The sequence below is a fragment of the Microtus oregoni genome, unplaced genomic scaffold (assembly GCF_018167655.1).
Source record: "Microtus oregoni isolate MIOR12 unplaced genomic scaffold, Mior012 000029F_ref0000214, whole genome shotgun sequence".
Classification (NCBI taxonomy): Eukaryota; Metazoa; Chordata; class Mammalia; order Rodentia; family Cricetidae; genus Microtus; species Microtus oregoni.
In genome coordinates, this window is record NW_024543088.1 from 16,134,514 (window position 1) to 16,278,692 (window position 144,179).

The 144,179-nt window shown below is 44.6% G+C and overlaps 1 protein-coding gene and 1 non-coding gene across 2 annotated transcripts; one reads left to right on the forward strand and one right to left on the reverse strand.

Moving 5' to 3' along the window:
• Positions 1 to 422: 422 nt before the first annotated feature.
• Positions 423 to 75,254, reverse strand: Fbn3 (fibrillin 3). Its single transcript, XM_041677721.1, is given in 48 exon segments — positions 423 to 1,267; positions 3,501 to 3,651; positions 5,706 to 5,940; positions 7,529 to 7,648; positions 7,745 to 7,873; positions 10,778 to 10,894; positions 11,499 to 11,621; positions 14,252 to 14,377; positions 15,659 to 15,865; positions 16,957 to 17,082; positions 17,221 to 17,352; positions 18,352 to 18,474; positions 18,599 to 18,697; positions 20,049 to 20,174; positions 20,312 to 20,377; positions 20,522 to 20,674; positions 21,455 to 21,580; positions 23,035 to 23,154; positions 30,476 to 30,532; positions 30,535 to 30,624; positions 31,202 to 31,318; positions 33,297 to 33,422; positions 34,939 to 35,007; positions 35,597 to 35,758; positions 45,673 to 45,795; positions 47,451 to 47,573; positions 47,676 to 47,801; positions 48,722 to 48,844; positions 49,021 to 49,143; positions 50,557 to 50,682; positions 53,040 to 53,213; positions 53,379 to 53,444; positions 53,447 to 53,464; positions 53,611 to 53,736; positions 55,366 to 55,491; positions 56,595 to 56,723; positions 57,131 to 57,256; positions 58,283 to 58,546; positions 59,755 to 59,943; positions 60,281 to 60,433; positions 64,290 to 64,415; positions 64,653 to 64,850; positions 69,941 to 70,036; positions 70,681 to 70,779; positions 70,949 to 71,047; positions 72,152 to 72,234; positions 72,334 to 72,549; positions 75,199 to 75,254. Coding segments are annotated over 48 exon segments (6,312 nt in total). The 3' UTR covers positions 423 to 943.
• Positions 25,630 to 25,736, forward strand: LOC121465197. The gene has a single exon (XR_005976628.1). It is a non-coding gene; the product is annotated as a U6 spliceosomal RNA (small nuclear RNA).
• Positions 75,255 to 144,179: the final 68,925 nt, after the last annotated feature.

Below are 144,179 nucleotides of genomic sequence, written 5' to 3' on the forward strand. Positions count from 1 at the left end.
ATTAGAACCTACTGTAGCTACGTTTCTACTCTTGTTTTAGGTATTGCACCTATATAGCTTGTTTTTAGTCCTTGAAAGTTATTATTACAAACCATTTAGGGTGATATAGAAATTCTGGTTAGTAGTTAGTCACCTATTATAATCAAACTTGTAATCATGTTAGGTATGTTTTTAGGATCAAACTGAGATATATTTTAGATATACATGTGATCTTTAAGCACTTCAGAGATCTACAGAATATGACATATAAGATGTTTTAATAACATAAGGTTCTTTTTTATGACAGTGAGACAAGTCTTCTTCTGGCAGCACCAACTTGGGTCCTCCAGCTTCCCCAAGTGTGTGTGTGTGTGTGTGTGTGTGTGTGTGTGTGTGGCTTTTGTAAGAGGAGACAGCATCTACTTATTTGAGAACACCATAGGCAGATTTAACCCCCAAGGACTTTATTGTTTTCTCCAGTTTCAAAGAAAAGTATCTTTAGAACCCTGGATCTGACTCTGGGGAATGAATCTGCTAGTCAAGATGTGGCAGGTAAGGCTTTTCCATTTTGATTCTCTGAGGGATGAACCCCACACCCACCCTAGACACTTATTCCCATGTCCCACCAACACCCTTGGCAAATCATAGTGCAGTCTGGAAATTTTAGCTTGAGGAAGACGAGGGGTGGTGAACACCAGGGGTCCTTCCTGCTGCTGACCTTGGCTGTGGGGTGGAGGGATGAATGCTGAGATTTCTAGCTGAGTCCAGGAGAGGCTGAGGTGTTGGGGGTCCTCCAGGTTTGCAAAGACTGAGTTCATCTGAGGTCAGAGTGTAATGCTTCCCTTTTCCTGAGTTTTGAGGTTCAACTTGCTTAGCCATTGCCTCCGAGATCAGTTCTAGCCAGTTGCAAAATATGCACTTTCAGATGTCACGGGACATCTAGGTGCACTGAAGATTCTTTCTGCTAGAGCAGTTGCAGTTGGACTGTTAGCCGCAAGGCTTGGTTTGCCGGCCCTGGTTGGCCCTGAGCTCCTGCTATACTCACCACCTCCAGCTGGTATTTCCCCGGTCTTAGTCTCCCAGGGCCAACCTGCAGGGAGCTGACGCCAGCCAGGTGACTCATTCGGAAGAAACCTTGGTTGTTACCTCTGGCAATAACATAACGGATCTGGCCTACCAGACTCTCAAGAGCTGGTCGAAATTCTAAGATGTGCTTGACTTGGCCCAGGTGTGAGATGTTCAGGCTCAAGGTCAAGGGGACTTCCACGTCAAGGGTATCCAGGCTAACCTAGGGGGAGGGACCAAGTGAACTGTCAGAGACTGTGTAAACAAGGATGCAAGTAGGTATGCTTGGTTCCTGGTTTCTTCATCTAGCAATTTATGAACAAGGCCAAGATCAGCTAAGGCCCTAACAGCAAAGGCCAAATTTGGTTCTTTGACGGAAAAAACAAACAACAACAAAGCCAGGAGGAGAAAGATTCAGGAGATGCTCAGGTGGTAAAGTGCTTGCTGTCAAGCATGAAGATCTGAGTTCAGATCTCCAGCACCCATGTAGAAAGCTGGGTGTGGTGGCGCACGCCCAGTCACACTGCTTGGAGGGGAGAGGAGGATGCCAGGGGCTTGCTGGCCAGTGGTATAATCAAACTGTGAGCTCCAGGTTTAGTGAGAGAGAATCTGTCCCACAAGATGGCTCAGCAGGTAAAGGAGCTTGCTGTGAAACCTGAGGACCTAAGTTTGATTCCCTAGACCCACATGGAAAAGGAGAGAGAATTCGTTCCTACCAGTTGTTCACTGATTTCCACATCCCTGTCTTATGCATGAATGGATACACACACAATCACTACCATGTCTAAGTAAATACATTTAAAATTAAAAAAAGAAAAGGTGGGGAAAAATTCTACGACAGTGATGACCTCTTGTCTCCAGATGTGGTATTCTTGAGCACATGTATTTATGTGTGTCTCCCCCCACCCCATGTATGAGAGAGATACACATAGACACACAGACACCGACAGATATACACACACCAAAAACAAAACAAATAAGAAAAACAACAGTTAGGGGAATCAGATTTGTCTTGAAAACACAGCAAACAGGTCAGGCAGGCAACATGCAGTTCCAGAGCCCTAAGGGGGGTTCAGAGGCAGCCTATGGGACTGGTGGACTGGTGTTATAACTAAGGGCTTTTTTTTTTTTTTTGGCAAGAAAAACCCACATCTCCAAAAAGATGCCAGAATCTACGGAGATACAAACAGAATATCCAGCTAGGACAGAAAGGGAGCAAGGAGAGGCCTCAGAAGAGCCTTCCGCTGGCTTCCATTGTACTTCCTGTATCTGGCTCTCTCTGAGAGGACCTTGTGTACAGATGACAAGCCCTTCTTTATTTGAGCTCTTCAGAAGTGCCTTCATGGTCCTGGCAGCAAGACAGTACCCTCAATAAGCCAATGAACCTCAATGGCAGGCCACCCCAGGCTGGGTGATGTAGCTGATTCCACAAAGGGTTATCTGTGTTTACTTTTTCCCCCTGTGGGTTGTGCCGTGTTTGTTTCACCTCATTTACATGCCTGTGGAGTGGTCTGCCGTTACTTTTGAGAGAAAGCTATTTCAGCCTCTCTGCCCCTGGTTCTGGGAAATCTTTCTGAGGGGCATGCTCCTCAAAACAACAAATGCTTTTATTGACACCTCCTGGCAATCAATGGTATTGCAAGCAAAGACAACGCAAATCCCTCTCTCTAAATCATGCTAGGTCCATCCCAGGATCCTCAGCAACCATTCCACTCTCCTTGAAAACCAAAGGCAGGCAGTGCAGCGACACATAAAAGTAAATGTCGGATAGTTTCTACATGAAAAGTTTTTTCTTAAAGGAAATACCAACTGAAGAAAACAGAAGACAAAGTAACTCACAATCCATTCATATTAGTTAACTATACGTTGAAAGTCTCTCAGCCCTAACATGCCCATCCCACTCTGGCTTTATTTCTCTCTGTTACATGGCTCATTTTTCATATGTTATAAAGCATGCTATATTTTACTTAATGATTTCTTTTTCCTCCATCAGAGTATCATGAGGGTAGGGACCTTTTTTCCTCCCCATTTGGTTATTACAGATTGCTTAGGATATGTCTAGAATGAGCCTTAACTGTCACAGGAATGAGATAAAGTGACCAAGGGATATGCTCCCCAGAAAAGGCACAGGCTGAGAATGTATAGAGGATCCAGTCAGGCACCATGATATGAGGGAGAAGCTGAGTCACATAGTCTAATGGTTGCCTGATTTTCTCTTCCCCCTTTTGAGACAGAGTCTCATGTAGCCTAGGCTAGTCTCAACCATACTAAGGAGCTGAGGATGTCTATTTTTATGTAGTGCTGGGGTTTGAATCCAGGACCTCATTCATGCTAGGCAAATAATTTATCAGCTAAGCTACATTCCTAGAGCTAGTGTTCTCTCTTGAGGGATCACAGTCTCCTTCAGACACCCGCAGACTCCTTAATTGACCCTCCCAGTGTGGCCCCCATGGCACCTGATGATCTCCATGGGTGCTGCGCCTTGGTCGGTCCCGAGGGGAGAGACCATTGATCTTGCATTCATAGCAGGCTTCAGGTGAGAGTGACTCTTCCTCATCTGGGGTGGCCCGAGATCCAGAGCTGAACCCAGGGCTGGAGATGCAGTGTCTGAGCCAGATAGATGGTATGGAAAAAACTTTTAGAAACAGGCTGGTATTACCTCCCTCACCATCTCCCATCATACCTCATTCTGAGCTATGGGCACAGGCACCATCATGCAAATATGCATGTGTGTGTGTTGGCATGGTTGTGTATGTGCATGTGTGCACACCTACAGGAGGGATGTGTGTCCCTTGGTTTACCTGGGCATTGGTATGAACACAAGAACGGGATGATGAACATGCAATAGAATAGAAGAATGTATCTGTGTATATCCAGAAACATGTATATTTGGGAGCCTACATGTGTATATGGAAGATAGTGTGTACATACACCTGTGCTCACTGGGATGCATGAATCTATATGAGTATGCTGATAATGTGAGTATAGTAACCCTTGTCCACAAGCACAGTCAACTCTCTGTATCCACAGGTTCTGCATCCTCATATTCAACTGGTTATCAAAGGACAGAAGATGTCTACTGTGTTGTGATCTTTTGTGTGGTTAGGCCTGTCTTAGTTAACTCCCTACTGAACATTTAGACATCTTTTCTTTGTTAATATCCCCTTAATAAAACAGTGCAACAGTTACATATACTATTTTATATTGTATCATGTAATATAAATTTTGTAGAGATGATTATTTATTTTCAAGATAGGGTCTCATGTTACCCAGGCTAACCTCAAATTTGCTGTATAGCAGAGGACGACCTTAAATTTCTGGTCCTCTTGCTTGTACCTTCCAAGTGCTGGGATTACAGGAGTATACCACCATGGCTGGTGTACACAATGCTGAGATAAAACCCAGGACTTTGGATGTATGAGGCAAGTATTCCACCCACCAAGTGACATCCCCAGCCTGTGATGATTTAGAGTATATGGAGGAGTGTGTGTAGGTCCTGTGTAAGTGCCATGTCATTTTATACAAGGGACTAGAATAGCCTTACATTTGGGTATCCATGAGATAGGGGTGATGTTATTGCACAGCAAATTTTGGGTGTTGATGAATCATTCTGTCCTTGAGGAAGGGTCCATGAGACACAGGAAATAAGCAACTCCTACATTTCAAGAGGTACCTAAAATTTACTGGATGCATAAGACCCCCAACTCCCATCACTGTTATATAAGCATCAAGGAAAGCTGAGGAGACTCCATCTTGTTAAGGTGCCTGCAAATCTTGCAGTGAGTTCTAAGATTTCAGATTCCCTGAGTCATTACCCACGTAAGTTGGGCCTGTTTTCTCATTCTCCCTCCCTTCCTCCCTTCGTTCTTTCCTTCCTTTCTTTCAAGATTTATTTATTTATGTATTTTATGTATATGGGTGCTTTGTCTGCATGCATGTCTGAACACTAGAAGAGGGAATCAGATCCCATGGGACTACAGTTATAGATGGTTGTGAGCCACCATGTGCACGCTGGGAACTAAACTCGGGACCCCTGTAAGAGCAGCCAGACATTTAACTGCTGAGCCATCCCTCCCGTCTATGGGCTTTTGTTGATGTATCTGCTTTTGGGTCATCTATGTTTCTGTAGATAACTTCTTATCCACACTCCTCCAAGTATCCCATTGGTGAGTAGTAAACTCGGGGGCTCACCAAGTTGGAATTTAATGGTATCATTACTTTGATCTGTTGCTGGTTCCATATCTGGGGTGAGTAGATGTTTTTGTTCATGACTCCCAGAAATTGTATCACATATGAGGGGTACAGGAAGCAATCTTCCATGAATATGGAGGGAGGATTTTATTTCTGTGTGTGAGGGTTCATATGTGTTTCTTCATGTGAACTAACTTGGATCATGGATAGCCTATAAATATCTCCAGGTAGTGGGCAAATATAAGCTTGAACAAAAAAATGGACTAATGACACAGATATGTACTCATGTATACTGGCATATGAATGGCTGGCTGTGTTTGGGCTTCTCTGTGTATGCATGTAGGCACCTACATGCACAGGCAGATGGAGCTTTGTTAATGGATTCTGTGGGTATAAGAACCCAATGTTCGTGATCAGGGCATGAAAAATGTGATCACTACACTCTTGCCCATCCCTCTTGAACCTCTTACCCTTGTCCTGCCCGGAAGTAGCCTTGGGGACAGCCACACAAGAAGCCACCAGGTGTGTTGGCACAACCATAGCTGCAGGGGCTGCCTTGTTCTGCACACTCATCCACATCCTGGCAGCCTCCAAGGTCCTGGTTGAAACTGAAACCAGAGGGGCAGACACAGTAGAAACTGCCAAGAGTATTGTAGCAAGAGGCACTGCCACAAGTCATGGGTGACAGGGCACACTCATCTTCATCTGTAGGCAGAGAGAAAAGGAGAGACAGATTGGAAGAAACCTTGTATACCTGGAACCTTTCACTTGAATACACACCACTCTATTCTGTACCCATGGCAGACATTACTAATCAATCACAGTACTCTTCACTGTGTAAAGCTTCCAGTAGACTCATTAGGAACTCTCAAATTATATTTGCCATGGATGGAGCTAGAAAACATCATATTGAGTGAGGTAACCCAGACCCCAAAGACAATTATCATATGTACTCACTCATAAGTGTTTTTTAAACATAAAGCAAAAGAAAACAGCCAACAATGAGGACCCTAAGAGAGACATACTTGAATCTAATCTACATGGAAAGTAGAAAAAGATAAGATCACCTGAGTAAATTGGGAGCATGGTGACCAAAGGAGAGGGTAAAAGGGGAGTGGAGAGAAATGTATAGCTTAATGAAATCAATAAAAAAAGACACCCCCACCCCCAGAACTATATTTGCCTTCCTCCACCCACTGCCTATTATACTCCTGGCTCTTACAGCATTTCTCAAAATCTCCCCTGTATCCCAAGTGGTTGGTTATTCTAGAACAAGCTTTCTCACGAGGGGAAGGGACATTCTGTGGTAGGAGCAAGTACTGTGAGATATTGAGCAGTATCCTTAGGCTCTGCCATGATACTAGGAGCCTCACATCCCCTACTTTCTGTATTCACAATAAACAATACTAATTAACCACAGTACCCTTTACTGTGCAAAGCCTCCAGTAAGCTTGCCGGAAGCCCTCAGACTGTTTTCCTCTATCCCCTGTCTATTATTCTCCCTCACAACTCCCATCCTCTGCTGCAAAGCTTGTGAGAGCAGTGAAAGTAAGAGCTGAGGAGACGTCACAGGTCTCAGGAGAGCAAGTGGACTCTGCAAAGGTAGAGGATAAAAGCTACATATACATATAACTAACTAACATAAACTAACGAGAAGAGAGGTCATAGCTTTGGGAGAGAACGAAAGGAGGGGTATATGGAAGGGGTTACAGGGAAGAAAACACAAAAAGACTATGGGAGAAATGTTGAAAGTGATAGAGATGAGGCTGTTGAAGGAAGAGCCTGGGGCAGCAAAAAAGGGGGAAAGTTGTGATACAGAAGGCACGCTCACTAACTCAAGAGCTTCTGAAATTTATGTGGCAAAGATAACAGCATGTGTGTCTTGAGGTGCATTGCTGTACTCAGGGCAGACATGACTAATCGATCACATCATACTTCCCACTGCATCTACAGCAGGCATTGACAAATCTTGCTGCTCTGCCTGTAGAAGACATTGCTAATCAATCACAGCATTCTTTCTGTTGCATACTTGGTAGTCTTTTGGTGCTGCACTTTTTCCAGGTAGTCAAGACATCACTCTATAACAAATAGATTTGAGCCCTATGCCATGTTTGGTCAGCAGTCCAATGACATCCCAGTAGTCAACTTTTTAGGCTGGTCCATTTTATGGACCAAGCTTGTCATAACAAGATGGACAAGCTTGTCATAACAGCTGCAGGGGAAATGGTTCCTACTGTCTGCACTGGAAAGATCCTGGAACATGCTTGGTTTCCTCCCAGCCATTGTCACTCACCCACACACTGGGCCCACTGGGAATGCTGGGTGAAGCCTTGGGGACAGTTGCAACGGTAGCCCCCCAGCTCGTTTTGGCAGCCAAACTGGCAGCGATGGGGTCTGTCACATTCATTTACATCTGAGACACAGAGAAAGAGAGAAAGAAAGAGAGAAGATTGGTGGGTGGTTTTGGGGGTCATCCTTCAGACTGAGAACCACTCACAGGCTACTTCACCTTCACAGCTGTGGCCCGAGCTGTCCAGCACGAAGCCTCTATGACACTCACAGCGGAAGCTGCCTGGGGTGTTCTGGCAGTGTCCATGGGTGCCACAGAGGCCAGGTTGGGCCAAGCACTCATCATTATCTATAGAGGACAGAGAACGGGCAGGGTTGCTTTGTGGTTAGGGGGTGGACGTGAAGGGCTGCCATGCTAGTGTTGACACTGGACAGCGTGGCTTCAGAGGAGTCACCCCACCCCCCAACCCCCGTGCTGGCTTCTTTCACTGTGAAATGAGAAATGAATAGTTCCTAGCTCACAGAATCGCACAGTGTTAGTGGGTACTGAATGTAAAGTGTATTGCTTGAAATTCAAGGCTGTGCGTCCTGGGGTTGCTGACTCCTCTAGTTCCCTCCATTACAACAGAGAAAGTAGCTACTTGTTTGCATTCTCGCATGAGAATTCAGCGGACTTAACCATGCTAGAGTTTAAGACGTTCCAGCTCTGAGAGTCAGACATTACCTACACTGGGCTGAGGGTGTGGCTTAGTAGTAAATGCTCTCCTGACATCCCCAAAGCTTTCTTAAAGAGTCAACAAACCCATATGCAGTCAGATGTGCATGAACAGGCCCATAATCTCAGTTACTTAGGATCCAGAGGCAGAGGATCACAAGTTCAAGGTCAGCTAGGTCAATTTAGAGAGACCCTGTCTCAAAACAAAAAGTGAAATGAAGGGCTGAACAGCCAGTTCAGGCATTGTTTTCTGTGCACGCACGAGGACCTGAGTCTTCAGAACCAGATGTGGGGTATGTCATCACCCACAGAGGCTGGTGGTCCCTGGAGGCTGGGCAGCCAGTTCATCCTAATTCCAGATCCTAATGACAGACACTGTCTCAGAAAACAAGGTAGGGGTGGAGCTGAGAAATGGCTCAGTGTTTAAGAGTCATTTTGTCTGTTTTTACAGAGGACCCTGGTTCAATTTCCCAAGCCCACGTGGTGGATAACAACAGTCTATAACTCCAGTCCCAGGGAATCTCCATCTATGGCCCCTGCAAGCGCTACATGTACGTGATACACATACATACATACAGGCAAAATATCCATACTCATGAAATAAAAATAAGTAAGACCTCAGGCCAGGCAATTGTGACATACACCTTTAATCCCAGAACATGGGAGGCAGAAGCAGGCAGATCTTTGTGAGTTTGAGGCCAGCCTGGTCTTCAGGGCAAGGGTCAGGGCTACACAGAGAAACCCTGTCTTGGGAAAAAGAAAGAAGAAAAAAAGTAAAGTCTCAAACAAAACAAAACCAACTGCTCAAAAAGGTGTGTGTGTGTGTGTGTGCTGAAAAGAAGGCTCAGTGAGTAAAACACTATTAGGGAAGAGAAGAAAAAGCTGGGCATAGGTGGTGGTAGTGTCCAGCCAGCCTAGCCTGTTTGGTGAACTACAGGTCAGCAAGACACTGTTTATCTTAAAAAAAAAAAAAAAAAAAAAAGAGGGGCACAGGTGAGATGGCTAAGCTGGTGAAGGTGCTTGCTGCCAAGCCCGAGTGGCTGAGTTCCTGGAGCCCATGGTGGAAGGAAGGAACTAATGTCTGAAAGTTGTCCTTTGACCTCCACATATGCCATGGACACACAAACACACACCTGCATGCAAAATACATGTTAAAAGGAAATTAAGAATAGTTAAAAATAAATGTTGAAAATGAGAAAAAGAAGAGACACCAGCAGACAAGAGTCTTGCTCTGTCTCTTGTCTGTCTGTCTATCTGTCTGAACACCCCAACTCCTGGCCATGTGAGGCTGCAAGAAGGTGTCTGGCTGCAAGCTAGGGATGGAATAGCTCTCACTGGGAACCAAATGTGCTGGTGCCTGGATCTTGGGCTTCTCCTCTCTACAATTGTGCAACACTAAATCTCTAGTGTCTGTTTAAAATTTTTGCTTTTCCATTTGTGTGTGTTGTGGATGCATGCATGTGTGCTTATGTGTGTGTGTGTGTGTGTGTGTGTGTGCGCGCACACACACACACACACACACATGTTCACTGAGAGCTTCCCGATATGGTTAGTCCTACTAGCCAGCTCACTCTGAGGATTTCATGTCTTCGCCTTTCTAGTCTTTCTAGTCTGGCATAACAGGCAGCCACCGTGCTTACTGGCATTTACGTAGATTTTGGGCATCAGAATTCCAGTTCTCGCGTTCTTGTGTTTGCACAGCAAGCTCTTTACCTAGCCCCAGTGCATTTATTATTTTTTTTTTTAAATTGGAGTGTGTGTGTCTGCTTCTGTGTGTGAGGTTGGCATCAGGTGTCTTGCTCAATCATTCCACTTTTTTGTTGAGAATTTCTCACTGAACTTGGAACTTATTGATTTGACTGGACTGACTGGCCAGCAAGGCCCTGGGATCCTACTTTCTGTACCTCCCCAGAAGTGCCTGGCTTTTAAAGCGAGTGATGGGGATCTGAACTCAGGTCTTCATAGCTTGAGCAGCAGGCACTTTTTACAGACTAACACGTCAGTTCCAGGCCCATTTGTTCATCAATCTTATAGTCTATGAACATCATTACCACAGCTGGTGCTAGCAGGAGGGTTGGGGGAGGGCTGAGTACTCTCTTTGCCTAGGCTGGCACTAGAGGGCGCTCTAGTTCCCTCAGGTCCAGAAGACACAAGAGACCATAGCTCTGTGGCTTTGACTTCTGAACTACTTTCTCCAGAGTGGTTGTGTAAACTCCTGGAGTTTGGAGAACACCTTGGGAAAGCTCAGTAAGAGAGACCCAGCAGGGATGGATCACGGGCAAGGGGAGAAGTCCCAGGCCTAGACCAGAGGGATTTCTGAGTGTAGGCCTCCCATCTCCCTAGGGCAATGAAGAAGATTCTAGATGCTACCAAGATGCGAGTATCCAGGGACTGCATTCCAATTACCTCCATGTCCTCCATGCCTGACACATGATGAGCATCGAGCATTTGACATTGTTTTGTATCACACACATGTGAAGGCTAGGGCTGTGAGGGTTGTGTTGGAGAGCGGGGTAGAAAGCAGACAACGCAACTCACCGAAGCAAGCCTGGTGGTGCTGCGTGAAGCCAGGAGGACAGCGGCAGGTGAAGGTGCCTATGGTGTTGACACAGACAAACTGGCAGTTGTGTTGCCTGGAGGTGCACTCGTCCAAGTCTGCAGTATAGGGGGTCCAAAGGGTCAGAGGGTAGGGATCAACGGGGTGCTCAAGGGTGGAGCTTAGCCGAAGGACTTGAAGGCTAAGAAGACAGTACTCAGAGGAGCTTGGGGAGAGTGCTGAGGAGACAGGCTTGAGGGTGTGCAGACATGGGGTGGGCTTAGAGGGTGGTTTGAGAGGAAGTTTCAGAGGCTGGGTCTGAGGGTACAGGATTCAAGGGTCAACTTGAGGAGGGTGCTTAAGCCTGGGGTTGTAAGGGACCAGCTAAGGGGGCAGGGCTCAGAGGGGGTTGGGGATGGTAACTCAATGGTGGTTTGAGTGTATGCATAGAGTGGGCAGTAGGCTTGAGGGGCTGCTCAGGGGGTAGGTTTGAGAGGTGATGGCTCAAGGGCAGGGGTTCAGGGGATAATTGTGAGTGGGTCTTATGGGTCCAGGCTTAGGTATGGGGCCTGGGATCCCTTTTGCCACTCCAAGCAGGGTGCTGTTGCCACTGGAGAGGTGGCAAGAGAGATACCCTGGCTGCAGTAGGATCTACTCTATACACCTGAGAGTGTCTTGAGACCAATAGGGGACGGGGAGGATTGGGGGAGGGAAGGACATCACCTTTGCAGCTCCTGAGATCTTCCTCCAACAGGTAGCCACGGGGGCAGGCGCACAGAAAGGAGCCCTCTGTGTTTTTGCAGAGGAAGGCACATGGCTTTGGGTCACGGCTGCACTCGTCCACATCTAGGAGGGATGGCAAGGCATGAGGGGATCACATAGACGTGGCTAGGGGTTGATGGGGGCCTCACAGGCTGGGACCCCTGCTCGTACTCTGTTTATCGGAAATTGTGGAACCACCTAAGTTGTTTAACTTTTATTATTAAATGTTATTTCTTTTGTTTATTTTCATGAGACAAGGGCTCACTGAGTATCCCAGGCTCACCTGAAACTCACAGACATTCACCTGCCTCTGCCTCCTTAGTGCTGGGATTAAAGGTACAGGACACCATGCCTGTCCCTAAAATTTGAGTGACATTTGCTTACTGTATGTGTATATGAGGAGGGCACACATATTTGGTGCATGTAGAGGCCAGAGGACAACTTGCAGAGGTGGCTCTCGCCTCTGTTATTTGGGTCCCAGGTTTTGAACTCAGGTCAGCAGGTTTGGTGGCAAGCATCTTTACCCACTAAGGCATCTCAATGGCCCTGTTTTCTATTTTTATGAAGTGTTGGGGATCAAACCCGGGTCTTTATGTTTGCACATGACAGGAAAGAGCTCCACGCTCCACCTATCTCTGTGGACTCAGCAATAGAAAATACTTTGGGGGAAAAAGTGTCTGTACCGAACATTCAGATTATTTTCCTCCAATTTTCCCACATAGTACACGTCACAGCTCTTACACTGTATTAGACTAATATATCAATGCTGAACTGACTCAGTGCCTTAACTCGATGTTACATTGTAATAAAGATGAGAAACCATATAAAATGATAATTTTATTTTTATTTAAAATGAAAAAAAATATTTTCTCGAGGGTTTGTGTGGATGTTTTACCTGCACATATGTATGTGTGTACCTCTTGTGTGCCAGGTGCCTGGAAGGTCAGGAAAGAATTCTGGCTCTCCTTGAACAGGAGTCGCAGACAGTTGTGAGCTGACATATGGGTGCTGGGAAACAAGCATCTGGTACCCTTAACTGCTAAGCTATCCCTCCAGCCTCTATTTTATTTTAGAGACAGGGTTCCAATATGCAGCAGAGGCTAGCCTAGAACTCACAAAGCAGCCAAGGCTAGCCTTTAGCTCACCGTGAGCTCACTTCCTGCCTCAGCCTCCCATGAGCTAGAATTGCAGGCATGAACTCTGATGCCCCCCCCCCAAGATAGTTTAAACATTTTTAGGAAGCAAATGTGGGAAAGAGGATTATGAAGAGAAGGTGGGGTTGGACAGAGGTGGGAAGGAGATAGGAGAGCTGGGGTGAGTATAATTGGAATGTGATTAATAATCTATAAAATAATATGCAGATAATCACTATATAATACACATATATGAACATTTTAGGGAACAAATTTAAATAATAAAAATACTTTAAAAAGGAGTTGTAGGTATCATTCAGTAGTAGAGCATCTTTCTAGAATATACCACCAACGGGCTTGGGGCATGGCTTAGGGGTAGAGCCCCTGGGGGGCCCTGAGATGCATTCTTCCTGTCACAAGAGATAAAAATGAAACTAAATGAATATACAGGAGCATGCGTGTAGGTCATAGGCAAACACTACACCACTTAAATTTTGTTATTTTATTTAGTGTGTGTATGTGTGTGTGTGTGTGTGTGTGTGTGTGAGCGCAGGAGCCTAGAGGCCAGAAGAAGGCCTTGGATTTCCTGTAATTAGCGTTATAGATTGGGGAGCCACCCAGTGTGGGTACTGGAAGCTGAACTCAGGTTCTCTGTAAGTTCTTTTAACCACGGAGCCATTTGTTCAGCCCCAAAGACACCATTTTTATACTGGAGGCTTAAGCAGCTCCCAGTTTGGCATCTGATAGGGGAGTGAAGATTGGAAACATTCCCTTTGGCTCCGAGGGATGGATGGATGTTTATTTTTATGGGTGTGGTGGTTTGAGTGGGAATGTCCCCCACAGCCTCATGGATTTGGACACGTGGTCCTCCTCAGTTGGTTGTACTGCTGGGAGATGTAGGAGGTGAAACTCTAACGGAGAAACGGTGTTACCAGGGCTGAGCTTTGAGAATGTAAAGACTCCTGCAATTTCTGGTTTTCTCTCTCTGCTTTGTGACCTGCTGGCTCTCCGCACCTGCCACCACGCCTGCTGCTTGCTGCCATGCCTCCCAGTCACGACACACTCTCATTCCTCTAAGGCATAAGCCCAAATAAACTCTCCCATACGTTGCTGTGGTCATGGTGACTTATTACAGCAACAGAAAAGCAAACTAGCATAGTGGGTGGCGTGGCTGTAATCACAACTAACTAGCGCAGTCTTTCTGTCAGGAAAAAGTAGTCACTGGAGGTGAATAAACACACAGGCACGGCTGCATGCCAATGAAACTCTACTTACAACTTGGCCCTCAGATTAGAGTTTGCAACCCACAATTTGGAGGAACACGTGGCACACAGTATAACTGGAAAAAAAAAATCTTAGGATGTACTAAATAACAGGAGGAAATAGGAGCGGGACATGTGACCCAAACAGGATGGAAATGCCAAAGAATATTTGCTTCTGGTCTGTTTTTTGAGTTCCTTAGAGTGTACATGAAAACCAAGAGATATGAAGTGGACAGTCCCCATTGGAATGGGGGTGACACAGTTTTTGCAGAAGTATAACTAGACCAAAGGTACAGGGTGGGGGTGGGACTTGGCTCACCCATGCAGGCAGTGGCAGTGGCATCTGGTGTATATCCAGCTTGGCAGTCACAGTGGAAGGAACCAATGCTATTGATACACTCTCCATGGTGGCACAGGTCAGCAAACATGTGGCATTCATCCACATCTAGGGACAAGCAGGGCAGGGCAGAGGTTAGCTGGCTCTCTTGTTCTCTTAAAGAATACCTTGTTTTCTACCAACAAGCCCTCTCTCCAGAGGGCTTTCCTTTACTCTGACCACATGGATGTTACTCTAAGGCAATGGGTCAGTCCTGAGCCAGCAGGACATGCTGACAGAGCTTCATTCCACTGAGTATTTATATACACATACATACATACACACACATACATATATACACATAGATACGCACACATATACAACACAAATATACACATATACATACACACATATACATAGATACATACACATATGTATACACATACATACAGATACACACATACATACACATATACACACATACATGCACATATATACATATACAAACATACACACATACACAGATACATGCACATATAAATATACAAACATACATACACACATACCCAGATACAAACATACATGCACACACACAGATTTACATACATACATACTCACACACACATGCATTTACCTCAGCCTCAGCCTGATCAGCAAAATAGCAACATCTCCTCAAGGCCAAACAGCAGCACACATATTCAGAAGGACTCATAAGCATCTTACTATAGCCACGTACCCAGACACTGCTGAAGAATCTTGAGTCACAGGGACATGCACCCAATCCATGGCTCCTTAGTACCCCAGGGACACTGAGAATAGGCACTTCTCTCTGGGGTCTAGCCTTTTTACTGTTTACTGCTTACTCAGGATAACCATTTCACACTTAGTGATATACGTGGACAGATTCACACCCATTCACAGATAAGCATGCAGTCATGTACTTACCCTATAAACTTGGTAGAATTCATTAACACCCGACAGACTCACTCCCCCACCCCCACAGCTTTCTAGTTCACAGGAAGGGCTGCTCTTCACAAAGTCCAGTGACCCCTATGCCCATGAGCAACACAATGATCATTAATAAGCTTTCACACACAGAGGGCACACAGCTCACACACACAGACATTAACAAGCTTGTGAGGGAACTTATGCCTCCTGATAGGGTCTCCCAAGCACATTAACAGGTTTGTACACACCACAAACAAGTAACACACACTACACCTCTTCCCATGCCTGCTCACTTGGCCATTGTAGTTCATGCATGCACAGGGCAAACACTGTTCTTGTTCTATCTGCTAGCACATTGGAACACACACACACACACATGCACACACTTGCAAATGCACACAGAGTAGCTCACATCATTGTAGCACAGTCACATAGCTTCAACACGACCTCAAGAGAACTTACCTTGGCCTTCGGTGCTGTAGCCCTTGCCATGAGGGCAGAGCTTCCTGTAGGCAGAGGTGCCAGGCAAGGGGCAGAGCTCACAATGGGGGCTCCAGCCCCGGCCACCTCCGCAGCAGCACTCGACTCTGGGTACAGCCTCACCACTGCTTGACCAACTCTGGCACATGACCTGTAGCACCTCGGAGAAGCAGAGCCCCCGCCGAGTATCTGCAGAGAATTGGTAGGAAGGGTGGGTGAAAAACTGCCTTGCCCAGGATCTTCTTCTGTTTTGTGCCTGGAAGTCAGGCATATGTGTATAGGGGACCATCTTCCTGTTGGCACTGGGCATTGTAAAACACCCTTGAATGGGTCAGGTAACACCCACTTGCTTCAATGGACTGGGACAAAAGCTACCCACCTCCCCAAATATCAATGTTAGCTCTGGGATAGGTTTTGAAGGTTAGGTGGCCTCTATGGAGGGTAGTGTCTTTGTGAAAAAGGACAATTAACGGGCAGCAGGTAAGCAGGGGAATGGGGGTAGGAAGAGTTGATGCTTGGGATAGAACAACAGAGACAGAGGAGAAAAATATCAGGCCTGGTGTGATGACTAACTTGAGTTTGATCCTTAGGATCCACAAAGTAGAAAGAAATAGCCAACCTCCACACACGTGCCATGGGACACTTATACACAATGGTCCCCAAAACCTCAATACTGATAACAAACAGTGTAATTAAATAGAATAAAAAATAAGATCAGAGATAGGTGGGAAGTGAGGGCTAAATACAGACTGGAAGTCTCTACTGGTCACTCCAGAAAGCCAGTGCAGGGTATTCCAACCACTGAGATGGGATTTGGGGGCAAAGAAGCTGAGTTGGTTTTGGGGTAAGCTACAGTGTTGGGGGATGGGAATAGGGTGTCAAGGAGATAAATATCATTTGGCCTGAAGCTAAGGGATGTACTTTATCCATGAAGAAGAGAGAAGAGGATGCGATCAGTAATGGACAGGTGCCTAACATAGAAGGTACTGTCAAGGTCTTCTGCTGGGTTCAGTTCTTAGGTTGTTGTGGGAAACCCAAGGAGAGATCATTCTGGGCTGGTGCCTCTAAGGTTACAGGAGTCATAGAGGTGGATGGGAAAAAATAGGAGGAAGGGGAGGACAGTGAGGAATTACCTCTTCTACAGAGTGTGTGTAGGCTCATGCATCTATATTGATAATGGTACAGCAATTCCTTCCATGTCTTGTTAGTGTTCCTGACCTCATCCCTGTCCCAGACCTCACAAGTCTCTGTTCACCTTGCTTGTTCCTGGTTACACTCACCATGGCACTCAGTGAGGGTGGGGCTGGGATGGAAACCCTCATCGCAATGACACTGGAAGCTTCCCACTGTGTTGATGCAGCGACCATGTGAACAGAGGCTGGACTGGGCCTGACATTCATCCTCATCTGAGATGGAAGGGATAAAGCAGGCCAGAAGGGGAGGCCAAAGTCCCCAAGCCAGTTGCCTTTGGCCTTGAAAGTTCCCCCTTCCTTTGAATTCTCCCCTCCATGTAGCTTTCCCTGTGCCCTAGAAGCACCACGTACCTGTGCAATCCTCCCCAGAGGGCTGGAGCTGCATGCCAGGAGGGCAGATACAGGCATAGGTGCCGATGAGGTTTTTGCACAGCATGCCTCGGGTGTGGCAATCCGGAGACCCATCTGCACACTCATCCACATCTTTGGATGACCAGGGATAGTGGGTAAGTCAAGGTCATGCCTTCCACAGCTTGGCTCCAGATGGGAAGAGCCTAGATTCCATACCCTAGCAGAAGTTCATGTGCTACAAACAACCCTAAAGCTTTATAGGGTTGGTATTTAGAGTTGGGGTCTTTGGGAGGTGATAGGATTAGATGAGGTCATGAGGATGGGTCTCCCATCACGGTTTCAGTGGGGTTGTAAGAACAGACTTGATTTAGCACCTCGATATGTCTTGCTTTGTGATGTCTTGTGCCATATCATGATGCCACTTGGAGACCCTCACCAGAACCATGATCCAAATATATTGTTATCCATGTGTGTGTGTGTTATATACACACATGTGCATAGGTGTGCATATCCATGTACATGCACAGAGATCAGAGGAGACTGTCACATATCCTGCTCTGTCACACTCTGCTTTCTTTTTTTTACTTGAGATGGTCTTACTGGACCTAGAGTTAAGCTGGCAGCCAACAAGCCCCATGGACCCTTCTGGCTTTACAGTGCTGGGGTTAAAGGCCTTCATGTGGCCACACCCAGATCTTGCTGTGGGTGCTTAGGTCTGAATTCAAGTCCTCATGCTAGTACAGCAAGTGCTCTTAGTCACTGAGCCATCAATCTTGTCCCATATTTCTGTTCTTTATCAATTACCCAGTCTGTACCAATCAGTTACAGCAAAAAAGCTACTGCTTCTCCAAAGATGCAAAAAAAAAAAAAAAAACATGTCTCCTTCAAAAACCAAGTGTCTACTTCATGCCCTAGTTCAGCTGTCTTCTGTGTGAGCTTTTTTTGCTGCTCACTTTTACCCTCTGGGGCTCAGTTCCATTTAAAGACAGGAAACCAAAGTGCTGAGACCACATCTGGATCTGTTTGATGTCAGGACCAGTTTTGGTGTGATGTTACTACACAGTGGAGAGCATAAGATCGTTGGTGGGGAATCAGAGAGCCCTTCCCCTTGCCAGTCTGTGCAGACCCTACCTTGGCACATGGCGCCATCCTTCCTCAGTGTGTAGCCAGCTGGGCAGGTGCATAGGTAGGAGCCCTCAGTGTTGTGGCAGCGGAAAGCACAGAGCAGTGGATTCAGGGAGCACTCATCAATGTCTGTGGAGGTCAGCAGAGGTCTCATCCGGGCAGGCTCTCCCTGAGGTACCCCTGGTGCCTCCTACGGATCAGCCCTAGAGAATCCCTGTTATACAGTTCTGATCCTGCTCAGGAAGCATCGTACTGTCACAGATCATCATAGGGCCAGGCCCAAAGCCTCAAAGTACATGCGCATTTGAAACTTCAATGACATTTGGGCAAATACCTCCCCCACAGGGGTCTCCTTATGTAAAGAGTAAGGGGAGAATATGGAGGGATGAATTAATGATTAGTTGGATACCTAAATGAACGCACGGGAAACGAACAGCTGAATGAACAAGAGATGAATGAATAAACAAGGAGAAGCCAAGGGAAGAATGAACCAGTGGAGCCTGGATGAGTGAATGACTATGAGGATAAAATGGAGAGATGAATTAGTGAATGAGTGCGGACTAATTGAGTAAGTGAACAAATGATCAAGTAAACGAGTGATCAAATGAACGAACAATTAAGCAAATGGGTGAATCAACTCTAACGCTGGTGAACGAATGCACGAACAATGGGAAATGAATGAGCAAATGAGAGAACAAGTGAATGTCTGAAACAGTCTACCTGAGCTAATGGGAGCGCACCAACTCCAGCAGATTGGGAAGGAACATGCATAGGACCAAACTAGTCCCTTTGAATGTGGTTGACAGTTGTATGTCTGGGGCAGACTGAGGGGCCACTGGCAGTGGCACTAGGATTTATCCCTGCTGCATGTACTGGCCTTTTGGGATCCCATTCTCTTTGGATTATACCTTGCTCAGCCTGGATATGGTGGGGAGGGCCTTGGACCTCCCACAAAGCAATGTGCCTTGCCCTCTCTGAGGACTGGATGGGGGTGGGGTGGAAAAGTGTGTGAAGGGAGTGGGAGGATGGGAGGGAGTGGGAACTTGGATTGGTATTTTTAAAAAAAATCTAATAAACTAAAAAAAGAAAGAAAGAATAAGTGAATGAGAATTGGAAAGGAGGAGGCAGGCTTAGCTTTTATGTTAACTTGACACACCTAGGGAGAGAGTCTCAGCACGGGATTGTTTACATCAGACTGGCCTGTGGGCGTATCTGGGGGGAAGACCCAGCCCACTGTGGACTGCTCTCTTCCCCAGACATAGTGTCCTGAACTGTGTGAGAGTGGAGATATAGAGTTGAGCACATGCAATTAAGCCAGCATGCACCCATTCATTTCTCTCTGCTCCTGCCTTTGGATATCATGGGACTAGTTGAAGTTCTTGCCGTGACTTCCCCACTATGATGGACTATAATTGTGAGCTGAAATACCCCCCCCCCCCCACTTTTTGAGACAAGTTTTCTCTGAGTAGCCCTGGCTGTGCAAGAACTCACTCTGTAGACTAGGTTGGCCTTGAACTCACAGAGATCCACCTGCCTCTCCCTCCCAAGTGCTGGGATTAAAGATGTGTGTCACCACCCCCCCCCGCCCCTATATTGCTTTTTGTTAGGATATTTTATCACCTCTGCAGGACTTAAGGTAGGATAGGAGAGTGCGTGGATGAGGAAAGTGACAGTGGTTGGCGAAGGGCTCCTTAGCTACCCACCAACGCAGGAGATGCTGGTGAGGTCCAGGCTGTAGCCAAAGGGACACTTGCAATGGAAGGAGCCGTCAGTGTCGACACAGGGACCATCAGTGCAGATGCCAGGGTTCTCTGAACACTCATTCACATCTGCAGGGTTGAGACACAGTGCCTGTCCACCGGTCACTGAGTAGATTCCAGGGCAACTTGTAGACTCCAAAGCTTGAGGAACCATGCAGAGCTGAGACAGAATAAAGGGGTTCCTAGAACCCAGAAGAAAGCCTTACCTTTTCTGGAGCCATCTGGGCCTGGGACAGCCCCATGGCCAAAGGGACAGAGCTCCTGAAAAGTAACTGGAAAGAGAATGGTAAGTGGGATTAGAAGAGTCGAGGGGGGGGGTGTCAGCACAACAGTCCCCAGTATCTAAGAAGGGTGAGGGAAGAACGGAGGAGGGAGAAAGCGTAGGGAGGGAGAGAGGATGGGTGGCTGGGACTCACCACTGTCCTTCTGAGGGCATAGTTCACAGGGCTCCCCCCAACCCTCTGCAGGGTTCTTGCTGCAACAGCACTGGGTCTTCGTGGTGTTGAAAGCTTTGGGCATTGAACACTTTCCGGCCTCAAACCGGGTGAAGCAGAAACTCTGGCGAATATCTGCGGAGAGGGAGGTGGGGACCATAATAGGCGCTGCACCTGACTGGCTAATCTTCCTTATCCCAACCTTAGTGAACGGGCAACCCTTTCCGGCCTCAAACCGGGTGAAGCAGAAACTCTGGCGAATATCTGCGGAGAGGGAGGTGGGGACCATAATAGGCGCTGCACCTGACTGGCTAATCTTCCTTATCCCAACCTTAGTGAACGGGCAACCCTTTCCGGCCTCAAACCGGGTGAAGCAGAAACTCTGGCGAATATCTGCGGAGAGGGAGGTGGGGACCGTAATAGGCGCTGCACCTGACTGGCTAATCTTCCTTATCCCAACCTTAGTGAACGGGCAACCCTGCTCCTACTAGCACCCAATGAAAATACGCCACACACCTGGCTAGACCCAATTGCTTGGGAGTGAACCCGTGATGAACTCTGGGCCAATGAGAATGAGCTGGGAATTCTTCCCAGCAGTCTTTCAAGCCACTTTTTGTGTGTGTGCATGCGTCTTGCTGACAAACTTTCAACGTGGCCCTTGTGTTGGGTAGAATAGGTAAACTCCACCCATTGCTTTTGAATCAGAGTTCTCTTAGAATGACAAAGATCATTTTCAGAGGGTTGGAAGACCTGGTAGGGCAGCCCCTCAGCCTCCAGCCCATCAGCCTGAGTTCTTACTGGCAGGCTGGGGTATGACTTACCAGTGGGCCCTATGTTCCCTTCATGGTTGATACTGGCTAAGTTGAACTGTAGGCTCTGGAACAGGCATTTGCTTATATTTCTCACAACACTCACCAAAACAGTAGTGTCCACTGTCAGAGAGGACAAAGCCAGAAGGGCAGAGACACCGGAAGGTCCCAGGACTGTTGGCACAGGTGCCAAGAAAGCAGAGGCTGGGCTCCTCCAAGCATTCATCAGTATCTGCAGAGGCAGTGATGGGAGCTGAGATGGGGGTAACTGTATCTCCAGCAAAGTGGGGGGAGTTTAGCTCTCCAATGTGCTCCTAAGCATGGACGCAGGGTGGGGGCTGGTGGTTGCGGAGGGAGTCACCACTAGGTGGGCAGTGTGTATGTAGAGGTCTTTATGTTTAGAGTAGGGGTCATGTTCAGGAGTTCTTCTTTTAAATTTATTTCTGTGTGCCTGTTTGTGTGTGTGTGTGTTCACATGTGCATGTGCGTGTGAGTACAGGTGCCTGTGGAGGCCTTAGGTCCTGGATCTCTCTAGAGCTAGCAGTTGTCAGCTGCCTGATGGGGGTGTTGGTCCTCTGCAAGAGCAGTAGGCTCACTGCTGAGCCACCTCTCCAGACTCTGAAGTTCATCTAAAAAAATGCTGGGTATGGTGGTGCACACCTTTTATCTTAGCACTCAGAAAGCAGAGGCAGGAGGATGTCTGTAAGTTGCAGACTAGTCTGGTCTACATCGAGAGTTCCAGGATAGCCAGGGCAACATAGTGAGACCTTGCCTCCAAAACAACAATTATTATACTTGTATTTATTTTGTGTCTACACATGTGGTGGTCAGAGAACACCTCCAGGAATCAGTTTTCTCTTCCACTGGGTGAATTCCAAAGACAGAACTCAAGCTTGGAAGCTAGTGCCTTTACCTGCAGAGTCATGTCATCATTAGAGAGACTGAAAACTGGGCAAAGTTAATCAAGACTAGAGATATTCTGCCTATACTAGTTGGAGTTAGCTTATGTGCCAGGCTAGACTAGATAGAATAAATTAGAAAATACCAGACTGAACTGGTCTAAATGAGTTCATTCTATACACAACAGTGAATTTGCTGAAGCCAGAATGGCTTGTTAACCCAGGTTATACAAGGCTAGCCTAAATGGAAAATAGATGTTGGCAGGTCAAACTGGCCCAGATTGTAAAAGGTTAGTACAAATGGAAGACTGGATTATCAGCAGTTGGGCCAGATTGGTTCAGATCATGGGCAAACTGACATATTTGCCCCTCTAAGGTGGGCTCATCAGTATCTGCAGTGGGAGATGGGAGAGTAGGGTCACCATAGACCCCAAGGTTATTGAGCTTTCCTTATATTTCTGCCCATAGGCTAATCCACCTGCTCAGACATTCTAGTCCAGGTTAGCATATATTATATAAGACTAACCTGGTGAATTAGTTAGTTAAGATCAAGTTAGACTAATTAGTTTAAAGTATATGACATGATTCTTGTGGACCAGAATTCTACGGAGTTTCTGAAGTACAATGATACTGAAACCAAGTATATTTTACAGTGATCACAAAGAATTCTCTGAGCCCTGAGAGCAAGGCCTGAACCAGGAGCCCCAGAACAGTTCTGATAGTAATGGAGCTGCACTTGGTCCTGTGCTCTGTGCACCTGCACTCTGGTAGGAGGTTGGACACTCACCAATACAATGGCCACTCTGCACCTGGAAGCCAGGGGGGCAGATGCACTGGAAGGAGCCTTTCAAGTTCTGACAGGTGCCTGGAAGACAGGTCCCTGGCAGGCTCAGACACTCATCAATATCTGTGGAGGAGAAAAGAAGAGGAATTCAGTGCCAGAGAGGAGGTGGAGTGTTCCCTGAGGTCTTTGGCCAACATCTGCAGGCGATTTGGGGGCCAAGCCCTTTCAGGGACAGTTTTGGGTCTAAGGGAAAAGCTGAGACTCTGGAACACCGGGGCAGCAGAGGAAGGAAGGGTTGTTTGTTCTTGCTGGTTTTATGAACCTGGAGGGAAGCAGGGAGCAAGGTTTATGAGCTGCTTGCAGGTTCCCTTCAAGATTTCCATGCATCCATTTGGTATATCTGCTATTTGTTATTTCATAAATTTCCCGTTTGCAGGATGACCTTGCCCTAAACTATAGTCAGCTCTTCTTCTTTTTAAATACCTTTACAATAAATAAGATGGATGAGTAAGGAAATCATGAATTCCCACCCCCACTTGAAGAGCTGTTGGCAACTGCTGGCTGCAGAAGGAGGGTGTCAGTTTTTACCCAGGATATGGCTCCTAATAGGTTGCCTGTGTTCTAGTAGATGACCCCACACCTACCCACGTATGGGCAACAGTAAATGCACTCCAAGAGCACATGGAGATGGGAGGGAAAGTGGTGGTGGGATATGGGAGGAGGTGCACGGCAGGGAGCTGGGGGTGGACTTGATCAAAAACACATATGCATGTATGAAATTCTCAATTTAAACTGGCAAACTGAATCTAAGAACACATCAGAAAAATCATCCACCATAATCAAGTCGACTTCATCCTAGAGATGCAGGGATGGTTCAACATATGAAAATCTGTCAATGTAATCCACCATATAAACAAACTGAAAAAAAAGACCACATGATCATCTAATTAGATGCTGAAAAAGCCTTCAACAAAATACAATATCCCTTCATGATAGAGGTCTTAGAGAGAGCAGGGATATAAGGAACATACCCAAGCATAATAAAGACAATATACAGCAAGCCAATAGCCAACATCAAACTAAATGGAGAGAAACTCAAAGTGATCCCACTGAAATAAGGAACAAGACAAGGTTGTCCACTCTTTCCATGTCTATGCAATATAGTTCTTGAGGTTCTAGCTTGAGAAATAAGACAACAAAAGGAGGTCAAGGGGATACAAATTGGAAAAGAAGAAGTCAAACTCTCACTTATTGCTGATGATATAATAGTTTACATAAGCAACCCCCAAAATTCTACCAAAGAACTTCTACAACTCATAAACATCTTCAGTAATGTAGCAGGATACAAGATTAACTCAAAAAAAATCAGTAGCCTTCTTTTACACAGATGATAAATGGGCTGATAAAGAAATCAGAGAAACATCACCCTTCACAATAGCCACTAATAGCGTAAAATATCTGAGTAACTCTAACCAAACCAACGGAAGACCTGTATGACAAGAACTTTAAATCTTTGAAGAAAGAAATGAAAGAAGAGAACAGAAAGTGGAAAGATCTCCCATGCTCTTGGGTAAGTAGATTTAACATAGCAAAAATGGCAGTCTTACCAAAAGCAATCTACTGATTCAATGCAATGCCCCATCAAAACCCCAGCAAAATTCTTCACAGACCCTGAAAGAACAGTACTCAACTTTATATGGAAAAGCAAAAATCCAAGAAGGTCTTACATGTAAAAATGAATCAAACAGAAGACAAAATATCAGGTCTCAAAGATAAAATAAAGGAACTCTCCCTCTGCTTGGATATGAGCAAAGGACTTGACATCCTACTCCACAGATACTTATTCAGTCATGTTTGCTGTGGCTCTATGCCCAATAAGCTAGGAAATGGAAACAACCTAAATGCCCTTCTACTGACAGGTGGATAATGAAAATATGGTACATATGCACAATGGAATACTATTTATGTAAAGAAAAGTGGAATCGTGAACTTTGCAGGTAAATGAGTGAAACTAGAAAAGATCATATTGAGTGAGTAGCCCAGACCCAGAAGGACAGACACTGCACGTTCTCTCTCACTGGAGACCCAGAAGGGCAGACATTGCACGTTCTCTCTCACTGGAGACCCAGAAGGACAGACACTGCACGTTCTCTCTCACTGGAGACCCAGAAGGACAGACACTGCACGTTCTCTCTCACTGGAGACCCAGAAGGACAGACACTGCACGTTCTCTCTCACTGGAGACCCAGACCCAGAAGGACAGACACTGCACACTCTCTAGCTCCAAATCTTCAGATGTGAGGACATGTCCTGGAGTAACTGAAGAAAGCAAGAAAGGAAAAAAGGGACCAATGCTGGTGTGGGAGAGCAACTGAACAGAGGAATAGTTGGATACAAGTGATCTGGTCAGGGAAATGGGGAAAAGGGGACTCTGGTTAGGGAAGGGAGTGAGATAAACACAGGAGAAGGGAGGAAGGTAAAATAACAGTAAGGATATCTGAAAAAGATCATAAGAAATCATACTATTAACCACTTACCTGAAAAACCACTATAATATCTGTAAGTCTGGTTGTAGAAATACTTACATAGTTTAAATAAGTGCTTGCTTTAGCAGCACATGTACTAAAATTGGATCAATACAGAGAAGATTAGCATGGCCCCTGTGCAAGGATGACATGCAAACATGTGAAGCATTCCATAGTTTTGTATAAAAAAAGTTTAAATAAATAAAATTGAAAACTATCCCTCCAAGAACCCCAAACCAACTAACAAAAATTCCAGTACCAGACACAAGAAAGTCGTCTTTAGAGTTGTTTCGAGGGCTGTTCAAGAGACTCACAAAACCTTTTAGGCCATTGCTGTTGTCCCCAGAGGCAGAAGATAAGTCCCTATTGCTGGAGACATATCATGCATTCAGGTGCAAGGACCAGATGACCCAGCGCTGGAACTGACTTGAATGGCCCCTCTGAGGGCTAGCTTTCATGGGATCAGAAGGTGCCAAAGGAGGAAGTAACCGACAGTCCTACCCAGCTATGACTCCCATAATCTACAACAGTGACCAACTTGTCATGATAACCCTAGGGGTGGTAATGGCACACATACCTTGGTGGTCACCAACGGCTCTCTAATTGGACCTATGACTTATTCAACAAGAGGGAGACCATGCCTGGGACTAGAAACCTAGCCAATAATTCGATTTTAGTGAAGTCATGAATCTCAGAAGGAGAGCCTGTAACCACCACTTTACTAAACTGGCATGATCCCCAATTACACTCTAAATATTTGTCTTTTTACTCACATATAAGTGTAATCTTCACCCTTCATCAAGGAAGCTTCCCAGTGCAAGAGACAGAGACCACTCCAGAAAACTACAACCAGTCTAAACGCAGAGCTGTGGAGCCCAATCCCAATGGATACATCTACTACACAACTCAGGGAACAGTGCAGAATAGGAGGTGTAAAGATTGTGAGAACCAGAGGATTAAGGGATCAAGAAATTTGCTGTGGTATTGTATTTCCTAGTAATGTCTGAAACTATACCCATAAAGTCTCATCAAACATAAGCTGAACAGAGACAAAGAACAATAGATAAGGCAAAGTGGACAGGGTAAAGCCCAGGAGACCTCAACCCTAAACAAAGAACTACAGGCTACTGAGGAATGCTGAGATGGGAGAAATAGTCCTCCCTGCAGAAGAACACTAATTGGTTATCCAATACCAAACGGTCAGCCCTGAAAACACACATAAAAGTAACATTATGCAGTCTGATACAGACATACTTAGGAATATATATGAATAGACATAAACACATATGCAACTATTAACAAAAGAAGAGGCCATGAGCTTGAGAGAGAGCAAGGAGGGGTACATGGGAGGATTTGGGGACAGGAGAGGGAAGGCAGAAATAATGTAATTATATGATAATCTCGGAAGGAAAAGAAAAAGTTCTTAAAAAGTAAATGTTAAGTCAGGCAGTGGTGGCATACACCTTTAATCCCAGCACTCACAAGGCGGGGGCAGATGGATCTCTCTGAGTTTGAGGCCAGCCTGGTCTAAGAAATGAGTTCAGGATAGTCAGTCCAGTTATACAGAAACTCTGCCTTGAAAAACCAAAACCAAAACCAAAACAACAAAATCAAAAACATCAAACCCTAAATCAAAACAAAAAAATACATCTTAAAAATAATTTAAATTTTATTTATGTGTTTATTTTGTGTGTATGCCTTCATATGTCTTTACACCATGTGCATTCCTGGTTCCTTTGGAGGCGGGAAATGAGTGTCAGATCCTCTGGAACTGGTTGTGAGTCTACGTGTGGATTCTGGGAATTGAACCTGAGTCCTTTAGAGGAGCAGTCAGGGCTCCACGCCTCCAGCCTTCTATTTCTATTTCTAACCATGTGTCCCTGGTCTAGTTCTTTGCCATGAGACACAGGAACCTAGATACTACAGCAGATTCCCCTGAGACATGCTGGAAGTTGCTCTGGGACTCAGATCTCTTGCCTGTAGTGATTGGGTGACTTTCCCCACACCTATTCTTATTTAAATTATGTTTTATCTATTTATTTTATGTGTGTACTATGAATCATATTTAGAGGTCAGAGAGAATCGATCACTGGGGACTGAACTCAGGCTACTAGGTTTGGTGGAAATTGCCTTTACTTACTGAGTCCTGGGTCCCAGTCATAGGGCCACTTATCCACCAACCCAGGCAGCTCACCTGCACAGTTACTGTTGTGGGTTGCCACAGGGCTAGGGAAGCACAGGTACTTGTAGGAGCCAACAATGAAGAGGGAAGGGAGAAAGGAAAGAGGCAGTAGGAAGGGAAAGGGCTGGGTGAAGGAATCTGAGGCTGTAGGTAGAAGGTTTCTCACCAAGAAACTTTGCCATGCGGATGTCAGTGATGAACCCTGGCACTTAGTTCCACAGAGGAGCTGGGTGGAGAAAAACAGAACCCCAGACCATACCGCTGCCCACCCTGAGTGCTGCACCTCCACGCACCCACAGCCAGCCCTTGCCTGGCCTCCCACCTTCCTTTACTCTGTGTTGATTATCTCTGGGTTCAAGGCTGCCCCAAGTCTATTCAGGGTACTTCCCAGAACACAGGTGGGAGACTTCCCGCATGTTTTCCTCTGGAGAAAGCACCAGCCATGCTTATAACCCTTGTTAAAGAGGGAACCAGGGAGGTGGCTCAGCTGATGAAGTGCAGGCCTCTGCAGCACGAAGATCTGAGCTTAAATCACAGAGCCATGTATAAAAGCTGGGTGGGTGGTGCATGCTTGTTTCTAGCATCATGAGGGAGGCAGAGGCAGGCAAACCTCTGGGTCTTCCTGGTCAGCCACTCTAGCCAAAATAAATGAGGAGCTCTAAAAAACTAGAGTGGAGACTTGCCTGAAGAAGACACCCTGATGTCAACTACTGGCGTCCACAAGTGCATGTACCAGTAAATACACCCACACCGGCACACACACACACACACACACACACACACACACACACGCACCCAACACACACACACACCACATACACACTCCCCACACCCCCCACACCCCATACACACCACAAACACCACACACACCACATATACACCACACACATACACACCCACCACACACACATCACACCACACACACATACATACACACACACCATACCACACACACACACACTACATATACACCCACCACACACACACTAATATACATACCACACACACCACGTACACCCATACCACACATACACACACACCGCACACACACACCACACACACACACCACACACACACACACACACACACACACACACACACACTCTTCAGTTACTACCTCAAGACTCTCATTCCAGCCCCCAACATTCCCGCAAGAAAGATTCTTGCATTTAAGCCCCCAATGTTCCTATGTGATGGTTAGTTTTATTATAACTTCATAAAAACCTGGATTAAACTGGGGAGAAAGTCTCAATGAAGGACTGCCTAGATCAAGGTGGCCTTTGAGCATGTTTCTGGGCATTGTCTTCACTGCCTTTCTTGATGTGGGAAGACCCAATCTGGAACCAGGCTCCTCTGTCCCCTGGTTTGTGGGCTGTGTGGGCGGAGAAGGTGAGCCGCACACTAAGAATGCATGCTTTCCATCTTTAGCTACCAACCAAGACTTCCCTGCAATGGAGGACCAAATCCTGAAGTTGCCAACTGAAATAAACTCACAACAAGCTCCTCTAAGCTGCTTTTTGTCAGGATATTTTACTGCTACAACAGAAATGAAACCAGCACAACCGACATGTCTCAGTATGAGTCTCTGAGCTGCCAGAGAGGAGCCTCTTCCCTGGCCTTCCCTAGAGCTATCTTTAGAGTATGTCCCCCAGAAGTTTCCTTGTTAGAAACCTAAGTCCTAAGGTTGGACGCTGAGGATGTTTGGAGAAGGGGCTTAGGGGAAGTAAGCAGGACCAGGAGGGTGGGGCCTCAAGGTGGCATTGTGGCTTTCAAAGAAGAGAAAAGACACCCAAACTGGCACTCTTGCTCTGCGGCACACTGTGACACCCTCTACCATACTGGGATGCAGTAGATAGCCCCCCCCCCCCCGCCTCCAGATGCTGGTGCCTTTACACTGAGCTTCTAAGCCTTTTGCACTGCAAACTAAATAAACGTGTATTTGGGCTGGAGATGAAGTTCAGTGGTAGAGAGCTTGCCTACCACGAATAAAACCCTGGGTTCAGAGCCCAGCATCACAAAACAAAAAGAACCCCTAAATTAAAATCCAGATCAAAACCACTATTTTTTTCTTTTAAGGATTATTTTATTTTAAATTATGTGTATATGTATATATGTCTGAGTCTATGAATGCAGGTGCCGGTGGTGGCCAGAAGAGGGAGCCAGATCCCCAGGCACCGGGTTTGAGGTAGCTGGGAGCCACCTGACAGAGGTGCTGGGAACCAAACTCGGATCCTCTGGAAGGGCGGTGCATGCTTTTAACTGCTAACTCATCTCTCCAAGCCTGACCTCCTATTGTTGATAAGAACTAGTCTCAACTATAACCTCGCATTTAGTGCCACGACTTGAATGTGCAATGTCCCTCCACAGGCTCGGGTGTTTGAATACGTGGTCGCCAGCTGGTGGTGCTGCTTTGGGAGGCTGTGGAATATTTAAGAGGGGGGCTTAACTCAAGTAAGTGGGCCTTTGGGGGTGGGTGGATCTTTGGGGGCTGTGTTTGAACAAACAAACAAACAAAATCAAGGTAGAAGGCTTGTAAAAAAGTGGCACCCCAAGTAGATCTTGGGCCCCCACAATCGGATACCCACACATGCATATACCGCATGAAGATACACCCACTTGTGTGGTACCCACAGAGAATAAAGCAGATAATTAAAGGCTAGAAGCCTCGAACTCTACCATGTATCCCTCTGTACTGTGCTGGGAGGGGCCAGACTGAGAAAGTGGTTGGGGCACTCACAGTTGGCAGGGGTGGGACAGGTTACACAGGGTCTGTTCCAGGCCTGCCCCACGCTGTGGAGCAGCAACACATCCTCCGGGTCACACTGAAGTTCAGCGTGTTCCCACATGTTCCATGACAGTGCCGGAAACGCATGCTCTTTCTCGTGTCTGCAGCTGAAGTGGGAGTAAAGAACACGGGCCGCAGACTGGCGAGATGGTTCAGCTGGGAACGGCGCTTACCACCAAGCCTGACAACCTGAGCTTGACTCCTGGGCTCACACAGTTGAAGGGGAAAGAACTGATCCTGCAAGTTGTCCTCTGACCTCTACGTGTGTGCCGTAATGCCCACACAGCCCCCATTTCCCATGTAATAAGTAAATAATAGGTAAGGAGAAAAAGAAAAGATTGGGAACGGGTCCAAGCCAGAGTAAGGATGCAGATTGGAGAGGAGATTTATCCATGAATTTATGTTAACACTTTGGCTTAAGGTCTTTTCTCCAATCTCTTTAAGCCTTTGTTGACCAGTGCATGGCCTGGGAGGACCACTCGCAGCTACTCTGGGCTCCCAAGTCCTGGGGTATCATTTTGTCACATATAAGCACATCAAATACATGCAGATGTACTCTGTTTCTTCTTTCAAATATACCTCTCTCTGCACCTTCCAAGGCTCTGAGGGTCTTTGCAGTCCTTCCCATAGCAACCACTAGCCTTCCACCCCTCAAGCCCAAGTCATCACACTTCCTACCCACACAGTGGTTGCCACTGCTGACCTGCAGGAACTCTGCGGGGCAGATACAGGTGTGATTGCCTAAACTGTAGCCTGGGCTACAGGTGTCTGGGTGTGTGGAGCATTCACCGATATCTGCAGAAGAGGGAAGGGTGGAAGAGGACACGTGAGAAATGTCAGAGACTGTCTGGGTAACTCCCCAGGGGGTTCCTTACCCCAGGCCGAGTGAAGACACTTTATTGTCATCACTTCTATTTGTGAAATAGAAAATATAAAAGACTTCTATTTGGTTTCACTAGTTTAAAATCATACAGATATTTGGGCCAGGAAGGTGGCGATTGTTGCACACACATGAGGATCTGAGTCTGCATCCCCAGATCCCAAAATAGCTCTGGTAGCTATCCTGGAGAACACGGAGCAAACAGACCCTGTCTTAGATAAGGAGGAAGCAAAGACTGACCCAAGGCTGTCCTCTGGCTGTCACGTGCACATTGTGGCATGAGTGCCCACACTGACACTGTGATGGTTTTGTTTGTTTGTTTCTTGGTCACGATATCCTATCTCACTAAGAGACAATATGAAAAAGACTAAGAGCAATGAAAACGTGAAGTGGGGCCATTACTTCCAACCATACAGAAACTCAGGAATCATAAGACTATAGAATGGATAATTGCTTGCTGCCCCTAAATCAGGTTGATAAGAGGACATGAATACATTTCTAGAAGAGGAGCTGGACACATGGCTCAGTGGTTAAGAGCATGTGCTGCTCTTGGAGAGCATTCACTGAGCCAGCTCCAGGGTATCTGATGCCCTCTTCTGGCTTCCACGAGAACTGCATTTGTAAACACAAAATTAAAGTCTTTAGGATTTACACACACACACACACACATACACACACACACACACACACACACGCACGCACATCAATAGATGGAATCCAACAGTATATTGTGGACATGGTACGCCATGACAGTCATGGTTGGTATTAATGCCACACATGAGAAGCACACGAGTAGGAAGCCTCACCGGAAGGATTGTCCCAATTGCCTTAATTGATGTGGGAAGACCTACTCAAAATGTGGACGGCACCTTCTGGGCACATCCCTGATAGAAAGGGTGTAGCAGGAGGAAGATAACTTGCCTACTGCTCACCTGACCTTTCTTCTTGCCTCTGAGTTGATTTATCCTGTTGCTGCAGCTTAGGATTCTTTATCTGATAGTAAAACCAGTATTGCCAGGCTTCCATACTAAGAACTGATGGCCCTTCAGGAACTTTCAAGGTTTTTAGCTCCCGACGGAGACTAGTGAGGCATCCAGTACCAGGGACGGAGCAACTACCAGGTTGTTGGCCTCTCTAGTGTGACCCAGCCGCTGTGAGACTATTTCAGTTACTGAGGTACCAGCCACAAGGATCAAGCAACTACTGGTAATATCTCAACATAAGCTGATATCAGGTATAAATCCATCTATTCATATCTATCTATCTATCTATCTATCTATCTTCAACCATCTATTTATCCATCCATCCATGCATGCATCCATCCATCCAGTTGTCTAGGCGGCTGGGTAGCTGTGGCCTGTTGACTATATTAAAGAGCCTAGGCTTCAGTTTTAGAATGGTCAGACTCAAGCTGACCCACACCACCTAGAAGTCACTTAATCCTCTTGAGCCTTAGTTTCTACATCTAAAATGTGGGATCATAATAGAAAACCCTTCCTTATGGGGACGCTATAGTACATAGATATTAATTTAGGATCTCCAGCACAGCCCTGGCCCTGAGTCCCTGTTGGGCACTACTACATGCCCAATCAAGGACAATAGAGAGACATGTGAAGTGTATTTGAAGCCAAGGTGAGACCATTCCTTCTCATGACCTTTCCACACAGTTAGTCATGGACCTTGGTCATCTTTGGCTCAAGAGAGGAATATCAAGGTTGCTGTGAAGCTATATTATTTACAAAGGAGTAGAAGGAAGAAGGAAGGGGACTGGACAGGATGGAAGGCGGGGCATTCAGTTAGCCTTGCATCCCTGACCTTAGAGAGCTTGGCAGAGCATCATGGCAGGGATGGAGAGGAAGTGCCCGGCCTAGCCCGGGCAGAGTCCACACTCACCCTCACAGGTGCGGGTATCTTCACTGAGGCTGTATCCAGGAGGACACTCACATTGGAAGGTACCGAAGGCGTTGGTGCAGTTGCCTCCCTGGCACAGACTGGGTAGCTCCTGGCACTCATTGATGTCTGTCAGGAATGGAGGAAGCTGAGAAGGAGAGCTAAATCCAGCAGAGGACTTGAGGGATCCCCACAGGCTGCTCGGGGTCTTATGGGCTCTTTAAAGTATTCCCCCAATAGTTATTTCTATGACTGTTGGGCATTTAGAGGATCTATCTCAATGGCTGGATACTTGAGTCAGTGCTGGCCTGAGACCAACTCCTTTATTTCCACCTTAATTTCATCTCCTCATGCATGATAGTTTCCTCAGGCTAGAATATCTTTTCTAACATCACCATTCCCCAAGACTGACGGCTGGATATAAAGTAGTGATTGATGGAAGGATTGATTATTGGCTATGAAAAGGGTGAGTGTGCAAGTAGGCCAATGGACGAGAAGATCACATGTGGATGAATGGAAGGATGGGTAGAGAGGCAAGTAGTTAGATGAATAAAGAAGGATAGAGGATAGGCAGATGATATTGGTAGGTGGAAGATGGGTCAATGAAGTACATGGAAAGTGGATGTAAACTTGGAGATGGAGGGATCGATGCTGCATGGATGAATAGATAGGTAAGAAATGGATAGATGAATGGTTGGATGGGGGTAGATGGCAGATGGATGGATGGATGGATAGATAAGAAATGGATAGATGGATGGTTGAATGGGGGTGGACGGGAGATGGATGGATGAATAGATAGATAAGAAAAGGATGGATGAATGGATGGATGGGTAGATGGATAAATGGGGGTAAATGAATGAGTAGAAGGTGTGGTGATCGGAATGAGAATGGACCCTTTATGTTCAAACATTTGAATACTTGGTTCCCAGTTGGTTGAAATGTTTGGGAAGGATTAGAATGTGTGGCCTTGTTGGAGGAGGTTATGCCTGCCTGCTGCCGTGCTCCCTGCCATGATGGTAATGGGCTCTAACCTCTGAATCTAAAAAGATTTAAACAATTTCTTTCTTCTATAGATTGCCTTAGTCATGGTATTCTATCACAGTAGGAAAGTAACTAAGGCAGATGGTGACAGAGCATGGGTGAACGATATGGGTGGTTAAGTGGATGGGTGAGTGGATGGATAGGATGAGGATGAATGGATTATATGGGTGGGTGGGAAATGGGATAGATTGATGGATGATGAGTGGATGGATGACCGGATAGATGAATGGGTATAGATAGATGGAGGATGGATGGATAGATGAAGGAATAGATGGGTATGTGGGTAGGTATCCATGGGTAGATAGGTGAATGGAGGCTGGCTGGCTAGCTAATTGACAGGTTGTCTGAAAGGTTGGGTGGTTGGATGGATGGAAGAATTGATGGATGGATAAGTGGATAGATGGAAAGCTCAATTAATAAACAAACAACTGACAGAAGAAATGACAGAACAGATTAAAATTTTCATGCATAATTTGGTTCTGCAACAAAGCCTCCAAGTAGGAGAACGTATTTCCCCAGGATTCCCCCCGTACACTTGGCAATGTGCTAATGACAGAAAGACCCATCAGTGCGTAGCTGGATCAATAGTCTGTCAGGAACTCACCTTCTAGAATCAAAGTGATGGGATTTGGTCGGAAACCCTTACCACCGGGGCACAGGGTCTTATACTCTGCTGCAAGGGAAACAGGTTTACATGAGGAACTATGAAGAGAGGCACCTGGGTAAAACCTAGTGGATGGGAGCGGGCCCCTTGAAAAAGATGCAACATGGGTCCCCCTTCCTTTGCTTTGCTGAACCAACCATGATTCATATCCTCAGCTTTGTGGAGCTGCCTAGTGATTCAGTATACTCTAGTGTTGGGGTGTATGTATAAACATCTATTCCCATCCAGAGCATGGATAGTGGATCCTGAGGGATCCTGGTCCTACTGCACCTCACTCTTTCCACTTTACTCATCCTCCAAACCCATACCTTACATGGGACCTGCAGTTCCCCAGATCCCTAGTCCCTAGCACAGGCATATAGGAACTCATTGTTTGCTGACTGATTGAGTGATGGATTGAATACAAACACAGAGAGAATTTATAGAAAGCAAAATTGGAGAGAAGCCTGGCCTTTGAACTGTCAAGGGCATGCTTTGTGACCGAAGATCCTTTTCCTTCCTGATTCTACTTCCTTGTCCTCCAAAGCCTTCTGCAGGCAGAGATAACCTGCAAACTTCTGAGTCTCTGGCTCAGGCTCACTGTCTTGCAGGGACTCACAGGTGTTGCCTGCTGGACACAGCTTGCAGGGGTTTCCCGAGGCCCGACCCAAGGAACAACAACAAGACGCTCTGCTGACACCAACTCCAATCTCTGCACTACAGGAAATGCCACTGTCATCTTGGTCCTGCACATCCAGGAAACAGATCACGGTCTGGGTATCTGCACAGGTAAAAATGGGTGGTTAGCGCATGAAGAAACTATGTATTTCTCTGTGTTACCATGAACTCCATGACTTCCTGGTTGCATGTGTGTGTGTTCCTGAGTGTGTAACTGTGGCCTCTCTGTTTTGTGTGTCTGTCTGTGTGTAACTGTGTGTGAGTTTGTATGTACCATGTGCTGTGTGCATAAATGTGTGTAATTACCATCTCTGACTGTAACTGTATATCTTTGTGTAACTTTGTGTCTAGTTGTGTCTGTAACTGTGAATTTGTGCATACCATGTGATATGTGTAACTATGTTTCTCTGTATGTAACTTTATATTGTGTTAGTGTGTTTCTCTGCATGTAACTTGCCTTTGTCTATAACTGTATTGTGTATAACTTTTCTGTATATGTGTACATTTGTGAATAGTTATAATTATAGTTTTTCTTAGTTATGATAAAAGATAAAGTAGATATAGATATTGTAACCATAATTCTTGCTTAATATCTTTTTGTTATATGTAATTTTACTATGTTAAAGTTAAAATCTTTCTTTTTATTTAAATAGAAAAGGGGAAATAATGAGGGAAGTCCTTTTGTCTATGTGTTGCCTTTATTGGTTAATGAATAAAGAAACTGTCTTGGGCCTGCACAGGGCAGAATAGAGGTAGGCGGGAAAAAATAAACTGAATTCTGGGAGAAAGAAGGCAGAGTCAGGAGATGCCATGTAGCTGCCAGAGGGAAAAGACACAAGTTGCCAGTTAAAACCTTGCTGGTAGGCCACAATCCTCGTGATAAAGTATAAACTAATAGAAATGGGTTAAATTAAGATATAAGAGCTAGCCAATAAGAAGCTAGAGCTAATAGACCCAGCAGTGATTTAATTAATACAATTTCTGTGTGGTTATTTCAGGGCTGAGCAGCCAGGAACAATCTCCTACAACATGGTACCAGATTTCTAGGTGTATTACTGACTGTCTCTGTCTGTCTGTGTTTGAGTGTGTTTTTCTTTGTGTAACTTGACCCCAACTGTTACTGTGTGTTGCAAATCTGTGTGCATAAATGTTTCTCTGTGTCTTTGTATACCTGTGTGTCATTTGTTTCTCACCACAGGTCTCTGTGTGACTGTGTGTCTATGTATTATTATGTCTCTCTGTCTGACAATAGTCTCTCTGTATGTCTATGGATCTGTAGTTAAGGGTTTTTCTGTGTGCAATTTGATCTTGTATGTTAACTGCATGCATATGTATGTATGCAAATGGTATCTCTGACTATATTATATGTATCCTTACATGTAACTGTATGTGCTTATGTATAGAATTGTGCTTCTTTGTGTGTAATGGTCGTCTCTGTATCTACCTGTGTCCGTGTAACTGTGAGTTTATATATATCATGTGTAACTTTACTGAAATTGTGTATATATGTATAGATGTTGTCTCTGACTGTAATTATATGTGTGTGTAATTGTGTGTGCCTCTGTATATGCAGTTGCTGTCTCTCTATATAACTGTGTCTGCATGCAGTTGTGTTTTTTTGTGGGTAACTGTAGTCTTCTAAGAAACTACATGTAATGTGTGTCTAAACATTGTCTCTGTAAGTGTGTCTCTATGGTAATTGTGTGTGCCTCAGTGGTTTTCTCTGGGTGTAACCATGCTATGTATAATTGCATGTCTCTGTGTAGTTGTCTGTCTTACCCTATGTAGTTCTTTGTATGTAACTATGTTTGCTGTTGTCCTTGACTAGAACCATGTATTTCTATGTATAACAAGTAGGGATAAGTCCCGCCCCTTGGGGGGTGTGTTCGCCTCGGGCTAATGTTTGCCTATAAATTTGGTGAGCGTGCTCCCAGCCGTCGCTTCTGCTTTCCTGGTCTCCGCGGGAACGGTGGTTCTGTAAGTCTATTTCTACATTAAACTATATATATATTTTTTACAATCTGTCTGCATTCGGTTACGCCATTACATTTTGGCGTCCAACGTGGGCTATTTTGCCCCCGACTCAAGTGGGTAGCCTGCTAGCTAACACAGCACCCTCCCGGGTGCTGTTTTTAAGTTCGTGACTCGGGCCCCAGTGCCGAGTCCGAGACACACTCAGCCACACAGGCCCATTCTGCCTGCCTTGGCTAAGTTTGCAGCGGAACCCCACTGCCTGAATTAGCAGAAGCTCAAGTACTTGTGGTTTTGCAACAAAAGCTGCCACAGTGGCAGATTTGGTCTGATACAAAGTGACTTGGCCGGGCGGTGGTGGTGCACACCTTTGATACCAGCACTTGGGAGGCAAAGGCAGGTGGATCTCTGTGAGTTTGAGGCCTGCCAGGCGGTGGTAGCACACGCCTTTAATCCCAGCACTTGGGAGGCAGAGACAGGCGGATCTCTGTGAGTTCGAGGCCAGACTGGTTTACAAGAGCTAGTTCTAGGACAGGCTCCAAAAACACAGAGACCACCACTGGCAGGAACCTATCATTGCAGGTAAAAAATTTTTCTTTTATAAATAAAATGTCTGAACACATTAGTATTCAAGAATTTAACAGTTTTTTTTTAATTGTACCATGTGGGAGATTTTACAAGAGGTGTCTATCACCCCACATCTATGGATCCTTCTGGGATTCGTAGTTTTCATTGTCACTAAATGGTTTGATAATAGAAATATGATAAAGTCTTTACGAGATGAATCCAGGATTCTTAAGGCAGAGATTGAACGCTTAAAAACAATTGAGAATGACAACAATCTTCTCAAGAATCAGTTTGAAGTTCTCTAGGCTGATGTTAAGGAGAAATTCATTACTATGGAAGAGGGAATAGCTGATCTGGATAGTAAGCTTCAGTCCCTTTCAGTAGGAACTGAAACATTAGTGGCTGATATTAAGAAGAAATTCATTACTATGGAAGAGGGAACAGCTGAATAGGATCATAAGCTTCTGTAGGAAATGAAACATTAACTGAGAGAATCAAAACTGCTGAATGTGACAATCGGATTTTGTCTAAAGCTTATGACAGATTGACGGAAAGATTGTCAATACAAGAAGGCATGGTTTATGCCATAAAAATTATGTCCAAAGATGAGATGTTATCTCTAACGGACAAACTTTATACTTTAGAATCCTCAATGAAGGTTTTGGAACACAATTCTGGACAGGAGATTCAGACATTGCAGAAGGCAATGGTGAATAGAATTGAAAAGATTGAGGAATTTCTAAATTCTGATGAAGAAGAGCAAAGGGTAGAAAGGCAAATTTTAACTACATCTGTGGGTAAATCTCTCTGGGACAATTTCCACAAAGCTCTACCTACAGCTCTACCTGCCTTTCCAGTAATAACAACAGAGAAGGTGATTGGTTCCAAAAACCCTAGGGTCATCAAGGAGGATACATGGGAGCCTGTCCGTATGAATGATCTCAAGGAAATAAAACAGGCTGTCATGACTTTTGGGATGCAAGCCTCTTTTGTTAAAGAGATGCTAAGAACTTGGGCCACGACAAGCAGAGCAACCCCCTCGGACTGGCTCCAGCTGAGCTCTGCGGTACTTGAGAGTGGACCGCAATTGAAATGGAAATGCTTATTCAGGCAAGAGGCTAGACTCTTAGAACAGCAGGAAAAAGCGAAGGGAATTGACATTTCCCTAGATAAAATTCTAGGTGAAGGGCTCTTTTCCGACCATCAGGAACAAGCTAATTTGGATGAAAACACACTCTCCATGTGTACTACAGCAGCCTTAAGGGCTTGGGACAGGGTACAAGACCCAGGACAGAGAATGGAATCATTTGTCAGAGTTAAACAGGGTCAGAGAGAACCCTTTAGTGACTTTTTACAAAGATTAACTAAGGCTGTACAAATAGGGATATCTGACCCAGAAGCAAGACGTATAATGATTGAGTCTGGCTTATGAAAACGCAAATGTGGAATGCAAAAGGATTTTGGGGCCTTTAAAGCTCAGATCAGCGTCCTTGGAAGAATGGGTCTTGCATACACTCAATGTTGATACATTTGATTATGGCACTGAAGCATGGGTAGAAGAAGCAATTTCCAATGGTAAAAGGAGACACCAGAATACCAAATGTTTTAATTGTGGCAAAATGGGTCATATGAAAAGGAATTGTAGACAACGGATTTTCAGAAATAATAATAATAATGCATCTTTCAGAAATAATAATAATAATAATAATAATAATAATAATGCATCTTCTAGAAATAACAGAAATAGGACTCAGCCTTCAGGTTTAGGTAGAAGATGTGGAAAAGGCAGACATTGGACAAATGAATGCAGGTCTACAAGAGATAGACAAGGCAACCTCATACAGTTGGGAAACGTAAGAGGGGGGCCTCACAGGCCCCTATGGCAAACATGGTTCAGTCATTTCTAGTTTCTGCAGAGAACGTGCCTCATCAGGACAATTAGGAAGCCCCATGCCTATTGTTATAAGCAATAATGATCAGAAAGATAAGTTACGTGTGTTTTGGCAAACTTCTATAAATGATCAAAGACCTAAACTGAGAGTGTGTGTAAATGGCATTTTTATTACTGGCCTGCTGGACACGGGTGCTGATGTAAGTATCATTACCCCAGAATCTTGGCATCCGTGCTGGCCTCCTCAGAATGTAAATGTTCAGCTCCTGGGAATTGGAACCCTATCTCGAGTAAGGCAGAGCACGAGATGGGTTGAATGTATAGGGCTAGAGGGACAAATAGGAAAATTAAGGCCATATGTAGCCAATATCGCAATGAATTTATGGGGTCGTGACCTATTACAAAAATGGAATACCAAAATTAATATTCCTGCTACTTCTAGAGCCTATATTTCTGAGAATAATATTAAAAGATATTACAAATGGAGAAAACCGGCCATTCGGGCTGTACAAGAACAAGCAATTGATGTCCCTTCAGAGATACCAACAGCCTTGCCTCTAAAATGGTTGACTGAGAAACCAATATGGACAAAGCAATGGCCTTTAGCTGAGGAAAAGTTACAGGCTTTAGAACAGCTGGTACAAGAACAATTAGATGCTGGACATATAGAGGAATCTACCAGCCCTTGGAATTCTCCTGTATTTGTGGTTAAGAAAAAATCAGGTAAATGGAGAATGGTGACAGATCTCAGGGCCATCAACAAGGTTATTCAACCTATGGGCCCTCTGCAGTCCGGAATTCCTTTGCCCTCTTTATTACCAAAAGGATGGCCTCTCATAGTTATTGATTTAAAGGATTGTTTTTTCACTATACCTTTGCAAAAAGAAGATAGAGAAAAATTTGCCTTCACAGTGCCTACTTATAACAATTCTCAACCTTCGAGGAGGTACCACTGGACCGTTCTCCCCCAGGGTATGTTAAATAGCCCCTCCCTGTGCCAATATTTTGTGAACCAACCATTGCAAATAATACACAAGAAATTTCCCAAATCTATAGTATACCATTACACGGACGACATTTTGTTATCTGATTCAAACATGGATACCTTGAACAGACTGTTTGAAGAAATAAAGATACTTTTACCTAAATGGGGATTGCAAATCGCTCCTGAAAAGATTCAGAAGGGAGATTCTGTTAATTATTTAGGTTATAAAATAGGTTTGCAAAAAATTAAGACACAAAAAGCACAAATCAGGAGAGATCGCCTACGGACTCTTAATGACTTTCAAAGACTGTTAGGAGACATTTCCAGTCTACGACCAGCTATTGGAATAACACCTGATCTAATAATTCATTTGAACAAAACCTTGGATGGTGATAAAGATTTAAACAGTCCCAGAGAATTAACAGCTGAAGCAGAAAAGGAACTGACAATGATTGAGGAAAAATTACAACAGGCACATGTGAACAGGGTGAATCCAGAGCTCGATTGTATTCTCGTCATACTACCATCAAAAATTTCTCCTACAGGAATTTTAATGCAGAGAGATGATATTATTTTGGAATGGCTCTTTGTAGCACATAAACCAAGTAAGAAACTGAAAACTTATGTGGAAAAAGTCTCTGAGTTAATTATAAAAGGCAAGCTGAGACTTCGTCAACTAGCAGGCATAGACCCAGCAGAAATTATAGTGCCTTTCACTGCTGATGAACTAAAGAAATTATGGGAAGATAATGAACCATGGCAAAGAGCTTGTGCTAATTTTTTGGGAGACATTAATAACAACTATCCAAAAAGCAAGAGGCTTAACTTCATAAAGAGAACTTCTTGGATTCTTCCTCGAATCGTCCGTGATGCTCCAATAACTGGAGCCCGTACATTCTATACTGATGCCAATAAATCAGGGAAGGCAGGTTACAAATCAGAAGACTTGGGTAAGGTGGAACAAAGTCCGTATAATTCTGTCCAGAAGGCGGAATTATATGCCATTCTTATGGTGCTAAGGGATTTTAAAGAACCTATTAATATAGTCACTGATTCACAATATGCAGAAAGAGTTATTTTACATATTGAAACTGCTGAATTTATACCTGATGATACAGAATTAACCTCATTGTTTCTCCAGGTTCAAGATTTGATCAGGAACAGGCTTTGCCCTATGTACATAACACACATCCGATCCCATACGGGTCTGCCAGGTCCTCTAGCACAAGGTAATGCAGAAATTGATCAATTATTGAATGGTAGTGTGCTACAAGCCTCTGAATTTCATAAAAAAACATCATGTTAATAGCAAAGGTTTGAAGAAAGAGTTTTCAATTACATGGCAACAAGCTAAGGAGATTGTAAAGAAATGCCCTACTTGCTCTTTATATAACCAAATGCCACTGCCTGCAGGGACTAATCCAAAGGGCACCCAAAGGAATGAAATCTGGCAGATGGATGTGTTCCACTTTGCAGAATTTGGCAAATTAAAATATGTTCATCACACCATTGACACTTATTGAGGCTTTCAGTGGGCAACTGCTTTAAGTTCAGAAAAAGCTGATTCAGTAATCACTCATTTATTAGAAGTCATGGCTATCATGGGTATACCTACACAAATAAAGACGGATAATGGTCCTGCTTATGTCTCTAGGAAAATGAAACGGTTTTTTGATTATTACAATATCAAGCATGTTACAGGTATACCATACAATCCTACAGGTCAAGCAGTCATAGAAAGATCAAATCGAACTATAAAGGATATGTTGAACAAACAGAAAGGGGTGGAAAACACCCCCAGAAATAGGTTACATAATGCTTTGTTAACCTTGAATTTTCTCAACGCTAATGAGAAGGGAACAACGGCTGCAGAAAGACATTGGATAATGAAAAAGTCTACTGAACTAAATCAACCAGTTTATTTCAAGGATGTGCTTGACCTCACAATGGAAGCCAGGAGATGTGCTACGTTGGGGAAGGGGTTTTGCTCTTATCTCCACAGGTGAGGAAAAATTGTGGATACCGTCAAAATTAATAAAGGTTCGGTTTGAAGAAGAGAAGCCACTTGGAAAAGATAAATAGCAATTCATTCACAAGGATGGTGAGCATACTGATGGTAAGAAATACAGATAGGTTGGGGGCAGTGTTCTTTTCTTATCTCCATAGGAAAATACTCATCTTCAAAGAAATTAAGGGACCCTGAATATTTAATTACTGATGGATGGACATATTTTTGTAAGTATTAATTATATATATATATATATATGTCTTATTAAACATTTCTTTATAAATATGTAGAGCTGGTTTTGAAGTTGGACTCTGGCTCAGTCCCTCTCCAATTCCAAGCCTGTTAATAAGAGAAAAACCCAGAGTTTCTGGAGTTTCTGTCTCATGTCAAGAGCCATGATATGGGACAGAAAGAAATATGAGTTTAGAAAACATCTTTGCTTTTCTCCATATCTATCATACTTTTCATTGAATATATCTATCATGCCTTTCATTGAAAATATATATGTATGTCTATATGATTAATGTTTAAGTTTTTCACAATGAACAATGAGATTTTCCTGAAGTGACCTTTGAAGTTTCCAGGAAGAAGATGGGGCCCCACAACAACAACTCTCCCTGGTTGATATGACATCATGATACTGATAGCGCTACTACAAGACCTGTTTTGGATACCAGCTGCACAAGACGATCCCAACTTGGTTAGCTGAAATGGTGCACATCTTGTACAACATTCTGGCCAGACCTCCACAAAATACTCAGAGACTATTTGCAATTTTAAAAGACATTGATCCTGAAATTTAACCATCATTTTACTTTCACGGGATCCCCCAGAAAGAACGTCGCCCCCATGACAGCTGGAAGTAATTCTAGAGGACAACGTCCCCTCTCCCAGTAAAGTTTACCCCTGGGTTTAGGGACATCATTTAGGGATTGGGAGGCTGGGGAAGGAATTTTATAAGCTCAGGGATCATTTTGAAAAAAAAAAAGAGGTAATGATGGGATAATAGATTTATAATTGTGAGTTACTGTTTTTAGACAAATATATTGGTATCGATTCTTGTATATTGATACAAAGTTAAATTATATTGACTATTGTATGCATGCATGTTTCTATCTCTGTTTAAAACATTTTTTATGTGTTGACATATATTGTATTGATAAATATATATTGTATATATTTACCATATTGCAGTGTACATTTCTACCTCTGATTAAGATACTTACATAATGTTTGAGTATTGATATATATTTACCATATTGCAATGTATATTTGTACAGTGTTTATATTTGGAGGTCATTATCCTCATTTGTTACACAGTTGCTTATTGTCTTAGTCTTTAAGTTAGATAGATATTGAGAATTATATAGATCAATAGTCATCTAAGTTTGTCATTTATAATTAGACGAATCAGGTTCTCTAGATATATAGAGATTATACTCAGTATAGATAGATAATCTTCGACCTCTTCAAGGAGCTGTAGAAAATGGCCTTTAATCTAACTCAGAGTTTCATGATAGTGAGACACAATTGCTCCTGGCAACACCGCTCTATTCCCGAGAGAATGTTGAGCACCAAAGACACTCCATCTGGAGCCTTTCTATTTGGCAGAACTGGCCTTTGGGCAAAGAAATGCCCATACCTCAACCACTGACAGAGATACAGAGCGTGCATCAATGGATAAAACAGGACTGTCATATCCTGCCAAGACAGGGTAAGATAGTTTTGAAAAGTTCCTTGCCTTTAATAATGGTATGTCAGTTATGTTAGGCCTTAGCCAAAATTGGTTGACTCAACATTGCAAACGAGACTTTGGGTGATTGCCCAGGTAGTCAGTTGTCTCTGTCAATTGTTGCACATTTTGGATATATCTCGTTTGTTGAGTAGTGTTTATTCCCTTCTCAGATCTTTGATGGAGTTGAAGATTATATAACTGTAGTTACTCTCTACATTATTTGGACTCCTTGAGATAGAATGTTTAGCAAAGCTTTTGTTCTCAATATTGTTTGTTATATTTATTATTTGTTGTTATTGTATATAGTTGTATTTGGTTTGGTTCTGTCTTATTTAGACAAAAAGGGGAGATGTAGGGATAAGTCCCGCCCCTTGGGGGGCATGTTCGCCTCGGGCTAATGTTTGCCTATAAATTTGGCGAGCGTGCTCCCAGCTGTCGCTTCTGCTTTCCTGGTCTCCGCAGGAACGGTGGTTCTGTAAGTCTGTTTCTACATTAAAGATATATATATATATATATATATATATATATATATATATTTACAATCTGTCTGCATTCGTTTACGCCGTTACAGTAACAACTGTGTATGCCTCCATATAAGCCTGCATGTTTGTATGTAGTGGTTGAATATATTCCTGAATGGGCAGGGAAGGTATGCATGTGTGTAAAATTTTGAGTGCATGTGACCATGTGTGTCTGGTCCAGAAGGCAGTATCACAACAGATGACTTCTCAGCCCATACTTGTCCTGCATGTTGGGAGCAGGAAAATCTACACAAGTTGACATCCAAGGTGACCCAGGCCATAGCCCTGCCAGTAATACCGACTCCTGAGTTACCCAGCTGTTGCCAGGTGTGTACTCACCAACACAGCCGGTCCCACTGGGGGTAAGCTGAAAGTCCTGGGGGCAGTTGCAGAGGTAGCTGCCAGGGGTGTTAACACACAGGCCATTGATGCAGTTCACAGGATTTGCACACTCGTCGACATCTGTGAGGCACACACACCATCATCTGCTAAGAGACCTCACTGTACACCATCCCTCCCTTTCTCCTGAGTGGCCATAGATTTCAATGGGCCCACTCAGGTGCTGGAGTATGAATCTTTGTTGTTCCCTTGGAGGGAGCCAAAGAGGACATGGCCTTAAGAGTCTGCCTTGGCCATTCAGCAATCTCCCTTCCTCTGCTCAGTTCCATTTGGCCTAGGTTTATCCTCTTCCACACTCTTCATTCCTGAGTTTCCCAAGCCAACATATGAAACTAAGATGAGAAAACACCTTTGATTGAGGTGTTGGAAAACCACGCTGAAGGCCCAACGTGGCCAGTGTTTATTTGTATCAATAAAGTTTTATTGACACATGACTAAGCCCATATATTTACATATTATCTGCAGGAAAGCTAGTGGTGGCAAAAGACACCTAGAAAGAATGCAGAAAAATTTCACCACCTGTTATTAAAGATACGGGTAGGGGGCCATTTAGCAGATGTGGTGCAGAGGGCACTTCATTTGTCCACTGCATTTGCTCAGGAGATGATGAGAGGGCAATTGTGATGGTCACTTCTAATAACCAACTGAATATCACCTAGATTAACATGGGAAGAGAGTTTCAGTGAGAGACTGTCTCCATTGGATTGGTCTGGGGCATGTCTGTGGGAGTTGTATTAGTTAAATTAATTGATGTGGGAAGATGAAGTTGTACCATTCCTAAGCACTCTTAGAGGAGTAGAGAAATGAAGCTTCTTTGCATAAGCATAAAAGCAAGCATGCATGAATTTATTTTCCACACATTTATTCTCTCTCTGCTCTTTGATGTGAATGTGATATGATTTGCTGTCTCAAGATCCTGCTGCTATGGTTTGCCCACAGTGGTAGACTTGGGGGTGGAAACTGACTTCTTTCCTTTCTCTCCTAAGTTGTTTGCTTTCAGGATACTTTATCAACCAACAGAAATGAAACTACACAGCAATGATCACAATGATTAAAAACAGGAAGTGGGGGTGGAAAGATGGCTCAGTAGTAGAGAGTATTTGTTGCTATTGCAAAGGACCTAAGTTCTGTTTCCAGCACCCACATGGTGGCTCACAACCGTCTGTAATTCCAGTTCCAGGGGAGTCCCTCTTCTGTTCTCCATGGGCACCTGGCATACATGTGGTGTACATACACACATTCAGGGAAAGCTCTCATACATATAAAATAATAAATCTAAAAATAAAATTTTAAAATAAAGGAGTGATGAGGGCTGAAGAAGCTGCCTATGTGGGTAAGAACACTTGTTGTACAAGCACAAAGGCCTGGGTTCAAATTCTCAGCACCAATGTAAAAAGCTTGAATGTTCTCCTGCAACACTAGGGCTAATAGTGGAGACAGGAGGATTGCTCCAGCTTTCTGGCTGTCAGCTTTGCTCCAGGATCAGCTACAGAGCCTGACTCAGGGGGATAAGGTGGAGCATGATAGAGCAGGATGCCTGACATCCTCCTCTGGACTCATGCATATTTACCCACTTGTATCCCAGACACATATACATAGGTACATACCCCTAAATACACACATATGCACAAAAGGGGGTAGTGGAAACTATTTTAGAAGAGAAGTCAAGGTGGGTGTAGGGGGACACGGCTTGCTCCCCAGCCAGGGTGACTCCATACCTGTGCAGTTGCTTCCAGTTTTGTCCAGTTCATAGCCATCTTCACAAATGCAGCGGAACATTCCAGGCAGGTTTTCACAGTTCCCGAACATGCACAGGTTCCCAAGAGCACACTCGTCCACATCTGTAGGGACCTCATTTCAGCCTACCATGTTTGATGGTATGCTCTGGAAACTAGCCCCCTGTATACACCCACTGTCTTGGACAGGGCTAGGCTGAGACTTACCCCAGCAAGCTCGCTGGTTCTTGGTAGGGTTGAAGCCTATATCACATTCACAGTGGTACCCGCCAGCTACATTGAGGCACTGTCCATTAGCACAGAGGCCCACATTCTCCATGCATTCATCCTTGTCTGAGAAAGCACAGGGCTGAGAACCAACTGGGTTAGGACCCACATTGAATGGGCAGGAAGTGCCTTGGATTTAACCATTTACTTTCATCCAGAATCTCAGGTGAGAACCCCGGGAACTCAGATGCTAACTCTGAATAGGCAGATAACCAAGATGGGGGATTCGGAGTGAAAAGGGGACCCCTGACATGTAGAGTCCAGTTGGATGCACACAGAGTCACAGTCAAGGAAGCAAGAGGATTAAATTGACTACACTGGTGTAGATCATAAGGAAAAGCTAATAATGAAAGAATTGGGGAGCAAAAAGCCTGCGGAGATAGCTCAGGTGGTAAATTCTTGCTACACCAACATACGAATCAGAATTTGACCTCCAGCACCCAGATGGAAAAAGCCAGGTGTGGTAGCACAAATGTGTGATCCATTCTGGGGAGATGGAGATCTATGAATCCCTGGAGTTCAATGGCCAACCAATATAGCTTAATTGGTGAGTCCTAGGGGTCCCAACCAGAAAAAATGCCTCCAAACAAAGCAAAACAAAACAAACGAACAACAATAATAACAACAACAACCCAACCCAAACCAACCAATAGACCAGCCAAACGAAAACCCATAACTAACCACCATCCCAAGGTGATTGTCTCCTGAGGAAGGAACTTGAAGTTAACCTCTGGCCTCTACATGTACTCACATATATGTGTGCCTGCACACGTGTGCCTCCTCCCACACATCTGTGCACACCCACAAGGTCATAACAAGAATTTTTTTAAAAATCAGAAAAAAAGTGGTAACCAAAAGAGGGGACAGGTGGGCATGCAGAGAGTGGCTCTGCGAGCTAAGGACGTAGACCCTCTAGTACCCATGGGGCAGGGGAGGACAACTTTGGCACCGTGGTTGTCGCATTCAGGCCCTGCCCTCCGCCTCACCTTCACAGAATAAGCCATCTCCAACAAATCCTGGTCGGCAGGTGCAGTGGTGGGAGCCCAGGGTATTGAGGCAGTCAGCTTCCGGAGCACAACGATGCTGCTGGATCGCGCATTCATCCAGGTCTGCAGCAGACAGAGCCGGGATCCCCTGGTATGGACTGAGGCTGTGGGGAGGCTGACTCTCCACTCCCAGACCCACATGGTTCCCACATCCCGTCTCCTAGTCTCCAGCCGTCACCCTGCCTTGCCTTCCATCGACCTCTTCACCTTTCAGGGATGTTCTGCCCCTAGGTACTCACCGTGGCATTTGAAGCCATCCCCAGTCCAGCCTGGGTGGCATCTACAGAAGAAACTCCCAGGGATATTGAGACAGGAGGCGTGCCTGTCACAGTTGTGTTTTTTAAACTCACATTCGTCCACATCTGAGGGGAGAGGGAACAGTGGTAGGAAGCAGCCACAGCAGGGAAGACTCAGAGAAGCAATGATAGAAAAACAGATGGAAGACTGGCCTTCCCAAGGACCTTCGGTTTTCTCCTACAGCCCAAGAAAGAAGCCTCAAGGCCACCGGATCTGACTTACAGTGGCCCTCAGAGATGATTGGAAATGTCAGGCAGCACAAGAGACTCATGTAGGCATTAAGTGCAATTATCCAATGAACAGTTATACCAAGATTCCAGGCTTTCCAATTCTGAATCAGTGTGAGCCACTGTTTACTAAATAAACGTTTTTCTATATAATTCCCCACTTTGACTTACATGAACATATTTTATTTTTCATCCACCAATCAATTCATTTTCTAAGGTTAGTTATCTATCATCTGTCTGTCATCCATCCTTCATTTTTTTTAGGTATCTATTTATCTATCCGTCTGTCTATCATCTTTCATCCATCACTTTTTAATGAAGGTTATATATATCATCCATCCACCTATTACAATCTGAATGTCTGTCTTCATAAAGCCTGGCCATTGAACTCAGGGATTTGCACACTCCAAGCAGGGTCTCTAGCAGAGCCATACCCAAGCCCATTATTTTGTTGTTTTGAGACAGACATGGTTTCACTATGTAGAACACATACATGAGAGAGAGAGAGAGAGAGAGAGAGAGAGAGAGAGAGAGAAAGAAAGAGAGAGAGGGGGCGAGAGAGAGAGAGCGAGAGAGCGAGAGAGCGAGAGAGAGAGAGAGAGAGAGAGAATATTATGACCTCTCACATCTATGAAGGTGACTTTAGTTAAAGATGATCTTTGGAGATGCCACTAAGTTACAGTATTATCATGGTTTGTTTTGCATCCTGGTTCAATCAGCTCTTCTAAGAGGGGAATTTGGGCACAGAAAGACGAGAAGACTACCAGGCAAATATGAAGGCAGCTGTGGGTGTAATGTTCTTATGAATCAAATTCTACCACAGTCTGCCAACAACAACCAGAAGTTAGAGAGATGCCTAGGGCAGGTCCTTTCTCTGTACCAAGAAGAAACCTACCCATCCCCTGATTCCAGCCTTCTAGCTGTCATTCTGGATAGAGAAAATATCCTGGGGTTCGAAGTTTGATCTGAGATGTGAATTCTCTTACTGGTTAGATGTTTAAATGCTAATCCATGTATCATGCAAAAACCATCTGGCTTGCTTGCTTTGGGAATGCTGCTCTCTCCTTTGGGGTTCCCTCCATTGAGCTCTTTAAGAGGCTCCCAGGGTGCTTTATTGTTGAGAGGTTTCATTAGTGGAAACGGTAAGAACGAGTCTCGTTGCCTTCTATCCTAAGGCATGGAGACAGTGCTAATGATCTTCAAGCTGGCTCTTTGGATCTCTCCGGCTCCAGCTGGCTGACTTTCACTCACCAGAGCAGCCTGGAGCTCCCTTCCTGATGGCATAGCCCAGCTGGCAATGACAGGTAAAGGATCCTTTTGTGTTCTCACAGTTCCCATGGAGACAGAGGTGGGGATTCATGTCACACTCATTCACATCTGTGGTGAGGACAGGGTCTGGGTTATGTGGGTAGAGTGATGGCAGAGGAATAGGGCCAGGGCTAGGGCAGGGAGGCAGGAGAGTAGTTGCCACACAGCAGATTCTCCTACTAGGCTGTGTGGGTGTCTGCAAAGAAAAGTGTGATGGTTAGTTTTGATTGTCAACTTGTCACAACCTAGCATTACCTAGGAAGACATCCTCAGGGAAGGACTGTCTACACTGGGTTGGCTTGTGTAGGGGAAGCCCAGCCAATCACCTTGCTTCAAGGGCGGGATCCCCCGAGGTTATTTTTTACTTATAAAGATTTGGGGGCGGGCATGCTCCCTGCGTTTCCTTATGTTTTCCTGTTCTCTGCGGGAACCTCGGTTTTGTATGTCCTCCCCTTATTAAAGCTGAATATTTTATAATAAATTCTGTCTGCCATTCTTTTACGCCGAAACAGGCCTGTGAGCATATCTGTAGGGGACTGTCGTAAGTTTACTAATGTGGAAAGACCCAGATCACTGTGGGTGGTCCTGAACTAGGTAAGAGTGGAGACACGGAGACGAGCAAGGCAGCACGTGAGCATGCAGGTACTCACGTCTCTCAGCTGTTAACTATGCATGTGACATGACCACCCTGTATCTGAAGTTCCTGCCTTGACCTCCCACACAGAGAGATGAATTCCAACATGAAATTATAAGCTACAATAGACTCCTTTAACCCCTACATTGATTTTTGTTGGGGTTTGTATCACAGCAACAGAAACAAATTACTAACACAGGTTGAGCGCTCCCTCTAGGACCAGCATTAGATAGTGAGTCAGGCTGATCCAAGGTTTTCTCAAATGCCCCAATGAAAGGACAAACGGGACCTAGCTCTGTGTCCTTGCCCAGTGGCAGACTTACCAAGGTTCAGTCTGGGTCTAGGGTTAACACCTCAAAAGAGTGAAGGTTTTAGTTCCTGGAAACTTGACTTTTTCCTCTGAAGATACTGTAGTTACTAGTCCCAAGGCTGCTGTATGTTCAGATTGTGATGAAGTTGAGATCTACTGCGTTCCCTTTGTGTAACATGGCTTGATTAGCTTCATGCAATGAAGATCCCATTGTATGATGCTCCCTTTGTGTAACATGGCTTGATTAGCTTCACGCTGACTTCATCCCACTGTACAATGGCTTTGTGCTGACTCTGTTCCGTCGCCTGCCTTGAAAACTATATATAAGATGTTGTCCTTCCTAATAAACTCGATTGGTATGAGACATAGCTAGTATAAGACCTCTTGGTCCTAAACTTTCTTGTTGTCTTTATCTTCTGGTCCCCTGGTCTTCTCCCTCAGGCTACTGTCACTGAAGAACGACCTGCTGGCTCAGGTCAGGGTATTTATAAGTCTTCTATGAGCATTTCACAGTGCATTTTTCATGGAACACAACTTACATGTGTTCCCCAAAGTAATACATGTTCAAATATATGTAACAAGGGCTGCATTTAACCAAGATATCCAGGTTTTCTTCTCTGGTCCTCACAGCTTAAGCAGAGGAAAGAGGCCCCACACACTCAGCTGCCTTTCACAAAGCTAGCCAGGTTTGTCAATGCATTTATGCTAACTTGTATTTGGATGGTGTGCTGGGGTGTCTAACCCTTGGCTTATAGACTACATGTAGGATAGTTATGAGTGTGGCCCCAAATAAAATTATAAACTTACTTAAAACTCTTAGAGAATTGGCTTGAAAAGTTTTGGGGGTGACTAATGGAATTCAATGGTTCTGGAGTTTGAACTTCATAGGTGATGTCCTGTCATGTTAAAAAGCAGGACATGCCTTTTGGGTAGAAGTGTTGCCTCAGTTGTATTTCTCATTAGCACCTTCTGAAAGATATTCTCTGACATTCCTCCTAGCTGAAACTCTCAGGATCTACTGGGTTAGAAAGCCTTTGGTGGGCTTGTTACCACCGGGGACTTGTCTGCTCTAGCTCAGCTCTGCCCTGACAAGGCGCCCAGTATGCGTCTACTCCCCAGGAGGAAGAACTGCCTGTGGCCTGGTGAAGACGGATTTGTGCTATCCAAAGAGCTTTGGGAAGGTCTTCAAACAGAGATCAGCACACAGTTATGTTCTGAACAATGCTCAACACCTTTAGTTAAACCAACCAACCAACCAACCAACCAACCAACCAAACAACCAACCACCCTTTGCTTGTAGTTATTAGTGCATAGCCTGTGGAACAAGCATAGGTCTCTGATAGGTGTTGGGCATATGGTGAATGTTAAATGCAGAGGGGAATAAAAAAGTTGGGGGCAGGTCTCTGTTTCTATGACAGGATCACACAGGCTATGGAGAGGTGTGTTCAGGTGTGTCCCTAACCACCAGCCCCTGCTGCTTACCTACACAAATCTTCATGTCCGGTGAGACTGAGAAGCCATCATAGCAAATGCAATGGTAAGATCCCGGCACATTGGTACACTGGCCTTCTCCACAGATGCCTAGGTTGTCTTCACATTCATCCACATCTTGAGAAGCAAGGATAGGGGATGGGTTGAAGGGGGACAGGGACATAGGAAGAGTTCAGGATCCTTCCCAGGGCTTGGATATTTGGGATCTGGCTGATCCTGCCTGGCTCTGTGTGAGGTTGCTGTCTAGCCTAGGCCTTCTCTGGTGCTCACATCCCAAGCAGAAGGCATAGGACACACTCACTACCCTGTGCATGCCCTCCTATTGGGCATCCTGCCAAAAGCTGCACTGGAAGCTTCCCTTCACATTTGTGCACTGCACTTCACAGCCTCTATTCGGACTTGGTATTCATTGATGTCTGCAGGGGCAGACAAGAGGGGAACCAGGTTGGTGAGCTTGGGCTGAATTAGGGGCAGGAACTCAGAGGAGTTTGGAAATAAGGCTGGGGAAAGCTGTGTTGTGCAGGGAATTGCAGAGAGCATCGTAGAGATGGCATAGTCTCACCCACGCAGCCCTGGCCATCAGGAGTGCTCTGGAAACCTGTGTGGCAGGAGCAATGGAAAGCACCGATGACGTTGATGCACTGGCCATGGGGACAGAGGCTGTCACTTGTGGTGCATTCATCAATGTCTGGTGGGAGGAACACATATGGCTGGTGACTAAGTTTCAGGTGAAAGAGCAGCCTTACTGTCCCTCATCCCCTATCCGCCATCACATGCATCCCAGTGAGCTCACTCTGGCTGCTTGCACCAGCATCCCACCGTTTGATTGCCTGTCTGCTCACAAATATATCTTTTAATCATGCGCAACTCAAAGTCATGCACGCTTGTAGACACATGCATTTGCCTGAAGAAACATGCTCACACCTAGAGGCATGATAGAAACACACCTTATATGCACACACTTATCCTTGTGCAAATATGAACCCACACCCAAACATACTCAGATACACTCATACTGTGTGTGCTTACATAAGTGCACACAGAAACACAGCCTTATATTTACTCATATCGTAAGCTCTTGTGATTGAACATGGTCCCAGGCTCGTGCTATTTGAGATGGCTGTGGAACCGTTAGAAGGTGAGCCTCACTGGGAGAAGTGGGTCATTGTGGACCAGTTTTGACATTTTGTAACTCAGCTGCACTTCCTAAATACTCTGCTTCCTGACTATGGATACAATGTGGCTAATTGCTCCTGTAGCCATGGCTTCCCTGCCAGGCTGGACTGTACTCCTTCAGACCATGGGACCACAGTCTTGGTCACAGAAAGGAGAGTCTCCAACATGAATGCTTCTCCCTTGTACCAACATGAATCTGTACCTCATCCTCACATATACTCTTATAGGTACACACACACACACACACACACACACACACACACACACACACCAATGTCCATTCACATGCAAATACATAGACCTGCTCATCACTTATACGTTCACACCCAAATATACACTTCTGTCCTCTGTTAGGCTCATCTATATGCACACATACTCAAATGCAAAAATTTGCCATTGCACATCCGCACACACCTGCACATAGATTCACAAACACACTTGCTTTTGCACAGATACAGCTTCATCGATATTCACATGGCTGTGTTCACAGATACACTTCCCATTTGTATTTGTTTCTTTCCTCATTACTGTGACAAAATGTCTGAGAAAAGCAACTCAAAAGAGAAGCATTTACTTAGGCTCACAGTTTGATACAGTCCATCACGGTAGGGTAGTCATGGTGACGGGAGCATAAGGCAGCTGGTCATACTGCATCCAACAGGACACAGAGCAGGATGAACACTGGCACTCAGCTCCCTTCTCCTTTTTAGTCAGACCGGAACCCCAGCCCATGGGATAGATAATGCCACCACCTACGTTCAGGTCGAGTATCGCCCACCTCCATTAACTTAATGTAGGAACTTGAACTCCCCCACAGACATGCTGGAGCTTTGTCTCCTAGGTGATTTTACATCCTCTCAGGTGGACAATATGAACCACCTCACTCTCTTGCACACACGAGACACGACTATATACAAACCACTACTCATGCACATTATGTTGATACACGCGCACACTTTTCCATTTCACACTCACACACCCACACACAATCTTGTGGATGCAAACACACACACACAGAGGTTGATCTTCAGAGACACATGCATACACTTCATCTCACATTTTTACTGTGCATTTGGATAGACACACAGATGTGAGCACGTGCCAGACCCTGCCCCTCTTTCATACCTTGCTGCAAGCTCACCTTCACAGGCAGTGCCTTGGGCCTTCAGCTCACGTCCAGGGGGACAGTGACACTCATAGCTCCCTTCCGTGTTGATGCAGGTGCCTCTCTGGCAGAGCAGCGGGTCCCTAGCACATTCATCTGCATCTGGACACGCGGAAAGACAGCAGGCTGGTGATGCTGACTCGAGAATGGGGTGGTTAGGGAAGCGTCTCTGTGTGGCATCCCTTCATCCCCCGTTTGCAGTCCAGCCAAACCTATCTTTCTACCTCTCACACCCACCCCGGGGCTTTTGCATGTGTCCTCTGGCCTCCATGTCATGTCTCAGAATTTCCCTAAACCCTTAGGTGCACCCCAGATCCTTCACACATGCTGTTCCTCCAGCCACTGTGGCGTGCGTGTGGAGGTCACAGTGGACAACTGTGGCAGCTTCTTTTCCCCTTGTATGATGTGGGTACCATGGATCAAACTCAGGTTGTTATGCTTGGCCTCGTGCACCTTTAACCACTGATCCATCCCACTCATCCCCATCTCTCAGCCACTTCCTGGGCTCTCCACTTCAGTGACTCTCAGTGTCCTCAGCCACCTTCCCGACCTCACAGAATAGGTGTGTCCCCTGGGTCCTTATTCCCATCAGACCACAGAAGAATTTTGCTTTCTTGGGAAAGGCTCTTTAGCTAGTTCTTTGAGAGTTTGAACACACTTTGATCTTACCTTACTCTTACTCCCACTTACAGTCCCCTTCCTTACTTCACCCAACTTTGTGTCCTTTTTTTTTTTAACCCTTCAAGACCAACTTCATTTGTCTTCCCGTGGAGTTATGAAGCCCTTTGTGCTTAAACTCTCTGCATTACCCCAATCCAGTGAATGCGTGTGACATGTTTGCTGAGTAAATAACAAAGTGAATGACAGGGACCTCTTTTATTTTGGAGAAAGGGCCTTGTTATATAGCTCAGGTTGGGCTAGATAGAATTGGTAACCCTCCTGCCCTAGCCTTCTGAGAGATGGCATTATAAATCTATGCCCAAGCTAGATTCTTCTTAAATGGTTTCTCTGGGGGTAGCCCCTTTCCCCAAAAGGCACACATTCTCAATGGGCTGTCTTTATGGCAGTATCCCACGGTAGTCCAACAGCACACTACACCTTCTCCTCATATCTGCACAGCAGCAGCAAGCTTGGCACCCCTCTTCTGGATGTCCCTCCTTCCCATGGCTCTCTCTCTGCCATGGTCTCCCCCTGCCACCACTCACCCACACAGTTCTTCATCAGCAAAGACCCACTAGTGAAACCGGGAAAGCAATCACACTCAAAGCTGCCTGGGGTGTTGATGCAGGAACCGTGGCCACAGACGTCAGGTGAGATACGACATTCATCGATGTCTGTGGGAACAGAGACATATGGGCTAGAGGTCTGTGTGTGCAAACATGAGGATCTACAGGCCAGAGGTTTCAAATAAGAGAACATATGGAGCTGGGTCTCTGTAGACTCGAGGGTTGCCCAAGAGCCCCAAGAAACTGAGCTGAGTCCAGGAAGGAGAAATGCCTCAGATGAACAGAGAAAAGGGACAAGATATTTCCTTTCAGAGGTGGTCTTGGCTGGCCCTCCATAGACTGTAGAGATCCCTGCAGCACAGACAGGGTGGTGAGCTGTCTTAGGCCACACCCATAGCTGGGTATGTTAAAAGGAGATTGAAGAATGAATCTTGTCCTCACATTCAATACAGGGACCCCTCCCACAAATTCCTGCATGCATGACCTGTCCTCACCAGATGGGGAGTGGCACCTACCTATGCAGTTCCTTTCTCGGGCACCCAGAGCAAAGCCTTTGTCACAGGAGCAGTGGAAGCTGCCCACAGAATTGCGGCAGGTGCCATGTGTGCACAGGCCAGGGAACACCTGGCATTCATTCACATCTGGAGTATGGGTTGGAAACAAGGTCAGGTAAACCACACCGAAGGTCTTTAGTCTGGAATTCATACCCTAAGCCTTCCCTAGGTTCTTACCTCTTGAGCTTGCTAACATTCCTGTCTCTTAAGTCTTTCATATTTATGTTTTATGCATGTATGTGGGTGCATACACTGTAGAGGTCAGAAAAACAATTTGAGAGTTGGTTCTCTCCTTCCACTGTGTGCCTCCTGAGGCTTGAACTCAGTGTCAGGCTCCTCAGAGAAAAATGATGCCTCTACTTGCTGAGCCATCCTGCTCTTCTTCTTCTTCTTCTTCTCCTCCTCCTCCTCCTCCTCCTCCTCCTCCTCCTCCTCTTCTTCTTCTTCTTCTTCTTCTTCTTCTTCTTCTTCATACAGTACAAAACTCACTCTCACTCTGCAGCTCCTGCTTCTACTTTCCAAGCACTGGCTTGATAGGCATGCACCACCACACTTTTTGTGTGTGTGTGTGTGTGCGCGCGCGCACGCACACACCTGTGTATGTGGAGGCCAGAAGACAGCCTTAACTGTTGTTTCTCAGGAGCTTTGAGGAGGGAAAATCACCTTTGATTTTTCAGACAGGCTTTCTCACTGTCCCAGGACTGACCTAGGCTGGCTGGCCAGTGAGTCCGGGGAGCTATCTGTCTCTGTCTGCTCAGCTATGAGATTACATCTGTTTAACTTGTACCTGAGAGTTTACATGGTTGTTGGGAATTGAACTCAGGTCCTCATGCTTGCAAGGCAAACATAACATCAACTGCATTATCATACCAAACCTGTTTTTTTGATTTATATTGAAAGAGTCTCATGTAGCCCAACCGAAGCTGACCTTGAATCTCTGGTCCTCCTGTCTTTACTTCCTGAGTGCTGGGATGACAGTCTTATATCACTTGGATACTAAACCTCCTACCTGAAAATAATGCTTTCTACCATCAGACCTTTGCCCATGCTGTGCCCTTTACCACTTTCCCTTCCAGGATCTTTTTCCTTTGGTGTGCCCCTCCCCAGACTAACCTTTATAGAAGGGTCGGCCAGACAGGAAGTCCTGGCTGGCAAAGCCCAGCCCTTGGGGACACAGTTTGAAGAATTCTGGGGAGCTGGGCTCTGGGCAAACCTTGCACTCAGCTCCCCATGATGTCCCAACAGAGCAGCAACAGACGTCCATCCGGTACTTGCCAGGCAGGGGAATTCCACAGTCATCCTCATCCCAATGTAGGAAACACAGCCCCAGCCTCACATCTGCACAGAGGAATGGTTGATCACTGGGTCCCATCACTGCTACACTTTGGCAGGATTATCAGTTGGTATCACTTGCCTGAGATCCCCACCCCCAACAGAGAGAGATTCAAAGAGCAATAAGATGTGGCATTCTCATGCTGAAGGTTGAGGTCACCACACTGCCTGGGTCCCTATTATGTACTAAGTATTATTCTAAGTAACTCCGTCCATTTACCTTTCAAAGTAATGCCCAGAGGAGGGCTGAGGCTGTAGTTCAGCAGGAGAGCTCCTGCCTAGAATCCCCAGTGAAAGTCTTGGATATGTGGCTCAGTGGTAGAGACTCAGACTAGAATATACTGGGATAGTCTAGAATAGGATGTACTATAATATACCAGAATATGGCCAGGAGATTTGCTCAGCAGTAGAGTACCTGCTTAGGATCTTCCAGTGAGGGCTTGGATGATGGACCAGCACTGGAGTGCCTGTCCAGAATCTGCCAATCAGGAGCTGGGACATGGCTTCAGTAGTAGAGAATTTGCTCAGAATCCACCACTAAGGAGTCAGGTTGTCCTTGGCAAATTCTAAAACCAAGTCACTGTCTAATCCCTAGCCTTGGTTTCCACTGCACCGAGACAACATAAAGTGATTCACATATGCCACATATGTGTGTGGAAAGCAAGATCTAAACGATGACACAACAACAAAAGTACCAAGTCGTGCATGTCTCAAGATGTGTTCCCTTTGTCAAGCAATGCTATGCTAGTATTCTCGCTGTGTATGTGTATGTATATCTCTGTGTGTGTATGAGAAAGAGAGAAAGAACTTATGTGTGAGTATATATGTGGGTGTTTGGGTGTGTGCATATATTTATTTTTAAAAGATTTACTTTTTTTGTGCCCATGTGTGTATGCACACAAGTGCAAAGTTCCTTCAGAGGCCAGACTCTTCTGGTATTAGATTCTCTGGAGCTGGAATTACAGGCAGTTGTGGGCTCCCAATTTGGATCTCCGGAAGAGCCAGCTCCTACAGATAGTTCCTATATATTGTTCATAAAACAATGAAATGAGTTGGCAGATGTTTTCTTCTCCAGTATTTTCTAATGTTAGTTTAAACAGTAAATATGGAAGGCCAACTATAGTTGCCCCCTGGGACTCCTTATCCAAAACCCCAACTCCATCAAAGAGAAGCTTCCTTCCCTTCTTCAGGATTGCTTCCTCAGGCTCAAGTTCAGCCCTAGCTTTTGAACCCCCTACCCCACCAGGGCTCACCACTGTTGGAGTTGCCAGAGCTCAGTGTGGAACGTTGGTGCCCATGCCCATTGGAACCACGGTGGTTGTGTTGTGCTGGCCCTAGGGCAGAGCCCAGGTTATTGGATCCAACTTCTGAGAGTCCAGGGAAGAGGTCTGCATAGGCAGGCAGCAGTGGGAGCCTTTGAGCACACAGTCTCAGGAATTCACCTGCAAAGAACAGAGTTTGAAGGCCAGTGACGAAGGGTGTTTGCCTTGCGAGCGTGGGGAGCTGAACAAAGGCAGAGGGAGAGAACCGACTTCACGTAGTTGTTCTCTAACTTCCGCATGCACGTGCATGAATGGTTCTCCCCTCACACAATAATGAATGTGAGTAAATTTGTGCCCTGGCAATGCTGAAGCATGGGCAGTCCATATATGGTGGTTCATCACACAATAATAATAATAACAACAACAATAACAATAATAAAACATAGAACTGAATCTGAAGCCAGGCCATGAATCCCACCCATGACCTCTCTACTTAGAAGCTCAAGCTATCACTCACCAGAACCCCGTGGAGGACACAGCTTTGGGGATGGACCAGTCGCCCAGCACCTGCCCTTGTCACAGCAGCACTGTCTGTGAGTGTAGTGGCCAGTGAGACCTGCAGCACACTGACCTCTGATAAGCACTGAGAAGCAGGTGCCCACCTGGCGCTCTGTAACAGGATACAGGGAGGGGAAGTTAAGCACAAACTGAGCACAGATGGGTTCAAATTCCAGCGGTACCTACACTGCTCTAGAACTGCTCTCCTTGACTGTCATAGTTATGTTTTCTCATCAATAAATCAGGGTGCTCCAAGCACCCACAGTGCCTCAGAAGAGTGTTGCCTTGAGGAAAAATAGGGCATTGAGCTGGAGAGATGGAAAGTACAGGGTCTAAGTTTGGTCCTCAGAACCACATAAAAAGCAAACAATCTGGGTGTGATGGCATGCAGTTTCAATCCCAGCACTGAGGAGGCAGAGAAGAGTAGATTCCTAGGGATCCCTGGTCAGTCACCCTAACTAATGTGGTGAGTTCCAGGCTAGGGAGATCCTGCTTCAGAAAGGGGTAGTCAAAGCAGGAGGTGCCCTCCGCGGTTAAGAGACTTGCTTCTTTCTAGAGAACATGAGTCCAGTTTCCAGCACTCACACTGGATGGCTAACAACCCCTTGTAATTTCAGCTTTAGGGGATCCAATGCTCTCTTCTGGGTTCTGCAGGCACCTGCACATAGATGGCACACACTCACACTGATACATACACATAAATAAAATATACACAATAAATAACATAAATTGTGGTTCCACTGAGGCCCAAAGCCAGGACCTTCTGCATGTAAAGCAGACATGAAAACCACTACACACACACACACACACACACACACACACACACACACACTTTAGCATGTGGGTAAACCCTGCTCAGTACTTCCTATTTTAAAGCTTTCTAAATCATTATAGAAGATGAATTAGGCTTTCATCTGGACCATGGCTCCAATATCTCAAGTTGCCACCACCAGCAAACTCTTCTTCAAGCACAACGAGGAAGACCTCTTACTTCTTAGCGGTAGGGGGGTACCTGTTGCAAACTCAGGCAATATGTCCATGTGTCCTTGCTTACTGACCTTGGCTATCACAGGGAAGCATGGAGAAGCATTCCCATGGGGCAAATGGATGCACTAGGAGCCACTGCCCTCGGAAGAAACTGATCCCGTAGTTACCTTGGCATGAGAAACACAGACACTCCTCTGCTTCTCACCAGACTCTTGGGCCCATGGCTTTGCATGGAGATCAGAGTTCTCAGGCTTATTTTTGGGTTCAGTTACTGAAAATATTAGCTGGTGTCCTTTGGTTGAGAAACTACTCCCACCAGCAGAGAGGGCTGCTGGCAGCTGGCTGTCCAACATTATGCTGGAAAGTCATGCCAATTTTTCCCCCTGTGTACCTGGGGACTTCCCAGGTGTGTGTGTGTGTGTGTGTGTGTGAGAGAGAGAGAGAGAGAGAGAGAGAGAGAGAGAGAGAGAGAGAGAGACGGCCACTCAGAAGAGACCTGTTCAGATGAGAAGACGACAACACTCTGGTTCAAGGTTACCCAGATATTAGATTTGGTTGAACGTGGGGAACCAGATTCTCTAACCACATGGGGTCTGACAAGCAGCTGTCTCTCCAGTAGGGAAAAAAGAGATAGAATATTGAGAATTTTAATGTAAACTACAGCTGTCAATAATTTAAACACCCTCGCTGACAAGTGGTCCTGCCTCAACCTCCCCAGGGTACTCCTTATATCCAATGTATGTACTGAGCATAAATACTGTGTACCAGTCTACAAACCATTTCAACTTCTGTCTCACTACATTTTGTATGTATGTAATGAACATGTATAAGCAATGTATGTACTGAGCATACTGTGTACCAGTCATCTACAAACCATTTCAACTTCTGTCTCACTACATCTTGCGATGCTTATTCTCTTTTTCTCCTCTCTCCCTTTCCCCGCCTCCCTAGGGTGGCCTTGAACTCATTCTGTAGTCAAGGGTAACGTTGAACTTCTGATCATCCTGTGTCCACTTAGAGTGCTAGAATTGACAGATGTACACCACTATGACTACTGTACATAGTGCAGAAGCTGGAACCCAGGATTTTGTGAATGCTACCTAAACATTCTATCAACTGAACCATATCCCCAGCTCTATCACTGTCTATCCTCAAAACAACCATTCAAGATTGGTATGACTACTATCCCCATTTTATAGATGGAGAAACTAAGATATTTTTTTTTAAAAAAAAGTCAGTTGAGTAAAATCACATAGTCTTGGAACAGCTCAGCTAGAACTAAAAACTCAGGATTGAGAGGCTAGAGAGATGGTTTGGCAGAGGACCCAGGTTCAGTTGCCAGCATTCACATGGTGGGTCACAGTTGTCTGTAACTCTAGTCCCAAGGAACCTAATGCACTCTTCTGACCTCCTCAGGCATCATACATGCATACGATATAGAGACATACACACAGGCACACACACACACACACACACACACACACACACACACACCAAACAAACACACCCAGGACCAAATCAAAGTCCATGTTCAGAGACAATTAGATTCTGTAGTTGGATCAGTCCCTTGAAATCCAGAGGATAAGTTGGTCCTCTGGCAGAAGACCTCCTATTATGGCTATAAAGGACCCTGGAGGTGGAGACTGGACAAATTCCAATACAATATTCTTAGTTCTGTCTTATACAGGCCTAGCCTGAGGGGTTAGAGGTGATGCTGAGAATGGGCCATACCTCCTTCTCTTTCCTGCAAACAGAATCCTTTCATTTACATCCATATTCCTAGGCAGCCTTGTGGACCCCCCAAATTATCTAGATTTGGAAGCTCATGACACCTGTGTGCGAGGTAGAACCACTCTTGACTGGCTGAAGTGTGGGGGACTGCATTGGAGATCCAGACAAGGGGCACTTTCAAACCTCATGTGGGTCTGGGCAGCTGGATGTAGGCATTTCTGTTATGGACTTGTTGAGTCTATCCAAGCCAGTCTTGCTTTTCTGAGCCCCAGTTTCTTCTTTTCAAAAAAATTGAAGGGGTAGTGAGAAAAGTTCCTAAAAGATTGGGTGCACAGAGGGGCTAATGGGCAGAAGGGCATGGACGTGAATGAAGGAAGACAGCAAAGGTAAAGACTCAAGGGTCAGAAGGGGTCCAAGTTGAAAGCTGGGAGGAGAATCATTTTGCCCCCTGTTGAAAGCTACAGGGTCAGAGGAGTAACAGAGATTGAAGCTAGAAGATCACTGGGGGCACAGAAATGAAGGTTAGCGGGTATAGAAAGACATAAAGATCAAGACTGGAGGATTAGAGGTTGGCAAAAAGATGGATACCAGAGGGAATGGGGGGGCATAGAGTTGAAGGCTATGGGAGCTTACAGAGATGACACAACAGGGTGGGGGAGGTGTGGTGGGAACAGAAGTTAAGGATAAAGTGTGATAAAGGGTAAATATGTCCATCAACCCCAAAGGGCATAGAACCGGAGAAACAAACAGGCATAGTGGAAGCATGTTTGTTTTTAGGAAGATAGGGAACAGAAGAATCAAGAGACTGAGTTGGGAGACCAGAGCGCCAAAGGACATAGAAAAAGAGCGTCAAAAGGACCCCCAGACCAGAGTCAGTGAGAGCATAGATGCTGGGAAGACAATTGCTAGATGGGAGGAAACAAGGGCCCAGAGAGGCAGAGGATCATTGTATCAGTGACCAGAATGATGGTCTTGGGGTGAGGGAGAGGTATTTTAGCACTGTATCCCTCTTCAGCCCATTGGCCCATCTCAGCCAGGCAGTGAGCTCCATCCAGGTTTCTGACTGAGCCTCATGATAGGTGCACACATAGCTCCCAACGTGTTTGTGCAGCCACCCCCAGAGCAGGGCCCAGATACACTAAGACACTCAATCAGATCTGCACAGGCAGACAGGGTCGGAGCCAGGCTTCTCATCTGCCCAATCCCTCCACCCTTCTGCAGGGAGCCAAGGTAACACACACATACCCTACCTTCACATTTGGCGCCTCTGATATTGAACTGGTGTCCAGCAGGACAGCGGCACTTGAAGGAGCCCACTGTATTGAGACAGCTGCCACCCTGGCACAGGCCCGAGATGACCTGGCACTCATCCACATCTGCAGGAATAAAGTCCAGGAAGGGAGTCAGAGAGAAAAACCAACTCATGGTGCATGTGTGTGAGTGTGTGTGTGTGTGGTATGTATGTGTCTGTGGTGTCTATGTATGTGGTGTGTGTGTGTGTGTGTGTGTGGTTTGTATGTGTGTGTGGTGTGTATGTGTGTGTGCTGGGGGGATCTCCATTCAGCTCTGGATACCTAGGGGCTCCATTCTCCCTTGTGTACCCCACAACTCACCTTGGCAGGCTCCTGTATGAACATTTGGGGTAAAGCCTCGGCGGCAGGGGTGTGGCTGTGCAGGGCAGAGCTGGCAGGGAAGTCCCCAGGCATGGCCCACAGTGGCACAGCAGAGAGCTTTGGTGCACATAAGACCTGTTAGCTGGTGCTGGCACCCCTCAGGACTCACGTGGGGGTAGCAGGGCCCCATCTGGAAGTCTGTGGACAGACGGACACAGGCATCTGACTTTGAACTGTCTCTGTCCCACTGTTCTCTGCAGGTGCCCAGGCCTCTATACCAACATATCTGGCCTTTTCTTTCCAATGAGCCTTTCAACGTCCCCTTTTGGAAAGGATGCCTTTTCTACCTAACAAACTCCTACTGATCCTTCAAAATATTCAGTACCTTCACACAAATAACCTCCAGCAGAGAATCTTCAGATTTTCTCTGACTTGCTCTCTCTCACCCTGCCTTCAAGCAGAGACCACGGATACCTGGCAGGAGAGCCCGTCTCACGTCTGACTGCACACCGGGCCTGGATGAATCTCCTCTTGGCTCTCATGACACCATGTCCCTGAACCCTCAAACCTAGTACAAGGGAGCTGCGTCAGTTTTCCCAAGCGCAGTGCCCAGGGTCCATTTGTGACTGCTTGGCTCCTCCCACCCTTCAGATATTTCCAATAATAGGGCTGGCACAGGACCAAGGACAGCCCCTCCCAGAATAAGCCAACCACTCTCCTTTCCGGGCCCCTTATGAAGGAGGGCATCAGAGATAGCTTGGTACCCAGCCTTCCTGGGCCTTTGATACCCACCACCTGCCCTGGTCCCCTTCTCCGCCCCCCGCACTGACCTACACTTTTCTCATCTCTTACAGTCCTTATTCCATTTTTTTCTCTTTTGGTTAAGTGTTTCTAAAGACATCATTCCATAACCCAGGTATACATCCTGCAGCCCCTCCACCTTCCAATTCATGACAAGTCTCTCTTTATCTATAAACTGACCCTTGCCACCATCAATAACCTCAGCCCCTCACTGGGGGATTCTAGGTGGATGCCCTCAGGCTGAGTCTCATCTGTAGCTACTTTCTGGGAGGTGGTAGGGCCAGTGCTCACCAGTGAGTCACTCCTCAGACCTCTTTATTACTTTTAGAGACAGTGAAACTATGCAGCTCAAGCTACAACAGTAGCTTCTCCCTGACTGACATCTCCCACAATAGGAATCAATCTCAGGGCCTCCGAAGTCCATCACCTTTAGGTTCTTCATCTACACAAGTCACTCTGATAGCTTCTGTGTATAAAAACCATTCCCGAAAAGTTCCAGAGAACCCGGAGAAGCCTCTCTACACCCCCAACCACCCCCATTGCCTCTGTGACCCCTGGAGTCTTGGCCCTGACTGTTCCCGGAGAGGTGAGTTTCTGGGTTCCCAGCTGGAGGACCCTGCTCTCTAGACCCTAGCCCCCGGGAGGCATATTCTGTACCCTATTCCCACCCAGCAAAGCTCCAGAGACCTGGGAGCAGCCTCCCCACACCTGTAACAATTCCCCACCACATCCATGATCATCAGAGCCTTGGTCAAGACTGCACCTGGAGAGAAGACCCTAGAGCTGCATCAGTGAACACAAGAGGCAAGGCCTTGCCTGCACCTGGAGGAAGAGTGACTCCTGAAGCCACAGGCCCCACCTGCACCCATTGGAGGAAGAGATGGATAGACAACAGGGTAAGAATACATTTGACAACATAAAGAGCAACATGGCACCACCAGAAACTAGGGGTTCTACACCAGCAAGGCCTGTACATCTCAATGCTGATGAAGCAGACGAATGACCTTAGAAATAACTTTATGAAGATGATGGAGGCCCTTAAAGAGGAAATGAAAAATTCCCTTAAAGAAATGGAGGAAAAGGCAAACCAAAAATTAGAAGAAATCAACAAATCCCTTAAAGAAAGCAAAGAAAACCAAGAAAAAAAACAATCAAATAGGTGAAAGAAATGGTTCAAGACTTGAAGACTGGAATAGAGGCAATAAAGAAAATGCAAACTGAGGTAATTCTGGAAATGGAAAATCTGGGTAAATGATCAGGAACTACAGATGCAAGCATAATCAAAAGAATACAAGAAATGGAAGAGAGAATCTCAGGCATTGAAGATACAATAGAGGAAACAGATCCATCAGTCAAAGAATATGCTAAATTTAGCAAATTTTTAACAGAAAATATCCAGGAAATCTTGGACTCCATGAAAAGATCAAACCTGAAAATAATAGGAATAGAGGAAGGAGAAGTCCAACTCAAAGGCACAGAAAATATATCCAAAAAATCATAGAAGAAAACTTTTCCAACCTAAAGAAGGACATGCCTATGAAAGTACAATAAGCTTACAGAACACCAAATAGACTGAGCCAAAAAAAGAATTTCCCTCACCACATAATAATCAAAACACTAAACATACAGAATAAAGAAAAGTATTAAGAGCTGTAAAGGAAAAAGGTCAAGTAACATATAAAGGTGGATCTAACAGAATTACACCCGACTTCCCAATAGAAACTCTGAAAGCAAGAAGATCCTGGATAGATATTCTGTAGATACTAAGAGACATGGATGCCAGGCCAGACTACTATACCTAGCAAAGCTTTCAATCACCATAGAGGGAGAAAACAAGATGTTACATGACAAAACCATATTTAAACAATACTTATCCATAAATCCAGCACTACAGAAAGTACTAGAAGAAAAATTCCAACCCAATGAAGTTAGCTACACCTACAAAAACAAAGCAGTAGATAATTCCACACCAGTAAAACCCAAAGAAGGGAAACACATGCACAACACAATACCACCACCACCAAAACCAAAAATAACATGAACTAACAGTCACTGGTCATTAATATTTTTAACATCAAAGGCCTCATTTTGCCTATAAAAGATATAGGCGGGGGCTGGAGAGATGGCTCAGTGGTTAAGAGCATTGTCTGCTCTTCCAAAGGTCCTGAATTCAATTCCCAGCAACCACATGGTGGCTCACAACCATCTGTAAAGAGGTCTGGTGCCCTCTTCCGGCCTTCAGGCATACAGACAGAATATTGTATACATAATAAATAAATAAATATTAAAAAAAGAAAGAAAAAAAGATATAGGCTAACAAAATGGATACAAAACAGGATCCTTCTGCTGTATACAAGAAAGACACCTCAACTTCAAAGTCAGACATTACCTCAGAGTGAAGGGTTGGGAAAAGACTTTCCAATCAAATAGACCTAAGAAACAAGCTGGTGTAGCTATCCTAATATCTAACAAAATAGAACCTCAAACTAAAATTAATCAAATGATATGGAGAAGGACACTTCAAATTCATCACAGGAAAAATCCATCAAGATGAAGTCTCAATTCTGAACATCTGTGCCCCAAATACAAGAGCACCCACATATGTAAAAGAAACATTACTAAAGCTTAACTCATACATTAAACCCCACACACTAATAGTGGGAGACTTCAATATCGCACTCTCACCACTGGACAGGACTGCCAGACAAGAAACATAACAGAGAAATAAGAAACTAATAGATGTTATGACTCAAATTTTAAAAGACATTCATAGAATATTCTACCCAGATACCATTTTATACCTTCTTCTTAGCACCACATGGAACCTTCTCTAAAGAAGGTAGGAAGGAAGGAAGGAAGGAAGGAAGGAAGGAAGGAAGGAAGGAAGGAAGGAACGATTTCCCTTTTCCTCATGGGGCTGTAAAGATGGCTCAACCATTAAAAGCATCTACTGTTCTTGCTTCAATCCCTAGCACCCATACAAAGCAACTCACAACCACCTGGCTGTAACTCCAGCTCCAGGGAATCTGATGCCTTCTTCTGGTCTCTATGGACACCTGCCTTCATGTGCGCATACTCTCCCACACACATAACTTTAAAATAGTAAACTGAACCATTTTAAAAATAAAAGGTAGAAAGGGGACCTGGTGAGATGATGGCTGAGCTAGTAAGGGTGGATGCTACCAAGTCTGACCTCCTGGGTTTCATCTCAGACCCACAGGGATGGAAGGTGAGAATCAACTTCTGCAAGCTTTCCACTCACCTCCACACTTTGCCATAGTATTTGTTTCCTCATCATCTTCTAAGTAAGTAAATAGGATTTTAAAAAAAAATAAGCAGAAAGAGGTGTATGGGCATGGCTAACTGTTAAGCATGGTCCTTCAGTTCTTCAGTGAGGGGCTGAGAAGTGGCTCAAGGGTAGAGTCCCTCCTAGAATCCCCTAGTGAGGGGCTATGGCTGGAAGTGTGGTTCAGTTGAGTGCCTGTTTAGTTCTCAAATAAGACCTGAGCTCAGTCACTAGTAACAGAGACAGAGAGAGATGGCGAGGTGGTGGTGGTGGGGCGAGGTTTCGGTAAAGTGTCCATTCCCTGTGGATCATTTTCAGAGCCAGGGGTCGGGTGAGCAAGGTGGCGCATGCCTGGGATCCTAGGTATTTACAAGGCTGAGGCAGGAGGATCAAGGGTAAGCTTGACGTGAACCTGGACTGAATAATGAAATCGAAGCCTACCCGGGTGACTCAGTGTGACCTGTCTCAAGAAGTTAAGATCCTGGCTTGGGAGGTGACTCAGGGAGGAAACGCACTGCCACCAAACATGATGACTTGAGTTTGATCCCCAAACCCTCCATTGTGGAAGGAGAGAGGACTCCTGCAAGTTGTCCTCTGACCTCCACACGCATGGTATAGCACGAGCACACACACAAATTAATAAATGTATCAAATTATTTAAAAGTAAAACATTTTTCAAGATTCAGCAGAGAGGTCTCTTTCCCCAGAAAGTCCTCTCTCACTCCATGGTCCATGACGTCTCTGCTCTTTATATCCCCTTCGTCATGGCAATTGATCCCAAGGTCAGTGTTTTCTTCTTCCAATTCCCAAGCCAATACAAACTCTTTTTTTTCTAAACAAAGGAGCTAATTTTTATTCCATGTGTTCTGGAGTCTTGCCTGCATATATGTGAGGGTGTCTGATCTGATCCTGGGGTTACAGACAGTTGTCAGGTGGGTGCTGGGAATTGAACCCAGGTACTCTGGAAAGGCAGCAAGTACTTCTAATCTCTGAGCCACCTCTCCATCTGCCCCCCTAACCCCCAATGCAAATTCTTTCGAAGTAGGCCAATGAGCAATAACTGCTACGCAGAGTGGATGAGCAAAGGAAGCCCATTGTCCTCAGACTGCCCTGGAAGGAGCGAAGCAGCCATCTGTCTGCACTTGGAACCCACCCATGTCTTGCTCACGGCCCATTTTCCTCCCCGAATTCTTCTCAGTACCTCTCTCGCACTGAGGCCCCATGAATCCATAGACACACGCACAGAGGTTTGGCCCGATGCAGCGTCCTCCGTTACGGCAGCCGTGGACACAGATGGCTGTGGACAGACAGGGGAGGACGACTGAAGGTTTCCTGGAAGCAGAGGGGGCTGGGACCTAAGTAGCCTTTCTTTATCCAGGGATCCCGCCATCTGGACCAGGGGGAGTAAGACTGACTAATGAGCAATGGTTTGGTCAGTAAAGTGCTTGCCGTGTAAACATGAGAATCTGAGCTCAGATCCTCATCACCCATGGGAAAGTCACAAGCAATGGTGCTCTGTAATTCCTTTGCTGGGGAGCCAGAGGCAGATGGTCTCTGAAAGCTCACTGGCCAGGTAGCCTAGCCGAATAGGTGAGCTCCAGGTTCAATAAGAGACCCTGTCTCTGATAATAAGGTGGAGAACAATTGATGGAGATACCTAACATTGATCTTTGGCCTTCACATGCACAAATACACACATGCACACATACACACATGCACACATACACACATGCACACATACACACATGCACACATACACACATGCACACATGCTGGCATACATACATGCACATCTGCACAAACACCTGCCCCTGCCCCCGACTTGTGCAGCTGTAACAATGAGCCTGTCACCTTTGATCTCTGATCAAAGTGAACAAGTGATGAACAAATCCATTTCCTGGGATTCTCTGTGTAAGTGAGGTCAGCAATGGGGGTACTCACGTTGTCCACACACAGTGCCCGTGTAGCCTTCCTGGCATAGACAGGATTCCCCTCGGCAGCTGCCTCCATTCATGCAGCTCATGCTACACCCCAGTGATGCTTTGGATAAGGAAAAACATACAGTAAGGGGAAGATGTTCCAGGAAGGCTTGACCAGGGCCTCTACTTGGCTTGGCTCTTATCCTTCAACAAAAACAACCTGGGCTCCTAGTGGCATTCAGATGCCTAGGGTCTTCTCTTCCTTCTTCAAGAGGCCACTGACCACTCACCTCTACCTACGCCACAGCTGGGGGCCAGGGTCCCATCCATACAGGTACACAGGTTGGGCTGGGAGCAGAAGCCATTGCCACAGGCATGCCTGCAGACAGCTGGAAAGGCAGAGAGTACAGCATCAAAATCAGGACCCACGGCCTTAGTGATTTCTCATTAGGTAGAGGCACTTGCTGCACAAGCCTGGTGATCCAACCTCAACTCACCAGTGAAGGCGGAAAGGAAGAAGAGAACTGACTTCACATAATTGTTCTCTGACATCCATAGGTGTATCATGGTACGTGTGCCTCCACACACTCAACATGCACATACACAGTACTAACTAAATACTACCGAGCAAAATGTGGTAGTGTGCATATATCAGCCCAACACTTGGGAGGGAAGAGAGCGGGAATGGAGGGGGAATGCTGAAGGATGGGAGAGAGAAAGGATGTGAGTCTCATGTCATCCTCATTCCAAAGATTCCCAGGCCACCAGAAGCCTCAAGGTGAACCAGTTGGTCTTCCCCAGCTCTAGCTCTGCTCATACCCTGAATAATGGCAAATAACCCCAACCAAGTCTCTAGGCTGAGCAGGTGCTGTGACCTTCAGCTCCAGGATTTTGCTACATCATCAGGAGAGATGATGTGGGCATGAAGGGCTGACTTCAGGGCACAGAGGCTGGAGTGGTGAGGACCCTGATTCCGAGTCTGGAGACAGAGAAGCTAGAGTTGGGGGAGAGAGTATGAGATTGACATAAAGAGAGTATGAGAGGCCCGAAGAACCATGGAGACAGACAGGAAAACAGGAAAGCCAGACAGAAACGACAAGATGGGAGGACAAAGGAAATGAATGCAGGGTGGGTAAGATGATTCAGAAGGTAAAGGCACTCACTCCCAAGTCTGATGACGTTTTGATCCTCAAGAGCTACATGATTGAAGGTGAGAACGGATTACTGTCAACTGCCCTCATGTACACCATGGCATGCTTCACCCACCCAACAAAATAAACGAAATACTTATTTTTCAAAAAGAGATAAATGAATGCATCAAGTCACAATGGAGTCTAAGGACAAAAGCATGGGACGTTAGTGAGGCTCACCCAGCAGCCCTGAGCTAAGTTCCAACTTCATATGTAGACAAGGCTGGGATTGCTGACAGGTAGCTGGGAGGACCCCCAAGCATCCCCTGCCTGTACCCTCCATCTCCTCTCTTCAACACTCACGGACAACACACTGATTCCTGCCAGGCAGAGTCCTCCAGCCAGGGCAACAGTAGGCATGAAAGCGGGAACCACAGACATTAGGCCTTTGGGAGAAAGTGGTGATGTCGCTACCAGTCCCCTTACCCCAGCATAGCCTTCCCTGCCTGCACCCCAGGTACTTTCAGCATTCCAGATACACGCACCCCTGCAAAATGATGGCAGGCCTGCCACGCCTTCTCACATGGTCTGGACTCGCAGATTCCAGGGTCCCATCCCAGTAGCCTTGACCATTTTCCATGCACGATAGAACCACCCAGGCCAGCAGAATCTGAGCTGGAGGACCCCAGGCTGTAAGGAAGCCTCCAGGTTCTCTCCTTGCCCAACATGGGCCTTCCAGAGTCATGATGTGTCTTTGGAGGCTGCAAGGAGCAAGCAGAGTCAGCTGCCAAGTGAACTACATGGTGAAGGGGCACCCCATAGAATGGACAGCTGTGAGGAGTCTGCCTGGGAAGACACCAGTTCTGCCTTGGGAGAGCAGGGGAACAACCACAGCAGACTTTTGAAAGGGGTTTGATTGATTTTAGTGTGTTTGTCATGTGTGCATACACACGTGCCTGTGGAGGCCACCAGGCAACGTCTACTGTCATTCTCAGGAGCCGTCAGATTGTTTTTTGAGACTGGACTTCTCCCTGGAGTGGAATTCACCAAGTAAGCTAGGCTGGTTGGTGAATGAGCCCCAGGATCCTTCTGTCTACACATGCTCAGGGCTATCATATTTAAGTGGGTCCTAGGCGATCGAACAAAAGCCTTTAAGTTTCAAAGCAGGGGTTTTACTGACTGAGCTATCTTCTAGCTTCAGGATATGATATTTCACAGGTGAAGTCACTATAGATAATGATTCTGGGGAAGAGGGTTTGTGGGGGGAAAAGGGAGTAGAGAGTGGGAGAAAGGGAAGGTGGTCCATGGTTGTGCATCAAGGGCAATGAAGAGCTCTTGAAATATTTTTGGTGAGAGACAAATATGAGCTTGGAGTAAGGAAGGGATGTGGGGTCCAGCAAAAGCTGGGCAGGGAGATGGCAGGGCCAAATGACAGGGGTTGATAACAAGGAATAACAGAGAACTCAAACAATCAAAAAGAGTAGGTGGGGATTCCAGAGGAGGAAGGAAGATTAAGGAGACCCCCAGAATTCTGGCTGGGAGGGTAGAGAAGGACTGGTTAAAGACTGGGAATACGGCTTGGGCTTGCCTTGCAACATGGGGATCTGAATTTTACCTCCCAGAACCCACATAAGACGACCAAACATCATGGTGGTTCTCTCTCTCCTCTCCTCTCCTCTCCTCTCCTCTCCTCTCCTCTCCTCTTCTCTCTCTCTCTCTCTGTCTCTCTCTCTCTCTCTCTCTCTAATATTTTGTTTTATTTTATGTGTGGTTATTTTTGCCTTCATATGTGCCTGAGCACTATGTAAGTGTCTGGTGCCCAAGGGAGCCTGAAGAGGGCATTTGATCCCCTGAAACTGGAGTGTAGTTGATTTTAAGTCTCCATGAGGATGCTGGGAATTGACCCTAGGACCTCTGAAAGATCAACAAATGCTCTTAACCCCTGAGCCATCCACTCCAGTCCCACGGGACGTGCTCTTATTCCAGCGCTGGGGAAGAGGAGACAGGCAGATCCTTGGCTCACTGACTAGTCAGTCTAGCCTACTTGGTGAGTTTCAGGTCAGTGAGAGACCCTGAGGAACAGAACCTGAGGCTGACCTCTGACCTCCACACACATGTTGTACATGTGTGCACCCACACATGTGTGTACAACACACATTCCAAACTTAAATAAGTGGCTAAGTCAAAGGAGGCAGCTGGGCATTCTGACAACATTTGCATCTTGTTCACTTTGGACAAAGCAAGACTATCACATGGTTAGCGAGAAGATGCAAGGTCCAGCCATCTCCTCCTCCCAGAACGGTTGACTCTATCCTTGGCCGGGAAGAATGAGTGTGGGAGCAGGTCAAGGCGATTTCCCAAAAGAGTCGGTTGGGCTGGTGAGAAGGCTCAGCCCAGTAAAGGCACTTGAGGACTTAAGTTTGATTCACATGGACTCACACGGTGGAGGGAGAGACCCAACTCCCACAAGCTGTTCCCTGACCTCCACACATGCTTCCTCCCCGGCCCCAGCCCCGCCCCACTCCGCGTCCCATAAACGAAATACATTTCTAAACTGTAAGAAAATCAGTGTGTTATGTTTCTTTTGTAAAAGGTTTGGATGGAGACCAGGATGTAACTCAGTTGGCAGAGTGCTTCCCCAGAATGCATGAAACCCTAGGTTTGATCCCCGGGGCTAGCTCTGGTGTGGTGGTGCGTACATATAATAACACCCTGCGGAAAAGTAGAGGCAAGAAGATAGTGAGTTTAAGGCCTTCTGGGATACATAGCCCATAAACAGTTTGCAGAATGAAAACTCTGGGCCTTTGAGGAGAAGCGAAAGTTTGACCGGGTGTTCCCAAGCTTTTGTTAACTTAAAGCAGTGGTTCTCAACCTTCCTAACTTATTAACTGTATTAATACTTTAATACAGTTCCTGGTGTTGTGATGACCCCATCCAAGAATTATTGTCGTTGCTACTTCATAACTGTAATTTTGCTATAGTTCTGAATTGTAATGTAAATATTTCTGGAGATGATTTATTAAAGGGGGTGGCGACCCACAGGTTGAGACACTCTGACTTAGAGGCACGACCAGGCAGGGGAAGGGGACAAGGACACTTGTCTTGCTTCCAGGAGATCTGATTAACATGGCCAACTCACCGGATCCTCCCACACTCCCAAGCTCTGAAAGTTAGGTCTCCAAGATTAGTTGGATGAGTTAAGTTGCCTCAAAGGCAAGCGGAACTTGGATGGGAAGATGTGCCCCCCCCCCTCGCCCCTCGCTGCAGCTTCCTCTGCAGCCTCAGCGAAGAACGAGGAGTCCCAGGAAAGAGGCACCCCCGAGAGTGCTTGGGCAGCGACCTCCAGTCACCATGGTCAAAGCTACAGCACCTTGTGAGATCCTCAGGGTGGTGCTTCGCTCCGCCCTCACCTGCAGATCAGACACTGGAAGCTCAGGTCCTGCAGAGTACGGGGGTTTCCCGGCATCCTACAAGAGCCCGCCCAGTGGATAGTGGAGAGGGGAAGGGGGCTGGGCCAGGGGCTGCCTGGCTGCAGACAAAGGAATCCCCCACTCCGTCGTCGTGGCCAACCGACCTCCCTCCGCTACTTCTGGACCTCCCTTCCTCCGCGTTCCCGGCGGTCACTGTTTCACAGGCACCGCCTTTCCCTACCTGAGGGTGCTGCTCGAAGAGGCAGCTGACAAGATGCGCGAGCCAAGAGGACCCCGGGAGCAGCAAGGCAAAAGCCTGGGAGGGCTGAGCCGCCGCGTGCCTAGCTCCGAATTGGGGGCGGGAGGGGTTTGGGGGAGGGTGCGGTTGCACCTCTCAGCCTGGGCGGGGAGAATTGAGAGAGGCTGAGGCTGGGGGAAGGCCTGAAGCTGGCTTGCAACTCCAAGGAGTTACAGAGAGGCAAGGGGTTCCTGGAACTACTGAACTCCTAGGGGTCATGTTTACAATGGAGTTAGGGGTGGTCCTGAGGTGGGGCTGGGGTGTGCGGGATGATCAGAAGATAGTAGGCACAGGGAGGCCCCAAGACTTACCTGGAAGGTCTCCCCTTTTCCTGCTGGGGCAAGGATAATTGTAGATATGGTAATTCACCTGTGTGTTAGTCAGGGTTCTCTAGAAGAATAAAACTGATAAAATATACATATACACATACATACATACAAGCTGTGGTCCAGCTAGTTCAACAATGGCTGTCTAAGTTCAAAGGAAAGTCCAAGAATCCAGTAGTTGTTCAGTCCTGAGGCTGCCTGTCTCAGCTGGTCTTCAGTATAAGGCCAGAATCTCAAAGCAGGAGGTTCTAATGCCCGGGAAGGAATGAGGGCAAGAGTGAGAGCAAGCAGGCAAAGGGAGCAAGCTTCCTCTTCCACGTCCTTTACATAGGCTGCCTCCAGAAAGTGTGGGCCAGACTTACGGTGGAGCTTCTCACCTCAAAAGATCTGGGTTATGGTGGGTCTTCCTACTTCAAATGACTTAATTAGGAAAAATTCCTAGAAAAGAAGAAAAAAAGAAAAGTTCCACAAAATGTACATCGACTTTTAGTTTAATGTGCGTTTACACAGGAGTGTGCAGGGTAGAAGATGGTCTCAGTTGTTATCCTCAGGGACACTACCTCCGCCGAGACAAAACGAAAACATTAGCATAGAGAAGATGTAGAATTCAGCGTTCCAGCTCAGTTACTGGAGACTGAACTCAGGGTCTCACACACGCGAAACAAGTGCTCTGTAGATGAGCCACACTCCTAGTCCCACTGGGGGATTCTAGGCAGAGGCTCTAGAACTGTTTAGATGCAGACTCTAGATACTGCTGAGCCTGTATCTAACCCAGCATGGGGGGATCTTAGGGAATTTTATCCTCCCTTGTGGCTGAGCTTCATCCCCCAGACTCTGGAGGCATCTCCTTGATTGACATTTCTGGCAATTTCACTGCCACTTTGGGAATAACTCACCACTAATAATCTTGAATATGACAGAAGCTGTTTCTGGGATCTAAAATGGTTACTCCACCCAGCAAAATTCTATGTAGCTAGCAAACCCAATTTGTTTTAGTTTCCCTTTCCCCCAAAACATCAGCTTTCTCAGTGTAATCCCCAAAGCTAAATGTGCTGACCATGCATCATCATAGCAATTCTAGAATGTAGTAAACAAACAAACAAACAAACCTCTCTGCTGATGCAAACAATCCCAATCAAACCAAATCAGACCCAATTAAAAGATACCCATATTTAATGGATGACAATACTCCCGGGTGACCCTGGGAAAACGTGGAGAGGCAAAGAGAGAGGGGGGGAGACCATGCAAAACTGGGAGACCATGTGTTTATTCTCTGGGGGGCAGTTTAAATAGCCTGTGGGAGTGGTCTTGACCTTCCCTGGGGAGGGTTTACCAGTTGGCGGGCTTTCTCAGAGGTGGAGTTTGGACTAAGGCAATTCCCAGGGGAGGAAGCTTATGCCGGGAGTGGGGTGAAGCCTCCAGCTAAATACTTACAATCTGAAGTGGTGCCAGGTGATAGTGGTGTACAACTTTAACCTCTCAGGCGTCAGTGGCAGGCAGATCTCTGAGTTCAAGGCCAGCCTGGTCTACACAGCAAGTTCCAGGACAGCCAGGGTTAAACAGAGAAATGCTGTATTGAAAAACAAAAGCAAAAACCAAAACAGTTTGAAGCATTGTTGAGTGGTTTCAATTTGATAGGCCTGATTTAAACTTTAGTATATCATATCTCATTTTATTTCAGTTAAACCTTTTCCCCCCACTGTTACTTTTGATTGTGTTGTTTAGTATAGGAATAAAGCAAACCCGGACAGGTCCCATATGTAGGGAGGTGTATGTGTGTACGTGTGCATGAGTGTGTGTGCATGCATACATGTGTGCATGTGTGTGTGTGTGTGCGTGTGTGTGTGTGTATAGAGGCTGGGGCAACCTCAGGAGTCATCTTGTATCTGACAGAGGATCTCTCACTGGACCAGAACTGACCAGCTAGGCTAGGCCTACTGGACAGTAAGCCCCAGGGATCTTCCAGTTTCTAAGGATAAAACTTAGATATTTTTGTGTGCAATTTTATCGACTGAGCCATCGCCTCAGCACAATCTCAGTATCTTGAATTCCCGTTTCTTACCATTGTTTCTGATCTCCACCAAACTCCTGCTGAAACCCATCACAATCTCAGGCTCTTATTTGGACATTCCAGTACCACCTTGTGCCTGTTAGGACCCTACACTTTTTGTCTACTTAATTCCCTTTCTTTTCTTTTCGTTCTCTTTTTTGTTTCATTTTATTTTTATTTTTAGTTTTTCAAGACAGAGCTTCTCTGACCTGGCTGTTCTGAAACTCACTTTGTAGACCAGGCTGGCCTTGAACTCACAGAGAGCCACCTGCCTCTGCCTCCTGAGTGCTGGGATTCAAGGCATGTGCCGCTACCCCTGGCTTGATTTTCTTTTCAGGATCTTACTGTGTGACTCAGGCTAGCTTTTGACTTGAGGTGATCCATCTGCTTCAGCTTTGTGAGTGCCAGGATTGTAGACAGGGGCCACCATGTCTGGATCCTTTATCAGACACATTCATACACATTGTTCTTTGTCACCAAACATTAGCTTCCCTACGAAGATGCTTTGAACTCATTAAGGGACTCTGACCAGCTCAAGCGAGGCAAACATGGCTTTGGCAGGCCTTGCCCCTTTCCCCATTCCCTTTGCCTTGCTAAAAAACTATTAGATTACATTCCTAAAGCTAGCCCCCAAGGTCTATTCCCTTATTTGGTCACTTTCTCCTCCTGAGGTTAACCACCAAGGTCCAGCTATTAAAATATTGAAGTCCAGCAATCAGAAACCCCTTTGAGTATCCTAATTAACATACCCAATTAAAACTAAACACCTTATCCTCACACAGGTTTTCCCCTTGTACCTTTATAAACTGTTGTTTTCCTAAGGGCCATATCTGTCTCCTGTCTATCCAGAGGCAGTCCTTTGTCCCCTGGGACAAACACCCCTGCCCCCTCTTCCTTGTTTCCTTCCCCTTCTCCCTCATTCTCTGTCTCCTGCCTTTGTCTCTTATTCCCTGCCCTCTGTCCTTCTGGGGCAAATAAATATTTGTGCTGAGAACTTGACCTTGGGATGGTCTTCTGCCTGGACCTTCCTTTCAAGTGCCAAGATGAGAGACACGTACCACCATGCCTGGCTTAAGATTCCATTCTTTACAAATCACTTGGTCTCTGGTACTTGAGTGTTTTCTAAAGTCAAATTAGGTCAAATATTGCTTTCCACTTTAATTTTTAATTGCATATATTTATTTATGTGTATTATGTGTGTTGAGGTACACATGTATCATGATATGTATGTAGTTTACATACAATTTATAGGTCCTGGGGCTCAGACCCAGGTGGCCAGAGTTGGCAGCAGGTGTCTTTACTTGCCAAGCAATCTTGATAACCCCTACCTTATTTTTGGAGAAAATGTCTCTCAGTGAACCTACATCTCATTGTTTTGTCTAGACTGGCTGGCCAGCAGGCTCCAGACATTTTCCTGTCTTGCCTGCCTCTGAGTCACATGAGTACAATGTCATGCTGGTGGTCTGAACTCAGGTTCTTGTCCTTGTGTAGCAAACACTTTACTCCCTGAACCATCCCTAAAGATTCATGGTCTCTGGTATTTGTTTATGAGATAGGGTCTCATAAAGCCTGTGCTGGCCTCAGACTCACCATATTAGGCAGGGTTCTCTAAAGAAACAGAACTAAAGAATGAGTACAGTGTGCGTGTGTGTGTGTGTGTGTGTGTGTGTGTACATAAGTGTGATCTATTAGAACGGCTTATAGTCTGTGATCCTGGTAGTCCAACATTGACTGTCTTGTGTGTGTGTGTGTGTTTGTGTACATGAGTGTGATCTATTAGAGAGGCTTATAGTCTGTGGTCCTGGTAGTCCAACATTGACTGTCTCGTGTGTGTGTGTGTGTGTGTGTGTGTGTATACATGAGTGTGATATATTAGAACGGCTTATAGTCTGTGGTCCTGGTAGCCCAACATTGACTGTTTCACAAAGGAAAGTTTGAAAATCTCTGTTTAGTCCGCGTGGTTGGGTGTTTTACCAGTCCCAATCTGATGCTGAAGTCCTGGAGGATTCTTAGAGAACTACTGGTCTTCAATTAACATAGAATGTCCCCCAAAACTAATTCCTGATTCTAATACCAGTGAAGGACAGATAAACTTGCCAGTGAGAGAGAGGGCAAGCCGGCAAAAACCAAAAGCTTTCTTCTTCATGGTCTTTTTTTTCATATTAACTTTTTGATGAATCTATAATAATTACATAACTTCCCCTCTTTTCTTCCTCCCTCCAACCCCTCCTCCCATGCACTCGCCCTTGCCTGTGTATATACGTATTTTCATATTCCTAAATACAGAACTACAACCTGCTCATTCTGTATAATGTTATTTGTATGTATATGTTTTCAGGGCTGACCATTTGGGATTGAATAACCATTTGGTACGTTTATGCCACTAGAAGGTGCGATCCAGATTTAGGATGGGTCTTTCCAACTAAAATTATCCAGTCAAGAAAATCCCTCACAGGTGTATCATCTGTTTAGAATTTAGTTGGTTCCAGATGTAGTCAAGTTGACAACTAAGATTAGCTATGGAGTGTATTGTCATGGTCAGCTCTGCTCCACCAACTGAAGCCCAAATAACCATTCAGAGACTTACTATTAATTATAAATGCTCGGCCAATAGTTCAGGCTTGTTACTAGCTAACTCTTACAACTTAAATGAACCCATTACTATATATCTACACTCTATCATGTGGCATTAACTCTCTTTCATCTTGTACCTCCTGTTTCATGTCTGACTGGTGATTCCTCTGACTCTGCCCTTCTTTTCCCAGCATTCTCTCTGCCTCTAAAATATTACCTAGCCATCAGCCAGTTTTTTTTAACAATGAGCACAATACATATTTGCAGTGTACAAAGATTGCTCCACAGCAGACTTGAACTCCCAATCTTCCTGTCTCCCAAGTTCTGAATAACTCCTGTCCCCCACTCCAGTCTGGCCATGTAGTTCAGATTGGCCAAAAATGCACAGTCCTCCTGTTTCATCCTCGCAAGTGCTGGAATTACACATGTGTACCACCTTCTGACATCAAATAGCTTCACATTCTCCCTTTTCCACAATGGCATTGCTGTGTGTTAAGATGTCACACCCCTGAGATCCCCCTCCACACCCCCTGCCATTCTTCTAATGTGACTCTAGCCCTCCCTTTTATATACACCATCCTTTGATTTTCTGTGCTTCCCCAGAGGCCCCTCTTAGGGACAGGCATTAGGGCTGTAAGCCCAGAGTGGGGGTATCTTTAATTCTGTCCACTTGTGTGATCTTGAGCTGAAGATCTGGATAGAGGAGGTAGGATGTGTTCAAGAGCCCAAGGCCAGGACTGGGGACAGGCTGGTGTGACTGACTGGTTAAGATGGATGGAGATAATCTGCAGAGACATTTGTGTCCTTGGCTGAGGCTGTTAGACTGTGGTAATAACAAACCCTTAAAAACTGGAATTCCCCCAGAACAGGTCAGTGATGGGCAGGGTCACACCTTGACTAGAGGATGGCATGAATAGCTGTTATAATTTATTTAAAAATGGTATGAATTTATTTAAAAATGGTATGAAGGGAGTCACATCATATAACAGAGCCCACATAGGAGGTTTATTGGAAGAGAGAAGGGGCAGAGAAGGACAGAGAGGGGGCAGAGAATGGGGCGGGGAGGCAGAGAGCTGTCCCTGGGGACAAGAGTGGTAGAAGAGAAAGAGACAGAGAGGAAGAGAGAGAGAAAGAGAGGGAGGGGAGGTGGGCAAGGTCCACCTTTTATAAGGGAACATAGCAAATGTGCACAGGAGGTGCTCTCAGTGACTGCAGCTGAGGATGTATTTTGTCAGGACCCCATGGGCAGGCCGGTACAGATGCCTGAATACTAACATTTCTCTCCCCGCTTTGCTTAATATAAGTAGTTAGGGGTAGCAGATGAGGTGAGAATGAGGACAGCAAGTTCTCGAGACTGCTTCCTGCTGACCTGTGGGGTGTGGATCATCTTTGGGAGGACCTGAGAAGTCTAGGATCCTGCCTACATCCTGAGGTAGCTGGCTGTTTTACCTCATTGTCCAGGCTTTGTGGAACCATCGGGTGCTGCTTGGACCTAGCAAAAAGCTGTCTGAGACAGATCTAAGTCAACTCCCTGGAGCTCACAAGAATTCTCTGAGTTTGTGAAAAGGGAAGTTTTAGAAACATTAGCATTGCCATTTCAGTACTGTAATCTGTACTGAAATCTACATTACAAAAATAGTAGTATATTTGCATAATGGTAGTACTCTGCCAGATTCATAGCTTTTCAGAATTCCATTGATTAATGTTAAGACTATGGACTTTTGGAGTCTCTTTTTTATTGATTTTTATTGAGCTTTCCATTTTTCTCTGCTCCCCTCCCTGCCTCTCCCCTCCCTGTCAACCCTCTCCCAAGGTCCCCATGCTCCCCATGCTCCCAATTTACTCAGGAGATCTTGTCTTTTTCTACTTCCCATGTAGATTAGATCCATGTATGTCTCTTGTTGTCTAGGTTCTCTGGGATTGTGATTTGTAGGCTGGCTATCCTTGCTTTATGTCTAAAAACCAATTATGAGTGAGTAATATGATAATTGAACTTTTGGAGTCTTACTATCCTTCCCCATCACCACAGCATCACTTACACCCCTGCTTTCTATCTAATTTACCAGGAGACATAGGTGGTTGATTTCTGAGGGCAGCCATTGTAGAATTAGTTCCTTTTAAATAAAAGAATAGTACAGAGTTACATTAGAATTTGTTCTGTGAGTTTCTTTTCTGAATCTGGGGGACATGGATACCTCTGGGGTGCTGTTGGTTCCCACCATCTGGACAAGTTTAGTAGTCTTATGCTTCTAGCTCTGTGGCTAACAGTTGATAGTCCTGTGACAATAGCTAATTAGTTATTTGATCAGAGAGTTTTGAATGTATCATTGGAAATACATAGAGAAGAAATTGATGAAGGAGGGTGTAGTTGTTAAAGGTAGGAGAACCAGGAGAGGGGTCAGGAAGAAGAGCATCCACTTCCATATGGACTTTCCGATTCGGTAGAGTTTGCGGGACGAAGCCTCATTCTTCTGGCATTTGGGGTTAAGGCAGTTGATCTCAGTGTCCTCTGAAGCTTAAGGGTGCGGGGTCCCAGTAGAGGTGAAGTTCCTGTGACATTTTAACAAGGGTGTGTTTTAAGGAGCGGTTAGTTCATTCTATCTTTCCTGAGGACTGTTTCCTTCTCTGAGTCCTACATTCAGCAGACCCAGACAGGACATTTAGGGCAGAAGAACAGACACAAGCAGCTTTTGGAGCAATAAAAAAGAAAGTGGAGAATTCTTTCTTGGTTCCACAACTGTCTAGTCCAACCAATACTGAGGCCAGATTCGATTTGAAAGGAGTGGTTAGTGGATCTCCAAAAGACAGCCCACTGGGAGTGAGGAGGTGTATGACACGGGTCCCAAGGATGAGACAGAGGAAGATTGAGTTGGCACAGTGAGTGGGGTAGAGAAAGAAGATCCATTGGTCTGAACACACTGGCATCCCAGGGACCCAGGGAGGATCAGACTGAGTGGGCACAAGCTGTTCAGTATGTCTTCATGCAGGAACAGGGTCCAAGGGCTCTGAGCCCAAGAGAAACACAGTTGTCTGGTACCAGGACTTTGAGAAAAGCCAGAAGATGAAAACAGGCCTGTGCTCTAGAAAGGAAACCTCACACCCAAGGGGAATGGTCAGAAGCCGGTAGCTCTGTCAGAGACCCAATTGCCAGTATTGAATGGAAGTCAAAGGCAACCTTGAACAAGAAAGCAGATTTGTTGCAGGTGGAAGAGAGCAGATCAGAACGCAGTATCTAAGGGGTATTTGGGCCAGATCTGACAGCAAAGGCAGACGAGGTTAGAAGCCCTTAAATTGGGCACTGAGTGCACAAGTTGGAGTTATAGATGGTGCCAAAGTTCCCATGAATGAGGTAGATAAGTGAGACCCAGTGGTCTGTAATTTCTAGAGTCCCAGGAATTCAGAGAGGGTCGATTTCAAGAAGGCACAGGCTGCTCAGTGATTCGTCAGACACAGAGCAGGGTCCAAGGGCTCCAAGCCCGAGAGAGCCATGGTTGCCTGGTACCAGGGCTTAATGAGGCCACAAGGCAAGAAACCACCCTTGAGAAATGAGTCCTCACTCATGGAAAATGGCCAGAGGTGAGAAGAGAGTCTGATCAACCATGCCGGTGTTGGATGGAGGAGCCAAGTGCTCCATTAGTTGGAGAAGCGGGGTTATCGTATGTGGACCAAGTTCGAGGGTCCTGGCCTGCCTCAGAGTACTGGGAGGGCCTGTCAAGTTTCATGGCACCAAAGTTATAATTTAAAAATTGGCCGGAGAGAGAGTCATGTCATACAGCAGGGCACACATAGGAGGATTTTTGGAAGAGGAGAGAGAAGGGGCAGAGAAGGAGACAGAGAGGGGGTGAGAGACCAGTCCCTGGGGACAAGAGTGGCAGAAGAAAGAATGTCAGAAGAGAAAGACATGGAAGAGAAAGAGAGAGAGAGAGAGAGAGAGAGAGAGAGGATGAGAGAGCAAGAGGAGGTGGTCAAGGCCCACCTTTTATAAAGAACATAGCACATGTGCACAGGAGGTACTCCTAGTGGCTGCAGCTGAGGATGTATCCTGTCAGGACCCCAACAGCAGGCCAGCACAGATGCCTGAATACTAACAACAGTTCTGGCTTCTACTTAAACATTTGGGGGTTGAGGGGGGTCACTGTGTCTCTTTGTCTGTCTTCTCAATATGATCACATTGAATAAATCTGCTTTTCACTTTTAATTTGACTACTTTAATTGACTTATCTAGGGAGTACTATCTTAGGGCCCAAACTGTGGCCCTAAGTCCAATACCAGTGACATGGTGGATGGGGGAAGGGCGGAAACTCACAGTCTAGTGTGTAATGTGCTGGGCTTGCTGGGGTGGGTGGCTGGGACAGAGCCTTCTTTGTCTGCACTCAGGAAGCAGCTGGTGGACGGGAAGCTGCAGCACATGGCTGGATGAGCTTGGCTGGATGCCTGGGAATGAGGCTGAGGGAGAACCTGGGAAGGGTTCAGTGGAGGCCAGGCAAGACCCGAGAGGAGGCAGGGAGTGGAGCTGACCCCTGAGGGCATAGTGTTTAGTTCTACAGTAAACACACTCATGACTCTCACATCAGGTTCCTAAGGCCTTGCTGTCACCCATTACCCAGATCATGAAACTGAGGTTTAGAGATGTTCGGGCAGTCACCCTTATCTCACAAGCCAGGAAAGGACTGGAGATCAGAAGCAAGGACACACCCTGGACCCTTTCCTCTATGTTCTTAGATGTGTCCTCCTGATACTCCAGTGTTGGGAGCCTGGGAAAATGGCCCCGTCTGTGTTTTAATTACTGTGTTAGTTTCTTTTTGTGTGTGTGTTTATGATAAGATACCATGGCCAGAAGCAAGGAAGGTTTCACTTTGGCCTCTAGTTCCAACAGGGTTAGAAGTTATCAAGGTGGGGGAAGTGGAAAGATCACATTTCCACTGCACATAGGAAGAGGGAAAGAGACCAGGAAGTGGAACACAGCTATTAAGTCTCAAGACCTGCCTTCAGTACTTAACGCCTCCACTAAGACTCCGTGTCCTAAAGTTTGCATAAGTTCCCAAACAGAGCCACCAATGGGGAACGAAGTGTTTAAATACACGAGCCTTTTTGGGGGAGGTCTATTTATTTATTTTTATCACTCCCAGTTTCCCCTCCCTCCTCCTGTTCCTCCCCCTTCTCCCACTCCTCACCCACCCTACCTCCCATCTGCTCCTCAGAGAGTTTAAGGCCTCCCCTGGGAAGTCAACTAAGTCTGTCCCTTCACCTCGTTGAGGTAGGACCAAGCCCCCAACCGCCCATGCCTAGGCTGAGCAAGGCATCTATCGCACCATAGAGAATGGGTTCCACAAAGTCAGTTCATGCATTAGAGTTAGATCCCGCCACGTTACTTTCTTGTTGGGAACACAAAAACACCCAGGCAAAACAGCTGGAGGGAGAAAGGGTTTATCTCGGCTTATTGTTCCAGTGGGGCACAGTCCATTGTGGTGGGAAGGGCAGGGAAGGTGGATATGGCAGCAGGAACTTCCTTACTAGTGGCTAGCACACTGAAGAAAATATCTCTCCTTTCCCAGCAACCATGAACTACCTGTTCATAGATCCTTAGGGGCGGGAGAGTCTGGTGAGCTCCTCCCCACTCTGCATGGCAGAAGGTTGATGGGTCCCATCTGTGCAGATAGTCATAGATGCTGAGTAAGAGTGCAGCTGAGCAGGGCACTGCCTTTAATCTCAGTCCTCACGAAGCAGAGGCAGTGGCCTACAGGGTAAGTTCCAGGACAGCCAGGGCTACACAGAGAAACCCTGCCTCAAGAAAACAAAAACAAACAACAACAACAAAAAAAACCAAAGAAAAAAAAGTGCAACAGATATGTCACACCTGGAAAACAAGCACACCTCAACGTTCTACCCCTTCTGTTGGGTCTTACACTTTCTGAGCCCTCGTCTGTGAGAGAAGAAAGGGCTCTTGAATGCTATGTTAGAGCACTCGGGAGCCACTGAAGAATGACTTGCTGTTGGGGGCGACCGCAGGTTTGTGTTCTGCAGACTGGGACCCCTGGGCTGGGTGTGAATTAGCTTTGCTGGACAGACAGAAGATCTTGCACCTACTTTGTAGCCCTGCCATCTCTACCTATCCAGGTTCTCTTCTCACGGTCAACCTTGATGGCTGAGGCTCTTCTTAGAAGCATCCTACCCTGCCCCAAATCTGCAGTTTATTAATAAAGTAAACATTAATCCAACAACTACTGTGTATGCCAAGTACATTTATTGTTGCAAGGAGTCTTTCCAACAATCCTACACACAAGGTGTACAGCTCAGGATCAGTTGTAAAAAACTAAGGCCTCGACGGGCGGTGGCGGCACACGCCTTTAATCCCAGCACTCGGGAGGCAGAGGCAGGCGGATCTCTGTGAGTTCGAGACCAGCCTGGTCTACAAGAGCTAGTTCCAGGACAGGAACCAAAAGCTCCGGAGAAACCCTGTCTCGAAAATCCAAAATAACCCAAACAACAACAACAACAACAAAACCCCTAAGGCCCGAGAACAGAATTGGTTCAATGCAAGCTCTCAAATCCAGACGTGGGAGCGTGACTAAAGGGCTTTCCTGCGTCATCCTCAGTACTCAATACGAGCTCACGGAATCAGACCTAGCACGCCTGGTGTGGGTGGAAGAAATGGGTGGTAGTGCCTTGTGAAGACTGGAATGGGGTTCAGACTGAGAGGGGGCCTGGAAAGCTGGGAGATTGGGTATATCCTGGAGGACCAGATCTAAATTGGAGGACACAGATGCCAAGAAGTGCGGTTCAGGGGCTTTGTCACTAGAGGGCACCCAAGCCTTGGCCTAGATCATCTTTTCCTCCCTAAAATTCAAATTTACCTTTATTTATTCGCCCGTGTGTGTGTGCGTGTGTGTGTTGTGTAGTGCGTATGTAAGTGCATGTCTCTCTGTGTGTGTGCACCCACATATCACCACGTACTCATGTAGAGGTCAGAAACAACTTGTAGGGAGGGATTGATTCTGTTCTTTACCATGTGTTTTGGTTGGTCCTGGAGATTGAAGGCAGGTTCTTAAGTTTGGCAGCAGGTGCCTTTACTGGCTGAACTAGCTCATTGACTGTCACGTCTCTCTCTTCTCCCTTCCCCTTTAAAGGATCTTTTATTTATTCTTTGACAATTTCACGCACATATACAATGCGTCTGTCTGAATTCTGTAGACACACTTCAACATGCCCCTTCTTCATATCCTCTCCCTTCTTTTTTTTCTTTTAAAAATAACACAGTGAGTGTAATGAGCCGCCTGTGGGAATGTTGACTGAACTTGGCTTGACCCTGTGCAGACCGTTGTGCAGGGAGCTCATGAGGGCAGTGGCCATGGCAGGTCCAGAATGGCCATTCACAGCACCCTTCCACATTCTCCAGTTCTTTCTTTCTTTCTGACCCCTCTTCTGCAGTGTTCCCTTGGTGGGGTTGATATAGACGTCTCATTTAGGGCTAAGCATTCAAAGGCCACTTGTTCTCAACCTTGATCAGACATGAGTCTCTGCATTACCTGCTGCAGAAAGAGGCTGTGAGCGCATATATATATAAACAGAAACATTTAGAAGGCACTTTGACAACATGATCAGTTAGCAAAACAACAGCAGTAGGGTCCCTCCTAGAGTTATGACCTCCCAAGTTCTGGGATTTTGATCAGTACTGAAGGACCACGCATGAATTCCTCTCTATGAAGCAGGCCTCAGGTCTAACCTGAAAGTTATGCCATGATTATGCTGGCAGTTATACCTTGTGGCATAGATTTTCTTCAGAAAGGTGCTACTTCTAGGTGGTCAGTGGCCCAGGTGACTCTGTGTGAGTATTAGAAATGAAGCCATGCAAAATTGAGATGCAAATGGCAAATATATACCACATTTAGAATGTTTTGTGCAGGAAAGGAAAATAACATGCCTCCTGAATACTTTAAAAAAAGATACCAACGAGAAGGCTAGGGAGAAGGCTACGTCAGTAAAGTGTCTGCTGTGAGAGCCAGGGGACCTGAGTTTGGAACCTAGCATACACAGAGAAGCCAGTGTGCCCATGTGTATGAGCCCAGCACTGGGGAGATACAAAGAAGCAGATCTTTGGGACTTACAAGCCAGTCACCCCAGAAAACTCAACAAGCTCCAGGTCAATGAGAGACCTGTCTCAAAAAATAACAGACAACGGAGGAAGACACCTGACACATATTTCTGATCTTCCACACATTCACACACACATGATGCACAGACATGAACACACAAATCAACAGAAAATGAAAGGGACGGTGTTTGGGTCCATTGGGAATAAGTGTATTATTGAAATGTCATCTTGGGCCGTGTGTGATCGGTCAGCAGGTAATAACCTTGCACACGGCCTGATGATATGATTTGATACCCGAGACCCATATGGTGGAAGGAGAGAACTGACTCCTACAGGTTGTCTTCTGACCACCACACAAGTGCTGTGGCATGTACATACCCACACCCCCCCCACATGCGCGTGCACATGTGCACACACACAAATAAAATGTAATTAAAAATTTAAATGTCATTTTGTTTTCTTTAAAAATGTGGCTCGTAGGGACTGGAGAGATGCCTGGGGTTAAGAGCCCTGGCTACTATTGCCATGGTTCTGAATTTGGTTCTAAGCACCTATGTTGAGGAGCTCACAACTGCTCTCTTTTCTGGCCTACTTGTGTTTGTGTGTGCCTACACACACACACACACACACACACATTAAAAACAACAAAAATAAATCTCAAAAAACCCTAGAATGTTTAAAACATGTGTATGATGGGCTGGAAAATTGGCCCAGTGCTTAAGAGCACTGCTTCTCTTGCAGAGGACCGGAGTTTCACTCCCTGCACCCACACGGCAGCTCACAACTGTCTGTAATTCCCATTCCAGGAGCTATAACAACCTCTTCTGGCTTTCTAGGGCAGCAGGCATATATATGGTGCACATACATACAAGTGGGAGAATACTCATACATATAAGATAGTAAAATAAGTCTAAAATTAAATAAAAGGTATGTGAAAGAATCATGGTTATGTAGATGGACCAGATCTCTCGCTTTTTTTCTTTTTCTTTTCTTTTTTCCGAGACAGGGTTTCTCTGTAGCTTTGGCACCTGTCCTGGAAGTAGCTCTTATAGACCAGGCTGGCCACGAACTCACAGAGATCCGCCTGCCTCTGCCTCCCGAGTGCTGGGATTAAAGGTGTGTGCCACTACCATTTGGCCAGATGTCTTTTTCTATTGAAATCAATACCTAGAGAAAGATGTTGTGTGAGTTTTGCAAAAAAAAAAAAAAAAAGATAAAGATTTTGAGATTCTCAAAACCAAAGAGAGAGCCTCCCTCCAGAGCTCAACTGTTAGCAGTCCTCCTGTCTCCGCTCTCGAATCCCAGGTTTAAGGGCTGCGAGCCACCACATCTAGTTTAGGAGTTAGTATTTCTGGAACAAACTATTCTCCCATCTTTCGTATTCATAACAGGGTCTCCACTAGCTCCAACTGCCCTTGAATTCATTGTGTGACCTACAATGATGTTCCTGCCTCTACCTCCCGAGTGCTAGGATGACATGCACCACCCTGGCCAGCTTTCTTGCTCTGATATTTAGTTTTAGAATGTTATTCTTCTCAATCTATGATATTTTAGTAAAAAGTTTAAAAGTTGCTTGTTACTCCCCCACTCTGTGCGTGTGGTACGTGGTGTGATGTGTGTATGGTGCACTTGTGCCGCAGTGAACATACGGATGTCAAAGAACGACTTTTGGGGGTCAGTGCTCTCCTTCATGTTTTGTGGGTCCTGAGAAATCAGCTCATGTTTCTGGGTTTGGCAGCAAGTGCCCTTTCCCACTGAACCATCTCACCAGCACTGGCTCCTCTCTCTCTCTCTCTCTCTCTCTCTCTCTCTCTCTCTCTCTCTCTGAACCTAGGGGAATTATGTGCGCCTGTGCATGTGCACAGAGACTAAAGGAAGAAGCTGGGCGTCCTTCTCTATCGCTCTCCACCTTGTTTTCTTGAGTCAGAGTCTCTTACCGAGCCTGGAGCTAGACTGGCAGCCAGCAAGTCCCAACAACTTCTACAGTATTGGAAAGTCTTATGCAGCCACAGTTTAGCTCTTTAAATAAACGCTGGGGGTGGGGTGAGGTGAGGGGGATTTGAACTCAGGTCTTCACACTTGCACAACAAGCACTCTGAGGCACTACGCCATTTCCCCAGCCCTGAATATAGCTATTTATCAAGGTATCTGAAGAAATTTCTCAGCCCACTCACTACAGTTCAAGTTCATTTAAAAAATTGCTTGATAATTATCCGCGATGTGAATGGACCCCAACTCACTCAGTGCCGTCATCGCTGAGAAGCTTACACTTCATTCCCGGGTTTTATTTTCACCATCACTAAAGAGGAACGCAAGCTCAACATGCTGCAACTTTCTGTCTGTGCTCCTTTGTAAGGACTTGTTGTGCTTTGCTTTTGTGGTACTTGCTAAACATTGGATCCCCAGTTACTGGGTTCCCCCGCTGATGCAATAAGCCGAATCTGACCGAATTAACAAATCCAGATTTAATAAAGAGAGCAGAGTGAAGCAATTCCCAGTGACTCTTGGGAAGGCAGGAGAGAGCATGTGGCAGGGCTGGCGACTAGGTCTTAAATAGCCTGAAGTTGGTCTTGAGCAGTTCCAGAGGAGCAGCTGCTGATGGTGGACTTTCTGAGGGGCGGGGTCTGGGATGGGAGGAGTGAAACTCCTGTGGAGCTTCCCAACATCACTTAATTTGGATACTTACTGGTACGGGTTCAAGTCTGACTACTTCAAGTCTGGCAAAGGACAACAGGGGGAGGGAGGAGTCAGGAGTTGGTGGGCGCTGCATGCTCGGTGGGAGGTGAAGGTGAAGAAGCATTTAGTTTACCGCCTTCCAGGAGACCTCAGGCATCTGTCCCTTGAGGAGGCAAAGGAGGCAGGATTACAAGGAGAAAAATAGATTTTTAACACTGGTCCCATGAATAGGGCTAGGCGCGGGGAGAGTGACGACGGCCAGAAAGAATGAGACGGAGATATGCCCTGGTTGTACAAAGAGACAAAGGGTGAATGTGCGAGACAGGAGAGCAGATATGCCCTTCACTGGGACATCTTGGAAAATCAGACCCCAGTTGCTGGATAGGTGCCTGCTTGAGCCTGACTAGGTGGTACCAGCCCTGAAGTTCCAGGAACTTGGGGAGATGGCATGCCAACTCGAGCGATGTACCTGCTGTTACTTAGGGCGTGGGAAATGCCTCTATGCATCCTATAAAAGTGTCAACAAGAGTTAGGAGACAAAGGATTTTTTTTTTTTTTAATGAGTGGGCATGTGGGTGAAGTCAACCTGCCAGTTCTGGATCTGTTGGTGTCCTCGTGCTTGGTGTAGGGATGGCATATCTGGAGGGCTGCCTGCAGGTTGGGCTTGACACGCTTTTCCCAGGAACATGCAGGCACCTGTAAAACAGCTGGAGTTGATTTCTTTTCTTTGGTGTCATAGCAGAAGACTTTGGCTTTGGGTAAAAGGCATAAACATTTTTCCTAGGGCCTGTTTTCAGCCCAGTGAAACACACCTTTAAGCCTTTTTTTTTTCTTCGGAGGAGCAGATTCAAAAGATTTATTTTACAACACAGTGACAACAAAGCAAACACTGGAAAAATCTCAGAGTACATTTAGAGAACTCACATCACAAAAGCAACGTTAAGGAATCCATGTTAATTAGGCATTCCACAATGCCTGCCAATTTCAAATCATACATATGTACAATTTTGTTAGTTTAAAAATGAAGAAGAATATTTGACAATACTTTTTAAAAAATAATTAATAACCATTGGTTAACTTCATTCATTGCCTTAAATTCTCAGCCAGCTTTGTCTTGTTCCCCAAGGCTGAAATGGAACATGAGGTCCTAATGAACCCAGGACCCAGCACTTGCTTCTGTCCAGCATCCCTTTTCTGTGTTCCAGCAGCAAAAGTTAAGCCTGGATTAGTTCTTCCCTCAGCAAGGAAATTGGTAGTTTGTACTTATTAGCAGTGATTCGTAGCTATGGTTGCACAAGAGAATCACCCAGGGAGCTTTAGAAAACCCTAGTGCCCAATTAAGTGAGGGACACGGCAGGTGGGAGCAGTTATTAGCATTTTTTCATAGCTCTCTGGGTGATTTCCTTGTGCAGCCAAACTGCAGATCCAAACTCCTACTCCCATCTGCCTGAAGCTATGTGGCCACAGGTGAGATACTAGGGTCTGAGTCTGTTCAATCCCTTCCCATGCAGAGGAGATATGATTCTCCAAGCGAGCTAACACAGACAGCATCCTCTCTCAGCACGGTGACCAACACAGTCAATGTTGGCTTGGGAATTAATTCTCTAAGTGACATTATGGTCATTAAATAAATCTTTCATTTCTGCTCCACTCAAGATTTTGCTTTAGAATGAGACATGGAGGAGGAGCTGGCTGTGGAGAAAAATAAATTCAGCAGAAGCAATAGCTGCCTCAAGTTTCTGTGGCTCATTTTTTAAAGTCTTCCCTCATCCTCAGGTGAAAACAATCTCCTGACAGCCCCGTGCCGACTGGATACAGCTCAACACCGTGCTGCATCCAAATGGCTCCTTTCCATCTGAACGCCTGCCTTCTATTTCGTCCTAATTTCTTTAGCTTTCATCCAAAGGAGCCAAACAGTTTCTAAATTGCTCAACACAAAGAATTTAGAACTCAGACGGTAGAATCTGCAGCTGGGGACTGCTGAACCTTCTGTGACTGAGTCTGTGAGTCAAATCCAACCCCACTAGGGAAGAATCCCTTGTGTTGCCAGGGTGGGCCAGTGGTGAAGGCACTGAACTCAAGATCCAACAGACACAAGTCTGCAGTGGTCTTAATTCACTGAACAGAAGAGGTTGGGCAAGTGGAGGAGGAGGGAGTTGAACATACCTGCAGGGTTCCAAACCCTCTCTAATGCTAACCTGTCTCTAAAAGCTGGGAGCAGTAAAATCCTCAGAAATTTAAGGACCCCAAGAAAACTGTTTGTAGTTGGTCCTCTATCGGTTCATCAAGGTTGTGTTTATCAATGCTAAAACTCTGAAGCTCCAAAGTTACATCTGAAACCAGTTTATCTTGAACCACAAAACCTGTGAATGAGGCACACACCTGTCTGAACTTTTAACAGGAAACTTAGCCAAGGAACCAATGAGCTACCAAGCTGGCTGTGGCCAGGGGCGGGGCGGAGGATAAGGTTGGGGGAGAGCTGCTAAACTGGTAAGGCTATCAGTACCCTAGTCATCAAATGCCATCAGATCTGAGAAAGACAAACGGAAGTGAGACAACTATCTCCATGATCACTGGGGAGCAGAAGTCCCAAAGGCAGTACCAGTCTTTGACTGCTGAGTCCAGAAGATCTGACAGACTTCGCTGTGGGGCAGGGATTTGGGAAGAGTGACCTACCTTGTCTTGGTAAAGTGGGGGAATCAATTCCCAGTGCCCTGTTGTCCAGTCTAGGCAGGGTCTTGGCAGCAATTTAAAGTGCGAAGCATTTGGTATCAGAATTGAATTGTATACCACTGTGTATGCCTATAATCTCAGCACTCTGCAAGCAGAGACAGGAGTATTGGGGTTTCCCCCAACAGTCTGATATTTAGCAAGACCCTTCTAAAATAAAGAAATAAAGATTATGGTATCCCAGTTGGGATTGAAATACAAAAAAAAAAAAAAAAAAAAAGGAAGCAGCTTTTTTTGCTGCATGACTGGCTTTGTCACATTTAAAGCAAACTTCCAATTTGGAGGCGATACAGGATGTTGCTAGTAGCTGGTATGTCTCTATAAGCTTTTTTATTATTAAAATGCTATATTCTCAGCTCTCTGAAGGGCTTTCGGATCAGGTATAATTATCTGTTAGGTATATCTGAATTAGACAAATGTTGTTTAGGCTTAACTTTGAAAGCATATATAAGTTAAATCTGGAAATATGGTTTGCTCAATTAGTTGCATCTTACCAATGTTAGTGAAAGCAAAAAGGTTAGACATATTATGATTTTAGCCAACCAGCATGGCTGGCACTTCCGGATTCCAGGGCCACGCATGTGTGGACAGCCCTCAGGTAAAAATACCTATCTGCCCCAGCGACCTTAAAAGGCCCTGCGAGACCCATGTACGGCATGGTTTCATCACATACATATGACACAGCTATGTAAGCCCTTGTGTGCATGCGTGAGCTCTGTCATCACGTGTGACGTAGCAGACCATAACACTTCCCATCTCTTTCTTTTAATAAAAAGGCGGGAAGTTAGACACAACAGTTAAAGGAATTGTGATGATGGATTCTCAAGACTGCTTCCTGCTTATTTGTGGGCATTGTTTTGTGGGGGGACCTGAGAAAGCTGGGTGCTGGTCACATCCTGGGATAGCTGTATTCTTTCCTCTTCTCCATGTTTTGTGGTATGGAACTGTCCCGTGTCTCTTGGACCTGGCAAGGTATTGGCAGAACAGAGGACAAAGTTAAATTTAGGAAGAAAAAATTTTTTAGTACCAGGGAATTGAGAGGGGTGTATCTGACCTATTTAAGGTGTATCCTTCATCAGTTAGCATTTTCAACTATTTTGGTATCTTACTGAAATTTGTTTTGTGTGGCTGTCCTTTTAAACCGACAAAACTTCTCAGTTGTCAAACTGCATCAGAGATCTTTGAGAAGGATAAAATTTACTTGAGTTATTGATTAAAAAGCAACAGAGAACTTACTTGGTTGGCTACCTAGAGTTATTCCTCAGGGGCCTCCATGGTCGCTGAGGGTTGTATTTGCCTTTTGCTGTTTAGCACAGGGCCTGCCAGGCTTTTGAAGATCCCCGTGGGTTAGAAATTTGTAAAGACAAGTCTACTTGGACCTGTTGATTCCAGCGATTCTGTCCATATCTGGAGATCGTCAGTTTAGATGAAGGCAGTTTTGCCAGTGGTCAGTGCTTGGCAGTTGATGTGAATTATGGATGCACGTTGTTTTGTGCCCATCTGTCTTTTGTCTTCTTTGGAGAAAGAGTGCTACTGCTAGGAGCCAACCTGTCTCTCTCTGTTATGAAAAGTCTTTTAATAATTAAACATTTAAATGCCATATTCCCCAGATCTCTGAGCAGTTGAGGGCTGTTTATGGGGTCTAGATAAGCTATAACTACAGCATAGAATTTGCCTGGAGAGCTGGGTCTAAGCTCAACTGTACTGGCTCTCAACTTAACAGGTAAGATTTGTACTTGTAAAGGGCAAAGAAGATAAAACTGCTTGCAATAGAAGCTTAACGGTAGAACTGACAATAGTAGAGAACAGCTTAATATTTTAAAGCAGGTTTGGGTTAAATATACCGTATTTTTGCAAGAAATTTAAGAGAACATACCAATTTAAAACATTTAAAACATGAGACTTATTGCTTTCTTAGTCTGGAATGAGAGATAATGGACAGACAATTATAACATTTAACAGTAAACATATGTGCATTTATACCCAGTTGAATTTAAGTTTTATACACATATACACAGAGTTAAAGCTAAGTTATCACAAACACACATACATATTAAACAGGATGCTTGGGCAAAGTGGATGCTTTTGGTGGACCCTACCAAAGGCATGACACTGCGTAAAACACACATGGCAAAAAAAAAAAAAAAAAAAAAGAGCTGGGTGTGCGGGGGACCGAACTTGAACCCAGAAGTATCCCCTCACAAGCCATTAGCCAGAGACTGGAGATCGGGGCAGGATGGTGTGGTGGGTGCAGGCAGCATCCCCCAAAAAGTCTGGGGCCAAAAACAGTGGGGGGGGGTTGGGGTTTCCCTGTGTAGGACATCTCTCAAACCAAGGAAGCCCAAGGGACAGGGATTGTCCCTATCCCAGAACAGGCTGAAGTCACCTGGGACTGCAGTGGCTCTGAAGGCAAATCGGAAGCCTTTCCCCCAGAAGGGGTGAAGACTCAAAAGGGATCCTAGATCCCTTTTATAGGCTTTTGGTTTGGAATGGATGACTTACCAAGCAAGGGTCAGTCTGAGGTGGGGAGGGAAAGTGGCTTTCCATGGCCACGGGGTCACCAGAAAAACTCAATTCTACTCGAGTCTGGTATTAATCAGACTGAATTAATAAATCCAGATTTAATAAACAGAGCAGAGGGAAGCAACTCCCAGGTGATTCTCGGGGAGGCAGGAGAGAGAGCACCGGGTAGGTCTGGTAACTAGATCTTAAGTAGCCTCTAAGTGGTCTTGAGCAGTTCCAGGGGAGGACCAATGGCAGACTCTCTGAGGGGCGGGGTCTGGAATGGGAGCAGTGAAACCGGAATGGAGCTTCCCAACAGTATTGCAGAGTGAACCCAGCACCTTGTACATTCTAGGCCAGAGGGTGTTAGAAGGGTTATAGGCAGCTGCTGCTTCACTGAGTCCTCTTCATAGTTATTTGAGACAGGATCTTCCTAAGTTGCCCAGGCTGGCCATGAACTCAGGCGCATTGTGCTTCAACCTCCCCAGGTAGCTGAGATCACCACCCTGAAGACCCAGGTCTGGCAGTGAGTTTTTTTCTAAGGGAAAGATTTCTAACAGAGACTGCTGGGTAAGGGGTAATGTGTTTGTAATTTTAAGAGATATTGTTGGTTGTAGATGCAAACAGATTCTAAAAGTTTGTTCAAAACTTGGAGACACAGATCAATTGACAGAGGGGCTGCTTAGCACTCAGGAAGCCCTGGGTTCTTTCCTTATCACTTCATAAAACCAGGTACAGGCTTGTCATTCTGCTCTGGGAAGTTGGAGGCAGGAGGATCAAAAGTTAGTCCCTAGCAAGTTTGAGGTCAGCTTGGGCTATCATCTTATTTTGTTGTTGATTGCTAGGATAAACACTACAGCCAAAAGCAACTTTGGGAGAAAGTGTGTGCTGGACTGACAGTTTATAGTCTATAATGAAAGGAGGCCAGGAGCTCAGGGAAGGAACCTGGAATCAGGAACGGAAGAAGAAGTCATGGAGGAACGACTACTGCTTACTGGTTTGATCTCCGTGGCTCAATGGCTTGCTTTTTTACACAACCCAAGACTCCTTGTCCAGGAGATGGCACCACCTACAATGAACTAGATCCTCCTACATTAAGTACCAATTAAGAAAATGCCCCAAAAGCTTGCCTGTGGGCAATATAATGGAAGCATTTTCTCAGGGGAGGTTCTCTCTTCCCAGATGACTCTAGCTTGTGTCAAGTTTTGTCAAGCAAATTTGACAGAAAATTAACCAGCACAGTTATAAAAAGAAACAAAACAATCCCTTAAATCAGAAAATAGGACATTATGGTATTGACAACAACAACAACAACAACAACAACAAAGACATTGAAAATCAACAGTAAAGGGAAGATTGCCCAAATTCAGACATGTACAAATATAATCAATTGATTTCTACCAAAGGAGCAAAGGTGATTCAATGAGAGAGAGAAGACTGTTACAGAACATACTGGGAACATTAGATATACAAATGTTATACAAAGATTTCATGGCTGAGGGCAAGGCTCAGGGGTAGAGCCCTTGCCTAGAACTCCCAGTGAGTTCTAGCTGAACAGTGCTTGCTTAACACATACAGGACCCTGGATTCTGAACTAAGACCCACAAACAATAATAATGTCTAAAGTCTAACCTTACAGCTTAACAAAGGAAAAGTTTGTTGTAATGAGATACAGAGAATAGGCAAGTTCATAGGAGCAGGGACTAGAATAGAGGCGACACGCTTATATAAAAGGAGAGTTAGCTTGGAATGAGGAAAGAGTTTTTGTTTGGAGAAGTTTCTTCAGATGGCAATAGCTGCACAACAGCATAAATGTGCTTAATATGAATGAGTTCCTCCCTTAAAGTAGATAGAATAGGCCTGAGGGGAGTACATCTATAATCTTAGCACTGAGGAGGCTGGGGTCAGGCTAAGGTGCATAGTGAGGACCTGTCTTAGAAAGTCAAAAGATAGAGCTCCTAGTCAAGCCTTTGTTTACTGTGCACAAGGCCAAGGTCAACACTCAGCATTGAAGTAATTCTTTTACTCCAATGTAATTTCCTAGAGAAATTCTTTGGAATGTCTCTCTCTCTCTCTCTCTCTCTCTCTCTCTCTCTCTCTCTCTCTGTGTGTGTGTGTGTGTGTGAATTACCAACATAGACACAAAGAATCAGAGACCTGGTGTAACACAAAAACCTGCTGTCTATAGAAGGGAACAAGAGAAAAATCTAGATGACTTTGAGTTTGGTGGTGAATTTTTAGAAACACAATCTCCACAAAAAAAATTGACACTGAACTTTATTGAAACAGAAACTTAAGAGATATGGGTGTTGAAGCTAAGCAGTAAAGTTCTGGCTGAGCAAGTGGGAGGCCCGAGGCTCTCAATCCTGTGAGTAGAAATTAAAATAAAATTAGAAATTTTTTTTTGTAAGAATCTGTAGAGAGAGAGAATAGAAAGACGAACAGCAGAATGGAAGAAATCTTCATAAAGCACATTGCCCACAGAGTCACACAGATGCAAATTAACTTATCTCCTCAACCAAGCCTAGTGTTATAAGCCTGTGGTCAGAGCTGCTTGGGAGGCTGAGACAAGAGGTTGGGTAGTTCAAGGGGAATGTGGACTACACAGAGAGTTTAAAGATATCCCAGACAATGGAGTGAGATCCTGTCTCCAAAGGGTAAAAAGAGGGCTGGTAATGTGACTCGGTGACTGAACACTTGTCTAGCAAATCTTGAGGTCGGTCTCAGCACACCACACATGCACACACACAGTGATGTGTTGTGGTTAGAAAGGATATTTCTCTAAATCTGTGTTTTCCAAGGTGGTAGTATGGGGAGTAGGAGTGGGTGCAGTGCACCTTTAAGAGGTAGAGACTCTAGGGAGAACTTACTACAGTTGTTTAGCTATTGTTTAGTTTTTCAGGCACTGGACTTTATTCATACATCTATGTTTATAGAAACACCCAGCCTCAGCCAGAGAAGCTTCTCTTTGCAAGGAATGATGGTGAGCACAAAGAGTGTGGACGCCCAAGGTAAGGGGAATAAGTGACATCTGAGTGCTGAGCCCTAACTAGGACATTTATCACACTCAGTGAATGTCACTGAAGGGGCAGAGAATGCAAGAACCAGATACAGAGAGAAGGGTCAAAACGTTGTCTTCTGGACATCACACAGCCGTTACAAGCATGAACGCCCAGTAACTGTCAACAGTCAATCATGGAAGGGGAGGGGCTTATGGGATCATATCCGACCCTGCTGAATTATTGACTACTGATGGATTTTGTCTGAGGCACCCATTGTCTTCAGTTCCAAGTCTATGCTCACCTAATCAGGCGGCCATGATTAAACACAGCTGGTCACAAAGCAAACAGATATGAATGCTAGAAAGGGAGGAAAGGGGAAAGAGTTGATAGGGGGTGGGAGGAGATTAGAAGAGGGAGGGAGAGAGTAGCCAGAATATGTTATACACCTGTATGGCACTGCTAAAGAAGAAAATTAGTAAGAATTATGTATAAAAAAAATCAAGAAGTAGGGTCCAGTAGTATGTGCTTCCTGGCTCAAGATGTGAGTCCTTTTCTTAGATATATGTTCCTACCATTGAAATGGAATCCTCTTAACAGAAGCTAAGCCCAGCGGGTCACTTGAATTTGGATTTGAACCTCCAACAGGGAGGAAATGAACCTCTTCTCTTTGTAGCTTAAGTACTTTAGTTATTTCATGATAGCAATAGAGAATTGACTAACACTTGTATCTTATTTTTAATACAGTTTTTTTATTGATTCTTAGAGAATTTCACATCATGTACCCGATCTCACTCATTTCCCAGTTCTTCCATATTCACCCCTCACCCCTGTAGCATGCCCCAAAATAAAATTTAAAAAATATTAATTAAAAATAAAACCAACAAATAAATCAACAAAAAGTCACCCTGTTCTCCCATCTTTCCCACCTCCCCATCACCTCTTCATTTGTCTTTTGGCATTGGGAGCTGCTGTGTGTCATGTAGTAGACCCTTTGTCCACTCAGCATTACTTGCAAATGTTCATTATGTAATGTATAATGTATTGTGGTCAGGTCCAAGGCTTCTGGTCCCTGGTACACCAATCAATACTGGACCCTCACCAAAACTCCTCTCAGATTTCCTGCTGTTGCCCTGAGTCATGGGGATCCTGTGGCTATGGTGCTGCAGGACAGTCCCTTCTTGGTCATAGATGGGGTAGATGTGGGAAGAGCCAACTCAAAACCCTGAATGTGGGTCTGGGTGGTAGCTGACTTGGTCAGTCCGGGTCCCTGGTACACTGCCTACCAACCCCAGGCCTGGATGTCACCAAGGCTCCAGTAGCAGCTCAGCTTAGCCAGATCAGTGTGGCCCCTGTGGCAGCATGGTCCTAGGACACCAACATGGTCTTAGATGGCTGACCAGTCCCCTGGTATCTGTGTGGCCCTCAGTGGTAACAGGGGCCACAGTCATCAACTCCTGGCTGCTGTAGGGCCATGGACCCAGCCATGCCCTAGGCTGCAGCTTGGGCTGGACATCACCATGGTCCTGGGGAGCAGTGCAGGTCACTCAGGTCCGTATGGTCCCAGCTACAACATGACTTTCAGACACCAATATGGCCACAGATGGCGGCCCAGACCTTGGGCATCTTCATAACTTCAGATCAGCATGACTCCTATAGCAGCTCAGCCCTTGGATGCCAACAAGCCTATAGGTGGTAGCCTCACATCAGGTATTTGTGTGGTCTTTGGCAGGAACATGGGCCACAGATGTCAACACAGACCCCAGATGGGGTAGAACCACTGAGCCAGACATGGCACTTGGCAGCAGCCTGGACCCAGACATCACCAGGACCCAGGGTGGCAGTCAGGCCACCCACAGCAGCCTGTTTCCCAATACCTTTGCTTCTTCAGTTCTGCCTCTTTCCACAGCACATGGACTGGTCTGCTTCTCTTTCTCTCCCATTTCTCCACTATATATTTGCTCATAATAATGGCCCCTTCCACAAGGACACCCAGGCAGACCTGTGCCTATCTTCTGCCCACCTGGGCTGTGGGACCCAGGAAGGCCTGTGGATGTCTTCTGCTAGCCCAGGCCAAGAGGACTCAGACATTATATGGCTGTATTCCATCTGCCTAGGCAGAGAGGACCCAGGCAGGCCTGCGAACATGTTCAGCTGTCCAGGGACATCAGTACTTAAATGGTAACAATTAAAATATCACCTGTGGTTCAAAGATGTCCTATCAATTTAATCCTCAGAATCAGAGGTAGACAATGTGTGAGATGTGGGGAGGTAAATGGATTACTAGGTTCATGGAATTATCATGGGAGTAATTTTATCATAAAAATGAGTTCTTTCTAGCTCACTTGGTTTGTATGTGCCAAACACTTTTACATGTATAATATAAGATGGGCACTCTTAATCCAAAATTTGAAACACACACACACACACACACACACACACACACACACACCTATATAGGGATATATAAAAAATATATAAATCAATATACATACAGCTTCTTAATTCAGGAGCTGGAAAGATGACTCATTCAATAAAGATATGTAAAAGCCAGGTGGAAAGAGAGAACGGATTCCAAGAAATTCTCTCCTGTCTGTGTCTGCCTCTGGAGTCCTGGGATTAAAGGTGTCCACCATCATCACCTGTTCTAACAATATTAGTGTTTTTAAAGTGTTGCTTAAGCTTTTTCACTAGTTTTTTTTGTTCCACATCTGAGAAGTAAGTCAGATATACTGTCATATTCCAGTCTCTGATACAAGAAAGCTGAGTTTGAGGCAAGCCTAGGCGATGTAGAAAGAACTTGTCCCAGAAAAAAGAAAATAGAGAGGGAAAAGACCAAGTCATCAAGTAGTATTTCTGGGACAAAGGCCATTTATTCAACTTAAAAACTAATTAACATCAGCCAGTGGTGGCATCTGCCTTTAATTCCAGCACTTTGGGGGCAGAGGCAGGTATATCTCTGATTTTGAGGCCAACCTTGTCTACAGAGCTAGTTCCAGGACAACCAGAGCTATATAGAGAAACCCCATCTCTAGAAAACAAAACAAAACAAAAATAAAAACAAAAACTATTTACTTAATTTGTGTGTGTATGTTTGTATATATGTTGTGTACATATATACCACACGTGTTTGTGGGTTCACATACGTGTATCATACATTGAAGCCAGAGGAAGACACTGGGTGCTCTGTGCTATCACTCTCCACTTTATTCCTATGAGACAGGGTCTCTCATTGAACTTGGAGCTGGACTGATGTCCAGCAAGCACCAGTGAACATCCTGTTTCTGCCTCCCATAGCACTAGGGTTATAGGCCATGCCTGGTGACCCTTTGTACAAGGGTGCTGGTGTAGCAAGTACTTACTCATTGAGCTATTTTCACAGTGTATATACATCAGTGTGCAGGATAGAGGATAGTCTTGGGTATTATTTTCAGGAACATTGTCTCTTTTAAGACCCTGTCTCGAAAAACCAAGAAAAAAAAAAGACAGGTCTCTCACTGGTCTGGAATTCATCAATTAGACTAGACTGGCTGACCAGAGGACCCAGGAATATCCCTGTCTTCATGTCTAGTGCTGGCATTACAAGTGCATAGTAATACTCAACATTTTCGTGTGGGTTCTGGAGCTTGAATTCATGTCCTCATGCTTACATAGCAAGCACTCCCCCTGACTGAGCCATCTTGCTAGTCTCATTTATTTGGCTTTTAGTATATGCTGGTATTTAACTTCCAGAGATGCCCACACCTGGGCAAAGCAGCAGCTTCAGCAAGTGGCTATCTATAGACATAAACTCAAATGAGTTCAGATAAATACACAAACAGGGAGTCTTGGCTACACAGAGAGAGACTGTGTCTCAAAAAAAAAATAAAAACAAACAAAAACCAAAATTTGGGAAATCTGCATGCATGCATGTCCAGATGACCCCAAGAGTGATCCACATGCTGGGTTCATAGCCTATCTCTGGCCTAGACAAAAGGAATAGAGAGATGAGTGAGTGTCTTCCTGGAATGCTGGACAAGAGCCTGAACTCTTGATAGAAGTGGAGAAGGGCGTGGGAACCCCTCAGGGAACTCAACTCCTCTTAGTTTCTTTCATAGACCCACCCTGGGTTTTTGTCTTGTGCTGGTCAGGATGAAGGATAAATACTCTAATTTTGGGACAGTAGAGAGAACAGGCCAAACCCATCCCTACTCCTGACAATCCATTACCCTGGATGTTCAGGTTTCATTTCTTATTTTGTTTGTTTTATTTTATGTGTGTGCATCTGTGTGGGTGTCAGAGAATAATGTAGGGTGTTTTCTTTACCTGCTCCCCACCGTGCTATCAATCCATCTGTTTATTCTGAGTGTGTGAGTGGTTCTGTGTGTCTGCACCTGTGTGTGAGTACATGTGTAGGTATAAGGAGACTGGAGGAAGATTTTGGGTATTTTACTTGATAATTATTCACCATCTATCATCTATCTATCTATCTATCATCTATCTATCATCTATATGTCTATATCTATTAACTTTTGAGACAGGATCTTACTAATTAGTCCTGGTTGACTTGGAACTAGACATATAGTCCAGGGTGGCCTCAAATGCACAGAAATCAGCCTGCCTCTGATTCTCAAGTACTGGGATTAAAGGTATGTACCACCATGCCTAGTCCCCTCTAATTTTTTGAGACAGGGTCATTCATTGTCTCTGGAGCTTCTGGTTTATTCTAGTATAACTTGCTATCAAGATCCTTGGATCCACCTGTCTGCACCCTCCAACACTTTGTTTTAGGCATGTGTGATCATGATCTACTTTTATATTTGTACTGGGGATTCAAAATCTCTGCTCTACTTGCTTTGTCAGCAACTTCTTTTACCATGGAGGTTTCTCCCCAGCCTCTCTGGTTTTAGAGACTATGTCTCACCCACTGTGATGGTTTGAACAGAAGTGGTCTTCATTGGCACATATATTTGAATGCTTGGTCATTAGGGAATGTTTCCCTAATCCAAAGTCCCAAAATCTTCGGCATTCTACCAGCAAGCAGCATGGTCAAGCCTAATCACTCCTTGACATGGGTTAGAGGTGTGGCCATGTTATAGTAGGAGTGGCCTTGTTGGAGGAAGTGTGTCACTGGAGGTGGGCTTTGGGGTTTCAAGTGCTTAAGTTAGGACCAGTGTCTCCCTTCTTCCTGCTGCCTGCCAATCTGTACACAGAACTCTCAGCACTTCTCATGTCTGCCTGCGTGTCATCATGCTCTCAGCCATGACTATAATGGACTGAACCTCTGAAACCATAAGCAAACCTAATTGCATGCTTTCCTTGACAAGAGTTGTTATGGCCATGGTGTCTCTTCACAGCAATAGAACACTAAGACAGAAGTTAGTATCAGGAGTAAGATATTGCTTTGACAGGCCTGACCATGTTGTTTGTTGGTAGAATGCGGAGGACTTTGGGACTTTGGGTTAGGAAAGCACTTGAACACATTAACTGATGCCTAATGAGCCATACTAGTAGGAGCATGGAAGACAGTGCTTAGGTTGATTTGAGCTTGGGGTCCTAGTTCAAGAAGTTTCAGAAGGAAAGAAGTGGCCTAGAGATGGTTCTTATAATCTAGTGCTATCTGCTGCTTTATATAACATTCATAGTTACTAAGAAAATCAAGCTCCTGGGCTCACAAAATTGATCATTTTTGATCTTTGAGGACCTCACTGGTCGACTGGGGTCCTTTCCACAAACTTCAGACCCTGACATTTCTATATGCTTAACTATTTTTTTTTACTTTTTTTTTATGCCTGTGCTTTTGTAGCTTATTTTCTTCTTATGTAAGAATTGAACTCAAGTCTTGTACTTACTTACTGGGCAAGAGCTTTACTGCTGAGCTTCATCTCTAGAATCTGTGGTCTGAGTTAGTTTTGAGAAGGTTCTGTTGTAGAATTCAAGGGACGCACTGAGAAGGGTTGCTGGAGAAAAAGTTTATTAGAAAGGTTATTAATGCCATGGACAGACAGACGACATCATGGTGGCACAAACTCTGAGTAGAATCAAGTGCTAGCACTGGGGACACACAGCTTGACCGGGGTTCTGGAGTAGAATCAGAGAGCGTCACAAAGTGGGGGGACATCTCTTCTAATGTGTCTTTGAGGAAGTAGGGTAGAAGTGGGTTTACACTGTGAGACGTCAGCCAAGCTCTCTGATTTCCTAGAAGGGGAGCAGGATGTATGGCCATATGGTAGCATTTTGATAGTCCCAGAGCCTGTAAACTCAATTCCTCAAGAGGGAAATCCCAGCACCTGAAATCTGTCCTCATTAAATTTTTATTGTTGTGTGTGATGGCTATTCTTGATTGTCAGGTTGACTACCAAAGTGGGTAGGTATGTCTGTGAAGGATTTTTCTTAATCATTTGAGTGGGAAGATGAACCTTTAATCCAGATCTTTTGAGGTGGGAAGATGCACCTTAAATCTGGGCCACAGTTTCTGGTAGCAGTCTCTATAAAGGACGTGGAAGAAGGAAGCTTTTGCTTTTTGTCTGCTTGCCTTCATGTCCACTGGCATTAGAGCATATTCCTTCTGGATTCTGGCCTTATACTGAAGACAAGCTGATACCTGCAGCCTCATGGACTGAGCAGCTACTGGATTTTTGGGTTTTCCATTGGTAGAAAGTCATTGTTGAACTAGTTGGACCATAGCCTTCAAACTGCTCTAATAAATCCTCTTTATAAATATTTATATAGATATATTCATTTTGTTAGTTCTGTTCCTCTAGGTAATTTTAATTAATGCATTGTGGTAAACTCTATGGCCACAGGCTATTTGAGGAGAAAAGGCTTTATTGTACTTCATTTATAGCTTACAGACATTCATTAAGGGAAGTCAAGGCAGGAAACGGGAGACAGGAACTGAAGCAGAGGCCACAGAGGAGGATTGTTTACTGACTTGTTCCTCATGGCTTGCTTAGCCTGCTTTATTAGACCACCCAGGACCATCTGCCAAGGACGGCACTGCCAGTGAACGGGACCCTCCCACATCAATCATTAACTAAGGAAATGCCCTACAGACTTGCCTATTTCAATATGATGGAGACATTTTCTCAGCAGAATCCCCACATTCACAGATAACTCTATCTTGTGTAATGCTGATTAAACTTAACAAGGACAATGTCTGATTCAAAGGCAGTAATCTCAGTAGGGATCCTGTCAGTGTCTGTGATGCTGTAGCTATTGTGACCTGAGCAAAATTCTGGATCCTAACAATTTTCATTCATTCTAGAAGTATAAAATGCGAGGACATGGGTAGGAACAGGACCTTTGCTAGCTCATCCTCTCCCTTTCCAGCCTGGGTCCCAGACCTGGCTCTACCCTCCAATTTAGTCAGCTCACACTGTATCATGGGGGTGATGTTGTATCTTTTTAAAAAAATACATTTATGTGGCTATATGTGTATATGCACATGTACACCAGGGCATGAGTGAAGAGGTCAGGGGACATTCTTTCCTTCTATATATCCTGGAGCATAAACTCAGGTGTCAGTCTGATGGAGGAAGGTCATTGGTTAAATAAAAAGAAACTGCTTGGCCCATTTCTATCTAGCCTCTTCTCGGCTAACTCTCACACCTGGACTAGCCCATTTCTAATATTCTATGTAGCACAGCTAGGTGCGCTTACCGGGAAGATTCTAGCCTAAGTCCATCCTGGGTCAGAGCTTCATTGCGTGCGTCTGCCTGGGAGCTGGGAGCATGGCATCTCTCTGAGGCGTCTGCTCCCGAGAGGAGAGCTGTCGAGTCTGAGCTCACTTCCTCTTCCTCCCAGCGTTCTGTTCTGTTTACTCCTCCCACCTATCTTCTAACCAATGAGGGCCAAGCAGTTTCTTTTTATTTAACCAATGACCTTCCTCCATCATTTCCCCTCTTTCGGTTTAAACTAAAAAAAAAAGGCTTTAACTTTAACATAGCAAAATTACATATAACGAAACAGTTATCAAGTAAAAGTTACAATAATCTTTATCATAACTAAGGAAAACTATAACTATAACTAACTATTCTTAACTCCATCAAAGACTCCAGAAAGATACAATACTACCTAAGCAAACAAGAAAAAAAGCAACTTTTAAAACTCGAGAAATGACAGAGACATCTCGCTGCCTGGACAGTCACCCAAAGTTCCTCTGTACTGTTGGGGCATCCATCTTCAGCCTTCAGGCCCATGGTATCCAGCAGACATTTCCATAAAGCAGGAAAATTCAAAGTCAGTTCAGTCACTATCTGTTGTGTCCTGCAGAATGTCTCGCGGACTCTTTCATGAATCAGGAATCCCGAAAGATCATCTCACCTTAGGCAAGTTCAGTAGTCCTCTCTCTGTGGGTTCTCTGTGTCCAGTTTATGCAATAGTCCAGGCAAGAGCAGTTTCTTGCCCAAATGGCTATCAATCTCCATAACGAGCCTCTTCGATGCCTATCTTCCTCTTGAAGTAGATTGGTGCTGCCAGGAGCAGAGTGTCTCATTGTTGTGAAAAGTCCTAAGTTATTAAAACATTTAAAATGCCATATTCTATAATCTTTGAAAAATGTGAAGAATGCCTATCTAAAATATATCTACGCACATCTAGAAAATATTAACTAACATGACTACAAACTTGACTATTATTTATGATTATCCATCAACAACCTATATTTCCTAATTATACATTACATTTTAATAATGAACTACACAATCACAATACCTTAATCAATATCAGAAATACATATACATATAACAAAATTGACCATAAATCTCTATCAATAAAGCAAAATCTATACTAATGCAAATTATTCATACCTATATCATATCCCCCTTTAAATGTAAAAGAACATTTATAAACATTTTTTGGGAATATGGGCGCAGTTATTTCTCTCCAAACTGCTTCCTGCTGAATGGGGGTGTCGTTAATTAGGTCTTTCATGGTATAACCTGTGTTTCATCTCAGTTGGCAGTTGAGTGAAGCAATTTTCTGAAGGTGTTCACACCAACCCTTCAGGAGGGCGTGGTCCATCATACCAAATCGGAATAGAAGAAATGAACAGGGTCTCATCCTCTGTGAAAACAAAATAAGAAACTCCTTTCCAAAGCATCATGTCCTTAGATCCAAATTTCAAAGTCAAGGCATCAAAATATCTATGTTGGATTAGTTCAGCAGCATTTATAAATAAATATCTTTTAGCATCTGTTGCTCCTTCCTCAGCATTCAAATAATTTAAAGAGAGCATAATAGCATACAGTATCAAAATTTTCTGTCTATTTTCCATCTTTGTACAGCTTTGTTTTAACCTCTATTTCGTTTACTGCAAAGAGAAATTTACTTGATGAAAGTTGAAAAACTATACTTTTCTGTGGGTGTAAGAACAAATGTTTAAAGATTGTGACATTATACGGACTGACCAGGTTATATTTAGCAATATATATGTATATATATATATATATATATATATATATATATATATATACTTATATGCATGCAATAACAATAGTGAGAAAAGAGGCTATGAATTTAAAGGAGAGTGGGGAGAGATATATGGCAGGGTTTTGATGGAGGAAGTGAAGGGAGAAGTGTTGTGATTTTATTATAATCTAAAACCAACCAAACAAAAAAGGGTGCAGCCCATGGCCTTGCGTTTGTCTAGTGTGTACCAACACTGGCCTGCGGAACTGTTTCCTTTCCGCACTGTGTCTCTCTTCATAACCCATTTCCTTCCAAGTGTTGAGTGAACTCAGCCTTCACTTTTTAAAAAATATTTATTATGTATACAATATTCTGTCTGTGTGTGTGTCTGCAGGCCAGAACAGGGTACCAAGCCTCATTACAGATGGTTGTGAGCCACCATGTGGTTGCTGGGAATTGAACTCATGACCTTTGGAAGAGCAGGCAATGCTCTTAACCACTGAGCCATCTCTCTAGCCCCTTAGCCTTCACTTTTGCTTCATTGTCTCTGCAATGACTTTTCCCTTCTTCAAGGAGGTTACAGAAGGAGGTGACAGGCTCCGATGTGTAACATAAAAAGATTAAGATAAGATTTGGGTATTGGCAGGAGGCCTAGTCAGCCAAGACAGATGGATGATTAGATTTGTCCCTTAGTCTTAGCAAAGCATAGGCTCCTTTCCCCGACTGACTGGTTAATTCTCTGCAGACACCAAAGCATCTGGGGCAGAAAGAAGAGTTCCATGGAAGCTTTGCCACTCACCTGCTGGGTGTCCACCTCATGCCTTCTGAGCTAGGATATGGGGTGGGGTGAGTGAGAACCACAGGGAGTGTCAGACCAGGTGCATCACATAAAGAAAGACAGAACCTAGATCCGGGTTTTGCCTGGCCCCCTATAGGGCAAAGAGTGGGAAACAAGAGTGTTGGTGACTGGGCCACTTTGGAGGCTGGAAGGGGCATTGGTGCAGAGGGGAATTAGGAATGGCTGCCAGAGGAAGGCAGATGAGAACTCTAAAGTAGTACATCCTTCGTTGTCTCTCCTTTTAAATACTACATTCATGTGTTACATATTATATGCACATGTGCTTGTGTGTGTGTGTTCACATATACAGGAGCATGTGGAGGTCAGAGGTTGACATTCAGACACTTCACCTTTTTTGCTAGTGAACTTAGGAGTCACAACCTGTTCTCCAAGTTAGGTCCATTCACCTGTCCTCAATAAGCCAAAGAAAAGGGCTAAATTAAAGGTGGAAAGCAAAGATTGGGCATGATAGCACACACCTTTAATCTTAGCAGAGGTGGCAGGGGCAGGAGGAGCTTTGTGGTCTACATCATGAGTTCCAGGACAGACAGAGCTACATAGAGAGACCATGTCTCAAAAATATAAACAAACAAACAAACAAACAAACAAAAACAAATGTGAAAAGCAAAAAGGAGGACTTCCACATTGAGAAAAGGGACAAAGAGATCCAGTGACCCTCAAGCCTGTCTTTGGGGTCCTGAAGTGAGATCGAAGTTTAAATGGAGCCCCAAGACTATTCGTGTTGATGCAGTCTCCAGGGTGGGGTCAGGTCTCAGACCACCCACTTTTTTCTGGCTGTCAGTCTCATCCCGTAAAGTGGTCTGAATAGAAAAGGTAGCTTCAAATAGTCGTTAGAACTATTTAAAATCTTTTCCTTGGAGACAAGTTTCCCCTTTTGCTGATGATCTTTCCTTCTCTCAGCATAAGATTCCTGGAGAAATTCCCATTTCTGTTGCTGTCCAACCACAGCCTCGGTTCAGGTCCTGAGTTGGGGAAGAGGCGTTGACGTGAAGAAATGAACGGTCTGACCACTGGTGAGTCTCACACAAGTAGCTGGCCCCAAATAGCTCCATCCATTTTTATTTATACATCAAAAACAAGCATGTTTCTTCCAATACTAACAAACACATTTTTCCCATCTTTCAACATTAACCTCCGGTAAAAACAAATATGTCAAATACATTTCCCCCCCAAGTTTTACATCAAAACATCTTTAAACCAAAAACACTTATCATTTTGCTAGCTTGGCCAAATATAGAGCCAGGTGCATCCTATTTTTACAAAACTAAAAGGTGATTGACATAGGCACACATTTTCAAGAGCAACAATCCCATTCAAATCACATTTACAGTAATAGGGGTGATCTGCCTCCGATCCTGTCAGCACTGAGTCAGAACAGCTCCCAGGTCTGAAGCAACAGCTGGTATCCCCAGACAAGAAACCTGAGAAGCATCAAGTCGCAAAGAATTTTAGGGGAAAATATTCAAGAGAAAAATGGGGTTTCCAAGAATGATCACATTTGTCCCATGCATGATTGACAAAATGACACTAAAATCACTAAGAGAATCATCAATATTACAAGGCAGAAGAGGGCAAGCAGGCATCATGGTCCCAGCAGTATTCTGCACCGTCCCGAAGTCCACTGGTCCTTGCCGAGTGAGACTGCCACTGTGGGCTTTTGCCTCATCTGGAGACCCGTTGGACAAGCACTCAAATACTGGTTCAAAACTAGGCCTCACGGTGCCTAACACATTTGTTTGGGATCTATTATTTCATCAGTATGTTAGTCAGTGTCTCTTTAGAGCATCTTCATCTTTCTGCCAGGCCAGTGACACTTTTCTTGAGACAGGGTCTCACAGTGTAGCCTGGCTGACCTGGAACTCGCTATGTAGACCATCTGGCCTCAAACTCACAGATATCTGACTATCTCTGCCTCCTGAGTGCTAGGATTAAAGTAATGCACCCATGCCTAGCTGCTCTTCATCTTAAAAAAAATAAAAAGAATAAAAAAAAGGACTATTGGATTTAATTCATGAGAACACAAGGGCTTCATTGGAGTAGGAACTACAGGTATTTGTGAGCTACCTAATGTGGGTGCTGAGATTTGAACTCCTCTTTTAAATTGTAAAGACACTCCTATCGACTGGCCCAGCTATCCACATTGATGTTAATGATGATGAGGAAAAAGTGGAGGAGGAGAAAGACAAGATCTTTCACTGAACCTGGAGCTTACTGCTCCATCTAGGCCAATGAGCCTGTCTCTTCCTCTCAGTGCTTGAGTTGCAGAAGCATGCCCCCACACTTGGCTTTTTTTTAAAAATTTATTTATTTATTAAAGATTTCTGTCTCTTCCCCGCCAACGCCTCCCATTTCCCTCCCCCTCCCCCAATTAAGTCCCCCCCTCCTCAGCCCGAAAAGCAATCAGGGTTCCCTGTCCTGTGGGAAGTCCAAGGAACCCCCACCTCCATCCAGGTCTAGTAAGTTGAGCATCCAAACTGCCTAGGCTCCCACAAAGCCAGTGCGTGCAGTAGGATCAGAAACCCATTGCCGTTGTTCTTGAGTTCTCAGTAGTCCTCATTGTCCGCTATGTTCAGAGAGTCCGGTTTTATCCCAGGCTTTTCCAGACCCAGGCCAGTTGGCCTTGGTGAGTTCCCAGTAGAACATCCCCATTGTCTCAGCCACACTTGGCTTTTATGTGGGCACCAGGCTCTGCAGCACTTTACCCATGGAGACATCTCCCCATCAACTGAAATACTTTTATACTGTGGTGTATACAGTATGTGCATGCTCGTGTGTGTGTGTGTGTGTGTGTGTGTGTGTGCGTGCGTGTGTGTGTGTGTGTTCTCACTCCTTCTTCCTATACCTTCCTATCTTTTTCTTTCAGTTGTGCTAAAAATCTACATCAGATGGTCTGGGGCTGGAGGGTCATGGTAGAACACTTGCACAACATGCATGGAGTCCCTAGGTCTGTGTCTGGCTATAGAAAATAACTAATTATGGGCTAGAGATGGTACAGTGGTTAAGAGATCTTCCTACCTAGTTTGGTTTCCAGCACCCACATTCGGTGGCTCACAGTTATCTGTAACTCTAGCTCCAGATGGATCCAGTTCCTTCTTCTGACCTCTTATACACACAAATACACATATACACACATACACAAAATAAATTAATCATTAAATAGATGAATAAAAAAACTAAATCTATAAAAGAAAGATCACCATGTTTTCCTTCCTTACTTCATTGCCAGAAAGTGAACCCAGGGCCTTGAACATGCTAGTTAAATGCTCTACCATTGACGAACAGCTCCAGCCAGAATTTCTTTCCTTTTTAAGGTTGAATAATATTCCATTGTCAGCATGGATCACGCTTCATCTATCCATTTATTTGCCATACATAGATTTCTTTTTCCATCTTAAAAATTTTGTTTTGGCTGGTGGTGGCTCAGGACTTTAATCTAACACTGGGGAGGCAGAGACAGATTTCTGTGAGTTCATGGTCAACCTGGTCTACAGAGCCAGTTCCAGGACAGCCAAGGCTACATAAAGAAACCCTGTCTTGAAAAAACAAAAACAAAATAGAACAAAACATTTTTTTTACTTTGTTATATTTCATTTTGTTATATTAAAGGTGAACAGTGGAACTGTCATTTATCCTGAGCGGCACTGGGTATACTGAGCACTTCAGGAAAGGGCTCATGTTCAGGAGCACGTGGTTAACAAATAATGGACTCCACAAGATTTTTGTGCTTTTATTTCTACAGTTTGGTGTTTTTGTTTTCTTTTTGTGTGTTGTATTTTGTTTTCTAGGTTTTGGGGGTTTTGTTGTCCTATTGGGGTTTTGGTTTGTTTTTTAAGAAAGAACTTAAAGTTGGGTGGGTAGGGAGGAGGAAAGGATCTGGATGAACTTAGAGTAGGGGAAGAATATGATCAAAATCAATTTACATTTAAAAATTGTTTTAAAATGATAAAAATAAGAAAAAAATTGAATTGTGATTTGAATTATCCTCCTTTTGGCTTCCCCTATACGATAACTTATTTGTTGTTGTTTAGAGACTGAGTCTCACTTGTGCAGCTCAGTGACGGAACCCATGATCATCTACGTCCCCTCCTAAGTACAAGGATGACAGGTGTGCAGCATCATGTCCAGAAATGCTAATGTTTTTCCAAACTGTCCCTTGCTTTTGAAATGAATGCTTGATGTGAATGATCATCTTTCATTGGCGCCTGGGTTGAGAACTGGCTGGAGAACAGCTTTGTGGGCTGTCAAGTGTCAGTTGGAAGCTCTGTGTCATTTTCCCCTCTGTGTCTGAGCAGCTCATTTAACCCCTGGTGTTGCCTTGATCACCACTCCTTCCTTGAATATGAAATGAAGAGAATCACAGCACTGTCCTTTCCTTTTGGCTCCTCTCTTTCCCCATTTTCCTCCTCTCTCACTCTCTTCTCTCTTTTTGCCTTTCTTCCCTCCCCTTCTTGTCGTCCCCCTTCTCTTACTTTACCTCCTTCCTCCCCAACTAACTTCTCTCTCCTCTTCTTTCCTTTTTACTATCGCCCCAAATCCAACAAAACAAAACAGCAGTTCTCCTTCCAAAGGACCAAAAGAGATAGTTTATTCTGGAGTCAAATGTGAGTGACCACTTCCTCAGATTTCATATTGCAATGAGGAGGCAATTTCAGGAAGTTTTTATAAAAATAGCAAAGAAGATGGAGAATCAACACACTTTTCAGATGCATTGGTGGAATGGCGGGGGAGGTCCTTCTGTCTATGTGTTGCTTTTATTGGTTAATAAATAAAGCTGTTTCAGCCAGTGGCTTAGCAGAATAGAGCTAGGTGGGAAAACTAAACTAAATGCTGAAAGAAAAAAAGGCAGAGTCAAAGAGAAGCCATGTAGCCGCCACCAGGGACAGATGCCTCTGCTGAAGCCCACTGAAACTTTGCCAGTAGGCCACGACCTTGTGCTGATGCACAGATTAATGGAGATGGGTTAGTTTAAGATATAACAGTTAGCTAGAAATATGATTAAGCTATTGGCCAAACAGTATTGCAAGCAATATTGCTTCTGAGTAATTCTTTCAGGTCTGGGAAGCTGGGAACAAATGAGCAGCCTCCCCAACAAATTACCTCTATGTGTTTCTTTGGGACTAAAAGGCTGCAGGACATGGTGGACAGAAACCTCTGTCAACAGTGAAACCATCAGAGAAGAGGTGGGTACCAACAGAGTGGGGATTCTCTTACAGGGCTTCAATTATCATCTGATGGTGCTCTTAGCCTTTGAGTTGGTAGACAGTGCTCTGCTAAGTTGATACATTTTAAAAAAGATTTTAGATCAAACACAGAAGTGGGCAAAAAGTAGCTGTTGAGGGAGTTAAATATAGCCTAAGAATAATTGTGATTAGGTTCTGGACTTGCCTCCTACTCACAATATGCAGAGCCTGGAGCAAAAGCTGCCTTTTCTGGCCATTTTGCTGAGCTATTCCCGCAGCATTTCAAAGCTGAGGTGCCCTGGGATCGGGCTGACTCTCCCCACCTGTCTTGGCCCCATTGAGCCCTGGTCTGGAGATTGCACCACCACATGACTTGTCCCTTCATGTAGAACGCTTCCTCACACCGACTTTACACCTAGACAGGGACTTCTGAAGATTATCTTTATATAATGCAATACAGATATCAGAGGGATAACCCTGAGGCAGGCAGAGGAGGAGGCACTGTTTTGGAGATGGAACAATAAGGAGAGAGTTCAAAAATTTTAGGGAGCCAGAATCAATTAGGCATGCAAGAAAGGCATGCCAGAGCCACCCTGGGGCCCATTAGAACTCAGCTGTGAAAGGCTTATGTCTCCAGCTAAGAGATATCAATTGGATCATTGACTGCTTTTATAAAGAAAGAGTGGCAGGGGCTAATGAGATGGCCTAATCGGTAAATGCCCTTGCTGCCAAGTCTGACCTTACTTTGATCCCTAGGACCTACGTGAAAGAAGGAAAGAGCCAACACCCACAGATTGTCCTCTGACCTCCATAAGAATGCTTTGACATTTGGTCACCCCATCCCAATACACAAATTAAAATGCGTGTCAGGCAGTGGTGGCACCCACCTTTAGTCTCAGTGCTTGGGAGGTAGAGACAGGTGGATCTCTGTGAGTTTGAGGCCAGCCTGGTCTATAGAATGAGTTTCAGGATAGCCAGGAGTACACAGCAAAACCCTATTTTGAAAAACAGCAACAACAACAAAAAAAACAAAAACAAAACAAAACAAAAAGTTAAAATGCAACAAAAATTTTAAAGAGAAAGACCCTGGTCTGGGGAGATGGCTCATTGGGTACAATAACATGCCACAAACTTGACAATTTCAGTGCAATCTATGGAACTCACATAGATGTAGGAGGGAATAAAACCCTGTAAGTGGTTCTTCTGACTTCAACACGCACGCTGTGACACCTGTTTGCCCAGGCACACAATCACAAATGCCAAAACATAAGATGTCTACAAATACCTTTGAGGATGTAGAGAAAGTGGAACCTGTAGCCACTGATGATGGGACTGTAACCTGCTGCGGCCACTCTGGAAAAAAGGGTGGAAGATCCTAAAACCCCCCAAAATAGAAGAACTATGTGACACATGGAGAGATAATCCTAGGCACCCCCTCAGACACACAAGAATATATATATATATATATTTAAAAATAATAATAAAAGTTAATCTTAAATAAAAATGTAACTAACCTAGATGTCCACTGACAAATGAAGATGCAGAAAATGTGGCAATCATACACAGATGCTATTCTATTCAGCCACAAAGAAAAACGAAGTCACATTGTCAGGAAAATGGGTGGACTTGAAGAACATCATGTTAATGGAAGAAGTCAGACTCAGAACAACAAATGCCATATCTTTTCTCTCACATTAAGAATCCAGATTTAAATTTATAGATGTGTGCATGTGGGAGGGGCCATGAGAAGGGACAAACAGATTCTAAAGGAGGGAAGGAAGGAGAAAAATAAAATCCATGTGACAGAAGGTTCTCTTTGGAGGACTGGCGAAGGAGACACAGGAAATGGGGAAGGGGACAATATGAATAGTCAGTGGTGTAGTGACTGGCACAGTACCCACACTCATTCCAGTAAATAGTCCCTCATCTGGGAAAAGGAGGATTCTTTAGGAAGGGTGAAGTAGGTAAATACAGAAGGAGGTAGGAAGATAAAATAACAATAGGAATATCTGAAATAACCATAAGGAGTCATATTATCAGCTATTTACCTAAAAAGAATTCTATAATAATATAATTCTGTTCATAAATATAAGTATACAATTGAAAGGTGAATTTTCCTCAATTGAGCTAACAATGTCCCCTCCAAGAGCCAAAGACCACCTAACAGAAAACCTAATGCTAGGCAGGAGAAGCCCTCTTTTTAGTTGTTGGCCAGGGCTGTCCAAGTAACATCCAAAATCAGACAGACTACTGCTGTTTTCCTTGGTTGACCCTCTATGTGTGGAAAGTAAGTTCCTATTGATCAAGATAACATGCACTTCAGACACAGGACCCAGATACCCCTGAGCTGGAACTGACCTGAATTCCCTTTCCCTGAGGACTAGTGTTCATGGTACCAGAAGGCTCTATGCAAGCTTCTAAAGATGGGAGGCAACCAACAGTCCTACCAGCGATAGATCCTAGAACCACATCAATGGCCAGTGTGGCACAATAGTCCTAAGAGTGGAGCAGTGGCATGCATACCTTAGTGGTAGCCAACAACTTCCTAATTGAATTTAAGACATGATTGACAAGAAGTAAGTAGGTCTGGCACTGAAAACCTAGCTATCTACTCAGTGATTGTGGAGTCATGGATATTGGAGGAGCATTTACTACCACTACTTTACTAATCCAGCATAACCCAGTCTAAATATCTGTCCTTAAATTCACAGACAAGTGTAGAAGGTGCTGTAGACTGCGTTCCTGCCACCCAGCTCCCGGCCTGGCTAGCTTACACCCCAAAATAACAACACACAAACTGTATTCATATAAACACTGCTTGGCCCATTTCTATTAATGTGTGTAGCACCACAAGGTGGTGACTTATCTTGCCTAACCCATATTTAGTAATCTGTGTAGCACCAGTCTTACTGGGAAAAATTCAGCATGTCTGACCTGGCAGCTTGCTTCATCGTGTCTGCCCTGAAGAGCAGCGGCATGGCATCTCTGACCTCACTTCCTTCTTCCCAGCATTCTATTCTGTCTACTCCACCCACCTAAGGACTGGCCTATCAAATGGGCCAAGGCAGTTTCTTTATTAACCAATGACCTTCTTCCATCAGACAAGTGTAGTCTTCACCCCTTGTCAAGCAACTTTCTCTTTGCAATAGACAGAGACCATTACAGAAAACCATAACCAGTCAAAATGCAGGGTTGTGAAGCCCACTCTCAATGGATACCTCTACACCTCAACTCCTGCACCTAAAGTTCAATGAACATTGTAGAAGAAAGGACAGAAAGCTCTTTAAGAGTCAGAGGATCAGAGAGTTTCCTGTGAGATTGTATCTCTTAGGAATATCAGAAGCTACACATATAATGTCTCACCAACACGATTGTCTAAACAATCATGAACAAGGAAAACATCAATGGACATGCTGAAGCAGACAAAAAAAAAGCCCATGAGGCCCCAGTCCCATACAAAGAACTACAAGCAATGGGGAAATGCTGGGTGTGGGAGAAATAGCTTTCCCCAAGGAAGAACAATACCAACTGGTTATTCAATACCAATGATCAGCTCTGAAAACATACACAAAGTAACATTATACAGAGTGAGCAAGTTATATTAAGGAATATATATATATATTAAATATATGCATGTATGTAAATATGATACACTTATAAAATATATATAATAATTAATGGAAAAAGAGTATATGAATTTGAAAGAGAGCAAAGAAAGGTATAAGGAAGAGTTTGAAGGCAGGAAAGGGAAGGGAGAAATGTAATTTTATATAATCACTAAAATAAAAATAAAAAAATATTGTGTTTGTGGTGATAAAAATGGAACCTAGAACTCCTTGCATGCTAGGTAAGTGCCCTGCCCTCAAGCAACCCCCTCAACCCACATATGGAGAAAGAATTTCCATTGTAACAATTTGGGTCTGGAACCATGGCTCAGTGGTAGAGCCTCTGCCTAGAAAACCCTAGTGAGGTGCTCTGGTCCTGGCCCATTGCTTAGAATCTTGCCTATCTTGATGTAGACTCTGGTTCCATTCCCAATACTGCAAACTAACTAACTAAATAGGAAGAAGATTAAGAAATATTTTTTTATTAAGAATTTCCAACTCCTCCCATTTCCCTCTCTCTCCCCCTCCCCTCCCCCTCCCTCTGCAATCCAAAGAGTCAGGGTTCCCTGCCCTGTGGGAAATTCAAGGTCCTCCCCACTCCATCCAGGTCTAGGAAGGTGAGCATCCAAACAGACTAGGCTCCCACAAAGCCAGTACATGCAGTAGAATCAAAACCCAGTGCCATTGTCCTTGGCTTCTCAGGCAGCCCTCATTGTCAGCCATGTTCAAAGAGTCCGGTTTGATCACATGCTCCATCAGTCCCAGTCCAGCTGGCCTTGGTGAGCTCCCATTAGATCAGCCCTGTCTCAGTGGGTGAGCGTACCTCTCCTGGTCCTGATTTCCTTGTTCATGTTCTCCCTCCTTCTGCTCCTCATTTGGACCTTGGAAGCTCAGTCCAGTGCCCCAATGTGGGTCTCTGTCTCTATCTCCATCCATCACCAGATGAAGGTTCTATGGTGATATGAAAGATATTCATCAGTGTGGCTATAGGATAGGCCCAGTTCATGCGCCCTCTCCTCAGCTGCCCAAGGAACAAACTGGGGACATCTCCTTGGACACCTGTGATGGAGGAAGGTCATTGGTTAAATAAAAAGAAACTGCTTGGCCCTCATTGGTTCGAAGATAGGTGGGAGGAGTAAACAGAACAGAATGCTAGGAGAAAGAGGAAGTGAGCTCAGACCCGACAGCTCTCCTCTTGGGAGCACACGCCTCAGAGAGACGCCATGCTCCAGCTCTCCCGGGCAGACACACGTGATGAAGCAAGCCGCCAGGTTAGACATGCTGAACCTTTCCCGGTAAGACCGGTGCTCACAGATTATTAGAGATGGGGTTGATCGGGATGTGAGAATTAGCCTGTAAGGGCTAGAGCTAAAGAGCCAAGCAGTGTTTAAATGAATATAGTTTGTGTGTTGTTATTTCGGGGCATAAGCTAGCCAGGCAGCTGGGGTGCCAGGGATGCAGCCCCGCCGCCCTCTTATTACTACAATTGGCGCCCGATGTGATGGACTAAATCCACTTAAAAAACCTGAGAAGGCTTAAAAATAAGGGAGAGAGAGTTTAACACAGATTTTTGCTGTTTGTTGGTGGCGTGCTGTAGAGAGATTTCCTGATTCGGCAACAGCAGCAGAAAAAATGCTGTGTCATTTTAAAGTGCAGCTTCTTGGGGCTATGCTGTCAGCATGAACTCTGGCTTTAAAGCATTTGTGGCACTCTGCTTGCTAGAGGCAAGCAAGCGCTCTCATCTAAGAGAGGCTTCCTGACTCAGCTTTAGCTGCAAAACCCTGCAGCTTATTAAGAGGTCCTGCCACGAAACACTTAAATGGTGTTAATGAAAAGCTGAACGCATGCTTTTCGGGTTTTCAGCCGTAGCAGGAAAAAAGCTTCGCCGTTTAAAAATGCCGGCTTTCTGGGTTGTCCTGCCAGGGCAAACTCTGACTCTTTTACGCAGGCGGTTCGTGTGGTTTGCAAGCACAGGCTGCTGAAGCTCTCTTGCTGGCAGGGACCTTGAAATGCCATAGAGTTGTGGCAGTAAACATGGCTACAGCCAGTACCTCAGCCATGAGGCTGGAAAGCTAAGGAATGGGCTACATCTAGCTGGCAAAGCCACACCTTTAATCCTACTGATATTGCTTGGTAAATTAAAGACTCATGTGGTCAGAAAAAGAGAGATATACAGTAAAGAGAGATTCAAAGACAAAGAAAATTTTTAAATGGTTTACAGTGTGTTAAAAATATATGCAGACTAAAAGTTGAAGTTCTTAAAGTAAAAAAACAAAAAAAAAGGAAGAGAGTTGTTGTGTGTGGTAGTACACACCTTTAATCCCAACACTTGGAAGGCAGAGGGAGATTGACCTCTGTGACTTCAAGGTGTGGTAGCACACGCCTTTAATCCCAGTGCCTAGAAGGCAGAGATAAACAGATTTCTGTGAGTTCAAGGTGTTGTAGCATACACCTTTAATCCCAATGCCTGGGAGGCAGAGACAGGCGGATATCTGAGAGTTCAAAGACAGCCTGGTCTACAGAGTTATTCCAGGTCAAAGATACAGAGAACCTGTCTAAAAAGCAAAAAATAAAAGTAAAAATATACAAAATAGAGGTTAAAATAAAGCACACAAAGATGGAAAATACACAGAGAATTTTGATACTGTATGCTATTATGCTCTCTTTGAATTGTTTGAATGCTGAGGAAAGAGCAAAAGCTACTAAAAGATATTTGTTTATAAATGCTGCTGAACTAATCCAACATAGATATTTTGAATTTGGATCTAAGGATATGATACTTTGGAAAAGAGATTCTTCTTTTGTTTTCAGAGGATCAGACCTTATGGATTGCATTTATCCCGATATGGTATGATGGACCACGCCCTCCTGAAGGGTTGTTGTGAACATCTTCAGAAAATTGCTTCACTCAACTGCCAACTGAGATGAAACTAGCACACAGGTTATACCATGAAAGACCTAATTAATGACACCCCCATTCAGCAGGAAGCAGTTTGGAGAGAAAAAACTGCGCCCATATTCCCAAAAAATGTTTATAAATGTTCTTTTACATTTAAAGGGGGATATGATATAGATATAAATAATTTACATTAGTATAGATTTTGCTTTATTGATAGAGATTTAAGGTCAATTTTGTTATATGTATAAGTGTTTCTGGTTTTGATTAAGGTATTGTGATTGTGTAGTTCATTTAAATATGTACTGTATAATTAAGAAATATAGGTTGTTAATGGATAATTATAGATAATAGTAAAGCTTGTAGTCATGTTAGTTAGATTTTCTAGATATATAGAGATATATTTTAGATAGACATTCTTCATGTCTTTCAAAGATTACAGAATAGGACATTTAATGTTTTAATAACTGAGGACTTTTCATGACAATGAGACACTCTGCTCCTGGCAGCACCAATGTACTTCAAGAGGAAGATAGGCATCAAAGAGGTTCATTATGGAGATTGATAGCCATTTGGGCAAGAAACTGCTCTTGCCTGAACTATTGCATAAACTGGACACAGAGAGCCCACAGAGAGAGGACTACTGAACTTGCCTAAGGTGAGATGATCTCTCGGGGTTCCTGATTCATGAAAGAGTCTGCGAGACATTCTGCAGGACACAACAGATAGTGACTAAACTGACTTTAAATTTTCCTGCTTTATGGAAATGTCTGCTGGATACCATGGGCCCGAAGGCTGAAGATGGATGCCCCAACGGTACAGAGGAACTTTGGGTGACTGTCCAGGCAGCGAGATGTCTCTGTCATTTCTCAAGTTTTAAAAGTTGCTTTTTTCTTGTTTGCTTAGGTAGTATTGTATCTTTCTGGAGTCTTTGATGGAGTTAAGAATAGTTAGTTATGGTTATAGTTTTCCTTAGTTATGATAAAGATTATTGTAACTTTTACTTGATAACTGTTTCGTTATATGTAATTTTGCTATGTTAAAGTTAAAGCCTTTTTGTTGTTGTTGTTGTTTAAACCGAAAGAGGGGAAATGATGGAGGAAGGTCATTGGTTAAATAAAAAGAAACTGCTTGGCCCTTATTGGTTAGAAGATAGGTGGGAGGAGTAAACAGAACAGAATGCTGGGAGGAAGAGGAAGTGAGCTCAGACTCGACAGCTCTCCTCTCGGGAGCAGACGCCTCAGAGAGACGCCATGCTCCCGCTCTCCCGGGCAGACACACGTGATGAAGCAAGCCGCCAGGTTAGACATGCTGAACCTTTCCCGGTAAGACCGGTGCTCACAGATTATTAGAGATGGGGTTGATCGGGATGTGAGAATTAGCCTGTAAGGGCTAGAGCTAAAGGGCCAAGCAGTGTTTAAATGAATACACTTTGTGTGTTGTTATTTTGGGGCATAAGCTAGCCAGGCGGCTGGGGTGCCAGGGACGCAGCCCCGCCGCCCTCTTATTACCACACACCTGGGAGCCCCTCTAGAGTCAATTCTCTTGCCAACCCTAAAATGGCTCCCTTAATTAAGATATATACTTCCCTGCTCCCATATCCACTCTTCCTCCATCCAAACTGTCCCATTCCCCCAAGCTCTTCCCATCCTTCCCTTCTCACTTCTCTCTCCCCATCTCCCCTTACCCCCATCCCACCCCACTTCCAATATCCCAATTTTTGCCTGGCAATCTTGTCTACTTTCAATATCCAGGAGCATAACTATATGTTTTTCTTTGGGTTCACCTTCTTATTTAGCTTCTCTAGGATCATGAATTATAGGATCAATATCCTTTAATTACGGCTAGAATCCACTTATGAGTGAGTACATACCATATTCATCTTTTTGGGTCTGGGTTACCTCACTCAGGATAGTGTTTTCTATCTTCATCCATTTGCATGCAAAATTCAAGATGTCATTGTTTTTTACCGCTGAGTAGTACTCTAATGCGTATATATTTTACACTTTCTCTATCCATTCTTCCATTGAGGGGCATCTAGGTTTTTTCCAGGTTCTGGCTATTACAAATAATGCTGCTATGAACATAGTTGAACAAATGCTTTTGTAGTATCGCTGGATCCTGGGGTAGGTTGATCCTGAATTTCTGAGAAACCACCACACTGATTTCCAAAGTGGTTGTACAAGTTTGCATTCTCACCAGCAATGGATGAGTGTTCCCCTTACTCCACATCCTCTCCAGCAAAGGCTATCATTGGTGTTTTTGATTTTAGCCATTCTGACAGTGTAAGATGGTATCTCAAAGTTGTTTTGATTTGCAAAGAAATATTTTTAAATTAGCTTGCACAGCCGGGCAGTGGTGGCGCATGCCTTTAATGCCAGCACTCGGGAGGCAGAGGCAGGTGGATCTCTGGGAGTTCGAGGCCAGCCTAGTTTACAAGTGCTAGTTCCGGAACAGGCACCAAAGCTACAGAGAAACCCTGTCTCGAAAAAACCAAAAACAAAACAAAACAAAACAAAACAAAACAAAACAAAAAAAAAACCAAAAAAAAAATTAGCTTGCACAGTAGCAAGTTTCCTTTCAGTTCTTTTACATACATGTAGTTTGGGTTGACCTCTCTTTCTTTTCACAGACTACTATCTCTGTTAATATCTTTTTATCTCAGTATTCTCTCCAAAGTTGATATCTTTACAAGATGACTAAGCCACAAACCCTGGGCTCTCATGAGAGAATTATTACAGCAGGAAAATGTGCCCATCAACAAGATGAATGTAACTCAAACTTTCTTACATTTTGTTACCTTTTGGTTGTGTTCTGACATACCAGGAACGTCTTTGAGAAATGGTGGCAACATCTTGGCCGCCTCAGCCTATAAGGTTATGTAGCAATAGCAGAAACTCCGAGACAACTCTTAACTTCTTTCAGGGACTGAAAGGTAGGCTGCCTTGCCTCTGGGACAGTCCTCCTCCTCTTTTTCCTCTGTCTTCCTCAAGGTCACCTACAATCTGGTATCAGATTGGCCAAGAGCAGATTTTGAGAACCAGAGTTTGGCATGGGCACGCATTCATTGCAGGTATGACAGCCGTGGAAACTGCCTGAGATTTTAAGAGCTTGTTAGTTACCTCTCCTGTTGTTGGTAGTTACAGAGGACAGGCTGAGCCAACTTCCCAGTAACCCAGTCAAATAGATAATTAAGACAGGGAGAAGGTTCCATGGGTAAAGGTGATTGCTGCCACGTCTGAAGACACAGTTTCACCCTGGGACCCTCATGGTGGAAGGAGAGAACTGACTCTTGCAAGCTGTCTTCACACACAAGATACATAAATAAATGTCAAAAAAATATAGACGAGTACCGGTGAAAAGCAGAAAATTTGGATGAATGTGGCCACATTGGGGAAAGAAAAAAAGAAAGGGTTCCAGTGACCGTGAGTCTGTCGTTGGGGACCTGGCATGAGTCTTAGGTTTAAACAGATAAAGAATATGTGGTAAAGGGAAAGAGGTATGCAAAATTAAGCAGTGTTCTTATAGACAGGGTGTAGGTGTTCCTTGTTTGAGTTATGGTTCCACAAGTGGCTGGAAGAGGCCCTGTTCTTGGGAGGATAAGCAAAGTGCAGCCTCGTCATTGCAGACACTGTCCTCATTTTGGTTATGGTGTGTCCCACAAAGGTTTATTCCCAGAAATTCAGGGACTGCTGCAGGCTGAGGACAATGGCTGGAGGCCACTTTTAAGTGATTTGGATGTCTGGAAAGCAGAGGTAGTTTAGTGAGGCTGGAGAGGTGGCTCAGGCCAAAAAGTGCCTGCCATGCACATGTGAGGTTCTGAGTTCAAACACAAAAGACAATGTTTAAGGAAAACCAGAATATAGAATAGACCTGTAATCCCCAAGCTGGGAAAATGGAGACAGGATGATCTTTAAGGCTTGCTGACCAGATGGCTTAGTCTACCTGGTAAGTTTTAAACCAATGAGAGGCCCAGTTTCTTTTCTTTTATTTCTTTCTCTTTTAATCTTTTTTTGAGACAGGGCTTCGCTGTGTAACAGCCCTAACTGTCCTGGAACTGGCTCTGTAGACCAGGCTGGCCTGAACTCATAGAGATTCTTTTGCTTCCGCCTCCCAAGTGCTAGGATTAAAGGTGCGCACTACCACTACCTGGCTGAGACTCAGTTTCAAACAAACAAACAAACAAACACACTTCAAAACGGTGGACAGAACCTGAAGAGTGACACCAGAGATTGTTCTCTGGCTTACATATGCTCATGCAAACACATATATGTGCATATACATACATGTACATGTGCACCAGAACACACATACATACTTCCCCATGAACATGCATGGGTGCACACACATGTGCTCAAGATGATTCAGTTACTCTTATGTTTGCGCCTTCAGCATTGAAGGGGGACGAGACGGGCTAGGTATTGAAGACTATTTCTATATATTTTTAAGTTTATGCATGTCTGTGTACAGGTGGGAGCATTCGGGTGAAAATGCCCATAAGATCCAAAGAGAGTATTGGATCCTCAGGAACTGGAGTCACAGGAAGTTGTGGGCTGCCTGATGTGGGTGATGGAAACTGAATTTGGGTCATCAGAAAGAGCACTATATGCTCTTAATCCCTGAGCCACTTATCAGGTCCCATCACCAGTTTCTAGATAGCTACTCCTTGGCTGACCAACACAGTGAGTTACAGGTCCATGACTGACTGAAGTAAAGGAGATAGAGGCAGATGTCAGGCATTGGCCATGCTTTTACTTCTCTGTGGGCTAGGAGAGGCAACCATGTAGTCCCCCCCCCAGCCCAAACATCTTCTAAGTGCCTATATTATAGCGGAGTCAGATGCTACTCAGTCTGCATCTTGGGTTTGATGACAATGTTCATGTAGGTTCTAGGATATATTTGGGAAATTGGACTTAGACATGTGGATCTCCGGGAAAGATAGAAGCAGCAGAAGTCACACATGTTAGAACCTGACGAATCCAGACTGGAGAGGCAGACAGGGCTGGTGACAGAGTCCTGTCTTTACTCTGCCTCCTCTATCTTGCACGTGTGTAGGCACACATGTGTGTGCTTGCACATAGAGATCTGTAGTTAATATCAGGAATCAGTCTTCCACTATGAAGGCCAGGTCTGCCGATCAAATGCAGAGGTCTACAATAGGGATCATTCCACTGGCCAGACTCCCTAGCCAGCTTGCTCTGGGAGTCCCTTCTTCACCTTCAGGGAGTTATAAGTGGGTTTCCATGCCCACTCTGAGTTGACATAGGTTCTAGGGATCTGAACTCAGATCCTTAAGTTTATTCAGAAAGTTCCTTAGCTGTTGAGCCATCTCCCCAGGCCCAGAGTCCTGTCTTTAAAGAAAAGCAAGCTGAACAAGGGGCTGAGACAGAGAACAGGTGTAAGGTGCAGAAAGACAGGTGAACAGATTTATAAGGAAGAAGAGCTCTGTGTGTCACCCTGTGTGTGCCTGTGCGTGCACGTGTGTGTGCACTATAGTTGGTATCTTTCTCAATCACTCTCCACCTTATTTTTTTGAGACAAGTACTTTCAATGAAGCTGGAGTTCATTAATTCAGCTAAGACTGAACGGCCATAATTCTCTGGAATGGGAATTACAGGCCTGTGCCAAGGAGCCCATATTTTTTACATAGGTTTGGAGAGATTGAACTCAGGTCCTCATTCTTGCACAGCAAACATTTTACTGACTGAGCATCCTCAACCCTATCTATCTATCTATCTATCTATCTATCTATCTATCTATCTATCTATCTATCTATCTGAGTCAGAGTCTCTCTATGTAGTCCAGGCCATAACTGAACCCTCTATGTGATCAAGGATGACTGTGAACTTTTGGATCTGTTTCCACTTCCTGAGCACTGGAAAGACAGGCACGCACTGCTCTGCCTGCCTCATGTGATACTGTGGTGCTTCGTTATAAGAAGCACTCTACCATCAGTTCCAACCTCATTCCATCTTCTGATGCGTTGTCCCTGCAGCCCTGGGCATTTCACCTATTAGGTAAACAACTGTCTTTGATCTCCGCCTATAGCCCTTTGATTTTGCTATCTGGAGCATCAGCCAGCATTAACTAATATCCAACGCCCATAACTAACCCAGTGTAAATCTTTCATGATTTTTAAAATGCTAACTGGGCATGACTAGGGCCAACACAGCCCTGCCTGCTTGCTCCACCTAGTCCAACATGGCGGAGGCATATTCACTGCCTCTGAGAGCCATTTTAAGGTACACATTGGGTTGCCATTAAGCAAATTGCAGCACTCTGCTCACAGACCCCACTTAAATGCTCCATAGCTGGACCTCCTGAAAGAGTCAGAGCTCTTCTTGCTGGCAAACCAGGAATCCTTTTTAAAGGAGCCATGCAGTTTTTGCTGCTACCACTGAGTCAGGAAGCCTTCTCTTAAAAGAATCATGCCTCTGCTTGTTTCTAGCGAACAGAGTCTAGACCCATAAAAAAACATGGTGTGTTCTCACTCATAAGTGAATATTAGGCATAAAGAAGGGGTGACAAACATGCAATCCACAGCCCCAGAGAGGCTAGATAACAAAGAGGGCCCAAAGAGAGATGCATGAATTTTTCTGGCAATAGAAGATATCTCCCGGGTAAACTGGGGTTGGGGGTGGGGAGTATGAGGTATAAGAACTTGAGGGAGCATGTTGGGCAGGCTGGGTGCATGAGCCAGGTTAGGGGCAGGATGGATGGGGAGAATAAGAATAGAAACATCTTGATGGGGGGCATTTTGGAGTTAGGGAGAAACCTGGTGCCAGGAAACTCCCAGAAATCCACAAGAATGACCCCAGCTAAGAAGGTAAGAATCCTAGCAATAGTGGAGAGAGTGCCTGAGTGCCTGACTGACCATCTACTGTAATCAAATTGGTGACCACCCTAATTGTCATCAGAGAGTCTTGATCCAGGAACTGATGAAAGCAGACATAGAGATCCACAACAAAACACTGAGCCCATCTCCGGAGTCCTTCCGAGGAAAGGGAGGAGGGATTGTACAAGTCAAGTGGGTCAAGGTCATGATGGGGAAATCCACAGAGACAGTGGACCTGAGCTCCTGGGAGCACATGGACTCTGGACCATTAGTTAGGGAGCCTGCATGGGACGGACGTAGGCCCTTGCATGTATGTTTGTGACAGTTGTGTAGCTTGGTCTGTTTGTAGTGCTCCTAGCAGTGGGATCAGAACTTGCTCCTGGGGCTTAGTTGGCTTTTGGGAACCTGTTCCCCATACTAATTATCTTGCCCAGCCTTGATGTGCCATGTTTTGTTTAAGCCCATGGGAGGGCTGTCCCTTTTTTAATGATGATGAGGAGGAATGGATGGGGAGGTGGGTAGATCAGTGTGTGTGGTGGGGGCAGGAACAAGAGGAGAGGATGGAGGGAAAACTGTGGTCCCTATGTAAAATAAGTGAAAAATGTTAATTAGACAAAATTTTAAAAAAATAAAAGAAATAAAAAGTAATGGAGGTAAAGAGGAAAGACAGAGAAACTTTGCTAGGTAATGGTCATACTGACAACAGCACAGTTTACTGTTTTAGGGTTTGCTCCTTAAATACTTGTATTAACAACAAAAACATTATGTTGTGCAAAAAAAAAAGGTTAAAAACTAAAATCCAAAAGTTAAAAAAAATGGTGTAGATAATTAACAATGCCAGATGAATCAAGAAGTCAGGTGGCTGGAATTGGTTCCTGGCTAGGGAAACCCTCACTTTGGGCTGCATTTAAGAGTAAGAGCAGGCTCTAGGGACTCTTCTCCAGGCACACAGCCATGGTGACAAATCCAGTAAGCATGAAATATTCTATCACAATGTTTCTTTGGTTACTAATCACATAGGCACCCTTTGGTGACCCTGATACCTCCCTTCTCTTAATGAATCCTGTGGTAGGGTTGGTTCTATGTCTGTGTTGTGTGGCTCCTTTCATGTTGGGCTCTCAGGCTGGGTTTTAGGCATGCATTTTATGGTTGAATTTTGTGGCTCAATTTTATAGTTGGGCTTTATGTTGGATTTTGTAGTTGAGTTCTATGACTTGGTTGTCTTTGTGTTTACATTTCATGACTGGATTCTGTATCTTGGTTCTATGGCATGGTTTCATGTTAGATTCTGTTACTGGGTTTTATGACTGTGTTCTATAGTTGGGCTTGTGGCTTTATTCTGAGGATGGGTTTCATAATAGAGTTTGGATCTTGATTCTGCAGTGGGTTTTGTGTGGGTCTCTGGCTGGAGCTTATGGTTGAGTTGGCTCTGTGGCTGAGTTCTGTATCAGGCTCTATGCTTGGGGCTTGTGCTTAGGCTTGTGTCGTGACTCTGTGGCACTGGTTGTGCTTCCTTGTTATCAGATGACTGGCTAGAAGCTGCAGCTTATTATACCCAACCAGCACATGAAGATAATATCTCATATCAGTAGCCCATAAAAAGATGAAAGTTCAGAGTACACCTTCTCTTTGAACGCATATCGCTTTCACACCATCATAAAGTTGAAAATTGTTTTTTGAAACCATTGTAAGTCTGTAGTTAATCATTTAAGAACAAAATACGCATCCTTGCTTCATAATATATCAGGAAAGGTTTGGAATTACATTTGATTATGTATGATCAAAATTCTAAAAAAGAAAAAGAAAAGAAGAAACCAAGAAAATCTAACTAACTGAATGGAAAGAAAGCAGGACTGGAAAGGCATGGTTTGCTTTTTTATCACATAACAGATGAATCCAGTTATGATACAGAGGATGCATGAAGCCAGCTGTGACCTCCTTTTCCATCTTATTGCCCTATCCTCCTTTGCATCTGGGGTTTGTCTTTAGGGTCTTGTTGTGGATCCTTCCCCAACTTCCTCAGTTATGGAAGACCCTGGGTAGTGCCACAGAAATCAGGATACAGGGAATGCAGAGTAGGAGATACAACTGCATACTTTTTTGCAAAGCCAGTGCTCTTTTTATAATACTCAAATCATGATTCAAACTAGGTTCCCATAATACGTGAAAATAGTTTCATAGACTAGTCACTTGGTTGCCACTAATTTAGAGGGCTTCGTGTCCTAGCTAATCTAAACAAAAAGCTTGGTGTTACGGGAAACACACTTGCTGTAATATAATATGTAAAAACACCTCATCAGAAGACAAGCCATAACCTAATCAGAGCCTTTGAACTACAGTGCACATCTGTGTTCTCAAGGACTGACCATTGACAAGGCACTCTACTGATGGGAGAGGTTTGCCTCCTCCCAACTTGGTTTGCCAAGCCTATCAGCAAGAATGCTACCTCAAGTCTCCTTTGCACAGAGTTTCTATGCAGTTCAAAACCGACCCTCTACAGGGTCTCAAGACAACTGCTGCACTTCCAGACATGACAACTATATTCCACACAGCAAGAAATGAGAATGGGTGATTTGGATGTTCTGGAGAGATGGCTCAGTGGTTAAGTATATACACTGTTTTGGGGGAGGACCTGGTTCAGTGGCCTCTAGATCAGATACCTGTACTCATGAACACATACCTACACACAAAGACATAGTTTTCAGAATTTTAAAGGAAAGAGCAGAGATTAGTAAATTAATGTATTCACCAGTTTTCATTGTTGTGATTAAGTATCGAGAGTGGAGACTTATGTGGTTTATGGCTTCAAATAGTTCAGTCTTTGGTTGTTTGTCTCCATTACTCTGAATTTGAGGTCAGCCTAAACATCATGGTGGGGGCCGTGTGTAGAGGTGGAGGCTGATCATGGGACAGGAAGCAGAACGGGGAGGGAACCCAAGACCATGCAGAATCTTTTGGCTATGTTTCTAGGGTTGTGCTTCCTCCAGCCTCACCGCAAGGGCTCCAGTTAGACCTGGTCTTTTGGATTATTTGATATGAACAAAGCATCTGCCATGCAAGGATGCTCCAGCAGTCCTGTGGAGAGGCCTCCCACCAACATCTGGTGCCAACTGGGCAAGCCAGGAAATGTGTTACCTTCAAAGCAAATCCTGCAGTCTCAGTAAAGGATTCAGAGACAGCATCCTGTGTGACATCCAACTCCATTGATAACTCCCTTGCTAGAGCCTTCCATTCAAATTGGCACTGAATTGTTTGAAAGATTCATTTTTGATTATGTGTATGTGGACTGGGACTATAGCACAATGGTGGAGTGTTTTCCTACCACAAGTAAGGGTAGCACCAAAAATGTAAGTGTCTCTGTGTATGTTTATGTATGTGATCGCAGGTGCTTATGGAACCTAGAGTTGTGAGATTTTCTTAGATTTGGAGTTAGAGATTGTTGTGAGATGTCTGATGTAGGTGTTGAGACAAGAACAGCATGAACTCCTAACTTAGAGTGAGTATAAACAGGCCTAGGACATAGGTCATTAGAATAGCACTTGTTTAGTTTGCAGAAAGCCCTGGCTTCATTCTGATACCTGAAAATAAAAGACAGTAGATTTCTATGAGTTCCAGGTCAACCTGATCTACACAGAGAGTTTCGGAAAGCCAAAACTACATAGTATGTTGATGGAGACTGCCTTTTCATTTCCCAACTGCTCAGACCGGAATAATCACAACGTGTAATCTTAATTACAACACTATTCGGCTAATGATTCAGGCATATTTATAGATAGCTCTTACATCTTAAATTAACCCATTTCTATTTACCTATGTATTGGCATGAGGCTGTGGCTTACTGGTAAGGATCAGGCATCTGTCTCCTTCAGCAGCTACATGGTGTCTCCCTGATTCAGCCTACTTTCTCTCTATATCTCTGTTCAGGTTTCCTGCCTGGCTTTACTCTGCTAAGCCATTAGCAGAAACAGCTTCTTTACTAACAAATTGTAATAAAACATATTCACAGCATATAGAGGGGAATCCACATCAATAGTGAGACACTGTTTCAAAATAAACAACAAAACACAGGGCAATCAGAAAAAAATGAGCACAGCAATTGACAACAACAGTGAAAAGAATTCAATCTTACGGCCACTCAAAGATGCTAATCGTCAATAAAAAAGATGCAGAATTTGTAGGTTTTAATAGCATCTACTCACTGTAGAATCCTGTGTCAGTTTGCTCTTCCTAGTGTACATTGCTGACTTTGGGCGAGCACTTAGCTCCACGTAGCAGGAATAGTAGCAGGCTGCCTTTTCAAGCCAGTCTTTCCACTTCTGAGAATCCGTGTGGGAGGAACATGAGAAACTGGCAAGTATTTACCTACAATGAGCCTTGCCAGAGTGTCCTGTTACTACTTTGCTGGCACATGTGTTTAGTGAAAATAGGACAGTAACACATAAAATAGGTGATACGTCCACTTAATATGGTTATAGATCTTTTTTTTTATTAATTATTTATTACAGATTTCTGCGTCCTCCCCGCCACCGCCTCCCATTTCCCTCCCCCTCCCCCGTTCAAGTCTCCCTCCCTCGTCAGCCCAAAGACCAATCAGGGTTCCCTGCCCTGTGGGAAGTCCAAGGACCACCCACCTCCATCCAGGTCTAGTAAGGTGAGCATCCAAACTGCCTAGGCTCCCACAAAGCCAGTACGTGCAGTAGGATCAAAAGCCCATTGCCATGGTTCTTGAGTTCTCAGTAGTCCTCATTGTCCACTATGTTCAGCAAGTTCGGTTTTATCCCATGCTTTTTCAAACCCGGGCCAGCTGGCCTTGGTGAGTTCCCAATAGAACATCCCCATTGTCTCAGTGTGTGGGTGCACCCCTCTCGGTCCTGAGTTCCTTGCTCATGCTCTCTCTCCATCTGCTCCTGATTTGGACCTTGAGATTTCTGTCCGGTGCTCCAATGTGGGTCTCTGTCTCAGTCTCCTTTCATCACCTGATGAAGGTTAATATTCAGGAGGATGCGTATATATTTTTCTTTGGGTTCACCTTAATTAGTTTCTCTAGGATCACGAATTATAGGCTCAAAGTCCTTTATTTATGGCTAGAAACCAAATATGAGTGAGAACATCCCATGTTCCTCTTTTTGGGTCTGGTTTACCTCACTCAGGATAGTGTTTTCCATTTCTGTCCATTTGCATGCAAAATTCAAGAAGTCATTGTTTTTTACTGCTGAGTAGTACTCTAATATGTATATATTCCATACTTTCTTCATCCATTCTTCCATTGAAGGGAATCTAGGTTGTTTCCAGGTTCTGGCTATTACAAACAATGCTGCTATGAACATAGTTGAGCATATACTTTTGTTGTATGATAGGGCCTCTCTTGGGTATATTCCCAAGAGTGGTATTGCTGGGTCCTGGGGTAGGTTGATCCCGAATTTCCTGAGAAACCGCCACACTGCTTTCCAGAGTGGTTGCACAAGTTTGCATTCTCACCAGCAATGGATGAGTGTACCCCTTTCTCCACAACCTCTCCAGCAAAGGCTATCATTGATGTTTCTGATTTTAGCCATTCTGACAGGTGTAAGATGGTATCTTAAGGTTGTCTTGATTTGCATTTCCCTGATCGCTAAGGAAGTTGAGCATGACTGTAAGTGTGTTTTGGCCATTTGAACTTCTGTTGAGAATTCTCTGTTCAGCTCAGTGCCCTATTTTATAATTGGGTTGATTAGCCTTTTACGGTCTAGTTTCTTGAGTTCTTTATATATTTTGGAGATCAGACCTTTGTCAGTTGCGGGGTTGGTGAGGATCTTCTCTCAGTAAGTGGGTTGCCTTTTTGTCTTAGTGACAGTGTCCTTTGCTTTACAGAAGCTTCTCAGTCTCAGGAGGTCCCATTTATTCAATGAGGCCCTTAATGTCTGTGCTGCTGGGGTTATACGGAAGTGGTCTCCTGTGCCCATGTGTTGTAGAGTACTTCCCACTTTCTCTTCTATCAGGTTCAGTGTGTTCGGACTGATATTCAGGTCTTTAACCCATTTGGACTTGAGTTTTGTGCATGGTGATACATATGGATCTATTTTCATTCTTCAACAGATTGACATCCAGTTGTGCCAGCACAATTTGTTGAAGATGCTCTCTTTTTTTCCATTGTATACTTTTAGCTCCTTTATTGAAAATCAGGTGTTCATAGGTTTGTGGGTTAAAGTCAGGGTCTTCTATTCGATTCCATTGGTCGACTTCTCTGTTTTTATGCCAATACCAAGCTGTTTTCAATACCGTAGCTCTGTAATAGAGTTTGAAGTCAGGGATGGTAATGCCTCCAGAAGTTCCTTTATTATATAAGATTGTTTTGGCTATCGTGGGTTTTTTGTTTTTCCATATAAAGTTGATTATTGTCTTCTCCAGATCTGTGAAGAATTTTGATGGGATTTTGATGGGGATTGCATTGAATCTATAGATTGCTTTTGGTAGAATTGCCATTTTTACTATGTTGATCCTCCCAATCTAAGAGCAAGGGAGATCCTTCCATTTTCTGGTGTCCTCTTCAATTTCCTTCTTCAAAGACTTAAAGTTCTTGTCAAATAGATCTTTCACTTCCTTGGTCAGAGTTACCCCAAGATATTTTATGCTATTTGTGGCTATCGTGAAAGGTGATGCTTCTCTGATTTCCCTCTCTGCTTCCTTATCCTTAGTGTATAGGAAGGCAACTGATTTCTTGGAGTCGATCTTGTATCCTGCCACATTATCAAAGGTGTTTATCAGCTGTAGGTGTTCTTTGGTAGAGTTTTTGGGGTCGCTTATGTATACCATCATATCATCTGCAAATAACGAAAGCTTAACTTCTTCCTTTCCGATACGAATCCCCTTGATCCCATTATGTTGTCTTATTGCCATTGCTAGAACTTCAAGCACTATATTGTAGAGGTATGGAGAGAGTGGACAGCCTTGTCGTGTTCCTGATTTTAGTGGGATTTTTTTTTCCGTTTAATCAATGTTAGCTGTTGGCTTGCTGTAAATAGCTTTTATTATATTTAGGTATGACCCATGTATCCCTAATCTCTACAAGACCTTTATCATAAAGGGATGTTGAATTTTGTCGAATGCTTTTTCAGCATCTAATGAAATGATCATATGGTTTTTTTTCTTTCAGTTTATTTATATGGTGGATTACATTGATAGATTTTCATATGTTGAACCAGCCCTGCATCTCTGGGATGAAGCCTACTTGATCATAATTGATAATTTTTCTAATGTGTTCTTGGATTCGGTTTGCCAGTATTTTATTGAGAATTTTTGTGTGGATATTCATGCGTGAGATTGGCCTGTAATTCTCTTTCCTGGTTGAGTCTTTGTGTGGTTTTGGTATCAGAGTGACTGTAGCTTCATAAAAGGAATTTGGCAATGACTCTTCTGTTTCTATATTGTGAAATACATTAAGGAGTATAGGTATTAGCTCTTCTTGGAAGTTCTGGTAGAATTCTGCATTGAAACCATCTGGTCCTGGGCTTTTTATGGAAGGGAGATTTTTGATAACAGTTTCTAATTCTTAGCGACTAACAGGTCTACTTAGATTGTTCACCTGGTCCTGGTTTAACTTTGGTATATGGTATTTATCTAAAAATGTGTCCATTTCTTTGGTATTTTCCAGTTTTGTGGCATATAGGCTTTTGTAGTAAGATCTAATGATTCTCTGAATTTCCTCTGTGTCTGTGGTTATGTCCCCCTTTTCATTTCTTTTTTTTTAATATTTATTTATTTATTATGTATACAATATTCTGTCTGAATGTATGCCTGCAGGCTAGAAGAGGGCACCAGACCCCATTTCAGATGGTTGTGAGACACCATGTGGTTGCTGGGAATTGATCTCAGGACCTTTGGAAGAACAGGCAATGCTCTTAACCTCTGAGCCATCACTCCAGCCCTTTCATTTCTGATCTTATTTATTTGCATGCTCTCTCTCTGTTGTTTAATTAGTTTGGATAGGCGTTTGTCAATCTTGTTGATTTTCTCCAAGAACCAACTTTTTGTTTCATTGATTCTTTGGACTGTTTTCTTTGTTTCTAATTTGTTGATTTCAGCCCTCAGTTTGATTATTTCCAGTCTTCTACTCCTCCTGGGAGCGTCTGCTTCTTTTTTTTTCTAGAGCTCTTAGGTTTGTTGTTAAGTCCTCAATGTATGCTCTCTCCAGGTTTTCTTTAAGTGGGCACTTAGTGCTATGAACTTTCCTCTTATCACTGCTTTTATCGTGTCCCATAGGTTTGAGTATGCTGTCTCTTTTTTTTTTCATTAAATTCAAAGAAGACTTTGATTTCTTTCTTAATTTCTTCCTTGACCCAGGTGTTGTTCAGTAGTTGACTGTTTAGTTTCCATGAGTTTGTCAGCTTTCTGGGGTTAGCATTGTTGTTGCCTTTTAACTTTAATCCGTGGTGATCTGATAAGACACAGGTGGACACTGATTTTTTTTGTATCTGTGGAGGTTTCCTTTGTTTTTGAGTATATGGTCAATTTTCGAGAAGGTTCTATGAGCTGCAGAGAAGAAGGTATATTCTTTCCTATTTGGGTGGAGTGTTCTATAGATGTCTGTTAAATCCATTTGCTTCATTACCTCCAACAATTCTCTTAATTCTCTATTAGGTTTCTGTCTGATTGCCCTGTCCATTGGTGAGAGAGGTGTGTTGAAGTCTACTACTACTAGTGTGTGTGGTTTGATGTCTGCCTTGAGTTTTTTTTAGTAATATTCCTTTTACATAAGTGGGTGCTTTTATATTAGGGGCATAGATATTCAGGATTGAGACTTCATCCTGATGAATTGTTCCTGTTATGAGTATAAAGTGTCCATCTCGATCTCTTCTGATTGATTTTAGTTTGAAGTCAGTTTTGTTAGAAATTAGTATGGCCACACCTGCTTTTTTCTTAGGACCATTTGCTTGAAAAACCTTTTCCCAACCCTTTACTCTGAGTAGGTACCTGTCTTTGTGGTTGAGATGTGTATCTTGCAAACAGCAGAATGTTGGATCCTGTTTTCGTATCCAATCTCTTAGCCTGTGCCTTATTATAGGTGAATTGAGACCATTAATATTAAGTGATATTAATGACCAGTGGTTGTTTACTCCGGTTATTCTTATTGTTTTTGGTAGTAGAGTTTGTGTGTCTCCCTTCTTTGAGTTGTGCTGGTGAAGGGTCGCTAGATGCCTGAGTTATTGTAGGCAGTGCTGGCAATGTTGGGTTCCTTGGGTTGTGATTTTCCTTCTATTACTTTCTGTAAGGCTGGATTTGTGGCTACGTATTGTTTAAATTTGTTCTTATCCTGGAATGTCTTGATTTCTCCATTGATAGTGAACGATAGCTTGGCTGGGTATAGTAGTTTGGGTTTGCATCCATGGTCTCTTAGCTTCTGCAGTACCTCTATCCAGGACCTTCTAGCTTTCATGGTTTCCATAGAGAAGTCAGGTGTAAGTCTGATTGGTTTACCTTTATAAGTAACTTGACCCTTTTCCTTTGCAGCTCTTAATATTCTTTCTTTAATCTGTATATTTTGTGTTTTGATTATTATATGGCGAGGAGATTTTTTTTGATCCAGTCTCTTTGGTGTTCTGTATGATTCTTGAATATTCAAAGGAATATCTTTCTTTATGTTGGGAAAGTTTTCTCACATAATTTTGTTAAAAATATTTTCTGGGCCTTTGAGCTATGACTCTTCTCCTTCTTATATCCGTAATATTCTTAGGTTTGGTCTTTTTATTGTGTCCTATATTTCCTGAATGTTTTGTGTTGAGAATTTGTTGGCTTTGCTGTTTTCTTTGATCAGGGCATTTATTTTCTCTATGGTGTCTTCAGAATCTGAGATTCTTTCTTCTATCTCTTGTATTCTATTGATTATGCTTGTTTCTGTAGTCTGTAGTCTACCTAGATTTTCCATATCCAGCTGGTCCTCAGTTTGTGTTTTCTTCCTTGCTTCCATTTTAGTTTTTAAGACTTGAACTGTTTCCATTACCTGTTTGATTGTTTTTTTCTTAGTTTCCCAGGGTATCATTTATGTATTTACTCATTTCTTCAAACTTTTTGTTATACTTCTCATCCATTTCTATAAGGGCGTTTTTTTACATGTTGTTTAAGGGACTCCATTGCTTTCATAAAGTCATTTTTTCCCTCTTCTTCTGTGTTAGGGTGTTCAAGTCCTTCTGTTGTAAGATTATTGGGTTCTGGTGTTTTCATGTTGTTTTTCAGATTGTTGGGTGAATTCTTGCCTTGGCTCCTACCCATCTCCTCCTATCGATGCTATCTAATGGGTCTTTTTTTTTTTTATTTTTCGAGACAGACTTTTAAAACAGGATTAGGTTTCCCTGCTGGCCAGGGGCCCTGCTTACAAAATGCCCTTGCTCCGTTTCCTGGGTTCCCGCTGCAGGCCAAGACCCCTCTCACCACTCAGAAGGGTCTTCAGGACCAGGGCCAGGCTCTCTGCTCGCCAGGGACCTCACCAATAAAAAAGGTCTACCACTCTGCAGGCCAGCCACCAAAACAGAGAAACTCCAGCTGCCCTCGGCCCCAAGCTCCTGACCCAGTGCCCAAACAGGCTAAACTGGGTGATCCCAAGGCCCAGCACGGTAGGGAGGGGGAGTGAAGGAAGCCCCTGGGTGCAAGCTGGGATGGGTCAGGGAGAGAGAGGTCGCAGCAGAGGAGGAGCAGCCCCAGCAGAGGGTACCAGCCCCGGGTTCAAGGGGGTCGGGGAATGCCCCCGCTCCGTTTTCTTGTCCCACCACAGGCCAAGAACACTCTCCCCACTCAGGAGGGTTTTCAGGGACAGGACCAGGCTCCCTGTTCACCCGTGGACCTCGCCAATAAAAGGCCTACCACTCTGGAGGCCTGGCCCCAAAAAACCTACTTGATTTAATTGTAGTGGGGCGATCTGCTCTCAGTGTGGGCTTCACTGTTTCATGTTTGGACTATCCCGCATCCGCTGCGCCTGTGCGCCGGTGCCTCCCGTTATAGATCTTTTGAAAGAACTAAACAACGTCTCTTGTGGGAGTTCATTCTCTTCCTCCAAAGATCAAACTCTGGTGGTGAGGCTTAGTTCAAGTATCTTAACTTTCTGAGCCATCTGGATGGGCCATCTTTAGATCTTTCAAACAATATGGATAGTGTTTTCATGAAACATTTTATTTAAAGTTTATTTGATATTTTGTTATATTTATCTAGTGGAATACAGGAGGAATTCCTCCACCCTGAGATAGCTCAAGCTGGCCTCAAATTCACAAGTTCATTCTTGAACTCTTGATCCCCTTGTGTTTGTTTATCTTTTGAGTGCTGGGATTACAGCTGGGTCACCATGGCGAGTTATGTAGGTGCCAGGGATGGAAACCAAGTTTTTGCGTGTGCTATGCAAGCGCTCTACCAGTAGCTACATACTCAACCTCCCTTTTCTTTTTGAGTCAGGGTCTTGCTACAGCTCAGACTACTCTTGAACCTATCTCTGTGTTCTCAAATTCTGTTTTGACAAGCGTGTGTCACCATGCCCAGCAGGATCCAAGTTTTGTTTCTAGGCCTTTCTTGTGACTGAAAATCCTCATGCGGACCAGAGTTCAGATCCCTAGCATCCATGTAAAAGCCAGTTGTAGTGTGTGTATATAATCTTAACACTAGAAAGAAATAGAAGATGCTGAGGACCAGGTGCTTCTCCTGTTTTGTTGCTTGTGTGTATGTGAACATGGCTGTGGGGGAGGCATTTGAGTGAACCCTTGGAAAGACAGGAAAAATTTTACAGAGGTGTTCCCTGATTACTTCTCAAAAAACCTCCTACTGCTCACAGGACTTTCATTCCTAGGTGCTATCTTCGTCACCTTACCTGGTAAGTTATTTGCTGTTGTAACAAAATACCCAACAAGAGCATCTTAAGGAAGAAAGGTTGATTTTGGCCCACAGATTTGCTGTTCCTTGAATACGGCTCTTCTCACCTCCAGAATGCGTCTCTTGGCCTCCCCCATCTACCCACATTATCTGCATTCTGCACCTCTCACCCTGAATCTTGTCCTTGTTCACTATGCCCAACAAACACCTGACAGTCTGCTCTGGATCTCTCGTTCCCGCCCTTCACTTCACTTCTTCCTTTCCCTTCCCTACCCCATCTCCTTCCTTTCTTTCCATCTCTTCTCTCTCTCTCCCTCCCTCCTTCCCTCTTTTTCTTTTCCTCTTCTCTCCTTTCTTTCTATATACCTATGTGTGCACATAAATGCACATATGTTCACATTGTGCGAAGGCCAGAGGACAATCTCAAATGTTACTCAAAAGATGTCCACCTTATTTTTTTAGGTTTATTATTTTTATTTTATATGTATGGACATCTATGTGTATGTAGACTTACAGGTAAGTCTGTGTACCATGTATTGCATCAGACCAACAACTCCATCATCTCTAAAGGAAATAACAGAGGCAGCTAGAGCGCAGCCTTCCAAGGCCCAGACTCACCTCACCCATCTCAGGGAGTCTACACACTACAGCCCACATCCCCACAGTCACCCCAACCCTAACCCTAACCCCTAACCTGACACTCAGTAAATCCTGTCCTATCTACACCAGCTCTCTCACCCTAATAGCCAGGCTCTGTCTCATTTTGTCAAGGCTCACCTCCAGCCTACCCCTGATGACTTGCATTTCTTAAGAACTATTACTGCCTCTTGTAAAATTTGTCAAATGTCAGATCCTAACTCTGGAGATTGTAGCCCCCCTTTTCTACCCACCAGGTCAGGGGCTCCCTCCTGGGAACTGACTGGCAACTTGACTTTCCCCATATGCCCACAGTCAGATGAGTTAAGTATCTCCTGGTTCTAGTGGACATGCTCTCAGGTTGGGTGAAGCATACCCCATCACTAACAAAAGAGCTCAGTCTCTCACCTCCTTTTCTGGGAGATTATTCCCTATTCATAATCGCCACCTCTTTTCAGTCAGACAATGGTCCTGAGTTTACCTCCCAGATCTCCCAAAGCCTATCCAAACCTGTCAGCATCCCTTGGCATTTTCACATTCCATATTACCCTTAGTCCTTAGGAAAGATAGAATGAGCCAACTGCTTCTTAAAAAACATTCTTGTTAAAATGTCACAGGAACTTCACCTTGACTTGGTAAAGCTCTTATCTCTGGCTCTTTTCAAGCTCCAGGCTCTCCCCAAACTACTCCTTTCCATCTCTCCCTTTGAACCCATGTATGGAAGGTCAGTTCTAACCCTTGGCCTCCCATCCAAACCCTCACCTCTCTCTGATCTCCTATTCACCTTCCTGCTCTATCATGTCTGCTCCCTCCTATGTAACTTTACTACTTTACTACGGAACTGACTACTCCCTACCCTGACCATGCATCAACCTCTGCCAATCCCCAATCAACATCTGGGATCTCTCTCCTTCAGACCAATGCCCCTCACCTCTTCTCCATAAATGGCATAAATTACTTTCAAAGTAATTCTTGTAACACCTACAGCTGCTAAGCTTGAGGGCCTCCCTCATTGGATTCACTTATCCTATCTCAAACCCTTTACCCCTCCACCTCAAGCTAATCCTTCTTCATAGACAGTGGCTCCAACAAGACCCTGCTTCCTTAAGTTTCAGAGGACACCATGACACTGAGATCAACTGCCTTGTCCCCAATTCCAGAAGCATGAGGCTTCACCCCACAACTGTACTCAGCTTTACTGGATTGGGAACCCTATATGTTTTTCTTCCTGACCTCTCTCCTTTTTCCCTTGTCTCTACTAATCACACCCTGCTTCATCAATTTCCTCCCTATGGATCTCCAATGAGATATTCAAAATTTCTAATTAAACTAATTAGCTGTTGCTACAGGGCTACCAACCATTAGCCAGAGAGCTGGAGACATAAAGACTGTCAAACACGCTTGGGTGGTAAGAAACAACACCACCCCAGAGATATCCACACCCCTGAACTCAAAAAGGAGACTCACAGAACAGACTTCACTATAATTCTTTGCTATTGACTGCCCTCAGCAATCAACCACCTGTGTCTCCCAAGTGTTAAGGGGTTTCCATGATGACGGGGAAGGAACAGGTGTTTTAAAAGAACGAGGCATATTCCAGATTCCTCTTTCTTGCTGTGACTTAAACACTAACTCATAGAATTCTGATAAGCTATTATCTAGCTCTAGCAGAGCACAAAACACTACATCACTACATCATCATAGCCACAACCTCAGGATTTTAAATTCCCTTTGGGTGTCTTTTAATGTGTCTAGAACTTACCTCTTTTTGTAAACTGAAAATTCTTGTAGGCTCCAAGGAGCTGACCCAAAACAGGTCAGATTCACTCCAGGTAAGTACCATCCCTCCTTTCCCTGGTTTGGGGACTGCCTATCTCAGTTACCAGCATCTAAGGAAAAATATGTTTTCCCTAAAGTTAACTTTACCTTCTGCCCTGCCAGGTCCAAAGGTGCCAGAGGGTTCCACAGAGCCTGTGCAGTGGTGAAACAACCAACTACCCTAGGATGTGGCCAGCACTCCTGCTTTCTCAGGTTCCCCAAAATGGCATGCCCCCATGTCAGCAGGAAGCAGTCTCGAGAACCCGGTGCCCCCACTTCCTGTCCCCACTTGCTATCCCTAAGTCACATTTTATAATGAACAGAAGGGAAGAATGTTACCGTTCCTGGTATCGCCTAGCCAGCCCTGGGGTCCTATGGCTGCACATGTGCTATCAGGACTCAGGCAAATCCTAGCCAGTCCCAGGATCCTATGGCCATGCATACATGGTCAGTATTCAGGCAAATGCTCATCCCAGGGCCCTGTGGCCATATGTCACTACGTAATCTATGTGCATGGGCTGCGTGGTTGTATCTCTGTAAGCATGGTAAAACTCCTTTAAAAGTGAGCTCTGCCCATTCCCTTACTCTTTCTACACCACTTCCCTTTTTGAGGCTGGCTTCCATGATCCCCCTTCTTTACACCCCTATCAATAACCTTCCATGTGGGCTTGTACATTGTGGTTCTCACCTCTGCTAAACTACAACACACAGGCCACAGGTGGACTTCGGGTATCTTCTTCAATCAATCTTCACATTATTTACTTATTCTATTAATTTTTATTTTTTTTAAATTATAATATAATTACATCTTTCCTCCTTGATTTTCCTCATTCCAACCTCTCTCATGTACCTCCTTGTTCTTTCTCAAATTTATGGACTCTATTTATTTAGTTATTGTTACAGAGACACAGACACACAACCTACTCAGTTCGTATAATGTTGCCTTGTGCATATGATCTCTTTATGCAAGGTCTCTCACTGAGTCTGTAGCTCATACATTCAGATAGGCTTGCTGACCAATGAGCTTCAGGAATCTGCCTGTTTCTGGCTCCCCTCTACCCAGCCACCCAGTGCTTTGATTATAGGTGTACAGCATTGTACCTAGCTTTATATGTGATTACTGGGGATCCAAACTCAGATCATCATGATTGTGCAGAAATCACTTTACCCACTGAGACATCCGTCAAGCCCGTCACAGCTGGCATTTTCTGTGGGTTCTTGCGATTAAACTCATAGCTCATGTTTGCAAGGCAAGCATTTTTACCCACTGAGATATTTTTGTCTCTATGCTCTGTCCTGGACTGTCTAAAGCAGGCAGACTCTATTGAGCTTTGGCTCACTGGTCTTAGAAAAAAGGTTCCTCCCAATTACAACATGCACCAAAAACCCAGAACAGGGAACAGAAGCATTGGCAGGAAGAATCTGTAAATTAAAAAAAAAAAAATACAAGTAGTAACAATGAACTCATTCTCTGTTATAGTTAATGAGATGCAGTTATAATTGAAAGGATAAACTAATTCTCAAAATGAAAGCTATTAGCCAGTTCACAGTGTGTGTGCGTGCATACACTGTGCACGTGGAGACCAGAGTCTTTGGTGGGTGTCTTCATCGATTGCTCTTCACTTCTTCTTTTAAGACAGGGTCACTCCATATATACCAGACTGGCATGTTTATAGGGATCCTCCTGCC